Source organism: Aethalodelphis obliquidens, unplaced genomic scaffold, assembly GCF_003676395.1.
Source record: "Aethalodelphis obliquidens isolate GAN/ISIS:26980383/991018 unplaced genomic scaffold, ASM367639v1 scaffold1, whole genome shotgun sequence".
NCBI lineage: Eukaryota > Metazoa > Chordata > Mammalia > Artiodactyla > Delphinidae > Aethalodelphis > Aethalodelphis obliquidens.
In genome coordinates this window covers 76,425,811-76,569,989 of record NW_020837945.1, presented here as the reverse complement: position 1 = coordinate 76,569,989, position 144,179 = coordinate 76,425,811, and the positions used below count along the sequence as shown (strand labels likewise).

The 144,179-nt window shown below is 37.8% G+C and overlaps 3 protein-coding genes and 1 long non-coding RNA gene across 7 annotated transcripts in view; 2 read left to right on the top strand and 2 right to left on the bottom strand.

The window, feature by feature from the left end:
• OSTN (osteocrin) overlaps positions 1-2,298 on the top strand; it is a 27,120-nt gene extending 24,822 nt beyond the window's left edge. Inside the window, exon 4 of the mRNA XM_027108808.1 lies at positions 2,120-2,298. The gene's annotated coding sequence lies outside the window, so the exon portion shown is untranslated. The remainder of the gene's footprint in view (positions 1-2,119) is intronic.
• Positions 2,299-2,412: 114 nt separating this feature from the next.
• Positions 2,413-17,726, bottom strand: UTS2B (urotensin 2B). The gene is made up of 5 exons (XM_027108821.1): positions 17,627-17,726; positions 13,465-13,563; positions 12,235-12,272; positions 10,671-10,764; positions 2,413-6,194 (listed from the first exon to the last, which is right to left on the bottom strand). Exons 1-5 carry the CDS (start codon positions 17,724-17,726, stop codon positions 6,169-6,171), a joined length of 357 nt encoding a protein of 118 aa, XP_026964622.1. The 3' UTR covers positions 2,413-6,168.
• A 28,500-nt stretch (positions 17,727-46,226) lies between these two features.
• Positions 46,227-54,275, bottom strand: LOC113621695 (uncharacterized). Of its 2 annotated transcripts, none has more exons than XR_003433279.1 (3): positions 54,180-54,275; positions 52,667-52,730; positions 46,227-46,553 (listed from the first exon to the last, which is right to left on the bottom strand). It is a non-coding gene; the product is annotated as an uncharacterized LOC113621695 (long non-coding RNA). The 2 variants fall into 2 exon arrangements; XR_003433277.1 differs by having other exon boundaries at positions 52,870-54,186.
• A 13-nt stretch (positions 54,276-54,288) lies between these two features.
• Positions 54,289-120,893, top strand: CCDC50 (coiled-coil domain containing 50). 3 transcript variants are annotated; one of them, XM_027108785.1, is made up of 12 exons: positions 54,778-54,946; positions 80,820-80,882; positions 81,738-81,864; positions 84,810-84,900; positions 92,837-92,954; positions 97,368-97,814; positions 104,734-104,849; positions 105,281-105,325; positions 105,451-105,555; positions 107,754-107,833; positions 112,638-112,744; positions 114,564-120,893. In XM_027108785.1, the coding sequence occupies exons 1-12, from the start codon at positions 54,898-54,900 to the stop codon at positions 114,581-114,583; spliced, it is 1,368 nt and encodes a 455-aa protein (XP_026964586.1). In that variant the 5' UTR covers positions 54,778-54,897; the 3' UTR covers positions 114,584-120,893. The 3 variants fall into 3 exon arrangements, with proteins under 3 accessions (XP_026964596.1, XP_026964586.1, XP_026964578.1); XM_027108777.1 differs by having other exon boundaries at positions 97,368-97,895; XM_027108795.1 differs by lacking the exon at positions 97,368-97,814 and having other exon boundaries at positions 54,289-54,946.
• The last annotated feature ends 23,286 nt before the right edge of the window (positions 120,894-144,179 follow it).

Sequence of the window (144,179 nt, the reverse complement as noted above, 5' to 3'; positions counted from 1 at the left end):
TGTTAACAATCACCACATTATATTTGAGTAGGAACTAACTGCTATCAAAAATCAAGTAACTCCTTGAAATTAGGGCCACAATCCTGTAGTTTCTTGAAGTATTGAGAACGTTATGACACTGAGGTTAAAATAATTAAGTTCAATTGGTTTCCACATGTATCCTATCACCTTTGCAACCCTTCATTATCACCCATTTTAGTATTTCTGAATTCAACCAAAACAGGTTATGATAAAAAAAATCATACAAGAAGCTCATTTTTTCTATAAATTTTTATATGAAGTTTTAGACCATGAAAACTCCAGAGAGCTACTAAACTACAAAAAGGCTGTTGAATTAACATAATGTTTTCTGCATCACTGTTGAGTGAAATCCAAATTAGTATATTATGTCCTTCACTTAACAGACTTTACAGAGTATCATGACAATCACTGTCCTTATTATTATAACCTCAAGAGAGTAATATCACAAAAAAATATGTTTAGCAAAGAACTTACCATCACATATTTTCTCTTCCTTTTTTCAATCATTGTGTGTTCACCTGCTCAACCATCGTTTCTATTCCTTACTTCCTGCTACTATCACCAAGATTTCTCAGACATTTTTTGACTCCCTCATGTGAAATTTCATGTTTTATATTTATGAATAATAAAGGCCATCAAAATATATTTCTGATTTCCATTCAACTTTTCAAAATTATTTTTGCTATGTTATTTCTTATTGTCACAATATTCCCTTGAATTAAACAGATGTAATATGTGAATCATTTAATAGATAACTTGAGTCATTAAATAGTGTTCACATAATCATGCAGCTAAATCTTTTGAACATATTCTGAACATTTAGGTTAAAAGAACATAAAGTCTCATTTAACCTAAATCTTTTTTTTTTTTTTTTTTTTTTTTTTAACGAATGAGAACATGGGCTTTGAGAGGAAATTGATTTGCCCAAAATTTTACAGACTTTTGGACAAAGAAAGATCCAGGGCCCAGTCTCTGGACTTCTAAGCCAACATTCTCTTCATGACCCATAAGGCCTGTGTGCTAAATTGTTATTGCCCACTTCACTGATTAACCATTTCTTAAGGAAACAGAAACAGTATCTCAGACTTTATGAAAATCTTTGTTTCACTTCTGTGGGAGTTGACATACACTCATTTGGAGCAATTTTATTTGTGGGTTTTCACCTTCTGGGTTTCAATATAAGTCTTCACACTAAAAATGAAACTGATAGTAATCATGGAAGTTTTTCTTGGTTTGAAATCAAGTCTAGATACAGCTGCTGTGTGTTACTTAGTTTCCAGAACAAATGCTAATCTCTTCCCTGATAGGCATTTTGGAAAGGAAGATAATCTGATTTTTACACAATGTCCTCCTCAAATCATTAATGTTTTGGACCCAAGTTTTGAGTTTTTAATAGGCTTCAGTTCTAAGCAACTTGAATTAAGAGTGGTAAAGTTTCATAACTTCTCTAGATGTAATTAGCAAGTTCTAGGTTGCTGCCGTTGAAATCAGAGTGCCCACTTGATGAAATGTGATAGAAATATGACCATTAATTGTGCTACCCCGGCTGCCACGTGCCTTAAGACTTTTAATAATTTGAGGCAAATGTTGCTGTATTATACTGACAATTTTTATTTTAGAACAATATTGACACTATCATTCAGATAAATTAACGTAACTCGCAAATAACAGAAATATTGTGTTTAAATACCAGTATGTGGTTGGACCCTTTAAAAAGAGCAAGATGTACGATAATTATCAACATGTTAATATAACAATAGAAGTAGTAATCAGATTTTCTTTATCTTTCACTTGTCATGGCAACATCCTTTGAACCAAGACTGAAAACTCAAAATAAATAGAGGTACTGGAAGAATGGAAGTGTGGTTTCAGCATAAGCGCCTAGCTGTTACATTAAAAATATCCTTTTTCAATAAATTTTGATCTGAAATTATCATTTTGCATTATTGTCTCTGCAATAAAAATATGGTGCATAAGTAAAACCTATAATGAAACCTCACGTAATTAGAGTTTTAGCTCTTCTCCACTGAAGTTGATGAGTTTCCCCTTACCTACAGAGTTCAGATTAGTTTAACATTTTCAACTTTCATTTTTGCAGACACAACTTCCTTGGGTGAAATGTCACAGAAATACGGAAGATGCTGCAGTGAAGTTCTTCACACTCCACAATGATTAAACTTCTAAGGAACCTTCTGTAATCCTTTCCAGAGCTTTAACTTCAGTTCATCACATCACAGTATTGTTGTAACTTCAATTAAATTGTGCAGATAATTTCAATGTATGGATATATTTTAAATATATATATTTTAGTTACTCATGAACGGTTACTTGGCCCCAAACCTTACTTTTCTAAGAAACAGAATACAGTGAAACGCTTTCTATGTGCATTTACCATTTACATATATTACTGAAGAATAGTAACTGAAGACTGATTTCTTTCAGTAAAATTTAGGTACAATCCAGTTGTTCACCATTGTTCATCCAGTAAAATTTAGGTACAATCCAGTTGTTCATCAAGGAAAGACAATGCTATATAGTTTCTCTTGAAGTTTTACTTCTCTCGTATCCTTTGTCTGTGAGGCTCTTGGGTAATGATTATGAAACTAGACTTCTCTTATATTCAAATGTCAATCCGGTTCAACCAAATAAAACACAGTCCCAGTTCCAGAAACAAGAGAAAAATGTCTCTGAGCAGAAAAAAACAGCAGTAATTAAGCCCATAAACTTTATTCTTCCAATGAACTGAGAAACACTGCAGGTCGGAGTACATTGACTTAGAACTAGGAAACGAAGGATATTACTCATTTGCCAAGTTTGGCTATCTCATGTCCCCTAACAACTTTCCATTTCTCTAAATTACAACTTATAGTTAATTAAGAGTAGCACTGGCTGATTATGAGAACAACTACACACAGAAGTAACGGATGAAAGTATGGGGAAGTCAAAGAATCACCAAGTAGGAAACCACCAAAGCACTTGGGGCCAATTAAGTTCACCTAATTGTAGCACAGTATATTTTAGCAAATTACAATAAACAGTCTTTTTGTTGTTAATCACTCATCTAAGAATCCATTTAATTTGTTTCATATACTGTGTTTAATAAAGCATTGAAGAATATATGAGAATGATTTCTTTAAAAAGATTCAAATTATTTTTAATTGGCCTATGAAAGCATAAGTTTTGGTATTCTGGAAAGCTCAACTCTCAGCAAAACTGTGTTGCTCTTGTAATTTAGATGCATAAGCCCATTGTGCATTGGATATGCTTTCAAAACATAAAGATAACTTATTCCTTGGACCAGAGATTTAGCATAAGTCAGCAGAAATTTAAAAACCCTCTGAAAACACTTCTTTAAACCCTAGTAATCACTGTCAAACAGACCTGATATGTGGGAAGAAAAAAAGTTCGGTCAGCAAAGCAAAGGTTTATTTTAGCCTAAGAAGGAAGACTGTGATGAGAAGGTATAGTCATATTAGAAGAAGGGGAGAGAAATGGGTTGTTGTTGATCTTACCTAAAAATGAATTAATGTACGATCCAAAGAACAAAATAAACTCAGACATAGAGATGAACATATGCGCTTAGAATACAAAGTGGTTTTGTATATAACTTCTCCTTGAGGGGGGAAATGTTCTAACTGCTGAAAAACTTTAAGCTTAGGAAAAAACTGAAAATGAATGATTCTTTTAATTGTAATAGAGGAGCCTTAGCAAAGAGAACTGAATTTTGAGAAATCTTACTGATTCTTCAATTTCTGTTCATAAACTTACATTAGAAAGTTAGTGGTACATGGACAGATATACTGCAGGACTCATTATTTGAAAGAATTATTTAAGTTATAATTGCTCTTGCCCACCTTTCCCAACTTTCTGATGAATTATAGAAATATGTCTAATTCCTTAGAAGCTCTTTCTTTCCTTTTTCTCCCCTTTGGATATTTGTCAGCTGCTAATCCAACTGGGTACTGTTGGTTCACACTTTGACAAAAGGTATTAAAACCTACTTTAGCCTAAAAATTTCTCATGATAAAGATTTAAAGTTGGATTAAACAAATTGATTTCCTATCTTCTATAATTTTTAAATTCAAAATTATGCCTATGGCCTCCATTTTAACTAAAGTAAGAAGTCACAGTGTATCGATTTATACTCTATTCTAATGTGTAATGCATTTGTCTCATAGCATATACACAAGACTTACATGAAGAAAATAAGAATACGCAAGACTTACATGAAGAAAAAAAGAAAAGTGTTTTCTCCACTTATAACTATTTTATTTCATATTTTAACTTTTACCACTACTTTATACAGAGTAGAAAATAAGTCAGCGGTATTCTAGTTTAAAATAAGGCATCCTTTTAACATAGCAGGAAATTTAAGACATAATTTCTGTTAAGAACATGACGAGTCATCTCATCTATTTGTATAACGCATTGTATATTACTAAATCCAGCTATATTTCATTGAAAGTCACCAGCTTAAAGGGACTTTTCATTTAGTTTCAAAGAAATAGATTACTTTTTGTTCCTGTAAAAAGCTTCATACAGCAAACTGTGAATATGGATTTCTGAGTTCTGGTGTTAATTATATAACCAGTTTTTCATGGGGGATATTAATTCCTGGTTACACACACAAAAAAAACATCTAGCAAATTCTACCTTTAATCTACAGATATCTTTAGGGAATTAAACTTCTTAAAGCAAATTATAAAAAGAAAACAAATTATAAACAGATGACTTTCTCTAAAAGGAAGAAGTATCAAAACCTTTTTTGAATGACATTACCCCTAAAGTTTACAAATGCATAAATATTGTTCAACTGCTCCAAAGTTAATAAACGTGAGATGATGAAAACAGGAGTTTTGTTTTCTTCATGATAATATCATGTTTATGTTCACAACAGGTGTAAATACGTGGGAACATTCAGGCATTATTGAGCAACTAATATTTATGTACATTTAAGTGGCTCGTAACAAGTGTATTTAAAGCACTACAGGCATGTTACTCAACTTGGTCAGTTTCATGTATTTTTAAATTTATTTTTTAGCTTAAGCAATATTGTTCATTCTAGCTCATGAGATAGTCTTATCTTTAAGCACCACACAATTAACATCATGTAGATAAACTGCATTTCCCCTGTTCTGTGACGTAAGGGAATGCCGGTAGGCTCATCTGGCCAGCTAGTCATTGATATTCTTTAATTATAAAGTTACTTCGACTATGCTTCTGTGCCACAACAGGTGGCAAACAAGAATGAAATTGGATTCCCAGCCTTGAATTGATTAAATAAGTTTGCTCAGACGAGATGTAAACAAGAGCAGTTTGATGTGAAAACGTGGGGGAAAAAATGAAGGAAAATCCAATGAGTTTTTGTTTTGTTTTACTTGACGTTTTTGGTACACTGAGTCTAGTCTCTCACAGACGTGCTGAGAACCTCAAATAATTTCTGATATTGTGGAGGAGGCAGAGATGAGAATTAAAGGACCCAAAAGCAAATTGTTCTGTACAAAAATTTTCTTAATATCTATCTCTGAAACTTCTAATACATCTTTCTCCTAGAGTTCGATAAACAATAGATTTCTGCTTCTTAGTAATGTATTCATTTGGTTGTAGTAGTCTCAGTGACAATTGTCCTAATGAACAGAAAAGAGATAGTAGCCAGCATAATCACAAAAAAAGAGAAGAGACAATGATGCACATTTTCTATACATTGAGACAATATAATTTAATTTTCCAAGACATTTTCTAAAATATTTTAAATAAATTTAATAAAATATAATTTCTCATATAAATTGGGACAATATAATTTAATTTTCCAAGACACTGTCTAAAATATTTTAATTGATAGCTCAACAGCCTAGTCATCTCTGGACAAAACTATATGTAGACGATGAATTTATGAAAAGCATACAATAGATAACAGCACTCCCAACTTCAGGTCTACAAAGCCATTCTGATCGTCCCATGCCATTCAAAAGTGCAACTGATTTGTCATCATTATTCACAACATAAGTTTTAAGCATGTAATATGCTGGATAAATTCTGCCACCGTTTCTTTATGCTTGAAATAGCTACAATCTTTAAGCAGTAAAGTGAGTAGATATATAATTTTGTCTAATGTTCTTATCTTTTTTGGCATCCAGAGGAAAAAGTTTAGACACAGTATTTCCAAAAGCAAGCTAAAAAATAAACAAAACAAAATCTTTATTAGGAAGATTTTTGATAAAATGGTACATTTGAATAAAATAGTTTATGTACACCTGAGTATGAGAGAAAGTTTTCTAAAACGAATGTTCAAATGGTAGTTATTAGCCTCATGTGGATCTTTAAATTAATTAAAATTAAATCAGATGTGAAAATTCAGCTTCTCTATCACACTAGCCAACTTGCAAGTGCTCAGTAATGCCTAGTGGCCTGTAACTACCGTAATGGGCAGTGCAAATTAGAGAATGGTCACGTCATCAAAGAAAGTTCTATTGGACAGCACTGTTCCACATTATAATGCATATAACGCAGTTCAGAGACTACAGTAAGACACACCCTTCTATTTAAGAGTTGGGGTAAGTTAAGTCCCAAAGGGGAAGTCACATAAGTAAAATCAGTGATAAATATGCTTCTATTTACTGGAGAAAAAAGAAGGAAGAAAATTTAAAGTTTACTTTGCAGACCACCAAATGATATTTAAATAATTTGATGATCACATTGAGTCTTCACATTCTGATCATAAAGGGATGTTTCAGAAAAATCAAACCAATTTGAACAGCATTTTAATCTTCAAATGAATGAATGAGTCATTTTAAATCTTCTGTGGGTTGTTCCCAATCAATTGTCCAACTTACGTTAGCTTCATCTAATTAATTACAAATTTCTCTAATTTCCTTCAATCTAAATAGTTTATAAAATGAAGACCTTGGGGAGATGGGTCTTCAATTCACTATTGATTAATAGGATGCACAATAAAAATGAGCTGAAAAACTCAGTAAAGACACTCTTTGCCATAAATGATAAAAGTCTCTCGGGCTTCCCTGGTGGCACAGTGGTTAAGAGTCCACCTGCCGATGCAGGGCACACGGGTTCGTGCCCTGGTCCGGGAGGATCCCACATGCCGCAGAGCGGCTGGGCCCGTGAGCCATGGCCGCTGGGCCTGCGCGTCCGGAGCCTGTGCTCCGCAACGGGAGAGGCCACAACAGCGAGGGGCACGCGTATCGCCAAAAAAAAAAAAAAAAAAAAAAATCTATCTTCCTGCCTAGGTTTCTCTCCCTACCTCCACTCATTCTGTAAACTGTGAACCTAGCGCTCATCAGTGCAAACACATAGCGTGTTATGATAGCACTCAGAGTCTACTTTTCATTCCCAAAAGAGCCAGAGTTTTCTTTAAACAAAACCACATTCAAACCCTATGCAAGCAGAAGTTTATTTTCAGACAGTAAACTGAAGAACTTGGCCTGCTAATCCAATCTTCTTTTTATAGTATTTTGGAAAGTCCCTTTCTGCCCTCTGGATATCTTTGAATATCTCAGTCTGGAAGGAAAAAGAAATCTACACATATCCTAGATTTATACCACAAGAGCGGCTCAATTAAGTATGCGCTGGAACATAGTTTGGAAATTTTCTGGACCAGTTGAAGGGAACTTTCATGAATGGTATCCCCAGTAGAGCCAACTCCTCAATGCTTATTTATCATTTATCATTTATGTGAAGGAAAACCCTAGCCAGCATTCTGGTGTCTCTTGATGTCTATCTGGTTAACTCTTGTAATCCCCATTTTTAGCATGATGCTAGGTGTTGGACAGTTATATTTTTAATGAATGGAAGAATTTAGCAGCGGTCGGTCAACTATATATTAAATAATTAAACAAATTACAATAATTCACAGTAAGTGTAAGATACTCTTGCTTTAAGCTGAATCTCTGAGTCCATTTTACCATCATACATTGCTATTTATGGTGGACTGTTTCTAGTTATGCCAATAAACACCACACTTCAGATATGATGTGGGTTGTTTTTGTCACCTAACCTGGGCGTCTAATTCCTATGTTTATCACCATAAATATTTACTTTGTTCCTACTACATACACATATGTTTTAATATTTCCTTGCTTAAAAACAAACAAACATAAAGCTTCCTTGACCCCCTCAAGCTACTCTAATATCCCAATTTTTACTACGCTTTAGAAAACATTTCTCAAAAATGTTGTCTGTTGTTAGTCATTCCTCTTGTTTGGTCATATTCTCTTTAACCATAAGTCCACCAGATAATTCTTGTCAAAACCATTAAAACCCTTCCCATTGCTATTCAGATGGAAAATCTCAGTTCTCATTTTACTGGACCTATTATAGCATTAGAACAGCTGAACTATGTCTTCCTGGAAACAGTTTTTTATCTGACTTCCGAGGCATCTTTTTCTTTGTTGCCTTTTTCCTCGGTAGCTGCTCCTTCTCAGTCTCCTTTGCTAATTCTCTCTCATCTGCCCAGTCTCTAACCTTGGTGTGGCCTGGGACTTGGCCTTGGATGTCTTCTGTTTTATATCTGTCTAGAGTGATTCCCTAGACAGTCTCATCACAATACCAAGCAATATTGATATGCAGATAACTGTCAAATTTAGATCTCCAATCTGAGTTACTTCCCTAAACTCAAATTTATATACTCAGTGGTTTACTTAAATCATTACTGGGAAGATTTTGTTATACATGTCATAACAAGCTCAAAATATCTATGGTAGAGGTAAGATTCTCCAACTGTTCCTTGCATTTCTCCACATTCTCCAGGGGCTTCCCCAACCCCGCTAAGTTAGCTTGAGATCATGTGCCTAATTTTGGCAGGTAAGGGTGCATTTACCTCCATGTTTTTCCTATCCTGCTACAATGACACACGGTGCAGGGACAAAGTGAAGGAAAATAATGAAGGTACCTAAGGCTTCATGTAAATACAAAATAAATCTTAAACCAAGTTACACCACTGAGATTGTAAGGTTATTTTCTTGATGTGCTTTGCCTAATTTGTCCCAAAGTACACTTTGAAAACTTGAAGGAGGGTGGTACTCTAAGAAGAACCTAAGTTACGGCACAGTCTCAGCAGCTGATTAATGGCAGACAAGGAAATTGATATCATAGGCTGGAAACACGAAGAACCATTTTACAAAGTAGCATAGTATGTGGTAAAACTGACGTCTGCAACAGTTCAGGTTCAGATTGTGTTCTTCTTGAATTTCTAGAAAAAAAACTAGGAAAACAGAATATTGGCAGTATTTTTAGGTTGCTGTTGGATACACTTAGACAGGTATTGCAAGAAATAGTGAGCTCAAGAAGAAAATGGTGTCTTTGCAAATAAATAAAAATAGTTCAGAAATACAAGATCTTGAAATATTGCAAGAGCTGTTTCTGTATCCCAAAACTATAAAATGGGATTTAAAATGACTCTAAGTGAGTGACGCCAGGTAAATATCAGTTGGAATAAGGGGCTCAGGGCACAAATCAGATTATATGTATAGCCTTTAAAGTATGTTCCAGATGTCTTCAAGGCAACTCAGTTGGGGATGAGAATGCAAAGGAGTTAAAATTGTTTTAAAAAGATTGTGTGTAGGAAATAGCTGAGAAGCTTTCTAAATTGTTACAAGAACACCATTGGCAAAGAAACCATAAACCCTAGAATAAAAAATGTCTTTGACACTTTAAGACCAAATAAACCTTGGGCCTCCAACTTTGTGAGAGTAGGAGGAGACCTGAGAAAACTGTGCAATCCTCAAGAAGGGAATATTCCCCAAGGAGCCCATATGATGTGTCCAGGGATGAACATGAAAAAGCCAAAAAAGCAAAAACCTCAGAAAGGGTGAAGCCAGGGGAAATAACACAGTGGAAAAAGCCTCCACCTACACACTAGCAGGTCCTAATCAAGAAACCTAATCAAGAAACTTTTATAATATTTGCCCAGTGAGATTTCAGAATTGCTGGAGGCCAGCATTCTTGATGTTGTGTGCCTCTTGTTCTCTTCCTTTGTGAATAAGATTATTGATTGTGATAATCCAGTCCCTGTTCCTCTGCCAATTATTGAATTTTGTCCTTTTAGCTGATAGGTCTGTGAATGAAGAGGAGCCACATTGTATTTGACACAGATTAGTATCTCCTGGAGGGCTTATTCTTTGTTCTGGGTGCAGCAGTGAAAGGAGTTTGGAGTTGTCTCTAATGGGAGACGGTTGAATATAGCCTTTGTGGTTAAGAAAAGATCAAAGGATTGACTGTGGTTGAGGCAGTACTCTCCAAGTACTGTACGTGCTTTCTAACATTTATTAGTCTGTCTTGCCAATATTTTGGTGGCAGCCCAAGTGATTAATTCTAGGCAATGGACTTCAGTAGAAGTGCTGCATGTCACAAAACTGAGCTCTGAACTGAGGCAGTTGAGAGCTGGGATGCATCCTCTATCCTTTCCTGTGTCTTGGTAATCTTGGAGGTAGTCAAGCTACAGCAATAATCTAGATGATATAGCCACAAAATAGAAGAAGGTTGTACTATGTACATTGAACTTTATGATTGGATTTTATTATATTAGGTCTCTGAGATTTAGATTATAATTGGTAACACATCACAGCCTAAGCTATACTAACTATGGAAAGGTCCAGCAACTCTCTATTTCAACTCTTTTCTACCACCAAACTTACCTCGCTTATTAGGATGGGAAGAAGATAGACCACCTATAGCATAAGACATCTCAGCATCCTTTGCCTCCATGAGCTGCTCTTTCAGTTTTTCCAGCTGTTAAAAATCAAGTATGAAAAGTATTAAGCTTTAATAACAGCAATGTTTTTTTTTCTATTGAAGAAGAAGAAAGATAGACAAAGAAAGGGAGAAGGAAAGATGGAAGAAAGGAAGGAGACAAAGGAACATAAAAGGAAATAAAAGTAAAAAATGAAAATAAACAAAAAGAATTAAATAGAAAAATAAAACGAAACTTGCATTTAGAAACTGGCTGGGAAAGGTCCATGACTTAACAGGTGATCAGGAACAAACAGGCTTATGGTGAAGGAAGTCAAGTCTGAGTGTTCATTAATGGGGAGCCTGTAAACACAACCTGTGTAGCTGGTCTTGATATTAAGTCACCTATAATAACCAGTCCTTTTCAAGGAGTTCCGAAGAGTTATGTGAATGTTTGGATTTCCTGAAATATTTGTCCCTTCTAGCAGTAAGTGAGAAGTATTTTGATGCCCTAGGGTTTCCACCCAGAGTGTAAGCCATGTTAATTTTTTGCAAGCTCGCTGATTGCCTAAACCCTAAAGACCTAACTCTATCAAAATAGAACTCAGCCTGAGCTACTGCACGCGTCTGTGTCCTAGATACTAAGAATTGATGGGGCATAATTCTCTCTCACAAACAGCCATACAGTTTGTATAATAGTGGATTTGCATGCAGTTGTGTTTGAGAGAGTTAAGAAATCATCTAATCCAATGATTTTCCAATTTTCTTCATAGCAAGGAGTCAGGAGATAAGGTTGCTAAGGGGCTTTCTGTACCGAAGCCAAATGCAGGTCAAGAAAGCAGCACTTTGGGCCCCTCCGTCACCAAACTAGTTGTTTCAAACAGAGCAGCTCCACTTTTTTTTTTTGCGGTACGCGGGCCTCTCACTGCTGTGGCCTCTCCCGTTGCGGAGCACAGGCCCCGGACGCGCAGGCTCAGCAGCCATGGCTCACGGGCCCAGCCGCTCCACGGCATGTGGCATCTTCCCGGACCGGGGCACGCACCCGTGTCCCCTGCATCGGCAGGCGAACTCTCAACCACTGCACCACCAGGGAAGCCCTCCACTTTTGTATATTTCATTTACTGAGACCACATACAATTTTGTTTGGAAAAAAAAATTTCCACTTTAAAAAATAATAATAACTTTTGAAAACCACCAATCTAGTTATAGCCTCCTATTTTACAGATGAGGAGATTTAGGTCCAGAGAATTTTAATTCTTCCATGGTCTCATAGGTAATTGGATAGCTGGGTCTAGAATCCAGATTTCTAGACATTTTATCCCATGATCACTTCAGTTATGGCTCTGTTCTGTTCTCTTTATTTTTTAGTAGAATTTGATTATTTTTTCCCTAGCGAATTACTTCACTCTTCCTCTAGCAGGAATAAAGGTTTTATAATAGAGTATTAATAATTGTAACAACTATTATGTCAAAAGAAAGTGTCTTTTGGTTATTATTAAAATTGAAATTTTAAGTATTTCACATTCTCACCTGGTTAAGTTCTTCCAATTTGTTAGCCAGCTCTATATCTGCAAGACACATTTATCATATGAAAAATGTACATTGCAAGTAATACTTAATTCATTTCAGGTCATACATTCAAGGAAGACAAAGGTCTTTTTTGTATGATTTGAGATCACCTACCTGTCCCTAATATAAAGGTCCAAGCATTTTTTCAATGCCTGTAATATTGAAATATAATCAGTAATGTAATGAGCAAATACCTAATTTCTATCAATAAGCACAGAGTTTTTTTAAATAAACCATAGTTCTAACAAGGACTAGTATTTAGAAATAAGCTAGTTTACTGACATGGGGAAATTCTCATGAAATGATATTAAGTAAAAAAAGCAGGACACAAATCTTATCTATATAGTTCCATCAAGAAGGAAATTTCCAGAAATGTTAATATCAACTCCCTCTGCGTTTTACACTTTGAGTATAGCTTTTTTTTTTTTAAATAATTGTGTTCATTTTCTTCAATGAAAATATCTTATTAATTTTAAAATCCTGTATTTTTAAAGTATTTATTAAGGTATTGTTTTAACTGGTACACTGTCCCATGAATAGACAATTTTTTTATAAGAACAGATGTTTTCTGAGAGGGTACCACATTATCATATTGTCACACTGTCTCTCAGGTTAGACTTGCTAAGTTTCTGACAATATTTGTCATTTCTTGGAGACCAGTCTGATGCATAATTGTAAATCATATTCTCCTGTTCTTCAAAGAAAAAAAACTCTCAGTTGGTATAGCCTAAATTACCCAATGGTTTCTACTCCAACCATTTCCCAAATTGAAAGAATTTGATTGCGAAAAAAGTGCTAACTTAACTGCCACAAAACCACAGTTAACTTGTGAAATTTCTAGTGGAAACCTGTTTTGAAACATTTAGTGATACTCTTGAAGCATTTAGTAAAAAATAATATTAACTGTACCAGTGGGAATTGCTTAGGTGAGAGGAAAATACGACTAAAGATTACTATTGAGTAACTAGATAGTTACTGATCTCATTAGGACTCTCAAACTGAACAAAATAAGATTTTAATATTTTTTAATAATGCCATTGCTTTTAACGTGAATACGAGATAAGAAAGACATTTAAGCCTTCAATGCAGCATTAAAATTAGTAATTATTATTTTATTTAATATAAATTAACATGTGGAAAGAACAGGTCAGAAGATGGAATAAATAAAGTTTGACTTTATTCTTAACTCACCAGTGTTGGAAGGTCTTTGGAGATCAAAATTTTTATTCAGTAGAGCCAGCAATAGTTCTTCGCGATCTGTATCTCCTTTATCTGGAAACAATTCATTTCCTGTAATAATTACCTCAATGTAATGAAACCTCCATTTTCAGTCTGTGTCACTGAACATGTTTCTGATTAAATATGTTTTACAGGTAACTATAATCACTATCAATCACTATATGCACTATCAATGTGTATACTCACCAATAAAATGTGTATAGAGAGAGGTGTGTAATCCAAAAAGATGGGCTGTTTTAACAATCGTTGAATGTACGTGAACACTCAAAGAGAGATTGTGAGAGAGAGAGGGAGGCAGAGATAGAGAATATACCTGGAAGGTTACAGACTAAATTTTACCTGTAATTATTTCTGGGTTAGTAGAATTGCAGGTAAATTTTACTTTCTGTTTTTTCATCTGCGTTTTTTTTAAATTTTCTACTATTGTGTTTAACATAAGAAATACGAATTAAAAGTTGTTTTTAAAAGAAAAAATAACATTTGATTTTGAGATTTTATTTGATACACATTAAAATATGAGCCTTTTTGTGTTCTGGGAATTGCCTTTGAATCATCCAAGGCAACCCTGTGGAAGAGGTAAGACAGTGTCTACTTTTTCCATATTGATATCTTTCCATCTTTGCCCATTTACCTCCCAGCCTACTCATTGGTCAGATGCCCAGCTATCTCAGCACTCTAAAAACAGAAAAATCACCCAAATTTTCATAAATACTTTAATTCTGGAGTAGAAGTCAGGACAATAGACTTTATTCAAGCTATAAAAAAATGAAGAGTCAACAAGATTTTAATGCAAACAAAATAATAATTAGTGTGTTATAAACAAAATGAACTTTGTGAGGTGGCCTAAAAAATCAAACCTTTATGGTACAATTTCTATAGGATCATTCTTCCTGTATCTCCTCATAATAATTGATATTGTGTGGACAAAAGGTAGATTAGTGAGTTTAAAATTTAGGAGTGGGAATATTGTGGTTTCAGTTAGAGAAATGGCTCATAATTTAGCTAGATTCTTCCTTTAAATTGTTTCTCTTTCCCTGTGTCTACAAAATGTCAACTAATGAACTCAAGAAACTAAGTGGCTAATTAAAGGAATGAAAGCTTTGCTGAGAAAGAAAATAAATGACTTGGGGTAGGTGGCAGCGTCAAAATTTTCTGCATTGACCAAAAACACTTATTGTTGCTCAATTTCCTCAATTTCAGAGTTCCTCAATTTCCATTACTTCACAGACATAGAAAGTATTTGTGAAATTCTAGGTTATTTTTTTCTTTGAGTAGTTAAAATAATAGACTAGCAATGGAATTTTTGCTTAACATCAATTAAACAAGGACCCTCGGAGATAATTTAGTTTAAGAGAAAGACATGACCATGCAATAGTGTAGTAATTTTTTATTATAGCTGTTCACTAAAATGTTAAATTACAATCTTTAAAATGCTTTAATTGAAAAAAATAAGGAACATTGTGTAGCCAGGTGATAATGATTATTTGTTTCAGAAAGAGAACTGTGTTAAAGAAACAGATTCATTGCCTTCAGTTTAGGGAATTTATAAGACTAGGAGGAAGGTAACTAGAAAAGTGATGATCTGAAGCTTTTGTTTGCTTAATTTACAGCCCACTTCTCTGCATATTTAAGTGGAACATTTTTTAAAAAGACAATTAATGTATTTACCATTCTTTACCAGTTTGGTTTCTAGTAATTACACCTGAATGACTGTCCTCAAAAATTCTTGTCACTAACTTTTAAGAAAACCACCTTTTGTAGGAATCTCTGAGGAAAAAGTTTTTTCAAGAAATTAAATTTTTTTTTATTTCTAAAGTTAAGTGAGATATTGCCTAAAAAAAATAGCAAATAAGTCTTGTTTTTATTTTTAGTATTAAAACACATACAGCTTTAAAAGAAAAAAAAAGAATGTACTTTTCATCTGTCTTTGAACTAAAAGTTAGTGTTGATAAAGGAGATGTTTGAATTAAAAAATACCCAAGTGCAGATACCCCTTTAGCACAAATGATGGCAAAGTTGCTCAGACATGAGAGAGTGATTACTTTTGCAAATACACAGGAAAAAACTGATTTATTACTATTTGAGATACTGAAGCTTAAAAGACAGTTGTCTCCTGCTTGTCATTTGAATGTGAAGATTTTTAAGGGATATAGACAAGAAACTTTACCAGAAAGAAACCTGGAAACCCCTCAAATGATAATATACCAAAAAAATTAAATTGCCGTAGCCTTTCTGGTCACAATATTCACTCCTCCACCTTTTGTGGTAGACAGTTTGTCCAGTTTCAAGCTTATCCACTGAGGCAGGCTTTCATATGGCCCCAAGCAAATAAAAGCTGACAGATTGTGCCATTGGTCTTGCATGACGTCTAACACAGAGGATGGCGACCCCTTGGTGTTCTGTCAGCAGACAAATGCTTATTTGAAAACAATGTGTTAAAAGACTAAAGTGAGTCAAACACTTAGTTGCTTTGAAAAATGTGTACATGGAGAGAAGCTCACTCTAATCATCGACAATTTAGATTAGAAAATAATCTTCCCAATAACTAATCTTCTCCATTTATATATAATGAAACTGAGGTCAAAGGGGGTCCCAGAAAGAAATCTTTCCTGTATGTTGCCAATGAAATATACATATCAATATGTGCTATTCTGGGATCAGAGTTGTTATCTAATTATAACCTAGCAAAATGTTTGAGTTGGATTTTACTGTATTTCATATACACGTGATATCAGAAGTTACAGTTAACACTAACATCCTAATTTTGCAAAGTCCTTTATGAATGGCCAGATATTTCCCTCCTCACACATATACACTGTGTTAAGAACACTGAAAATCCCATTATTTCACAGGAAAAACAATGAAGTCCTACCAAGTACAATGATTTTGACTGGCCAAAGACAAAATGTGAGCGTCATGGATAAAATCCAGAATCTTTCATTCCCAGGCTTGTATTTAGGTCTCAGGCTTGTATTTGTTTTTCAAAGGGAAAATCCCTATAAATAAATAATAAGGGTTTCTGCATGCAATTTTATTTCCACTGTCAAAAGAACTGCTCTAATTTTCATTGACTTTTAAAACACATTTGAAGCAAAATGGTCTAGTAAAGTTGAATTAGATCTGAAAGGGGAAACTTAATCCCTTTTCTCAACCCAGTGTCATGTAAACAAAATTTATTACATTCTGTCTTGGTTCCCCCAAGTAAGACAAAAGTAAAAGGCTATCTCCCTCTTCCTGACAAGGAGATCAGTTAGATGATAGATCACCTCAGAGTTTCAAACTGGAAGAGATATTAAAGAGCAATATTTTTAAGTTACTATCTTTAAAATGTAAAGAAATATATAAAAGTTTCAATGAGGTTAAGTTGTTTGCCTAATAAATCAGCATTTAATCTAGCTCCACTGATTCCCAGATTAAAAGCTATTTCCACTACAGAATGCACTGAAAATTTTAAAGAAAGATCAAGTTACCATATTACAAGAGCAGAAAATTATTTCCTCTAACTTTATCGTGGCATATGTTTGTAGACATCATAAATTAAACTATTTCATTTAATATAAGTACCCTAAGTATGTTAGAAATCTGATACAGTCCATGCGTAATGTGGCTGTTAGCATCGTCCTCCTGAAAGTACTATGTAAATTTCCCCATGCATTACTCTCCCCAAATCTCTTCACACACAGGTTTCTTTCTTGATGTGTTCTACTAGGAACCACTCTCCTTTCAAAAGTAACTTATTAATAATCTCATTGGATGAAAATCTCATTTTTCTTTCCTCAAGATGTATTTTTGAAATATGCATAGCACTATCACTATTTACACATTCCCATCTTTGGTCATGGAATAGAAATAAGAAACAGATGCCCCTGGATTAGAAAAAAAGAATGTAGTTGAAATTAATTTAGTACAGTGTCAGTTGAAATTAATTTACTTGAGAAGAACAGCATCACAGATTACATGTAATTTAAAACAGCAACTACTGAAGGGCTGTTTGGTTAAATCATATTGATGCTTAAAACATTATTGCTATCGTGGTAGAAAAATCAAAGCAATGCAAACAGGAAGATAAGGATTATTTACCCACCTGTAGGATTTTAGATTCGTATGTACATACCTTGGATAAAATATGGCAGCCCATGCACAGATTCTAAAAAGAACATTACAGATAAAGTTAAGAGTCCGAAACAAAGAGTGGTTGAGAGGATCTTGTTCATGTTAAAAATCTTCTGTGCTAGCAGAAAAACTGACTATCCAGGTCAAGACGAATATTTTAATGGCTCTGGAATGCTTCAGAGACCACGTTTAAAAGGTGGCAAATGTGCTTCTACTACAAATGATCTGGACAAAGAGAAAAAAAGCTTATAAAATGTAGTGCACCCTGTCAACATGATTCACTTACTTGGAGAAGTGACAGGTTTGCTACTCAGTCAATGACAAGAAGAACCGAATCAATATATCTCATACTTGCCCATTTCACTAAAAGCATGCATTCCTATGCATGCACACGCACTCAAACACATGCATAGCATAAAGCAAAGACTGGGACTAGAGACCTGTGGATTAGCTTTTCATAAAAATGAAATGGGAACAATGCCCTTCATTTGGCTAATTTAGAGCCAAATGTGGTCTTCCGGATAGTAATGTTATTTGCAAGCACCACTTCATTTTTAACCAACCAAATAGATTTGAGCTGGGAAGAGCTCAAATTTGAAATGAATCATAATGGGTACATTAACATCTCACTCTGTTGGAGAAGGATGGTTTCATTTTGCTGCAAGCAGCACTTTTAAAAATTAAGGCTGAATCTAATTAATTCAAAGTTGGCAAATGTCCCATCGATTACTCTCTCTAATACTTGCTTTAATTGTGTTAGTTTTCTTTTTAAGTCAAAGTCTTTCAGTATATCTGTAGTTCCAATTTTATGGCTTCGAAGATGCAACAATGACCAATGGCCTTGGCATTTACTCCTTCTCCCAAGAGACTTAAGGTGTATTTGCTCTAAAACTGACTTGGTTCCACATATGTGAACTGCAGCACATGATGATGTTAAGCAGATGCAGTAACCAAACTTTTCACCCACTGTTTTAATACATTTTCTGAATAAAGTCTAAACTACTTAGTTTGATAGGCAGGACTGTTTTTTCTTCACAGACTCATTTTCCACTACATGTCTTTGTGCACAGCTATATTAGACTTCTAATTCCTGAACGTATCCTGCACTTTCTACACTCCAGAGCTTTGCTGATATATTTCTGTATGCATGGACTCTTCATCCCACCACCATTTTACCTTCTCAGTCCTCAAGCCTCTGATCAAATGTCACCAGCTCTGTTTAGTCTTCTGGATCTCTCTCTCTTTTTTTCCCTTATGGCCATAATATTTTTAAAATTTTTTATTGAAATATAGTTGATTTACAATGTTGTGTTAGTTTCAGGTGTACAGCAAAGTGATTCAGTTATACATATATATTATTTTTTAGATTCTTTTCCATTATAGGTTATTACCAGAGTATAGTTCCCCCTGCTACATATTTTTTTTTAACCTCCTTTGGACTGCTGCAACACTTTGTTGATAAATCTATCACAACTCAAAAATCCATTCTTTTTATTACAGTTATGCATTTGTGTGTCTGCCTCAACTATTAAATTGTCAATACTTTGAGAGCAGTTATTGTTATAGTCATTTCTATTCCTATTTGCAAGTATCAGAGTGATTTAAAGGAAAAATCAGTGAAAACATAGTTGCTGTGTGAATAAATAATAACTGAAATGTGTGGTAATTTAAAGGCAAAATGGGATAATGCTCTTCAACGTTATAGCTAGTTACAAAGCTAAATAAGTGAAAAAAATACTTGCGACCCTTTAAACGTCTGTTTTTTCTTGAGCTTAAAAAGTTAAGAATAAACATTGTCTTTGAAACCTGATTTTAAAAGTTTATCATGTTTCTGTCATTCAAATATACCTTGATGTTATCTATCATAGTTTATTCAGTAAGTTATTTAGATTAGCTTTTTGAACTATTTTCTAAAGATTATATCAATATGGAAAATGGTATATCAGTATCACTTGATGAACAAAGAATATACAAATGTGATGAAAAATAGTTACAAGTTAAATAGTAAAGAAAAAAGAAAAATCACATATTAAATATATAGATAATAAATCTGATAAATCTTATATAAAATATATTGATAAATTTAATAATCCAAAATGAAGAAAGACCTGAGAATAAATTATTCAATGAAATGAGAAAGTTAAATATGAGCGAGCCAATATTAAAGACATGTTTAGCTCAGGTTCCTTAATTTAAAAATACATATATTTTTAAATGTAAATAAGATTGTTCTGATTTTTTAAAATTTTGTTATATAGAACAAGGAATCCCATTTCTTATGGGGTTTGCCTTCTTAAAAGAGGCAAAATAATTGGCTTGCCTTCTCTGATAGGGTTGGGTACTGATGACTTGTTTCTAAACAAACTTTTATGTATGACTTTTGTTCCACGTTTGTTTCAGGAAATCTGATACAATCATCTGAATCTTTTCTTCTGTTATATCTTAGTTGATGTTGGCAAGGTGATGAAAAATAAGTTCCTTTTTCACGATCATCCATTCACTGTGGGAAAAAGCTTACAAAGCCCTTTCATTAAATCGTTCATCCCTCTCTCCCTAATAATTAAATTATTCTACTAAATTCTTCTCATGAGTGTAGAGCCAAATTAATTGTTCAAAGAAAAACAAATTTTCGCTATTGATTGTATTGAACAGGTAAATGAAGTCAGCATGTTTGTTCCTGGAGCCACTAGTATGCACAGTAACACAGCAAGGTTATTGCTGCCATTCACTGAGCAATCATCCCATGTCAGGCCCTGTCCTAAGCACTTCACATACAGTATCTTATTTAATTCCCACCACAGTCCTTCAATAATTATGTAATTGTCATATTTCACTTTTTCCAGCAAAGGGAGAAAGTTGTGGAGCCAAAAGTAAAACCTAGACCTACCCACTGCAAAGCCACACTCTTAACCCAAGTTGTCTCTTGCCCACAAGTGGGGAAAAACACAGATGAAAAGTCGTTGATTGTGCCAATAACAGAGACCCCAATTGTAAGAAACTTGTGACACTTTCACTTTGCATTTTCAAGAGCAATTTTTCATCACTTAAACTGTATCTCAATTATAGCGAATACATAACATTTCTATTTTGTCAGCAAAGACATTGTCAAGTTATAATTTACAGAAAGCTTTAAGATTTACGTACACTTTATCTATTTCACATAATGAGTGACGGGAAGAGTCAGGGTCCATATGGTGACTCAAACACATTTGAATAATTACTTTCTGACTGTATTAAAGTCTTGGGTTCTCTTTCCAGTAAGTAGAAAAATTGAACAATTTCATTTTGACCTCTCTGACCCTGTTAGTTCTTGGTAAAAATTCCTGACATATAGTTAAATGAGTGAATGAAAACAGCAGGCAGAAGGAAGAAGGCAAAAACAGACTCTGACATTCTGACAAGTGCGTACATGGATTTTTTTTAAGAGTTCAGAATGGGCTTTATTTGTCAAAATTAAATAGAAATGTCTATTCAAATACCTTGACAGTATTTTAAATTGAGTTATTTGTCTTTTTATTCTTAAATTGTAAGACTTCTTTATATTTTGGATACTAGTTCCTTATCAGATATATGCTTTGTAAACATATTTTGTATTCTGTCCATTGGCTTTTCACTTTGTTGATAGTGTCCTTTGAAGCACAAAAGTTTTTATTTGGATAAAGTCCAACTTATCTATATTTTCTTTTATCATTTTGTGTTTTGAATATGGCATCTAAGAAACCATTGCATGATCAAAAGTCATGGAGACTTATGACTATGGGTTCTTTTAGAGTTTTATAGTTCTAGCTCTAAAATGTAGGCATTTGATCCATTTTGCATTAAGTTTTGCATATTATGTGAGGAAAATGTCCAGATTTATTCTTTTGCATGTGGATATCTAGTTGCCCCAGCACCGTTTGTTGAAATTTCCCCATTGAATGGTCTCATCATTTTGTCTAAACCAATTGACAATAAATATGTGGTTTTATTTCTGAATTCTTAATCCTATTTCATTATTCAATTTGTCTATCCTTATATTTACACTACATTGTCTTGACTAATGTAGCTTTGTAGTAAGATTTGAAATCGGAACGTGTGAGCCTTCCAACTTTTTTCTTTTTTTTCTGGATCACTTGTATTTCTATATAAATTTTTGGATTAACTTGCCTATTTCGGTGAAAAAAGGCAACTGGGATTCTGATAGGAATTGCCTTGAATTTGCAGATCAGTTTAGGAAATATTGCTGTCAAGTCTTTCAATCCATAAACAAAGGATATCTTTCGAACTACTTAGGTCTTTAATTACTTTCAAAGTTGTTTTGTAGTTTTCAGTGAACAAGTCTTACACTAATTTTATTCAATTTATTTCTACGTAGTTTATCTTTTTGTTGCTATAGTAAATGGAATTATTTTCTTAACTTAATATTTGCATTGTTCATTGCCAGAGTATAAAATACAATTGAGTTTGTATAATGATCTTGTTTCTTGCAAACTTGCTGACCTCATTTATTAGCTCTAACATTTTTGTTTGTTTGTCTGCTTTGCAGATTCCTGAAGATTTTCTATTTAGAAGACTGTGTCACCCACAAATACAATTTTACTCTTTCCTTCCTAATCTAGGTGCCTTTATTCATTTCTCCTAACAATTGTTTTGGCTATAAACTTCAGTACAATGTTGAATAGAAATGGTGAGAGTAGATCTATTTATCTTGCTCCTGATCTTAGGTGGAAAAGTTTTCAATCTTTCACCTTTAAGTATGATCTTAGTTCTGGACTTTTTGTAGATGCCCTTTACTAGGTTGAAGAAAGTCCCTCAACTCTTAGTTTGTTGAGTGTTTTTATTGTAACAGAGTGTTGGATTTTGTCAAATGTTTTTTCTCATCTATTGAGATGATCATGTGGTTTTATTCTTTTTTTTTTTTTTTTTTTTTTTTTTTGCGGTACGCGGGCCTCTCACTGTTGTGGCCTCTCCCGTTGTGGAGCACAAGCTCCAGACGCGCAGGCTCAGCGGCCATGGCTCACGGGCCTAGCCACTCCGCGGCATGTGGGATCTTCCCGGACCGGGGCACGAACCCGTGTCCCCTGCATCGGCAGGCAGACTCTCAACCACTGCACCACCAGGGAAGCCCTGGTTTTATTCTATTACTGTGGTGGATTACATTGATTGATTTTTGTGTGTCAAATGAAAATTGTATTCCTGGGGTAAATTCCATTTGTTCATAGTGTTTGATTCCTTTGAATAAGTTACTAGATTCAGTTTGCTAGTATTTTATTGAGGTTTTTTACATTTATATTTATAAGGCATATTGTTCTGTAATTTTCTTGCTGTGTCATTGTCCACCTTTAGTATCAAGATAACACTGGCATCATAGAACTAATTGGGAAGTGTTCTTTTATCTTTTAATTTTTTAAGACTTTCTGGATGGAGGAGTCAAGATGGCAGAATAGGAGGAGGCAAATTTGCCTTTCCTCACAAGTACATCAAGAATACATCTACAGATGGAACAGTTCTCACAGAGGACCTGCTGAACACTAGTGGAAGATCTCAGACACCTAAAAGTACAAGAAAAATTCCCACACAACTGGGTGGGTTGAAAGAAAGAAAAAAAAAAGAAAAGAGGAAATGGAAAGGGACCAGCACCCCTGGTGGGGAAGTGAAGGTGAGGAGAGGTCCCCACACTCTGAAAAGCCCATTCACAGCAGGGAATTCAGTTGGGACAGCAAAGGACCTTCAGGGGATCAGAGAGGAATGCAGCAATCAGTCTGTGGAAGGCAGGACAAAGTAAGAACTGCACATATGGTCCATGCCACAGCCCTGCACACCTCCCAGCCTGAGTCATGTGTCTCCTGGTGCGGAGGGGTACTGGGTGCTGGAAAGTAGTACTTGGAGAGTGGACCCAGGGAGGGGACAGCTGTTGGCTGTGAAGAGACGGTCTGAAGGGACAGGAGTAAGGAGTTCTACAGCCAGGAAAGTTTTTGGAAGAAGCCCGGGCCACTATCGAAGCAAGGTGCCATTGTTGAGTGGCACATAAGGGGTGGGGCCGCTATTGCAACCCCCTCCTCCACCCACTAGCCCCATGGGCATGGGGAGGGGCACCCCTCAAGCCAAGGCCTCCTCTGACTGCACAGGCTCCAGCGGGCTTGCACATTCTGCCCATGCCAAGGCCTCCTCCAGAATCAGACCTGGGCACCCCAGTCTGAGACGGGAAGCCGCCAGTGCTGGCAGGGGCTGAGTGCTAAAGTGTGGGGTTACGAGAGCAGATCCAAGTAGAGGACCACTGTTGGCTGTGCAGAGACAACCTGAGGGGATGGGAGTGAGGGGCTCTGCAGCTGGGAATGTTCCTAGAGGAAGCATGGTCTGTCTTGGAAATGAGGTGCTATTGTTGAGTGGTGTTCAAGGGGCGGCGCCGCCACTGCGACCCCCTTCCTGACCTACCAGCCCCCGCCTTCACGGGCACTGAGAGGTACTCCCAACAGAGCGAGTGCTCCCCAGTATGTTGCAACTTCCTGCCAGTCTCTGTCGCAGGCATTTCACGCACACCCCAGTCGTGCCCACCTTATCCCTACCCAGCCTGAGTGAGTACGTGCCCCAATGAGCTGCTGCTTTTGACACCTATTGCCTGGGTGGGGAACAGAGGCCTGAGGGTGATGCACATGCAGAGGTGGGGCCAAAGCCAAAGCTGCGCCCCAGGGGTTGTGAAACTAAGGAAGAGGAACCGAAATCTCTCTGTGCAGCTGTACAAGCCATGGATTAAATCCCCATGATCTGCTTGGTAAACCCTATGTCTGTGGAATACTTGAATAGATAACAAGTGCTCCCACAACTGACACTGGACTAGCTTTAGCAGCTGACTTTGGGGACAAGTACACATGGGAGTTGGGCGAGGTTAGAGTCTGTTCTGCGCCCACAGTGCTCATAACAGTTCCAGAGACCTGGAGGTATTTAAGGGCCATGAGTGGATGTGAGGGTTGGCTGTGGCTCATTGTGGGTGCAAGGATATTGACAGCAGAGGCCTCAGGAAAATGTTATTATTACTATCATTATTTGTTTTGTTTTGTTTCATTTTGTTCTGTTGTTGGTTTTGGGGTTTTTTATTTATTTATTTATTTTTCTTTTTTAAAATTTTTATTAGATTTTTATTTTTCTATTTTTATTTTATTTTTTTGTTGCTTTGTGTTTTATTCTTACTTTTGTTTTCGGTCTTTGTTTTGTTTTTTGCTTTTTTTGTTCATTTTTCTGTGTTTGTTTTATGTTTTCTTTATTTTAGTTTGCTTCCTGTTTTTGTTTGGTTTTTGTTAATTTTGTTTTTATTGCTTGTTTTGGTTATGGGGTTCCTCTGTTTGTTTGGCTGTTCTCTTGTTTTTTGTTTTCTTTGGGTTTTTCGTTGTTTTTGTTGTTGTTTGATTTTGCTGTTACCATAGGTCTTGGGTTTTGTTTACCTGTTTGTTTTCTTTCTTTTTTTTTTCTTTTCTTTTTGGCCACACCATGCAGCTTTCCAGGTCTTGGTTCCCTAGCCAGAGGTTGGGCCTGAACCTCCAGGTTAAGAGCACCGAGTCCAAGACGCTGGACCTCCAGAGAATTCTCGACCCCAGGGAATATTAATTGGTGTGAGCTCTACCAGAGGTCTCCATCTCAACACCAAGACCCGGCTCCACCCAACTGCCTACAGGCTCCAGTGCTGGACACCTTGTGCCAAACAACCAGCAAGACAGGAACACAGCCCCACCCATCAGCAGACAGGCTGCCGAAAGTTGTACTAAGCTCACAGACACCCCAAAACACACCACCTGATGCGACCCTGCCCTTCAGAGGGACAAGACTCAGCTCCACATGCCAGAGCTCAGGTACCAGTCCCTCCCACCAGCAAGCCTACACCAGCTGCTGGAACAACCCCACCCACAAGGGGGCAGACACCAGAAGCAAGAGGAACTGCAACCCTGCAGCCTGCAGAAAGGAGACCACAAAAACAGTAAATTAGGCAAAATAAGATGACAGAGAAATACGTTGCAGACAAAGGAGCAAGGTAAAAATCCACAAGACCAAATAAATGAAGAAGAAATAAGCCATCTACCTGATAAAGAATTCAGAGTAATGATAGTAAAGATGATCCAAGATCTCTGAAAGAGAAAGGAGGCATGGATTGAGAAGACACAAGAAATGTTTAACAAGAACCTAGAAGAACTAAAGAAAAACAGTGATGAACAACACAATAACTGAAATGAAAAATACACTAGAAGGAATCAATAGCAGAATAATTGAAGCAGAAGACCGGGTTAGTGACCTGAAAGGTAGAATGGTGGAAATAACTGCCATGGAGCAGAATAAAGAAAAAAGAATGAAAAGAAATGAGGACAGTCTCAGAGACCTCTGGGACAACTAAACACACCAACATTCGAATTATAGGGGTCCCAGAAGAAGAATAAGAGAAAGAGAAGGTGTCTGAGAAATTTTTGAAGAGATTATACTTGAAAACTTCCCTAACATGGGAAAGGAGATAATCACCCAAGTCCAGGAAGCACAGAGAGTCCCATACAGGATAAACCAAGGAGAAACACACCAAGACACATATTAATCAAACTAACAAAAATTAAATACAAAGAGAAAATATTAAGAGCAGCAAGGGAAAAGCAACAAAGGAATCCCTATAAGGTTATCAGCTAATTTTTCAGAAGAAACTCTGCAGGTCAGAAGGGAGTGGCAAGATATATTTAAGTGATAAAAGGGAAAAAACATACGACCAAGATGACTACCTGGCAAGGATCTCATTCAGATTGCACGGAGAAATCAAAAGCTTTACAGACAAGGAAAAGCTAAGAGAATTCAGCACCAACAAACCAGCTTTACAGCAAATGCTAAAGGAACTTCTCTAAGTGGGAAACACAAGAGAAGAAAAAGACCTACAAAAACAAACCCAAAACAATTAAGAAAATGGTAATAGGAACATACATATTGATAATTACCTTAAACGTAAATGTATTAAATGCTCCACCCAAAACAGACTGGCTGAATGGATACAAAAACAAGACCTGTATATATGCTGTCTACAAGAGACCCACTTCAGACCTAAGGCCACATACAGACTGAAAGTGAGGGGGTGGAAAAAGCTATTGCATGCAAATGGAAATCAAAAGAAAGCTGGGGTAGCAATACTCATATTGGACAAAATAGACTTTAAAATAAAGACCATTACAAGAGACAAGAAAGGACACAACATAATGATCAAGGGATCAATCCAAGAAGAAGATATAACAATAGTAAATATTTATGCACCCAACATAGGAGCACCTCAATACATAAGGGAAATGCTAGCAGCCATAAGGGAGAAATTGACAGTAACACAATAAGAGCGGGGGACATTAACACCCCACTTACACTAAAGGACAGGTCATCCATAAAGAAAATTAATAAGGAAACACAAGCCTTAAATGACATATTAGACCAGATAGGCTTAATTGATATTTATAGGACATACCACCCGAAAGCAGCAGAATACACTTTCTTCTCAAGTGCACACAGAACATTCTCCAGGATAGATCACATCTTGCATCACAAATCAAGCCTTGGTAAATTTAAGAAAATTGAAATTGCATCAAGGAAAAATTGATAATCACTTACAGGAAAATTGAAATCAATTACAGGAAAAAAACCCTGCAAAACATACAAACACAGTGGGGCTAAATAATATGCTACCAAATAACCAATGGATCACTGAAGAAATCAAAGAGGAAATCAAAAAATACCTAGAAACAAATGATAAAGAAAACACGACAACCCCAAACCTAAGGGATGCGGCAAAAACAGTTCTAAGGGGAAAGTTTATAGCAATACAATCCCACCTGAAGAAACAAACAAACAAACAAATCACACAAAAAAACCTAACCTTACACCTAAAGCAAGTAGAGAAAGAAGAGCAACCAAAACCCAATGTTAGTAGAAGGAAAGAAATCATAAAGATCAGAGCAGAAATGAATGAAATAGAATTGAAGAAAACAATAGCAAAGATCAATGAAACTAAAAGCTGGTTCTTTGAGAAGATAAACAAAATTGATAAACTTTTTGCCAGACTCATCAAGAAAAAAAGGGAGAGGACTCAAATCAATAAAATTAGAAATGAAAAAGGAGAAGTTATAACTGACACCACAGAAATACAAGGCATCCTAAGAGACTACTACAAGAAACTCTATGCTAATAAAATGGACAACCTGGAAGAAATGGACAAATTCTTAGAAAGGTACAACTTTCCAAGACTGAACCAGGAAGAAATAGAAAATATGAACAAACCAATCACAAGTAATGAAATTGAACCTGTGATTAAAAATCTTCCAGCAAACAAAGTCCAGGACCAGATGGCTTCACAGGGGAATTCTGTCAAAAATTTAGAGAAGAGCTAGCACCTATCTTTCTCAAACTCTTCCAAAAAATTGCAGAGGGACGGACACTCCCAAGCTTATTCTACAAGGCCACCATCACCCTGATACCAAAACTAGACAAAGGTATCACACACAAAAAAGAAAATTACAGGCCGATATCACTGGTGAACATAGATGCAAAAATCCTCAACAAAATGCTAGCAAACAGAATCCAACAACACATTAAAAGGATCATACACTATGATCAAGTGGGATTTATCCCATGGATGCAAGGATTCTTCAATGTATGCAAATCAATCAATGTGATACACCATATTAACAAACTGAAGAATAAAAACCATATGATCATCTCAACAGATGCAGGAAAAGCTTTCAACAAAATTCAACACCCATTTATGATAAAAAACTCTCCAGAAAGTGGGAATAGAGTCAACTTACTTCAACATAATAAAGGCCATATATGACAAACACACAGCAAACATTATTCTCAATGGTGAAAACCTGAAACGGTTTCCTCTAAGATCAGGAACAAGACAAGGATGTCCACTGTCACCACTTTTATTCAACATAATTTTGGAAGTCCTAGCCATGGCAATCAGAGAAGAAAAAAAAATAAAAGGGATCCAAATTGGAAAAGAAGAAGTAAAACTGTCACTGTTTGCAGATGACATGATACTATACATAGAAAACCCTAAAGATGCCACCAGAAAACTACTAGAGCTAACTGAATTTGGTAAAGTTGCAGGGTACAAAATTAATTCACAGAAATTGCTTGCATTCTTATACACTAACAATGAAAGATCAAAAAGAGAAATTAAGGAAATAATCCCATTTGCCATTGCAACAAATAGAATAAATTACCTAGGGTTAAACCTACCTAAGGAGGCAAAAGACCTGTACTCAGAAATCTATAAGATACTGATGAAGGAAATGAAAGATGACACAAACAGATGGAGAGCTCTACCATGTTCTTGGATTGGAAGAATCAATATTGTGAAAATGACTATACTACCCAAAGCAAATTCAATGCAATCCCTATCAAATTACCAACAGCAGATTCAATGCAATCCCTATCAAATTACCAATAGCATTCTTCACAGAACTAGAACAAAAAAATTTCACAATTTGTATGGAAACACAAGAGACCCCAAATAGCCAAAGCAATCTTGAGAAAGAAAAACGGAGATGGAGGATTCAGGCTCCCTGACTTCAGACTATACTATAAAGCTACAGTAATCAAGACAGTATAGCACTGACACAAAAACAGGAATATAGATCAATGGAACCGGTCAGAAAGCCCAGAGATAAACACATGCACCTATGGTCACCTAATCTATGACAAATGAGGCAAGAATATAAAATGGAGAAAAGACAGTCTCTTTAATAAGTGATGCTTGGAAAACTAGACAGCAACATGTAAAGGAATGAAATTAGAACTTTCCCTAACACCATATAGAAAAATAAGCTCAAAATGGATTAAAGACCTAAATGTAAGGCCAGATACTATAAAACTCTTAGAGGAAAACATAGGCAGAACACTCTTTGACATAAATTGCAGCAAAATCTTTTTCGAGCCACCTCCTAGAGTAATGAAAATAAAAACAAAAATAAACAAATGGGACCTAATGAAACTTAAAAGCTTTTGCACAGTAAAGGAAACTATAAACAAGACAAAAAGACAGTCCTCAGAATGAGAGAAAATATTTACAAACAAAGCAACTGAGAAAGGATTAATCTCCAAAATATACAAACAGCCCATGCAGCTCAATATCAAAAAAACCAACAACCTAACCAAAAAATGGGCAGAAGACCTAAATAGACATTTCTCCAAAGAAGACATACAGATGGCCAACAAACACATGAAAAGATGCTCAACATCAGTAATCATTAGAGAATTGCAAATCAAAACTACAATGAGGTATCACCTCACACCAGTCAGAATGGCCATCATCAAAAGATCTACAAACAATAAATGCTGGAGAGGGTGTGGAGAAAAGGGAACCCTCATACACAGTTGGTGGGAATATAAATTGATACAGACACTATGGAGAACAGTATGGAGGTTCCTTAAAAAACTAAAAATAGAGCTACCATATGACCCAGCCATCCCACTCCTGGGCATATACCCTGAGAAAACCATAATTCAAAAATATACATGCACCCCAATGTTCATAGCAGTACTATTTACAATAGCTAGGACATGGAAGCAAACTAAATGTCCATCAACAGAGGAATGGATAAAGAAGATGTGGTACATGTATACAGTGGAATATTACTCGGCCATAAAAGTAATGAAATTGTGCAATTTGCAGAGGCATGAATGGACCTAGAGACTGTCATACAGAGAGAAGTAAGTCAGAAAGAGAAAAACAAATATAATATTGCTTATATGTGAACTCTAGAAAAATGATACAGATGAACTTATTTGCAAAGCAGAAGTAGAGACACAGATGTAGAGAGTGGACTATGGATACCAGTGGGGGAAGGGGGTGGAATGAATTAGGAGATTGGGACTGACATATCTACACTACTATATATAAAATAGATAACAAATGAGAACCTACTATACAGCACAGGCAACCCTGCTCAATGCTCTGTGGTGACCTAAATGGGAGGGAAATCCAAAATAGAGGGGATATATGTATATGTATAGCTGATTCACTTTACTGTACAGCAGAATCTAACACAACATTGTAAAGCAACTGTGCTCCAATAAAAATTAATTTAAAAAAATAGTTTCTGAAGTATTGGTGTTTATTCTTCCTTAAATATTTGGTAGAATTTGACAGTGAAGTCATCTGGTCCTGGACATTTTTGTGTGGGCATTTTTTCTGAAATACTAGTTCCATCTTCTTATTTCTTATAGGTCTATTCTACTTTTTGATTTGGTTTTGGCAGTCTGTGTTTTTCAAGGAATTTGTCCATTTCATCTAGGTTATCTAAATGTTGGCATAAAAGTCTTCATAGTATTCCTTTATATGTCTTTTTTATTTCTGTAAGATTAGCAGTAGTTTGGAATTTGATTATATAAGTTTTAAATCTAGAAACAAAACACTGAGGTATTTGTCACTTATTTATCAAGAAGAGCCATGAGATACAAAGACCTCTCTGGCAGAGTCCAGGGGAGAGTAATAGTAATAATAACATATACAACTAATACTGAACACCAACAAGAATTGACATCCAGAAGAGACTTTACTCCAGTGGATGAGCATGGCATCAGGAACTTCTAGGCACCAACACAATATAATGTGGGAGTTTAGTCTGTTTTCAAGTAGCATTTCTGATAATGATTGAGAGCATGGTAAGTGTCTGAGTACAAGTTATGTAGGGGCTTAGATTCTGGTCCAGACTGGGAACTTAGAATATATGCTTCTTCACTTGTAGCACTTAATGCAAGACAGAACAGCATTCAGAACTGTAACTGAGGTGAAATCACTGAGCAAAAAATCATATGAAATATAGCCTATGGGAACAGAAAGAGATGAGAAACTGGGTTCAAAATCCAGGCTTTACTAGAGGATGAAAAATTAAATTAGCAGTGTCTGTGTAACAAAAAGGATTCTCTAAGCTTATAAGCAGCAGGAAGCCAGACTCTTAGAATTGAGATCAGAGGAAGAAACTGTTAAAAAATAAAATAAAAGGTTTGGGCCTCAGTTTAAAGAGTAGACTCCTTGGCCAACAGGGGCCCTTTGTTATAACAAATGTCTCTAAATTCACCTTCTTTTTTCAGTTACCATGGAGATGGTAGTTGTAAAGACAGTCTATCCTTCTATCATGGATCAGGATCTCTATGTGCCACTAACATTTAATCAAACCTTTTTTCTCTCCCATCTTAAAACAAACAGCAAATAAACTTTATTAGACTACTCACATAATCTTCCACCTACTGTTCCTAGCTTCTCCACCCCACCATGGCCAAACTTCCTGAAGTAATTTCCTGCCTCCACTTCTTTCTCATATATTTACTTTAGCCTATTTCAATCTTGCCTTCACCTTCCTCTTCCCAACTCCACTGAAATAGTCCTTCCCAATAATCTTATTGCTGCTAAATGCAGTGAACACTTTAGCTTTTCCTTTTCCTGGATATCTTTTCAGAATCTCCTTTGTTGACCACACCCTTCTTACTGAAAAACTCCCTTGTGTTCTCCTACTTTTCTTGTCATTCTCTTCAGTTTCTTTTACCATTTCCTCCTCCTCTGACCTTTAAAGATGAACTTTCTCAGGGTTTGATTCTAGAATCTCTTTTCTTATTATGCTTCAAACTCTTCTAGGAAATGTATGACTTTAATTCTTATCTACATACCAGTGACGCAAAATTGTATACCTCTCACCTCACCTTTCTTTTGACTACCATACCTGGACTTCTTAACAATTTTCTCAACCACATCTAGAAGCGAATCATTCATTTTTCACTCTAATGTTTCACTTCTCTTCCAATGTTTACTACCTGAGTAAGTAGCAGGGCCATTTACCAAGTTATTCATTCAAGAAACCCCTTCCTCTCTCTTCCTTTCCATCTTTTCCAACCAACTGCAAAGTTCTGTCTAAACATCATAGGTCTTTTTTCAAATCTTTCCATTTCTATCTTTCATACCACCTCCCTAGACTAAGAAGCTATTATCTCACACCTACGTTACTGAAGTACCCTTACTACCAAGTCTCCTCACATCCACTTTTGTCCCCTTCAATCCATTTTCCAGGAAGCTTTTAGAGTAATCTTTTGGAACTGCAAATACCTGTCTGTAATACTCCTACTTAAAACCCTTCAGTCTTATGTTCATTACACTTAGGATAAAGATCAAACGTCATAATACAGTCTATGAGGTCCTGCACTGTCTGCCTCTACCTACATCTTCCATCTTGTCCAGACCCATCTTTCTCTTACCACAGTTCAGCCACAATGACCTTCTTTCAGTTCTTCAAAAATGTCACTACTTTCTGCCACAAGGACTTTGTACCTGCAGGGAGGCGCACTCTCTTCTCTCCACTTACACACACACACACACACACACACACACACACACACACACACATTTCCTTTTAAGCTTCAGCTAAAATTGTCACTTCCTCAGCAAAATCTCCGATTTTCCAGAGTAGGTGTGCCCTCCCATCACAGCCTCTCACTGTGCTGTACTTTTTTGAATAGTGCATCTCTTAACTCTAAATCGATTACTCATGTATGTTTTTGTGCATTGTCGGTCTCCATTGAACTATAAGATTCAATATGCTTGTAAGATTTATGTTTGCCTTGTTCATAACTATATCCCCAGCAACCAGAAGAAATCCTGGCCCACAATTGTCTCCCCAAAAGTATCTAATGATTAAACAAATGAATAGATAAGAAGAATGAGTCCATTTGTAGTCCTATTTGTGCTTGGGTACTTTCCATTAGTTTGACTAATTCAAACTCCACCTGCTAGAGGGAAGAAGCCTCCTTACTATTCTAGACATAGAATAGGGCTATCTCAAGAAAGATGGAAGGATGGGTATCTCTAAAACTAGTCAGGGCTGAGACTTCCAAATTGAGAATTTCCGTGCCCAGAGGAAAAAAGGACAAGAGAAGACAAAGGCTGGCATATAGTATTCTTTGTTTTTCTCCTAAATGAGGAAATAGCTGGCACTGAGCATGTGAGGTGAAGGGAAACCGAACATGACTTTGAACTAATAGGCAAACTAACTAATAATATATGAACACCTTAATGTGTATATAGACCAGGCGATAAACTATAATGGTGTTTGCTATGCTTGAGAAAGAATGTCATTATCTGTGAGGAAGAACAGTGTTGGAAACCAAGTGATGTCAGAAAAGGAAACTGGCAGGCATGCTGCAGTTCACTTAGAATCTGAATCAAGGCTTCATCCAGCGGAGCTCAGGAACAAAAAGCATTTTTCTATGAGAATCTCTTCAAATGAAGAGCTTCCCTATAAGTTCTTTGCCTTTTCTCCTTGTGTGTGACTTTGGGATTTGGACTGCAGATTAACCTAAAGATTGTGTCTGTTATGAGTGTCTGACTCATAGAGTAATTCATCTGTGTGTGGCCATCTTCCTGACCTTACACTTATTAGGAACTAATCTCAGGAGTCCTATTTGCTGTTCTCTGAACCTGATTTCAGCTTTTTCCTTTCTCTTACTCTGAGAGCTGGTTTAGAACTTGCCTCACTTTGCAATGGAGATAGAATACTTTTAAGAGATCATTCTTTTGTTCACACAGTTCCCATTGTCTAGCAGATCCTTATCCTTCATTTAAGCTACCTGGAAAACTTATTTTTAAAAAATCAGAAGTCCAAGATTGTATTTTCCAAATAAGAATTCCAAGAACTCCTTAAGGCAGAATAAATTGCTTCTTCTTCCATATACTTAGAGTATAATATAATTCTATGTGTTACTGTACTTGTGGCATCATACTAGTTACTCCTTAAGTCAGTGTCTGGATTGCCTTCTAAATCTGAGTTGCCTGAGGACAAGGATAGTAATTCCTTATTTTTCATTGTAATATATATCTTCCAGCCTGTGGTAAGAATTAAGAGAGAAAATATGAGAGGTAAAAAATTTAGCATGATGCATTCCACATATTTTCCCTGGGAAGGAAGAATTTAAGACAAGAATCTGGACAGAAGTATCTAGGAATGTATTCTCTTTTTTAAAAAATCTCACAGTTAATTCACAAGTACCTATTTATCCCCAACCAGGTAACCATCAGTGAGCCAAGAGATATGAGGGATGAAAGAATTAAGAAGCTGTGCTCCATAATGGTTATAAATGGTGGTTACAATGAATAATTATACCACCATTCATTATCTTTATTTAAACCATCTCTATTTACTAAGAAATTAATTTTAAGAAAACATTATTCATCATAAAGTGTACTTAAAGAAATATTTGCATTGTTATCCAGCCAGATTAAATGTGCTTTGGTCACCTACCTTAGAAAAAACAAAGTAATACATTTTGCTCTACCATATAATATTGGGACTTCCAAGCTCTGGGCTCCAGTCTCCCCAGTGTAAGATGCTGAGATTAGTTATGTCTGAGATCCTTTCTGCTTAAACATTCTGTTGCAATATTCTGCCGAACACTTTCTTTTTTTTCTTTAACATCCTTATTGGAGTATAATTGCTTTAAAATGGTGTGTTAGTTTCTGCTTTATAACAAATTGAATCAGCTATACATATACATATATCCCCATATCTCCTCCCTCTTGTGTCTCCCTCCCACCCTCAATATCCCACCCCTCTAAGTGGTCACAAGGCACCGATCTGATCTCCCTGTGCTATGCGGCTGCTTCCTACTAGCTATCTATTTTACATTTCGTAGTGTATATATGTCCATGCCACTCTCTCACTTCGTCCCAGCTTACTCTTCCCCCTCCCCATGTCCTCAAGTCCATTCTCAACATCTGCATCTTTATTCCTGTCCTGTCCCTAAGTTCTTCAGAACCAATTTTTTTTTTTAGATTCTATATATGTGTTAGCATACGATATTTGTTTTTCTCTTTCTGACTTACTTCACTCTGTATGACAGACTCTAGGCCCATCCACCTCACTACAAATAACTCAGTTTCGTTTCTTATTATGGCTGAGTAATATTCCATAGTATACATGTGCCACACCTTCTTTATCCATTCATCTGTCGATGGACACTTAGGTTGCTTCCATGTCCTGGCTATTGTAAATAGAGCTGCGATGAACATTGTGGTACATGACTCCTTTTGAATTATGGTTGGCTCAGGGTATATGCCCAGTAGTGGGATTGTTGGGTCATATGGTAGTTCTATTTGTAGTTTTTTAAGGAACCTCCATACTGCTGTCCATAGTGGCTGTATCAATTTACATTCTCACCAACAGTGCAAGAGGGTTCCCTTTTCTCCACATCCTCTCCAGCATTTATTGTTTGCAGATTTTTGGATGGTGGCCATTCTGATTGGTGTGAGGTGATTCCTCATTGTAGTTTTTTTGTTTTGTTTTGTTTTTTGTTTTTTTGGTATGTGGGCCTCTCACTGTTGTGGCCTCTCCCGTTGCAGAGCACAGGCTCCGGACGCGCAGGCTCAGCAGCCATGGCTCACGGACCCAGCCGCTCCACAGCATGTGGGATCTTCCTGGACCGGGGCACGAACCCATGTCCCTTGCATCGGCAGGTGGACTCTCAACAACTGCGCCACCAAGGAAGCCCCCTTATTGGAGTTTTGCTTTGCATTTCTCTAATGATTAGCGATGTTGAGCATTCTTTCATGTGTTTGTTAGCAATCTGTATATATCTTCTTTGGAGAAATGTCTATTTAGGTCTTCTGCCCATTTTTTGAATTGGGTTATTTGTTTTTTTGATATTGAGCTGAATGTGCTGCTTGTAAATTTTGGAGATTAATCCTTTGTCAGTTGTTTCATTTGCAAAAATTTTCTCCCATTCTGAGGGTTGTCTTTTCGTCTTGTTTATGGTTTCCTTTGCTGTGCAAAAGCTGTTAAGTTTCATTAGGTCCCATTTGTTTATTTTTGTTTTTATTTCCATTTCTGTAGGAGGTGGGTCAAAAAGGATCTTGCTGTGATTTATGTCATAGAGTGTTCTGCCTATGTTTTCCTCTAAGAGTTTGATAGTGTCTGGCCTTACATTTAGGTCTTTAATCCATTTTGAGTTTACTTTTGTGTATGGTGTTAGGGAGTGTTCTAATTTCATTCTTTTACATGTAGCTGTCCAGTTTTCCCAGTGGCTGTCTTTTCTCCATTGTATAGTCTTGCCTTCTTTATCAAAGATGAGGTGACCGTATGTGCGTGGGTTTATCTCTGGGCTTTCTATCCTGTTCCATTGATCTATATTTCTGTTTTTGTGCCAGTACCATACTGTCTTGATTATTGTAGCTTTGTAATATAATCTGAAATCAGAGAGACTCATTCCTCCAACTCCGTTTTTCTTTCTCAAGATTGCTTTGGCTATTCAGGTCTTTTGTTATTCCATACAAATTGTGAAATTTTTTGTTCTAGTTCTGTGAAAAATGCCATTGGTAGTTTGATAGGGATTACATTGAACCTGTAGATTGCTTTGGATAGTATAGCTATTTTCACAATGTTGATTCTTCCAATACAAGAACATGGTATACCTCTCCATCTGTTTGTATCCTCTTTAATTTCTTTCATCAGTGTCTTATAGTTTTCTGCATACAGGTCTTTTGTCTCCTTAGGTAGGTTTATTCCTAAGTATCTTATTCTTTTTGTTGCAATGGTAAATGGGAGTGTTTCCTTAATTTCTCTTTCAGATTTTTCATCATTAGTGTATAGGAATGCAAGTGATTTCTGTGCATTAATTTTGTATCCTGCTACTTTACCAAAATCATTGATTAGCTCTAGTAATTTTCTGGTAGCATCTTTAGGTTTCTCTAGGTATAGTATCATGTCATCTGCAAACAGTGACAGCTTTACTTCTTCTTTTCTGATTTGTATTTCTTTTTCTTCTCTGATTGCTGTGGCTAAAACTTCCAAAACTATGTTGAATAACAGTGGTGGGAGTGGGCAACCTTGTCTTGTTCCTGATGTTAGTAGAAATGGTTTCAGTTTTTCACCATTGAGAATGATGTTGGCTGTGGGTTTGTCATATATGGTCTTTATTATGTTGAGGTAAGTTCCCTCTATGCCTACTTTCTGCAGGGTTTGTATCATAAATGGGTGTTGAATATTGTCAAAAGCTTTTTCTGCATCTGTTGAGATGATCATATGGTTTTTATTCTTCAATTTGTTAATATGGTGCATCACATTGATTGATTTGTGTATATTGAAGAATCCTTGCATTCTTGGGATAAATTCCAGTTGATCATGGTGTATAATCCTTTTAATGTGCTGTTGGATTCTGTTTGCTAGTAGTTTGTTGAGGATTTTTGCCTCTATATTCATCGGTGATATTGGCCTGTTGTTTTCTTTCTTTGTAACATCTTTGTCTGGTTTTGGCATCAGAGTGATGGTGGCCTTGTATAATGAGTTTGGGAGTGTTCCTCCCTCTGCTATATTTTGGAAGTATCTGAGAAGGATAGGTATTAGCTCTTCTCTAAATGTTTGATAGAACTCACCTGTGAAGCCATCTTGTCCTGGGCTTTTGTTTGTTGGAAGATTTTTAATCATAGTCTCAATTTCAGTGCTTGTGATTGGTCTATTTATATTTTCTGTTTTTTCCTGGCTCAGTCTCGGAAGGTTTTGCTTTTCTCAGAATTTGTCCATCTCTTCCAGGCTGTCCGTTTTATTGGCATATAGTTGCTTGTAGTAATCTCTCATAATCCTTTGTATTTCTGCAGTGTCAGTTGTTACTTCTCCATTTTCATTTCTAATATTATTGATTTCAGTCTTCCTCCTTCTTTTCTTGATAAGTCTGGCTAGTGGTTTATCAATTTTGTTTATCTTCTCAAAGAACCCTTTTAGTTTTATTCATCTTTGCTATTGTTTCCTTTGTCTCTTTTTCATTTATTTCTGAACTGATCTTTATGATTTCTTTGCTTCTGCTAACTTTGGGAGTTTTTTTGTTCTTTTTCTAATGAACACTTTCTTATAAGCTATTTGTAGCTGCAAAAATCATCTTAAAACAAAAGATAATTCAAGGTTCTTGTCATACATTTTCACACCTAATATAATACTGAACACAATAATAGATCCACAGTAGCCTCACAAAAAAATCATTGATTTAAATTATGAAATCATCACTGCTTTGTTTAGCTTAGAATGGTTACTCTTTTTTCTCAGTAAATCTATTTACTGTATATGTGTTCTAGTTTATTTTTCCTTTTCTTCTATTTGTAGTGGTGGCTTTCTGCTTACCCACAATATGTCACTTTCCTCTCCTTGACTAAGCCATCTCCTCTCCTTTTGGTGAATTCCAGGAAGTCTTTTTGGGTGGCTAAACAAGTTTAAGAATTTATATAAGCCTTCATCAAACCAACAAAAGAATTTGTCTCATTCTAACGGGTGGCCTGAAGAGTTTAATGGAAAACAAAGTCATTTAAATATGCTTGGCTTGGACAACCCATTTTGCTCAGTCTTGGTTGACTCACAATGCTACCTTGCCAACCACAAATTTCCTTTCATTTTGCACCACGATATTTTTCAAGATTTCACTGTGAGAAATCTTCTATGTTGTCATTACATTAAGTAATGGATGAAATTAGATATTGAACAATTCAGTTTTATTAATTAATTTCTTGATGGACTTAATACTCCTAGAGAAACTCAGTGCAAAGAGCAGTGTTTTAGGGAGAAAATGCCATTATCATAATGAGATTTCTTCCTTTGACACAAACCATTAGGTGGGATCAATATTTATGAAGCTTTTATCCTGACGTATAATTTGTAACTCCTGCCAGGGTATGACTTTTTAGCTCAGCTGTTCTTAAGTCCACTAAGTACTGTAACAGGATGAACTCAGAATTATTGCCACTACTGGAAGCTTTGCTAGGAAATGTGAGTTGAGAGGAAAATAGTCCCTGGAAAGTGAATTATGTAGAAGCAATCAGTTTTGTTGACTGCTGAGAGTCAACTCCATACTTAGCTTTGTTACGAGACATCTTCATCAAGCATCCCTTACAACCCGTGAACAGATTAATGTCTCTGGGGAGGGAAAATTTGAGACAAGAACTGGGACAGTAGTGTCTAGCAATATATTCTCTTTTTAAAAAAAATCTCACAGTCATTTCACAAGTACCTATTTATCCCCAACCATGTAACAACCAGTGAGCCAAGAGACATGTGGGATAAAATCATTCAAGAAGCTGTGTTCCATAATGGTAAGAATTTATTACTAAGATTCAGAATGCCTAAGTTCAATCTGTGATGCACCACTTGTGAAGGTCATGATAATTGGTGAGTCCTGATTTCTTTATCTTCTTCCTCATCTGCTGTTCTTCGCAGTATTTCAAGCTGATGGTACAATCAACAACTGTTCATTGTCTGTGGAGTATTATATACATGTTATTGACCCACACCAAAGCCCTCTGTAGTTGTAGTTTTCTGTGTAGCCATACATAGAATAGGATGGGACATATTCATTTAGGTCCAGCTTGGTGAAGAATATATTTCAGAAGACAGACTTAGCTGATGACTTTAGAATGAAATCTAGTAGAGTTCCTGAAACAGCCTTCATCCAGTGAAAGGGATTTGAAAAATAGTTATGTTGGTTTTCTTGACCTTGATTGGGAAAACTCTGAAGCATGTACTTCACTGTCATCCCAAATTCCCTAGTGGATTTTACTCCAGTTGTCCACAATCGTATCTTGCTTGATAACATACTCTATTGGCTTTCTTCCCTTCCTAGGCTCACTTCTCCTCTCCCCATCAGTCTTTTCTGGTATTTCCTCCCCAATAAACTACCTATACTTGAATCCTTGTCTCAAGGTATGCTTCCGAAGAAAGCAAATTAAGACACCTCTAATAAAATATAATATTCACATATTGTTTTTAACCTCAAAACTCCATTGTACAGAAACTCAACACACACAAGATATGTGTGTACTGCTTACCTTTTCCCTCACTTACCATATAAGACAAAGAAAAACTACATTGCTGTAAAAACATAAAGAGCACCAATTAACTTCAGAGACATATTCAACCTGCTCACTGATTTCATCATCTATAGATTAGGTATAAAGACGATTTAACTCTAGCACATTTACAATTTGCAAATAATCTATTTGGGCTAGTAGACATTTGGTGCTATCTAAAATATCCATCAGCATATTTGGTCCATGCCAAATGGCTTTGGACAGGATCAAATAGTTCTAAAAATATAAGGACATTTTGGCATAGACCAAATATCTAATGGACCAAATGTCTTACGGACATTTTGGACAGGACCAAATGTCCTGCAAGGATCTACTTGTCATGTATTTTGTTAGTTTATGTCTATTCTTGTTTTATCTTGTATGCAAGTCAGAAACATAAAATAGCCACTAGACTCCATTGCAGTTTCAGAAATTGCCTAAAGCACCGTGGAGATATTTATAATAGTTCAAAAGACCTGCTTTGGGGTTCTTTAGCTGCTTGAGCACTAAATAGTCTCCTCTGGTAAGCATGGGGAAATTTCATGGTTATAGTTGCTGCAGATTTCTCATTAACTAATTCCCTGAAGAAGCTTTGCTTCACCTCTGGCAGACCTTTCCTCTCCAGCACATGAGAGACGGACTACTGACAGGAACGAGAGTGCAACCCATGAAATTAAATGAATGAGAGACTCATAGGAATTATGTGAAGAGAAAGAATCAGCAATCTTCACTTCCCATTTTAATTAGCTAATGAACACCTGGACAGGCACTGAGTCATTTATTGAGGCAGAATTCTGTTCCGACCACTCTGTGTGAATACAGAATCATAGATTCTTGGAACCTGAGCTTGCTTTGAATACTAAGCTTGACTTTGAAGGCTCTCCATATCTAGCCTCAACCTATCCCTATAGTCTCCTTGCTGACCACATTTCCTCCATATTCTAGTATACTGTGTTTTAGCCTGGGCACTTTAGAAAAGAAAACCTGAGGCAAAATTACATGCTTATGTTTTATTGGAGGGTACTGAAGGGTGACAGAATATGCCACCTTAAAATATGCCATTTTGACATAAGGATTATTTTGAGCTAAAGACACCTGAAAAATACTCAGGTGAAAGAAGGGCACTGTGACCTCCTCTTTTTCTTCCTGAAAGCAGGAGATAAACCCACTTATGGAACATGCCCTCCTAATACCAAGAGGAAAGTAGCATTCTTAGCACTGAGAGAAACGTATAAAAATAAACCTTGTTAAACTACACTTATCTTCCTGGTCACTTTTCTACCCAATGAACTATCCTAGTTCTAGCCCCACTACCTTGCCACATTTTCACCATTTACTACTCTTTGCCCAATTCAGTATATAGATGCGTTCAAATCTAGCTGCTTCATTGGGTCTTCAGTTACTTATGAGGGCTCTCTATCATGTAAAACTCATATTAAATTCACTTTTATGCTTTTCTCCTGTTAATCTGTTTATGTCAATTTAATTCTGAGTCCCAGCCAAAAACCCTAAGAGGTTTAGAGGTATCATTTGCCTCCTGAATGGTACAAAGGAGCACGAGACAAAAAGGGAAAGTAAGGCATGGAAAGAGGGGAACCAAATACAGAGTAATGTGTTGCTGTGCTGGCCACAGTCTCCCATTACTTCCCTGAGTCTTGCAGGATACATCTGGACTCTCTGCAAGGAATCACTGCACCTCAAAAGAGTCCTTGGTGGATTGGTAGGGCAAGGGATTCTCTGTTACCTCCATCTCATCTCTTGGTCTTATTGGTCTCTTGGTCTTACTATCTTATTGGTCTACTCCATGGAGTGTTCCCTCTCCTGAACATTCAGGCTGTGTTATTTCCCGAGGCTTCCGGTAGGGAAGCTAGAACCTCCTCAACTTCAATTCACCAGTAAACCATGGCAGTTGTTTCTCCTTGTTAATCAGTATGAAACCGAGCAGGGCCTTGTGAGGCTCCTGGGCATGGAGGCCCTTTTGTCCCCCATTTCTTGTAGGCAACACTTCAGCCTCCATAACCTTCCCTGAGTTCCAAAGGGCAGATTCAAACAGTTGCTTTCAAGGTAGGAACAACCAAGAAACCATCTGAACCAAGATTAAAGGGACCGGAGAAGCTCATCAAGGTTAGGAGACTGCCCACCTATGATGATATTTAGGGAGTACAGGTCCTGCTCACACCTTAATCTTGTCAGCAACCCCACCCTCAAACTATTACTATAAAACCCTTCACCAAATCCACCCAGGTGGGGACACGTAGTTTTTGAGGGCAGGGACCCGCTGCGTCCCCCTTTACCTGGCAAAGAAATAAGGCTATTCTCTTCTGCTTCACCCAAACCTCTGTCTCCCAGATTAGATTCTGCAATGGTGTACAGAGGCTGAGATTTCGGCCTCAAGTACCTTATGCAGGGGGTCATTCATTTGTGTTTGTGGGAGAAGTAGAAATAGTTGTACCTTTATCATCATGGGAATGGCAAGAGCTATTGCTAAAATCTCTGTGGCTTGGAAGCAAGTGCTAGGGCCACGGATAAAGGTAAAGAGGAGCCACATAAAGATGTTCCAAGTGACAAGGCAGCTTGAATTGCAACATGGACCCACTACAGAACACTCTCTTGTACAGGGCCACAAGCAAAACGTGCAGCCTCTAAGTCACAGTTAAAGGTCACAGTAGTATTGCCATTTGCTATAAATGTTACCACCAAAATTTAAAGGGGCTCACACGTGCTATATCTCTTTTGTCATGTAGGAGTTGCAAGAGGCAAAATCATATTTATTACTTTCATTTAAAGCAATCTCAATCTTGCCATTACTGAGAATTAGGATTGAATACTTCTTTGTTGGAGGAGGCTTTCTTGTGCATTGCAGCATGTTTAGTTGCTTCCATGGCTTCTATTCACTTTAGCTATTTCCCCGACTTCTACCCCTGATGCCCACTAGATGCTACCCACTCACCTTGATTTTTGAAAAACAAAAATGTCTCCAGACACTGCCAAATGTCTCTCGAGGGCAAAAAATTTCCCCAGTTGATAACCATTGCTTAGAGGGAAGGACTCAGTGTGCCCCAGATCACCAGACCCAAAACACATGACTCCTGAATCTTTGTAGGGTCTCTTTCCACTTTCTGGTATATATGTGTCTTACTAAAGTATTGAGAATACTTGTTCACTCTTGCTTACCAGGCCAATCAGAATGATTAGAGTGATGTCATCTATAGATAGACCATTGGGATATTCTGTAGAATGTGAGAACGATCATCATGGTCAAGACACTTGAGGACTAGATTCCGAAAGAGTATTACAGTTAACATAACCATGTGAAGGCAAACTGTACTTGATCTTCTATGCTAAATGGATCGTTAATTTGATAAGAGCACACCAAATGTCAGAGACTGGGTTAATAAAGATAATAATTAGCTATTGGGAGTCAATTCTCAATGGGTATCTCACATATCTGCGTAACTTGTAAGCAGAGACACTGACTTTTTTTTTTAACATCTTTATTGAGTATAATTGCTTCACAATGGTGTGCTAGCTTCTGCCCCACAATAAAGTGAATCAGCCATACATATACATATATCCCCATATCTCCTACCTCCCTCGTCCCCCTCCCACCCTCCCTATCCCACCCCTCCAGGTGGTCACAGAGCACGACTTTCTTTATTCTAAACTATCTTTCAAAGGATGATTGTATAGTAGACAGCCTTGGAAGACAGAGAAAGCATCCCCTTTCAGAGCCAACAGTAGGTTTATTTACAGTCCAGTATAAGAAAGACAGTATCTCCCATCAAGGCAAAGGGCAACCAGGCTTACTTCCCATTATAAAAGATTCAGGATCCTTAAGCTTGAGGTTCCTTTCCTATAATACACCCCATTGAGTGTGAAGGAATCACCTGGTTGTCTTTGTATCATCCTGTGTGAACTGGGGTTTGGGGAACTGGTGCGAATGTTGATACACTGTCTACTGCTATTTCTGTAAGTAATACACTATTTTTGTCTCTAACCCAGGAATCTCCTATTTTCTGCCAGTGTCCAAGAAACTGTGACAGTCTAACTTATTAGCTTGCAAGTGGAGTAAAATCTCACACTCCCCAGTTCTTGATGTCTTGTAGGATAGCAATAATTGGAGTTATAATGTGGTTAAGGTTACAGCAGTCACCCATCATCCACCATGACCCATGGTTTTTACAGAGGTCAGACAAATGAATGGATCAGAAAAATGCTCATGGCTAATTTTGCTACATCTTTTATATATTTGATGGTGGTTCAAATCTCTTCAGTTCCTTTGGAATGTGATACTGTTTCTTGTTGTTTTTGGGGTGATGCTATAGGAAACTGATTTAAATTTTTTTATTCTTTAATTGGTGCTAGTATATAAAAATACAGTTGATTTTTGTATATTGACCTTGTACTCTATGCCCTTGTTAAATGTATTACTTCCAATAGTTGCTTTGCTTCTAAATAGTTTCTATGTAAATAATCATATCAACTATAAATAAAGTTGATTTTTTTTCCAATCTGAGTGAACTTTATTTTCTATCCTTCTTATTTCACTGTGGAGTGTTGCACAGTAAAATGTTGAATAAAAATAGGGAAAATTGATAACCTTTCACTGTTCCCAACTTAGGAGGAAACAGTGCAATATTTCACCAAGCTCTTTATTTTTCATAGATACCTTTTACAACATTGAGGAAGCTTCCTCCTATTGCTGGTCTATTCCTGGTCTAGTAAGAGTTGATTTTCTTAAAATTATGAACTGCTGTTCCATTTTGTCAAAATTGTTTTTGATAATTTCTATTGAGATGATCAAGCTGTTGAATTACAGTGACTGATTTTTAAATATAAAATTAATTTTACATTCCTGGGAGTAGCCTCCATTGTTGTTTATGTGTTTTTCCTTTTGTATATTTCTATTCATTTACTAATATGTTGTTGAGAAATTTTGCATCTATCTTCATCAGGGATGTTGGTCTATATTGCTCTTTTCATATAATATCTCTATCAGGTTTTGTATTCGGTGCTATGCTAGACACATAAAATAAATTGGGTCATGTTTTCTCCTCCTGGCTTATTCAAGTCTTTCCACACCTAAACCTCATAGCACTTTAATTTCATTTTTGCATCCATTACTTTGTGCTTCTGTTGTCATGAATCTTACTTTTACACACTTTATAAACACTACCTTATAATGATTTTTTTTTTTGCTTTAAACAATAAATTGTCTTTTAGAGAAACAAAGAAAAAAAGAAAAGAAGTTAGTCTTCTGAAAACCTATCCTCACATTTAGATCTTCTTTCTTTCCTTTAAATCTGAAATTCCATTTGTTATCCTTTCCTTCAGCCTCTTGAACTTCTTTTAGTATTTCTTGTAGTGTAGACATGGTGGTTACAAATTTTCTGAGCTTTCATTTTTCAGAAAATATCTTTATTTTATTTTTATTTTTGAAGGACAATTTTGTCAGGTATTGAATACTCATTTGACAGGTATTTGTTATCACTTTACAGTTGTAATTTTATGATTTTCTGGCCTGTATTGTTTCTGGTTAGAAGTCAGGCAACATTACATCCCATGTACATCCCATGTATACATCCCATGTATAAAATATGCTATGTTTTTTGGGGGGCTTCCCTGGTGGCGCAGTGGTTGAGAGTCCACTTGCCAATGCAGGGGACATGGGTTTGTGCCCCGGTTCGGGAAGATCCCCCATGCCACGGAGCGGCTGGGCCCGTGAGCCACGGCCGCTGAGCCTGCGCGTCCGGAGCCTATGCTCCGCAACGGGAGAGGCCACAGCAGTGAGAGACCCGCGTACCGCAAAAACAAAACAAACAACAAAAAAATGCCATGTTTCTTTAGATGCTTTGAAGATTTTCTGTTCCTCTGTGGTTGCTGTCCATTTTGACTAGAGTGGTCTAAGTGCTTTTTCTTTGTATTTCTCCTTCTTGCGGTTTCCTGAGCTTCTTGGACCTGTAGACTGAGGTTTTGAAATAAAATCTGGGAAACTTTCAACCATTATTTTCTCAAGGGTTGTTTTTTTTTCCTGCCTCATTATTTTTCTCTCCTCTCCTGGGTCCTTATGTACCTGTGTTATAAACAGTATGGTATTATTCCACTGGTACCTGAGGCTCTTTTTTTTTAAATCTGTTTTCTGTTTTTTCATATGAAATAATTTCTATTCATCTGCTCTCAAGTTCACTGAGTCTGTATGTACCATCTCCAAAATATTATTAAGTCCATCAGTGATTTTTTTTCACTTCAGATATTGTACTTTTTGTTTCAAGGATTTCCATTTATGTTTTTGGTTTTAATCTGCTAAAATTCTATATCTGTTCACTGTTTTTTGTGTAAGTTCTATTTCGCTGAGAGTTTCTAGTCGTTTATCCATTATGACCACATATCTTGCTTTAAGTCCCTAAAAATATTTCTAATAACAGCTAAAAATAGCCTCTTTACGTCCTTGCCTGCTAAATTTAACATCTGGGTCATCTTGGTGTTTGTCCCCTCTGATTGCTTTTTTCTTGATTATTCATCACATTTTCCTACTGCTTTACGTGTCTAGTAATTTTTGGTGGGAAAACTTTTTTCTTTTTCCTGAATATTTTGCATGATACTTTGTAAGGAGTCTGGATTAAATTGCCTTTTTTTTTTTTTTTTAATGATTGTTGAGTTTTGTCTCGGCAGGCGGTTATTTGCTAGAAGCTCTTCTTCTGTCAAAGCTTGGTTTTAGGCTGTGTTAGGTTAGCTACAGAATATCCTTTGCAGGTAGGCTATCCACAAAACTTACGGCCTCTTTGGTAGCTTACCTGAATACCAGATGTGTTAATGAGGTCTCTCCACTCTGAGTGGGTCTTTAACATTTCCCAGCATCTAGTGCCCTCTAGAGTGCCCATTCCATCCTCTATTCTGTGGAAACTGCTTTCCGTTAGGCCTCATAGGGTTTCATCTGGCAGATATGCAGTGCAGGCTTTGACCAAGGACTTGGGAACTCCTGTGTGCAGCTCCTGCTTCTTCAGTCCCCTACCCCACAAGTTCTAATTGTATCAGCAGCCCTGTACTCTATTTTATGCCTCCCCAGAGAGACTCTGCTTGGACTCCACTCCCTTTATAAAAGCTGGAAAATTGTACCAAGCTACAAAGTTAATAAGAGCATGGGAGCTCACTTCATGTATTTCTCTTCTCTCAGGCATCACACTCCCTAAAGCCCAGGACTTGTCAACATTGCCACATACATTTTTTCCAGCTTTATACTTGTTTATGGATGGAGGACATGTTTGGAACGATTTACTCTATCATAGCAAGAAGTGCAAGTATAAATATGCTTTTAAATTTCAAATTATGAAATATGTAATATTTTGTATGTAAAGAAAAAAATGGAAAATATCACCACACACAGACCAAGGTCAACATTTTCCATATTTGTCTCAAATATGTGGCTTTTCAAACAACTGAAACTTTACAGATATAATTGAAACATACTTTTTTGGTTATTTATTGCTATATAATATACCACTTTACAGCTTCTTAGCTTTAAATAGTAACGTTCATTTCTTTGTTCAGTATTCAACAAATTGCCTCAGGTCAGTGAGGACAGCTTACCTCTGTCCCACCTGGCTTCATCTGGAATGTCTCAGCTGGGTTTTGAAGATCCACATCCAAAATGCTTGGCAATCCTCTTGGCGTTGGCTGTCATTTGGGAGCTCCACTAGGGGTTCAGGCTGGGGATTTTTATTCCCTTACAGATAGCCTCTCCACATGGCTAGTTGAGCTTCTCACAGCAAGGAGATACTAGGATAGTCAGATTTCTTACAAGGCACCTTACTTCTTTCAGAGCATCGAAACAGAAATTGCCTAGTCTTCTTAATGCCAGAGCTTTCAAGTCTCAGAATATTACTTCTGCCACGTTTTACTGGTCAATGTAGTAACAGATCCAGCACAGATTCAATGCGAGGAGAATTAGACTCTATGTTTTGATGGAGCTCTACAACATCATAGCGCAAGAGGGCATGTGATAGGAATCAATATTGTGGTCATTTTTGCAAATGTAATCTACTACTCACAGTTTCCTGCATCCATTATTCTTTCCCCTTCTCCCACCACTCAGAGGTAGCCACTGTAATCAGTGTGTAAACTTCTCATGCATATTTTTATATCTTTAGTACAGCTCTCTCTAGCACTGAACGGCTTTCATACTTCAAGCATTCTCCACATAGAGCCAAGCAAAATAATGAAAAATCTCATAAATGTGTTATAGGACAGGAATTCCCTAGATGTGTTTACCCAAGAATCTACTAAGACCATTACACTGCTGACAGCTTGAGTTACACAGGTTCATCCTGTTTCCTTCTCTCAATTTGAATTTATAGTCCTGCCCTTTTAGTTATAGGTATCATGGGGAAAATAACATGTGGAAAGAAGATTCCTAAATTATGGGTCTCCTGGAGAAAAACTGACTATGTGGTTCATCTTTAAGAGTGGATTCCAATCTTTTCTAGGTTGAAGATCTCCTTTTAATTAAGACCTTCCTCCATACATAATATTTTTTAGTCACCTTTGGTTGAAAAAAGTACATAATCACAGAAAGCTATGCTGATCTTAGTAACATTTGTAAATAAATTTTTGTATATGAATCACAAATGCACTTGAGTTCATTTAAAAACTAGAAATATGCTTTATGAGAGATTTATAATTTATGCAATTTGCAGATAATTCCTTATATATACATATATATATATAAATTAGTGGAACTTATGAAAGTAACTCCAGCATACAGGTATTTGTCCCCCAGAGGTTAGAAACCTTTTAACATAGCTCACACTGTTGAATCTTGCTTTAGCTCTGTATTAGATCATGATCCTCCTTGCACAAGTCAGAACCTATGCCAGTGTGCTTAATATCCCTGGATATGAAGACTGTTGACATCCTACCTTAGTCCCTGCCAAGTCTCTTGGATGAGAATCCCTTGCTCTGGCTCCATATGGACTCACTTTCTTCATTACTGTCTCTTGCCTGCACTCTCGTGGTAGTCATGAAAAATCTCCCAAGTGACAGTGGTATCCATACTTATTTTTTATTTTCCTTATTTTTTCACACTGGAAATGTATTTATATGTAACAAATAAATACCCTGTAAACAAAAGTTAGGCTTCAGGACATGGTGGTATATAAGCTAACGTTTCCTCTTGGCAAAACGAGATTTCTGTCTTTACACGCAGCCTCAGCGGCCATGGCTCACGGGCCCCGCCGCTCTGCGGCATGTGGGATCTTCCCCCACCGGGGCACGAACCCATGTCCCGTCCATCGGCAAGCGGACGCTCAACCACTGTGCCACCAGGGAAGCCCAAGATTTCTGTCTTTTTAACCCAGTTGTTTCTCTAACTTTTTTTTAATGATGTCTACTATCTAGTAAGGTCTAGATTTTTTTCTTAAAACTCAGTTTTTAAAAAAACATTAAAAAAATTTACTTTCAAAAATATTGTTTGATCAGCGTGGTCATGATCTGCTTTAATACCTCTTTACCAAATGCTTTATTCAACAATGTATTCAATACATATTTTGTGAACAGCTATTATGTGCCAACACTATTCTATGTACTTAGGACACAGTAAAAATTCACATAGGCAAAGTTTCAATCCTCTTACTAGACTGGACAGATATAATAAATAAACAAATAATATCTGCAGGAATAACTAACTGACTTGGAGAGAAAAAAGAGACAAGATATGGAACGACAGGGATTGGATTACTATTTTAGATAAGGTCAGGAAATGTCTCTCTGAGAAGGTGGCATTTGAATAGATACTTGAATGAAATTGAGGAAGCACATCATGAGGTTGTTTGGCAAGGGGTGGGGTGGGGTGAAGGCTTTCCAGGAAGAGGGACCAGTTAAGTGAAAGGTCCTGTTGCAAGAATATGCACGGCCTAGGAGGAAAATCAAGGAGGAAGGGCAAGATGCCAGGGTGAGAGAAGGCCAGTGAGTTAGGGTATAAGAGGAAGGAAATGAAATCAGAGTGCTAGGGGTGATTCTAGCAGATTATCGTAAGCACTTTGGATTGTATTCTAAAGATGAGATGCCACTAGAGATTTAAGTACAAAGGAGTGACATTCTCTGACTTGTATTATAAAATGTAGGTGATTCAGCAGATACAGAGAACAATCTAGTGGTTACCAGTGGAGGGGGGGAGGGGCAACATAGGGGTGGGGAATTAAGAGCTACAAACTATTAGGTATACAATAAGCTACAGGGATATATTGTACAACAGGGGGAATATAGCCAATATTGATAATAACTATAAATGGAGTGTAACCTTTAAAAATTGTGAATCACTACATTGTACACCTGTAACTTATATAATATTGTAGATAAACTATAACTCAATAAAAAATTTAAAAATTGATTGATATTTCAATGGGAGTGTGGCTTTAGTGGGTTTTCAGGAGAGAATGAATTAGATACATAGGTTCAATCCACCATCTTTACTGAAACACCCTCATTCATTTTTTAAACTTTGTAATCTGGTTACCGGCTCTCAACTCTACAATTGCTCTTTCCTTGTGAATAACTTAGATGTCAAATCAAAAGTCCTCTTTTCCAGTCCTTGTTGCCCTTATTTTTTCAACAGTATTTGACACCACAGCCAATTAAACCTTTGAATGAATATGAAACATATGCAGTAGGATACATGAATATGGAACTCATGGGAGAGTTTGGGTTGAAAATATAAATTTTGGAGTTGTCAGAATATTAGGTTGAACCATATTAATTGTCAGTCAAAATGGTTCCATATTGGCAATTTCATTTATCCAAGAGTTAATAATTAAAGCAAAGAGACTGAATGAATTACCCAAAGTAGTAAGAATAGTTTGCAAACTAAAGTGCTGTCTGAAACACTCCAGCATTTAAAGGTCTAGGAAGGGACTTCCCTGACGGTCCAGTGGTTAGGACACTGTGCTTCCACTGCAGGGAGCTCGGGTTCGATCCCTGGTCCAGGAAATAAGATCCTGCATGCCTTATGGTGTGGCCACCAAAAAAATAAATAAATAAAGGTCTAGGAAATTGGGAGGAACCCCCAAAGAATGTGATATAGGAGTGTGTGTGTGTGTGTGTGTGTGTGTGTGTGTGTGTGTTTAGTTTTGGTGTACATTCTAGGAGTGGTCAGTTGCCTAACTAGGAATACAAACTGCAGGTGTTGTAACCTAGGATTTTACCAGAAGACTACACTCTAAAGAAAATTATGAGAACTTAAGCTATTTTTTAAAATCTTAGATTAATAACAGAACTTTTATAGCATAATTTAATGAATATTAGAAATGCATTTAAAATTGGGGGCACTTGAAATATGTAGATATGTGGATTGACTGAAATATTTTAAAGAAATTCCCCACTCTTGTTTGAAGAGTGTATAAGAACCAAGAGAGCCTTTCAGCCTTTAATCTGTGCAACGATACCCAACGCATGATTCCAAAATTATGGCTGTGTTTGCACAAATCTTTTATGGACTGTGTAGTTAGAGCCTATAAAAGGATAAAGAATTGGGACTGTATTAAGTTTGCAGAGCAGGTTTTATGACTTTGTACCTATGTGCTAATAAATGTGTATTATATGAATTTGGACATTTTTTGTAACCTAGTAGAAACAATTTGGGTGGAGCTGCTAGCCTATAACTATCTCCAATAACTGGCAGATACCACTATCCAGAAGAACCCTCAAAATGAGCTTTCATTGGTTTGGATAATTTTTGAACAAAGTGGCTAGTGGTGTAGAACTGTCTTGGGAGCTAAATGAGATAAGCAAAAATACAAAAACCAAAACAAAAAATGTTTCAAGAAGATGAATAGAATCATATCTATTACATGGTAATAGCCAATAGGAGGAGGGCTGAGAATTGACCACTGGATTTGGCAATATGGAGGTCATCGTTAATTCTAATAAAAACAGCTGTTTTTGGAGCGGTGAGGCTAAAAAGTATGATTGGAATAAGTTCAAGAAAGAATGAGAGAATAGGAAGTGGAGATCATATGAATAGATCAATACGGCTTATGATCTTATGAAGATCATAAGAAATGTAGATATTTTTAAGGAAAACAAAGCAATGACCCTTTGGCATATCTTAACCATATTAGTCAGAGCCTAGGCAAGAAACAGAAGCCACACTCAAAACGGTTTAACTGGAAAGAATAAAATGCAGGGACTACTTACCAAGGCGTGGGTATGGTTAAGGGAACAGCAGTGAAGCCATTACTATCCTAGGCCTGAAGGGGCACTGGAAAGAAATGGTATTATTAGAGACCCATGAGAGCTGGAACAATGGGAAGGAGGGCTCTAGACAGGCATTGTAGTCAGAGGGACACAGTATGACCAAAATTTTGGCCTAGCATAAAGGAAAGGAGTGTAATACACACCTGATATTTCTCTCCTCCCTTTTTTGATCTTCTGCCAGTGCTGTGTGTTCGTCTAACTCAAAAGGAAGAAGCCACAGGGCAAGGAGGCCCTGGTGATATATTCATAAATGTCAGCCTCTGAGGGCAGAGCATGACAGAGCAGTGAAGACAATGGGTTTTGGGGAGGGAAACAGACAATACTGCTATTATAAATATTCTCTATGACCACAGGAAGTTTAAAAAAAAGTCACAGGAGGCAGGCAAGTTAAAAATCCTCACAAAACTACATTTCTAATAGTACTTCCTTTCTATTTACACATTTAATTTACTGGGTGTTCTTTCTGCCTAGTAATAGGGTTGTCTAACCTTTTCTGAAAATGGTCCAAGAGTAAATATTTTATAATTTGAGTCCTAAGAGGCAAAATTGAAAATATTATGTTATTTCTATAACCACTTAAATGTAATCATTTAAACACATAAAAAGCAGTCATTCAGATCCAGCGGGCTGGATTTGGCCTATGGGCCACGGTTTGCCACCCTCTGGCCTAGAAAATCTTTCTTAATTTTTCTCTGGCCTTAGTCAATGTCAAGTCCAAATAAAACCTCCTACATATGGCCTCTCATACTGTGACTCTGAGCTGTGAGTGACAGAAAATCAACTTTTACTAGTTTAAGGTAGTAAAATTACTAGCCTAAATTGAGAGGATGCTGGGGGTAAATCCCAGAATGCAGAGCAGCCGGAATCCCAGCTGCTCCAGGGACCAGCTGGTTTGCTATTGTGGTTTGTGTCTTCAGTTTGGCTTCATTGTCTACTAGGAAGAGAAACCCTCCCCACAAGAAATAGAATGCTTATCTGTCCTTCTTTATATAATAACCCCAGAGAAGTATTCTGCTTGACCTGTCTCGGTCACACACCCATCCTTAGATGAATGTATGTGGATGAGGGAGGAAGCTAGCTGATGGTGGAGAGGTTCTCCGGTTGTACCAGCTTGTGAGAGGAGGCCCTCCTGAGGAGGGCTTCCCATAGGGAGGGAGAATTCTGTTGCCAGGAGATGCAGACAGGAGATGCTGTCTATTTCGAGGAGATAAAAATGTCACAATTACAGACCAATGTGTGACATGCCAGAAGAGAGAGATGTCTGACACACGTTGTTATCACCCTCAGAACATAAAAATCACACTTGGTAGACATTCATGCATTTCTGATGAATGAATGACTCAGTTCCCCCGGCTGACTGTGAACACTCTCTTCTCCTAACTGGTCCAGATTTTGATCAGCTGCTCTTTAGTTCTGTAAGTTGTAGCAGAGGTTTTTAACGCCCATGTATTACCTTTCCTCTAATCCCAGGAGGCAAAGAGTGCCCGAGAGCGCCAGTCTCACAGCAAAGCATCCTGTGGAAACAGCTCACAGAATGGGGACTACACCGGAGACAGTAACGACTGTGTTCTGGGGGGCCCGTGCGGCCTTTTTGAGGAAGCCTTCAGCACACAAAGCCCCACACCGACAGACGCGACCCTTCGTCGGGAGGGAGGCAGGGCGCGGGGGCGGGGGCACCGCCGGGCCCCAGCCTCGGGCGCGCGTCACTCGGCACAAAGGAGACAGCAGGGAGGCGGCCGCGGGAGCCGATCTGCACTCGCCAGCCACTCGCGATTGCGGTTACAGACCTGCAGTTCCCCTCCCCCTCCCCACCCAGGCCCGCCTGCCCGCCCGCCGGCCTTTCTGTCTCCTCTCTCCCTCCGTACTGGCCGGCCCGGGTCCATTTCCGGGCTCGGGGTATTTGGTATCGATCTGGGCCGGGGGCGCGGGAGCAGGTGGCTGCGGCGGGGCAGCTGGGCCGCCAGCCTGCTGCGCCGGGGCCCGTCTCCCGCCGCCTTTGTCGCCAGTCCTTGCCCGGCGGCCCGCTCTGTCCTCCGGGCCCGCGCGCGCTGCCGGCCTGACTTTGCGCCGGGTCGGGCGCTGCTGCTGCTCCTGCTGCGCTCCGGGCCGCGCTCGGTGCCGACGGCCGCCGGGAAGCGGGAGGCGAAGGGCAGCCCGGAGCCCGGGCCAACATGGCTGAAGTCACCATCGACCAATCCAAGCTGCCGGGAGTCAAGGAAGGTAGGGGCCGGGCCGTGGAGCGCGCGCCGGGGCCCCTCCGGCTCCCAGCCCGGCGTCCCTCCCGGCGGGGGCGTCGTCTCGGCGTTCCCAGCGGCGCTCGCTCGGCGCCCACCTGGTGCCGGTCCGCCCTGGCCGGGAGGGAATTGAATTCAGGCTCTGCTGTGGGACCTTGGGCAAGTCACTTTCGTTCTGAGCCTCAGTTTTCTCCTACGTAAGGAGATTGTGGGAGAGAGGTCAGCACCATCCTCATCAAGTGGTTGTGCAAAGGTTCTCGGGAAGAGAAATGCCGTTAGTGAATGCTCCAGAGCAGGGAGATGTGTCCTAAAAATTCAGGCCCAGTCTAGCTAACTTGAAGGCTAGGAAGTGGGGAAGGGTTGACGTTCAGTTCCTTGTGGAGCCTTTGTTTTGAAACTTGACTCTTTCCCTCCTTCTGTCTACTTTTCCTAGCCCTGCGTCTGGCTGGCTGACTTTCCCACCTTCCTCCAGGTTTAAAAGTTTAGTCTGGGCACTGCCCAGCGCAAGCAGCGGATGGGAAGCTGCTATAAATGAGCATTTTCTCACAAAAAGCACTAAGCAAGGGGGAGCAGGGGACTCACTGTGACCTTGATTTTTACTGGCTCCGTATACTGAGGTCCAGAAAAATCAAGATTGATTAGTATTGGTCTGGCTTGGCTTCTAGCAAGTAGCTCACTGACTTCTTGTTCCTCGTCTTCATCCAGACCTAGTATATTTTTTTTTTTTTTCAACTGAGATCTTGGGTGCTGGATCGCCTTAATCTTTAGTGATCTTTGGCTGTTATTTTGACTTTGGGAAGCATGGAAGTCCCAGAGTGCTATCCGGGCTTGCAGAGGTTGTCTTTGTAGTGGATGTTATTTGTTTCAGCTGACTCTTGTGGTCTTCGTTGTCTTGGGAATATGGAATTGAAAATAAGAATCTTTGCTTTCTTGGAACTGCGTGTTTCATTGCCAACCTGATTTGATTCAAAGGGGCTTGTGGGTGCTCAGGCTGACCCCAGAATCCGAAGAAAGCTTGCCTGCTTGATGTCCCAGAGTTCCAAACACTAGGCGATTTTATGTAGAATTTTTAATTGGGCTGGGCCTGTCCTGTTGTTCCTGAAGAATGTTAAGAGTTTAGGCCTGAGATTTTTATCAAATAGTGTTTTTCAACCTTTCAGTTCCTAACCTGGCTTTGGTGAAGATTCTGGCATTCATATGTAAATGAACTTTTCTTAACACTGTCAAGTCTGGAGCCTGAGAGATAGGAAAGGCAAATTTACACTTTGGAAGTCCAGGTCTTTGAGATTGTCATTAACCTTTCTGGTATGAGAGAGAGAGAGGGAGAGAGAGAGAGAGAGAGAAAGAGAGAGAGAGAGAGAGAGAGAAGAGAGAGAGAGAAAAAACAACCTTAATATGTAAAGTATTAGTCAGGTAGTGCTAAGATTTTACCCAGCTCCCTGTATGTCAGTGACCTGAAACAAACTTGAAACTCACTTTCTGTGTATGCATTTATATTACTCTTAGGTCTTCTGGTTTCTAACCGAGACATGAATGGTTTATTCTAGTATATTCTTTCTTAAGGGTTTCAACAAACACTTTCCATCTGTAAATGCAAAATTTTTCCATTGCTAAACTCCGGAGTTTAACACATTTGGATTGCTTTTATTTTGCACAACATGGTGTTTGGTAGTCGCGTTTACATGATATGGTAAAGTGGTAAGGACATTTCTGTGGCTGTTTCATTAAGTTAGAATTAAGTATCGATTTACTTTGAAGGTGGTCCGAAATTGTTGAGAAGATTATTGTCTATGTAAGCATCTGATTTTTCTAGTTCAAAGATCATCAAAGGAAGTGATACACTATACTAGGAATGTGCTAATGGTGGTGTGGTTTTTGATCTGGGAAGTATTCACATCGAATAAAGTGTATCTGTCCCTAATATAACTCTTAATTATGGCCAGTTGCTCCCTAACGATGTTTCTGGACCCTAATTAAAGAAAATAAAGTTGGTGTCCATGATTGGATAAAACAAACACAAACATTGAGACTTCTTAATACTGAAACTCCAACTCAGTTTGAAAAGGAAGTTTAGTAATAATTTGCTTAATATTCTGGCACAGATTTTTAAACTCCAGTTTTAAAAATCTGTCTCCTCTCCTTCTATCAATCTAAACCTTTATATACAATTACAATTTGGGATCATGGGGTAGATTCCAATAGAGATTGAGAAGAATAATGCCGTGGATGCCTGTCCCTTCCCACTGCCCTTTTCTTTAGGAGAGGATGGGGAGCCCTGGGACTTTTGTTGTGAACTTCTCAACAGAGGTCATGGGTAGCAGCTGACATCAGGGAAAGAGACTATTTGAAAGCTTTTTTTTTCTAGGTTAAAGTCGAATGCTTGCTTATTTAGTTTTAAGATGGCCAAAGATATTCAACATTTGGACAGGCCTTTGAAAAAAATAACTACAGCAGTATTTTTACTTTGGGAAATCTCTTAAAATAGGAGACAAAGGGACATGTGCGAGTTCTTATGCAGTGAAAAGAATTACGTCTAACTAAATGTCAACACACATCATTATTTCTGGTTTAAAACCATATTTGGAACATCTAAATACTTTTTGTAATGGAAATACTGTTGCCATTGTTTGGTAGTAGTGCTTTATTTCTTCTGAAACGTTTGAGGTTCTTTGCCACAAGATTGAAAATAATTCTCAGCCACTTTTTATCAGTAGATGTGTAACTCAAATGCACCATGCAGTTCGTGAGTGCTAGACAAAGGTATTCTCAAATAGACAAAGGTTCCAACAATATTCCGAAAGTCTTTTAGTTTAGATCAGAGCTCCCCCCCCCCCCCCCCCAAAAAGAGCACTTTTCATTAGTTAACAAGCTTAGAGTTTTGGTAAATTTTAGTTTCTTCGCTGAATCTTCTTTCTGAAACCGCAATCCACACTCCCCACTTTTTTTTCCTCTCTCCAGTCTGATTCCCATCTCTCTACTTAGTTTTAATTGCTCACCAATCACTAATCTTGCCCTTTCCGCCATATAACAGAGGTTTCACATTATCTTCAAGTTTTGGTCTGAGTGCTGTAGCCTGTCCATCAAAGCCATTTCTAGACCCTTTAAAGTTTATTAACTCCTTTGCAGTTTTTTAGTCACTAGCATTTTCCCACTTTTAGCCATTGAGCACTTATGTATCAACCCTCCCATCTTCTACCAGGGCTAACCTTCTTTTTTCTTTCCTTTCAGCAGTAAGAAATTTTATTATGTGTTATATATCCTTACTGTCCTTCAACTGGAAGTTTCCACCGTCTCCAAAGTTAGTTAACTCTGTGTGTGTGTGTGCAGGCACGTGTGCACCTGAGTGCAGTCACGATTAGCATCTGAAATTGGTGCACTTGGTAGAGACATTTCTTGAAATAAAGGTAGCTAGCTATTCTGAGAGCAAATCCTTTTTCTTTCGTGAAAGACAAAAGTTAATACATTTTCTGAAGTATGCCTAGAAAGCACTGATTCATTTTAGGTCCAGGACACCCCAGTGGCATAATGAGGTAAATTAAGTTAATGGCATAAATCCAGAACTTTAAGGGGAAGAATACAAAATTATGTCTGGTGCAGTGAATAAACCAAGTAGTCCCAGAGATCTAAAGCATATCACACGCACACTAGGTACCTAATGCGATGGTGGTCTCTGAGAGGTGCATTATCTGGCTCCAGGGCAAACTCACTTTCTGTTTTCTGCAAAATTCCACAGCAGTTTTTTTTGTTGTTGTTGTTATTGTCTTTTAATGAGACCACGGCTAGATCTTGAGTTAGGAGGTTTGTGTCTTGCTTTTCCTTACCCTCATCTGGCTTCAGGTCTTTCACATAGCCAGCAAAGATTCAGCAAATATTTGAATGTGTGAATGAATGAATGAGTAAATCATGAATACTAGATGCTCCCTTTTAGTTTAGGAATCCTATCTCTGGCATAATTTCATATTCCTTCTCAGAGCATAAGCTCTTTTTGTGTGTGTGTGTGTGTTTTAATTTATTTATTTTATAAATTTATTTTTATTTATTTTTGGCTGTGTTAGGTCTTTGTTGCTGCGTGCAGGCTCTCTGTGGTTGCAGCGAGCGGGGGCTACTCTTTGTTGCTGTGCACGGGCTTCTTATTGCAGCGGCTTCTCTTGTTGCGGAGCACGGGCTCTAGGCCCACGGGCTTCAGTAGTTGTGGCAGGCGGGCTCAGTAGTTGTGGCAGGCGGGCTTAGTTGCTCTGCGGCATGTGGGACCTTCCCAGACCAGGATTCGAACCTTTGTCCCCTGCATTAGCAGGCGGATTCTTAACCACTGTGCCACCAGGAAAGTCCTCAGAGCATAAACTCTTAAAGGGCAGAGATAATGCCTTTTAACTATGGGCATCATGTATCTTAGTGCCGCTATTAACTTTATAAAAACTTTTAATCTATTTTTCTAATGTTTTTTCTTCTCTGATCTTCGCTGTGGTGGAGAGGCAGTCCTGTAGAATTCAAAGAGTTGTTGTAAAGAACCCTTGAAATTCCGTACGTGCATCCAGAATGCCTCTCACATAAGGGGAAAAAACATCTTTCAGTTTATTGCTATATGCAGGTATGCAGTACCTTCTTAAATGAATCAGTGATTTTTAAAAAATGAAATAGCTGTTAATTGTAAAATAAAGATTATCTTAATGATTTGAGAAATGCTTTTTTTTTTTTTTTAAACTAACAAGTACATAAAGGACAACTTCTCCCTTGTGGGAAACTGTAAAGTTAATTGCTATTTTAAAAAAAGGATCTCAGAGTAGAAAGCATTAAAAACCACTGATCTAGGCCAGCCAGATTTTCCAGATGAAAATCTGAGAGCCAGGATGGGAAAGTGAGTTGTATCAAACCGCTGAGGCTACGTATCTAAAAATTGTCACATGGGGCCTAGCCTTAGAAAAGTTCAAAACTGAGTATTCACACAGCTCAGTCTTCCCTGCTCTCTCCTTTCCCACCTTCCCCTTCCTTTCTTGTCTCCTCCCTTCCTCTCTCTTCCTTTGTTCCCTCTCACTCTTCTTCTCTTTCTTTTAAATTATTCTGTAGATGCATAAGAATCATTCCTCATGTATTCCGTTAATACTGTCATTTAAAACAGTGGAATAAAAATAATGAATGACAAAACAATTCCAGAGATTTTTCTCAACTTATTTTAGGGATACTGTTTGATATGAATGTTAATGAGTTAACATAGGTTTCATTTTATTTTTTAATTAAAAGCTTTTTTTTTTAGGTTTTTATTTCGATTCAGCAAATGAATTACTGGGTGAACTACAGGAGGTCATACTCCTGCCTCAGTGTTCTTTTCTACCTAGAAAATGCATTTCTTCTCTCGTACACTCAGCTGAAGGGGCTAATGTTTAGAGGCTTGGACATTTTAAGAAGTTTAAACATATTAGGGAAATAAAGAAAGCCATAGGCTATGTTTTTTTCTCTAGTTCTTTTCAAGAACATAGACGTTTTGATTGAGATAAATGAATTTTTGCCTCAGTAACAAAAAGCAGTGTGATACCACAAAACTTAAGTAAACTCTGCTTGAAATCCCAGTTCTCTAAGTACAGGAGTGTATTTTAAAATTAACTACCCTGACCTATAAGGGGAAAAAAATAAACCTTATCACAGCTACATTTGCAGTTTCAGATGTAGCCACTGGAAGGGCTGTTGGATTAATGTTTTTAACTGATGACCTATTTAAAAGTGTCCTGTGCTTCAAACCTGTAAAATTAGGATACCCTAGATCCTAAATAAGACCTACAAAGGATCATTGGTCTTATATACCTTGGGGATTATTTAGACTATTTATTCCCAGATGTTTGAATTTAGAAACCAGTACAAAAGAGTTCCTAGATACTACTTTTAAAAGGACATGACAAACATGCATACTCAAAACAACTGTTTTTTTTGGTCATTATTATCATTAAAACACATAAACACACACACATTAAGATACGTAGGTCTGGGCTTCCCAGGTGGCGCCGTGGTTGCGAGTCCGCCTGCCGATGCAGGGGACACGGGTTCGTGCCCCGGTCGGGGAAGATCCCACATGCCGCAGAGCGGCTGGGCCCGTGAGCCATGGCCGCTGAGCCTGCGCGTCCGGAGCCTGTGCTCCACAACGGGAGAGGCCACAACAGTGAGAGGCCCGCGTACCGCAAAAAAAAAAAAAAAAAAAGATACGTAGGTCTTCATATAATAGTTGGTAACCATACACTGACATAAAAACATTGAAAGCTTTCTGATAAACCAGAACCAATGTAAAACCAGTCTTGCTTGTTGTATATCAGTGTTTTTTTTCTTTTTAGTCAAATTCATTGATGTATAATTCACGTACAGTAAAAACGCATCCTTCTTAGTATGCAGTTCTGAGTTTTGACAAATGTATAGTCTCGTACCCACCACAGCAATCAAGATACAGAACAGTTACATAACCCCCAGACTGCTCCACCCTTTTCCCCACCTCCACCAACCGCTGATGTGTTTGCTGTCCCTATAGTTTTGCCTTTAGAAAAATGTCATATACATGGGATCATCCAATAAGTTGCTTTTTGAGTTTGGCTTCTTTCGCTTACCATAGTACATCTGATATCATGTGTGCATCAGTAATTTTGTTCTTTTTTATTGCTGAGTTCCAGTGTATGGCTGTACCACCATTTGCTTATCCATTCACTGGTTGACGAACATTGGGGTGTTTTCACTTTTGGTGGTTATAAATAGTCTCTGTAAACATTTGTATACAGGGTTTTTTTGGGGGGTGAACATGTTTTCATTTCTCTTGGGTAAGCACCTAGGGTAGGATTACTGGGTCATATGGTGAATGTATGTTTAGCTTTATAAGAAACTGCCAAACTTTTTCAAAGTGGCCTGTACCGTTTTGCATTCCCACAAGCAAAGTATGTGAGCTCCAATTGCTCTGCATCCTTGTCTGCACTTTACATTGTCAAGATATATTTTTTAAAATTTTTAACTAGTTTTTTAAGGGTTTAAATTCTGGTTTTGTTGTTTCGTAGCTGTGTGATCTAAATTTTAACAGTGTAATATTATCTTATGTGGCTTTAATTTGCATTTCTCTAATGACTAATGATTGGAGCCTCTTTTCTTGTGCTTATTTCCCATTCTCATTTCGTTTGTCGAAGGAGTGTGTGTTCTAAGCTTTGCCTTTAAAAGAAAAATCAGACTGTTTTCTTTTTATTGAGTTTTGAGGGTTCTTTACATATTCTGAATTCAAGTCTTCTATCAGATAAATATTTTGAAAATGTCGGTGGTCTTTAAACCTTGGTGTAACATTAGGATGATGTGGGGAGCTTTGCTATAAACATATTCCTGCCCTACTTGATATCAGCTGAATCTCTTGGAGATGGTCCCGGGAATCTATAGATTTTTATATCTAGATTATACTCTTGGACTTACAATAGACATTTGGAACATATGACTAAGAATACTGTGGCCACCCTAATGCAGGGATTGATCCTACCCTACTCTGATTTTTTTAAGCTTTTGCATTGGCAACTCATTTCTTTATCAGGGTTAAAGAATGGGCAGCATTTTTTTTTTTTTCCTTTTAGTAATTGAAATTAGTTCCTCTAAGATAGGGGTTTGCAAACTATGGCCTATGGGCCACCGCTTGTTTTTATACAAGTGAGCTGAAGATAGTCTTTACATTTTTTAATGATTAAAAAAAAGAGGAAGAAGAATGTTTTGTGACAGGTAAAAATTATATGGAATTCAAATTTCAATGCCTAAAGTTTTATTGGAACGTAACTTTGCTCATTTGTTTACATATTGTCTGTGGCTGCCTTCATGCTGCGAATGCTGAGATGAGTGTCATTATAACAGAGACTATGATCAGCAAAGCTTAAATTCTTTACTATCTGGTACTTTGTAGAAAAACAATAATTTCTTTGGGACCATTTCAGTGAAACCATTTAAAAAACTTCCCTATTTAATCTTTTTTGATATTTCAGTTATCACTATGAACATTTATCAAAACTTTTCTTAATTATAGTGGTGCCCTGTTGGGGACTATTATTGGCTGAACTCGTGTAGCATGTTTTATTTTTGTAGTGACTTTTAAAAATACAGGCTTACATCCTGATTTTTATTTTACTTTTTTTTAAGAAGAAAATGTGCTCTCCATATAAATTTCTAGGGACTTCACAATTGATTATCAAGGTAGAAATCTTATGGAAAGTGAGAATAATCCATATGCCAACTCTGAGTAAGGATCTGTGGGGCTTTCATGAGTGAAGTGCATGAGTAAACAAGTTCAACTTCTAAAAAGTTTGCTTATGATTCTTAGCTTGTTACTTGTTACTGGCTCTCCTCAAAACATGTTACGAACATTTGCATGAATGAAATGCCACTTTGTCTCCTTGGAAACTTGTATCAGAAGTACCTCGGTTGATTTACCACTAAACTTTGAAGGCCTAGTGTGTGATGGGCATTTCTAGTCCTGATACAGCTTCTCAATGACCAAACACCAGGGGAGTCCCCGCTGGACTTTTTTGGCTTTTATTTTTCTAATGAGTCATAAAGACTGAGTCACTTTCCATTAGCATTACTCCAGGACTTTTAACTGCGTATAGTAAAAGCACAAATGACTTACAAGGATATCTTTCCCTCTTCATTGCCTCCCCATCAACCAATTTTTTTGCCTGTTGACTATATAGAGGAGTCCATGATTCACTTTAGGTATTAAATTCACTAATTTTTGAGTAGCACTTCCCACCAAATACTTTAAAATATTAGCTTTGTCTTTCATATTATGAAATTCAGCAAAATACAGAATGTTAGGGTTGGCAAATACTTTCGAAACGTTTTTATTGTCTAGATGGGAAACCAGAAGTAGAGGTAGAGAAACAAGGGACTTGATTAAGATTCATATCCTCTCATCTGCACGTTGAGATTGGCCTGACATCTGCCAGCAGCTATTTTGGAAAGGACTATGCACTCTCAGTGTCTGCATTTACAGATCACTTTCTGGCTTTGCTTACAAATGGTTCCTTATCCTGTCAGTGATTGCTGGACTCTAACTTGCCATGTCTGCTTCTGTTGTTTTCCCAGTTTTCCATGGTCAGACCTCATTATTTTAAATTGGGCTTTAGTGTACCCATGAAGCATTTCTTCTTTTCTTTTCCCCTTGTAAGTTACCCCATTAAAACTCCACAGAGCTAATGTTTGAAAGATCATTTTGGCTATGTGTGTATATTGGAAGGGACAAGCTGAAGGTTTAGAAAATGGCTGGGGAGCTATTATTGATAGACTCCAGTTTACTGTGCTTTTAACATCCCTGAATTCCAGGAACTTGGTTGCAGTGGCACTCAGGCTCCCCCAAAATAGGATAATTACTGAGGCTTAAAGGCAGCGCTGCCAAATAATTTATAGGCCAAACCCAGACACTTTGTGAGTAAAAAGGGTTATTCTAATAATTTTACCAGAATAGGTGTATGCTGGTGACCACACAACTGCAAGACACATTGCTGAAATACCACAGGCAGCTGGATGTGGTGAGTAAGCAAGGTCCTTGTTAAAAAACCCTTTCTAGATATGAAATGTAAAGTTTTTGTTGACACTTAAAACCTGAAGGGTACCTGTTTCCCATATACTGTCTTGAGGTTCTTAATGTGTTTTCTATTTCATAATTGATTACTAAGTGAAATCTGCTCAATTGGAGAAGGAATAATTAAGTTTTCATTTAGCTCTTCATATGTGGGTTTCCGAAAATTCTACATTTTTTTTAACGCGGGCCTCTCACTGTTGTGGCCTCTCCTGTTGTGGAGCACAGGCTCCGGACGCGCAGGCTCAGCGACCATGGCTCACGGGCCCAGCCGCTCCGCGGCATGTGGGATCTTTCCGGACCAGGGCACGAACCTGCGTCCCCTGCATCAGCAGGCAGACTCTGAACCACTGCGCCACCAGGGAAGCCCCTAAAATTCTACTGTTAATTAGTTAGTTTTCTTTTTGTTTCCTGTTTATTGGTTCTCCCCATTTATTCCCCCTGAATGTGGAGAATGGGTGTTGAAATTTGTGTAATTGAAGGGAGGTAAGAAATGCACACATTTCTGATTCCTACTTACTTGGCAGTATGTAATATAAGTATCATTTTCTTCATCTTAAATAGAGTAGGAGGCTACCATTTTACTCTGTGCATTTCTGCTGTGTATCTTTTAAGTAATTGAGCTCCTCCTAGAATTATTTTTCAGTATTTGCTCTTGTTTACTGATACATTAAATAATTTGTCCAGATTGAAAGGAAGCTTGTATAAAATTTAACTTAAGCAGACTGACTTCTTTGGAAAGGGGAAGTACTTTGAACCTAGACTTGTTAAGCCTTGGTTTCACATCTCATCTTTCCTACTCATTTGATGTAAGGTCTCAGAGAAAACACTCAGTATCTCTAAGCTTCACTTTCCTTATCTGTTTATTGGAGATAATATTTACTGTGTCTAATATATGGACTTTCCATGAGAGTTAATTGAAGAAATGGATATGAAAGTATTTTGCAAAATGCGGTGTTATACATTCAGTCTCAGTGATATTACTGTTCAAGTTACCCTAAAATACTCCAACTTTTCCTTTTTCCAGACCATTGTTATTTGAGCCCTAATCCTCTGCATGGTATTTCCTTCTATACTATCTAAATATAGCATATTTCTATCCTCTCATCCTCTCACTACCTCCCCAGGCCCAGCTCAAATGCTGATTCTCAGTTAAGTCTACCCTGTTTCTTTCCTGTGTATCTTTTTAACTTACTTCCTTAAGCAACATGTCTCATCCTCTGTATTGGTCTGAAAGCTCTCCATCAAGACAAGACTGGTAGCTGACTGATCTCAGTACTACTTGGGGATCCTTACCCATAGGAGATACTCCAGAAAACTTGTCAGAGTATCTGACAGCTTATGTTCAGTGGGCAGACTGACCTGAGCTAACTGAACTAATGACACTAGAATAAGGGCTATGATCATTTGCATGAATTCACTGGGATAGGAATAGAGGATTAGAAGCAATCACTTTTACTTTTTGCTGCATGAAATTTCCCCATCTCTCACATGTCTGTAGGGGACTGATTGGTGTTAAGGTTAACTCGAGGCCAAAACACATAGTAGGCTCCTTTGGAAGCAATGATCTTACCTGTTTACGGATTGATTTTAGTTAAGTAAGACCCTGTTCAAGTGTGTACATTTTCCAGGATTGTGATCTGGTATCATTTTGTTGCTGTTACTAAAGGATCCAATTAGTTTCTTAGATGGTATTGGATTCTATTCAGACTTTTTATGTTTACTGTTTTCTCCTTTAAATTTATTTTTAGGTAAAGGGGTCAAAGTTCTTATAAAGTTTTAACTAAACAGGTCACATGTAACATGTATTTTTTAAGTTCTTGGTTATAGAGTTCCTGATTGTGAAGAATCTGAATATTTTGAGTTGGAAACTAAAAAGATGAATGTACAGATTATAAACCTGGTATGGTCTATGATCAAGAGAGGGTGGGAAAGCGTGAGCAAAAGAGCTCAAGCATTTTTGCTTTGGGGGTGGATACGTTTAATTCATACTTATTTTAGGATGGTTTTCTAAATTAGGGCATACTGCGTAGTCTCTTTCAGCTTCATGTGGTGTATTAGAAGTTAACACTGTTTTAAAAACATGCAGTGCTACAAAAACCAATTTATACTTCTAAGTAGATATTATAGCAGTTTTTAAAAATCATCAAAATGACTTTGAATTCTTAAAAAACAAGTGAGAAAGTGAATCAATCCTTTAGAGCAGAAAGGTGTTTGGACAGCTTGTCTTCCTGTTCACAGATGCAGGCTGCCCCTGATTTTCTTTCACTTCCTCTTCAGGGGAATTACATGACAGCCAAATATACTATAGGATAACCAAATATACCATACTGAAACCAGTTTCAGTAGCAGTACATAGAGAAATCCAAGGCATTTAGAACACATTCTAGTTGAACTTAAATTTGGTGATCTTCAAGAAGACTTCTGAATATTGAGGGTGTTCGCTTTCCCAGGCTGTACTCTGTTCATTGGGCCCCAGGTTAACCTTTTAGTAAATAGTACTGTCCATAATTGCGTTCATTGGACAGTGAATGAATGATAACATGGTCTCATTTTACCATGATACTGAAGGCTCTGTGAGAACTGCTAGTTGAGACAGGATAAGTCTACCTTTTTATAAGTCACTAGATTGAACAAAAGGTTATTTTAAGATTTATTGGTGGTTAAGGCTACTATACATAAAATAAGGTGGATAAAAGCGGATGTTTGCCATTTTGTATGGTAGAAATGGTAAAACCAACAACAGCAATGAAGAAAGCAATATTTGGTACAGGAGAAAGTTAGCATAACAGTCATCCTGTATGGGTAGTCTTTTATATAGGCTGTGGTTATGACATTTTAGATGATGTGCTTGTATCCAAGAGACAAATATATATTACTTATACTGAATCAACTAAATTTCATACTACCCTATATCTAAGTGGGAGGAATTCTTAAAAATAATTTGGACTGTTTCCTTATAGGTCAGGACACTGAAGTTCTGATTTGGAAAGTGACTTGTCAAAGGTCACTTGGTGAGCTGCTGACAGAGGCAGAACTACAATTCTGACCGGTATCTGGAATGAGGAACTGGGCTGTTTTTACTCAACCTGTTTGTTCCTTATATGCTACAATAAGGCCATTATATTTCTATAAATTGGGAAAGAGATATCTATATTTCTTATAGTAAGATACCAAAATGCCATGTGGATTTGGCAGAAAGCTTTTACTAGCGTATTCAAGGAACAGAAATTAGGAAAATTCATCTGGTTTTAGGCATGCTGTATTTTAAATTTACATGTTAATATTTTGTTTAGATTTTGATGGCTGCACTTCTTCTCAACAGTCTACTCTCCGACCATTCTTAATGGTGATACTTTGATGATTCTTCTATTTTAGTAAACTATAATTACATGACTTTCACATAGAATTCTACTTTGCTTTCTAATCCGGGACATTCAACTGAAAAAAGTTTGGAGTGGTGGAGCTTATTAAACATTCTAGACACATTGATTTCCTTTTAACTCAGGCCCACAATGCATACATATAGGAAACATGTTCTCCCTCATGGGAAAACATATGAAGTTAGAAAGAGCTATTGAAATGTAGTCAACTGTTGATTATATTGTAATTCCTTGCCAGGAAACATTTCCATACATTCATAAGAGGAAGTAGTGATTGCTTATTCCATTATAGATTCTATACTACAGAAGTGATATATCTGTGTTAATCAGGGACTTAGTGGGACCTGACTAAAAGAAGTACTTAATAGAAAATAACTAATTATAAGAATTCATTAACTCTGATGATGCCAGTAATAATTGGAAGTTCCGTTTATTGAACTTCCTTTTACTGAGTGACAGATGTTTTCTTTGGCCCTTCACTTACCTAATTTAGTCCTCACAACATTTATCCTCATTTTGCAGATGAGGAACCTGAAGCTCAAAGAGATCAAATAACTTGCCTAAGATCTTTTAGCCAATAAGAAAGCAATATTTGAATCCTGATCTGTATAGCTCCAAAGTTGTTTTTTCTTCTCTGAAATACTCTTTAAACATTAGGCAAAATCCAAATCAGAACCATCATGCCATTTTATGTCCTCTGTTCCCTTTTGTATTGTTGAAGAAATCTCAGCTTCTTTCTTATTGGAGTTTATTACTAAACTTCAGTTTTTGCTTCTCTCTTCCCGTAGCACTGAGTGTCCAACCTTCTTTGGTAATAGAGAACCATCAAAAGTTCACATCTAACTTAAATACCACTAAGGTGAATACAGGTTTCCTTCTCAAAAAGAAAAGAAATAAAGTAAAATATCCCCTCTGATGAACTACATGGAGAACCAAAGTGGTTGACAGAATCCCTTCTTAAAATCTATGCACAACTCCCTGTTACCTGCTTAGGACGTTTCTGGGTGTACTTTGGAACACAGGCTTGTTTTTTCCAGTTTGCTGTTGGGTCATTACCTTCTTCTGTATAGAGTATTTCTAGGAGACAAAATCTGCTTTTAATATAAGCCGCTTGTAAGAGAAATCTCCTGGTCTTCTGGGGAGGCATTCCCCTAGTAAGTGTAAAAACTGAGTTGATCTTAGGAATGTACCCATGATCTCAAGATACCTTTTAGAAAAACACAATCTAGTCAGTAAACATGACCAATTATTGAGCATACGGCAGCATATCAGAGTAGAATTCCAGAAGTCTCAAGACTTGCCCATTTATTTTATGTGCCTACTTTCAGATTTACATTATCCAAGATTACTGGAAATGAGTGTAGAGTTCTGACAGATGGTTACCACAGTGGAACTGCGAGTGTTGCCATTTGCTTTATGGGAACAAGATTGTAAGAGAATATTTTTCCCATACCTGCTTATCCCATGAGCAAGTTTTTAAGTTTGTTTTTTTTTAAACTTTGAGTATTACTGTACTCTCAATCTTTTGAAATTGAAATGTTTACTAATCCTAATAAGAAAGAAAGTGCTAACTAAAGTATCTACTTGCAGAAGAGAAGTTGAAAGTTCGAAGATAAATAGAACTTGCAGTAGCTAGTACTTAAGGAAACTTGTCATATGAAGCCAATAAACCAAAATGGTTTTTCTTCCCTTGGTGTAAACTTGTACTTAAGTTGGCTTGATGTGATCTTTTGGGTTTTAATGGGCATGACTGGGTTTATCCTACCCAGGTTTAAGGAGATGGGTGGCTTTTCTTTCTAGGCTAAGGCAAACAGAGAAACCAAACCATTTGAGGGCTGCCAAACCATTTGTGGGCTTAAGTGCCAGGAAAAGTGCCAGTCAAATAGAGGGACAGAAGGTCGGAGTTTCTCTAGGGATACATGGGGTGAAAATAAAAGAAAGCAATTTTTACTACCAGGATATTCATAGTGGAAAATTGCTTTGAAAAAAATTGTCTGCTACTTGCTTGTCTAAGGGTTTTTACCCTTTTGAGGACCCCTGTGGTTATCAGTGGTCTGTTGTTTTCTACATAGAAGGTTTATCTCCATCAGAATAATTTGTGAGTACTTTTTTTAAAAAAGAAAATTTCCTGCAGTGCTTAAGTACTTACAGTTGTTACTATTACTCTCATATTACAGGGGAGCAAATGTAAGTGATATTAATCTGTTCAAGATTATTCATCTAGTGAGTGTTAGAGCCAGGATTAGAATCTAGGTAAGCGTACTACTCTTGGTTATACCGTAGTACCTCTGTATGCAGTAAGTATTCACTGAGTATCTCATTACCAATGCTCTGTGCAGTGTACTACAGAATTCTAACACTGTTTAAGAGTTTCATTTTTTCCTAAGTGTAATTTTGATAGTCATCTTTCTATGTTTAATTATGAAATTTTATAAATCTATTTAGAAATCAACTGAATCATTTTAAAGCAGGAGTGCTTCCTTTTTAATCATTTTTATGATAGTAAGAGTAATTACGTGTTTAGCTGCTGTGTAAATTCATATATTCCTGAATTGTTCTGAAGTGGAACACCCATGTAAAATGTAATTGTTATTTAAGGAAGGCACCAAAGACAGTACTTTTAGGAGAAGGCTCCTCTGATTATGATCAGTTTAATTTTACATGCCAATTGAAATTCACAAATGCATAATTTGCTAATGAGAATCCACAGTTCTTTGGTAAATGATCTGTAAGGTATTAGAGATCTGCTAGGTTATTCAGTAGTAGTTGTACTTCACAGAATCGAATTCCCTTAACTATATTGAATTAACAGCTCACTTTCCTTTCCAAGAGGACGTTTGTTCACTTTGTTTCTGTGACTGTATCTGCACAGTGGTTACTTGATAGATGTACAACTCTTATTCTTTTCAACCGGCTGAGGTTAGCAAAACTACCACCACCTTAAGGCTGAGAAAAAAGAAGCATAGGAGAAATAATGCACTCTGAAGTTAAATCAGTAGCTACTACAAGGCTAAAAATATATTCAGGACCCTTGGTTGTAGCTACTACAAGGCTAAAAATATATTCAGGACCCTTGGTTGTCCATACTGGCAAAGCGAGTTATATCTGTTGGTTAAAATATAAATATGCATTCTCTCTCTCTCTCACACACACACACACGATTAAAATGGTTTTAAATGTTGCTGAGTGGTCCGGTTGTCTAAATTGACACTGTCCTTTCTGTCATACTGTGATTATTGTTTAGGGCAGTGTTGTCCAACAGAACTTTTGTGAAGGTGGAAATACTCTGTATCCCTCACTGTCCATAATGGTAAGTACCAGCCCCATAAGGCTATTTAACACTGAAAATGTTTTTAGTGAGACTGAATTTTTATAATTTAATTTTGGTTAATTTAAAGAAATAGCTATGTGTGACTAGTGGCTACCATATATAGTGTGAAAAAATTTTTGTGACCCTAGTGGATAGAATAATGATGGATGGATAGAACATACAGATTTGGTTCAGTTTAGGGCAGTCTTTTCTAATATGTGTTCCATCCAACATTGGACCATGTGAATGCACCTCACTTGGGGTTTTGGAGAGTTGTAATTTTCCTTGGGTAACTTTTTTCTTCTGTTACTGCCAACACAAAAAGGTTTGGCTTCAAAGCACCAGTCCATAAAGTTTATGCCTGTAGCCCAGGAAGCTTGTGAGGTTGTTTGTGTTTGTGGGTATTTTTAATCATTTATGAAAACTTGAGTCAGATATTTCCTAATGGAAAGACTTATCTCTATCCAGCAGTTCTACCAGGATGAGTAAAAACTGCTGTTTCCACCCTGCTACCTTCCTTCCCTTTTTCAGTATTCCTCTCACCCTCAGTCTTTTACCCTGTCCGATGGAAATTTCTAACTCAGCCATTTTCACTTTTCCAATAAGTTACCCAGTTGCTCTGTGGTCTCTGATAATGATGCAGATGGTCTGTGATATTAAAGTAGTACTTCTGATTTGAGGACTCATATTATCTCAGCATTTTCAAAACCCACTTGCCTGCAATCTAGTGTGTCTGTGGTTAGCTATAATATATCTCCTTGCCAAACAAGTGGTTTGGGTTACTGGGGCTTTCATTTAACTTTGAATTGGGGGGATTAGGGGAAAACAAAAGCTCAGGAACCTATTTTGATAAATTGCATCAGAGTTAAATGTTGGGATTAAATCAGTTGTTTTGCTTTTTAAAATGTCTCCTTACTGAGCTCAGTCTTGTTCTTTTGTCGAAGGTGTGTGCATATGTTTGTGTGTATGTAGACACGTGTTTAAAACTCATGCTTGAGCTATTGAGTAGTACATTATATAACTCAGTCTTTTCTACTTAAGTTCCAACATGGTGGCTGAACTTGCTTTCGTGTTTGGTACTAGTAAAACATTTCTCTCCAGTCAGGAACTGGTGTTATTTCTCCTTTACAATAATGAGAACTGAAAAACTTTTCATATTTCCCTGATTGCTTTGGTTCTCAGGAAGATCAGATGCAAATTTGGGGTCTTACGTAGACTTTGTTTTTGTTAGCATACATTTTTCCTTAAAAAAAAAAAGAACTTATTCTCTAACCTTAAGGAAACAGTATAATTAAATTGAATCCATAACATTGCTACTGCAACTTATTTTTTCCTGTAGTAAATATTTGCTGCTTCACTGTTTAGATGCTTAAATTAGATTAAAAACATGCATTTTTTTATTATAAAATGTTATGCAAGGGATTATAAATAATAAGATTCCATTTCATTGTAGATAAATTGGAAAATATAGAAATGTTTGAGAAGGAAAATAAGCTACATTATAGTCCCACAGTACCTGATCAATGTTAAGATTTTGATGTTTATCTTTTCTAGTATTTTCTAAATAAAATTTAACTTGAAAAATCAAATATTTCAGCTGTAGTCAGTGTACACTATAGAAAGGCTCAGAAATCAGCCCTGGGCTCTGCCCATATCATGGCGAGTACCTTCAGGACTTAACCTGTGCATATAGCCCATATAATATGCCATGTGGATGGTCATCTATCGTTTGTATAAAACAACAGACTGAAGAGTGCCAGTGGTTTGTACAAAACACCCACATACACTGTAGGGAATGTGAGTGCACTCTGAGGCTGGAACTAGGACCAGGGATGATATCTCTAGATTGGCAGGTTTTGTCCTTCCACAGACCATTTTATAATTACCCGAAAGGGAACTGTGTTGAAAGGAAGTGGGCTTCCTGTGGTTAAATATTTATGAGGAGTCCAGATGATTATTTGGACAGGATAAAGCTGGACTTAACAACTACTCAGACCCTTTCTGATAGTCAATTTCTATAATTTTAAGAAAGTGATGAATCAGCACCTTTTTATGAACAGTGACTGAAATTCAGAAATATTTGAGGAAACTTGGGAACCCAACCTGTCATCCAGGGCCTTTATTATTTTCAGAGGTATTTTGGATTAAAGCCTCTTGGTGCTGTAAGACATTTTAGACTTCTAACCAAGGTGGTGACTTTAGCAGATCGGATATTTGGTAGAACTTTGCAGAAAATCCTGGGTTATACTGTTCTGGTCTTTGTGGAGCTTTTAATGAAAAGGCGAGCTTTCTATCATTTTGTAATGTTGATGGAAGGATAATTAACCCTGAAAATGTCTTTCTGTTACTAGATTTCTCAGGACTTTTCTCTCCTCCTACTTTTGTTTTTGGTTCTGTCATCCTTGACGTTTTTCATTCACCTTATACTTAATTTATTAACATTTTCTAATTTTCGGGACTATTTGGTAGACGGCAACTATAGAGGACTTCTGAGGACATGAGACAGTTTTATCAAACAAATAGCTCAGGGGACTAGCTCCAGATTCTGAAAATTCATGCCAGCACCTTAGCATACAGTGCATTCTGCTTTAAAATGCCACATACATCCTATGTACCCTTTCAGGCTGTTTAGCTTAATAAACATGTCCTCATGTATACAGACATTTTTCATAGCCCTGGGGTCTAATCTTGGAAATGCCACATATTTAACTATGTGATCCTTGGCATGTTATTCTAACTTGCAGAGCCATTTTGAGTGATGTACTTAATTGTCATCTAAAGGAACCAAGAATTGACCACCTGCCTGAGTGTACAACTTTTCTAGGTGTTCTAGGAGTCTATCAGGTAATTATCCTTTCCATTATAATACATCTGAAATTTGGGGTGTTGGGAACGGAAACCCTTTGCTGTCATTTAAGGCATTGTGGGTAGATGTGCAGCTTCTTAGCTTTGTTTAGGTAAGCTAGAGAATGTGGAAATGCAAGATTTCATGGTGCATCATTTATACTAGTCATCATTTTTCTCAGGAGCCCTCCTTCCCACAAGGATTTGTTTGAAAATCATCATCCCAGGCATTGAGATAAATATTGGAGAGAAAATGATCCATAAGATTTTTCCTACCTTTCAGGATCTTGAATGTATAATGGGGAAACAAATGAGTACATGTATTTGTATGATTAGTTCTCCAGTGTTATATTTACTACATATTATGAAATCACTGGGGGGAAAAAAAGCATAAGTAAATCTGCTGGGTGTGTGAGAGTATCAGTTGTGATGGTTTTGGTTCTGTGTCCTATAGGATTGGATTAATAGAGAAGTAACATTTGAATGAGGTTTCTGAAGGTTGATTATGAAGTTTTTGAGAGTAGAGAGGAACCACTGGCAGATAGAAAAAGGTTCTTAAGCCCATCATCTGTGTAATGGTGACTAAACTTCCCTCAGACTTGCAAGACTCCCCCATTCTCTGTGTTTCACACCCACACCAACCACCCAAGAAAAACATAAACCAAAACCAATAACCATAAAAATCCCCAAACAATTGAAACAGTGGTTAATGATACTCGATGCCCCAATCATTTGTACAATATGTGGAATGAAAGTCTTTGTCTTTCATAAAGGAATTGCAGAAATCTGTGTGTACTTTGTGGGTAGTTTAGTAAGGGGGGATAATTATACTAAGGACAATAAGTACAGGAAGGTGGATCTGACTTAATTATTTTATAGATCTCTACTCAGAAGGCTCTTCTATCTCCCAGACAGATGGAGTAACCATAGTATGTATATTGGAAAGAACAGGGCATTTGGAGACTTGATCAGAAAAGTAGCCCATCCATTGGCTACTTTAACTAGGAACAAAGTAAATGAGTATGGAACACCTGTGTTGTTTACCTCTTTAGCATCAGCCAAAATTAGGTGCCACTCTATTTCCTCTGTCATACTGTACTTCAGTTTTGTTCATTTCGACAAGATGGAAATTATAGACACTAAAAGTCAGAGAAGGATCAAAGGTTACCTTTCAGTTACCCTTTATCCCTAATAAATTAATTGCTCAAACATTACTTGGGTATTATTCTAATTGTTTTCAGCTTTCTGCCTGAAAGTGGGAAATTTCAGTTGTCAGAGTGACCAGGGGCTCAAAGCTGTGTTTGTTGTTTGGGGGCTCATACTTGGGGCAGGTGGTTAGGAGAGTGTCTCCATTCCATAGCTGAGCATCTCTAAGAAGCTCCCACTGATGGTGGTGGTGATGGGGTTGGAGACTGGTTTTGGTGTTGGTGTTAGTGGTGGTGATGTTGATGTTATCTTAGTCCCTATATATAAACTTTGCTGGGGCTGAGGAGGTGGAAGATTTGGCATTAGGATGAGGTCTATTCACAGTTTACCTGCATCCCATTTCTCTTCTACTGAGGCAGTTTTATTAAAGCTTTTAATAAAGGGAAGAGACTTCTTTAATAGGTTAGCGAGACATTTCTCTTGTAGGGCAGCAGACAAAGGCTTAGGGGTTTTACCTATGTTATCATTTCTTAGTTAAAATTGTCTTTAACAACTCTGAGACACATTAGTCAGAATTCATTAATGCTCTCTTACCAAAGGGAAGAAAAGCCATTGATTTTGGATGGAGATGGGGGAAAGTGGTTAGATCCCAAAGGGAGATTTTCCTTGGAATTTCCCACTGCAGTTACTACCTAGGGTTTTTCTTACAGGTCATCTATGAAATACTGTGCAAAATTTTTTTGTCCTTGCTTTTCAGAAGTGAACACAGGCCAACCATGATAGCTAGAGACTTCTTCTTGGGAGATAGTGAGACAAAGTAAACTATGTCCATTGTTATTGCTCTGTTTTAGGACCTGGAACCCACCTTCTGAACACATGTACCACCCTTACCTAAATTTTATTTCATCCTCAATTTCAAAGAAACTAATGCATATTTGTCTTACTTTAATTAGTATTTAATAATATCACTCTTTTCTGACATACTTAAACGTAGGCCCATTTCTTCTAGGAGTTCTTTGAGCAGAAATATTGGAGGCCAGAAGAGCTCAGGTTGGTTTGCAGTTCATTTGCTCATTTGTTGGGTTATCTTGGTCAAGCCAGTTTATTTCTCTGAGCCTAGTTTCCTCATAAATAAAATGAGGATATTGATAAAAACCTTCAGACCCTCAGACAGTTAGGAGGAATAAGTGTGAAAGTGCATTGTAACCTACAAAGTGTTATATCAATGTCAGTTGCAGTTGCCTGTCATTACCAAACTTTTCAAGACAAAATCTGTGTCTGGAACATCTTCCTCATTCATAGAGGGTGTTTCCATGTGAACAGAACAAAGGAAAGTAAGCATAAACCCAGCTCTCAAAGCAGTGAGTATGTATTCCATCTGCTACTAATAGCATTTACACTAAAACAGAATAATTCACAAAATTATACCAGAACATAAAAGGCAATACAGACACAGTTGAAAGAAATAGTTTCTAGTGAATGTATTAGTAATCCAGGCTTTTTTTTTTTTTTTTTTTTTTTTTTTTTTTGCGGTACGCTGGCCTCTCACTGCTGTGGTCTCTCCCTTTGTGGAGCACAGGCTCCAGACACGCAGGCTCAGCGGCCATGGCTCACGGGCCCAGCCGCTCCGCGGCATGTGGGATCCTCCCGGACCGGGGCACGCACCCGTGTCCCCTGCATCAGCAGGCGGACTCTCAACCACTGCGCCACCAGGGAAGCCCAACCCAGGCATTTTTATGTGGGAGGAAGCTTGCTCAGTTTTCATAGCCATTTATTTTCAGAAAGTTTGGGGATGTGGGTAAAAAAATGACAAAACAGGAATGACTTCTTCACTCATCTTCTAGTTTGTATAGAGTTAGTTCGTCCCTCTGCTAAGAACGCTTACCACTTCTGCTCTAGGAGTTTTAACCTTCCTTTGAGGTTGGTTTTGTGTGTTAACTACTTTAAGGTTTCCTGGTACAGCTCTGCCAAGTCACCCCCACTCCTTACACCTACCCCCAGTTCATAACAAGCACAACTGCTCCACTTTTATGCCTTCAAGGAATTTTCTATAGGTCTTTATAAACTTTATTACATTTTATATTATGCTTATTTACCTTTCTGTCAACTCCACCTTCTGGATGGCTTGTAAATGACTTATTCCTCCTAATAATAGAATTCAGCAAATGTTTGTTGAATAACTGTGTTTACTAGGTGCGTACTATGCTATTTGTTTATTTAGAGGAATCCACAGATGAATGAGAATCATCTTTCTCTTCAAGGAAAATAGGTGGGAGATATATAAATCCTACTTCCCATTCCTGAGACTTGCTTGCCTTAATATAAACGAATCCACTGTATATATGTACATATCTGGATTTTAAAAATCACTAAAGCTCTGTTCTTTTCATGGGAAAGGGAGAGGTTGCTAGTTTTTACTTGAATGTCTGAAAAATTTTACAAGTCTGTGATGCTGTCAGTAACGACAGAGCTTATTAATTCTATTCATAACATTGTTTTCCTCCTGTCTATGGAACTCTGTTCTTTGACTTTATTGACCAGTATTTCTTCATTTTTTCTATTAATGAGCATCTCCTGAAGTCCTACTAAATTTATGCTACATCCAGCACTAACTGTGTGGAAGGTGTAGAGATTGCAGGGCTGGATGGGAATGGAGAATGATGGGGTTGGCTTAATGGCAAGAAGATAACCTGAGATTAGGGTGAATGAAAGTGAACACAGGAGGGAAAAAGTCTGAGAAGTGGCAGGATAAAAGCTCAGGGTCCAGTAGTTCGTCTTAAATGTGCCTGCCTGGAAACGTAGTGAGATGAGTTTATGCTGTTTATTCTCAGTACTGTTTATAGCCCTTTGCTTCAAAGTAGAGTGGATTAGAGGAGGAGCAAAGCTCCTGGCTTTGAACTTGTCCTGGCTGAGAATTGTTTTCTGTAATTCCCAAACGGGTTACTGATCTGCAAGGTGGCTGGGTGTGTGACTTTCCCAGCTTGCATTAGATTAGCATTGCAAAGAATACAGGGGCTGACTTTGAAAGCAACTACAGTGGATGCATAGGAAATTATGGATTAAGTAAGTAATATTTCTGCATAAATGAGATGATATATTTGGAAGTTTTTAGTAAACTTTGAAGGGCTAAATCTGTGTATGGACAATACAACCCTGTGCATGTATGAGTGTGTGTACATCTTTGTAGTCATGGAAGATCTTCTAGGTTCTTTTCTAGTGCAGGCCTTACCCATATTTTGTGGGTACCAATTCAGCCTCTACCGTAATAAGATTCAGGGTCAAATCACAATAATTAAATATACTTCAGCCTTGCTTTTTACATATTAAGAAATAATGAAGAGTCATTATTAAGGCAATCATAAATTCATAAATTCCTTGGTGTATTATGATATGTCAAATGTGTCATCATGTTTATGGTTTCTATGTGCTGCTGATGAAATAAAGATGTGAATTTTAAAAGTTTTTATATTTAGCTGTAGAATTTAAGTGCAGTATATGTAAAACATTACAAAAAGCACAGAAAATACAGAAACCCAGGAACCTATCACCTAAATTGAATAGATGTTAATATTTTGCCTCACTTCCTTCAGTCTTCTCTAGTTTGTTTGTAAAGCAGTGGAACAGCATATATATAGTCAAGGCACACCTGCCCCTTTGCTTGTGTCTCTAGGGGTCACTATGTCAGTGCCAGATATGAAGACCATGTATTTTTACTACAGGTATATGTATCCATAAACATTATATTTTTAATGTCATGCTGACTGAAATAAAAAACGTGAAAATATTGCAGTTATTCACATGGAAAACTGTAGTAATTTTATAATTTTTATTTTATTCAGCATAATATTAAAAGCATATAAAATATATCGTTTTGGCATACCTCTCTGCTCTAATAACATAAATTGAAGTGGCTTTTAAACTTTTTAAAATATTCATTCTGAATATTTGTTCTCTGTGAACTAAATCCATACGTGTCTTAGACATTTAATTAATTAATGTTAATCAGCTAAGTGTTTTAGAGAATGCATGTCGGTCAGAATATCTTCTTTCAGTCTGTTCCGACTGTGGTTTACCAGAGTCCAGGAGGGCTGGTTGTCATGAGCAGGAAGAGCTCTTGCTTGCTGAGAAACTGACTCCCAGCCCTGCCACCGGCAAACTATGTCTACAGCCTTCATAATCCCTTTCTTTCTTCTGGCCCTTATTTTCCTCACCTGTTAAATAAGAGGTTTAACTAGCTCTTCTTGAAAGCACTTTCATTCTGTGAAATATTGGGGAACTTTGACCTGGGCCTCAAGTTGTTAGAATTTGCTGAGAATATATTGGATGTAAAAGAACAGGACTTCCTATTGAAATTGCCAGTTTTGTAGTTGCATTTGAGCCAGGGCTAAGTAGGTCATATTCAGTTTAATATGATTTTGGGGGCAGAAATGATTTTTCCATCATAAAACCTTTTCAGAATAATCTTGACGTCTCCAAGCTCTGCCTGCTTTTTCGTTGCATTATCTCTCAGCGAGGGACAGGGCTGTGTGAATGTGTATGTGAACATACATAAGTGCTAAGAATGGCAAAGGAATGTTTTTTCATTCTGTTTTAATTAAATGTCTTCACAGACAAAGTCAGAGCTGCAGAAAGAAATCTGTAAACTCTGGTAAGCCCCAGAGGACGGTTTCATAAGTCCTACACATTGCAATAGTCTGAGGCTTTGGGAACGTTCCTCTTTAATGTGACGTACATGTTTGGAATAGAGTAAGGATATATCACCTAAACTACACGTCCTTAAAACAAACAAAACAGCATTTTTCATGATAAGAGTCCTTCATATGTATGTTTGTTTTAAGAAGCAGAAGTTTAAATTACAGTTTGGGGTGGAATGGACCTTTAAGACCATCTCTTCCTATTCGTGTCTGAGAAAGTAGTTCAGGAAACGCTCTTGCCTGGCTCTCCAGATGGAGGCAAAGTTAGGGGCAGATGCCTGGTACCCTCCAAGGTTCCCACTGTCTTTTGGTTTGCAGGCTCTCTTTAGGCAGCTCTATATTTAGAGAGACCTAGAGAACCAGTTCTAACTCGTGTCTGAGGGTGTGGACCCATTGAAGAACGTGACTACACTTAAAGTAGAGATCCGCTCCTGCCTAAGGGACTAATAAAGGTGTGTTTTTCCTTAAGAGCACCAGGATACACATAAGTCTCTGGGAAAGGATCCTCTGAATCCCAGATGGCTTAACTCCTCTGACCATGCAAAAACTCAGATTTTTCTCAGCTGCAATATGTGAAACATTCTTGTCTCTTATTATTACAGCAGTCCTTTATAGAAGTGGGTTAGAATTTCTGGGCCTCTGCGTTCTGATTCTGTGATTAATTTCCATAGGCCAGGGACCTAACCATTATTTTGTGACACCTTGTTCTTGGCCCTGAGCAGGTACTATGTGGATTTTTGTGAATGAAGACTTTATACTAACTAGTCACTGTTTTGTGCATTGCGAGTTATAAAGTTGATCATCCTAAAATATTAGGTTGGAGTCTTTGAAGTCCTGAACAAGATCTTTTTCTTTTTATGTTAAAGTACTACTAATGAGCTTTCCTGTCTGCCCTTCTCCCTCATCCTCTGCAGTGTGCCGAGATTTTGCTGTCCTGGAGGACCACACCCTGGCCCACAGCCTGCAGGAACAAGAGAGTGAGTAATAGCCCTCTGCGTGCTCCTTCAGTTTTCTTTTTTAGTGGTAGCTTGAGGCAGATTTCTCAGAGTGAGGCAGGGAGAAAACAGAGTCATCGAGTTATATCACCCATCCATCCTGACGGATCTGTCTAGGCAAATGACACCTCAGTGAAGAATGAAGTTCTGGGTGTTTTGAAGTCAGATAGCTGCTAGGGATGAGAAGACTGTTGGATGTATCAGAGGAAAAGAGGGACTTGAACCATTTCCTTTGCCTTAGTGCTATAGGAGGGAGATAGTGGTTATACATGCATCGAGGGTGTATAGAAGGCTGGCAGAGGGATGGGTTCCTTCCCCTAGAATAGGAGGCCTGAACATCTTTTCCCAGGCGAGGGCAGTGTCTAGATTGTAGATTTTTCTGAATTTTTTATGTATGTACTCATGAATAGTAAATCTAAGTTATATGTGTTATGCAGAAGTACGTAAGTATGAATTTGTAATTTGTGAATCATTAATTCGTGTGTCAGTATAAAAATTCAGTATTGAAATAGTATTTTATAAATAAGGTGGCAACTTGTAGAGCAGAAAGAGCACTGGCCCTGGTTTTAGATTATTTCAGTAGAAGTCCTGGCACTGCCACTGTTTTATCTTGTGCCCAATACAAATTACTTTAACCTTTCTGATTCTCTTTTTCTGCAATGCAAAGATGAAAATAATAACTCCTGTGCTGCGTATTATATAGCGTTATTTAGAGCATAAGATGAAATGATGTATGTGAAGCCCTTTTTAATGGAAAGGCTCTTCTTAAGTTTATTCTCAGGTTTATCATTAATAAGCCAAAGCATTATAATTCCTCTCTCCAATTTTACCATCCAGTTGAGCATCATTTGGCATCGAACGTTCAGCGGAACCGTTTGGTCCAGCATGATCTCCAGGTGGCTAAGCAGCTTCAAGAGGAAGATCTGAAAGCTCAGGCTCAGCTGCAGAAGCGCTACAAAGCCCTGTGAGGACTTGGGGACTGGGAGGGCATCATACCCGGACTGGTTTTCTCTGTGGGGTCAGCAACCAGGGCAGGGAAGAGGACTCTCCATCTGCTCCTCTGATTCCTTTCACTATTAGATTACAAATCCTACAGTGACTATCCCATAGTTTTCTTTGAATTAAAAAAATTGTCTTTGTTGTTGGAATACTTTACTAGGTTTTGGGACATGTGGTTTCTGGTGTGGACTCAACACTCTTCACTGATGACTTTGAGTCATTTGGTCCACCTCTCTGACTCAGTTTTCCTTACCTGTACAGGGGGCAAATGATCTCTGTCCCCTCTGCCTCCTGGGCTTTTGGGGGGAATCCAGCGAAATACTGGATGTCAAAGAACTTTATGAGGTCTGTTGGGTTCCTTTATTGTTTCCTAGCAGTGTTTGCTACTCCTATTTTCCTCGAACCCGTGGCTTTTCTTTTTGTGTGGCTGTGCCGCACAGCTTTCAGGGTCTTAGTTCCCTGACCAGGGATCAAACCTGTGCCCCAGCAGTAAAAGCACCATGTCCTAACCACTGGACCGCAGGGAAGTCCCAAACCCCTTGCTTTTTAAGTAGAGGCAGAATCTTTTGGAAAGCTCTGAATCGTACCCTTAGTCCTCTTCATAACTTCAGTGTCTGACCAAAGTTATTTCTCTGTCTCCTCCTAAATGGAGAGATCACGTCTAAGGTCTCTTCTAGCACAATGACTTTTTATTCTTTTTAATGTTTTAAAGGCTCACAGAGTACATTTCTTCTTTGAGAGAGGCTCCTATACCTAAATCTCTAATGGTGGATTTAACCACAAAATTGTTTTGAGGAGGAAGGGGTAAAGGAGGAAGTGAAGAGACCCTTCTATTTACTTTAGTTGTCATGTTTAAATAAACAGGATAGCCTATTATTTTTGCTGCCTTTGAGGAAGGGTTTTTCTATTTTATTATTTTCAGAGAGGACTTTATTCGTGATTTTATTCAGCTTCCTTATTTTGTACATAAACATTCTTACTGACTCTTGCTAATAACTGTGCCACCATGAAAGGCACCAGAGAGCACAGATATGAATAAAACATAGCCATTGCCTTTAAGGGACTCAGGGGAAATAAACTCTGAGCGTTTGCCAAAGCAACACTCAAATTTGTGAAACATTCCATATTCTTAAAACTAGATTAATAAACACTTTTTGGTAAGTTAAAAAAAAAAGTAAGTGAAAAGAGGGTATGGAAATAAAAAATGAGTATATTTTTATTTTCAATTCTGTGGTTTGAATGGTTCAGAATCCTTGAATGTTAGACCTGTAATATGAAGTCATTAAGTCCAAAAACTTTTATAGCTGATAAGATGACATAAGAGTGCATGATTCACTGGTTAACAGTGGCAGGACTGGAAATCAGGTCTCCAGGCATCTTGTCCAGTGATTTTTCTACTGATTCTAAAAAAGCTTGCCATTTCTGCTTCTGGCCTGTGTTCTCTGTCTTGTATTCCCTTCCTCCCTTTCTGTGCTGTATGTGCGTTATACACATACATACATACCCCCACGTGTGCACACATCTACTTTCACCTACATCTATTTCCCAACATGTTGAAAGTGACCAGTTCTTTATACAAATGAGAATAGTCTTCATCCCCTCAGTTTTGTTAGAATAGAATGTATGGATTTCGATTCCTCCAGAGAAGTTAGGATATTGCCCCCAACACCCAACACTTTTCAGTTATAAAAGACTGCCATTAAACATGGAATATACAACCAAGACTAGATTAACTGAGTACTTTAAGTTCAACTGGCAGGGGGAGAATAAGAGGAAATATTTTTGTAGCAAACGAACTGCATATATAAGCCACAATTGTAATTTTGTTCCAACATCTTTTTAGATAGTGAACTCTAAACGTGCTATCTCTCTCCTAGTTAGCAGTTAAAGGTTGTAAAGGCTGTGTAAAGGTTGGCTCCCCAGCACTATCACACTCTAGAGTTATAAGCTTCCCAGTGACTTTTCTTGAAATCTGCAACCAGAAGACTGGTGTACCTGTAGCCATCTCTGAGAGATCCAAACCCCATTTTCTGTTGGAACCACTCTTTCATAGGTGCTGTTTTAAAGGATCTGTTTCTCCCACCAAAATGATTTGTCTTGTTTCTCCCACCAAAATGTACTGTGGGCTTCTGAGTGCAGGATGGAGATATATTTATTTTCGTATCCTCAGTGTTGAGCATGGTGCCTGGATGATAGCAGGTGTTGTTTGAATCTTTTTGAATGCACAAACGCCAAAACAAAACAAAACTGTGGTAGCAGCCGTATTACAACATTTGGGCTTTTTAGTGGCCAGAGTATTAAGAAAACTGGCATCAGCCACAGAGGTTTCTCCTGGGACCTAAAGCTAGGGAATATACATTGGGGTTTTTCCCCCCTTTTTAAAAGTTTTATTGAAACTGAAAAAAAATGCCTCTAATTAAAAAATTTATAAAAATCATTTTAAAGTCATACCACCACCTCTAGGTGGCCACAGTATTATTGACATTTTAGTGAACTCACTCCCAATTTTTTTCTGCATACTCTGTACATATTTGGTTATTTGTGGACCTTATTCTCATAGTATACATCTCCTTTGAGGGAACATGCCTGTCTCTGTAAAGCGACCCCAGTAGGGTGAGGTGATATGGTAGTATAGAAAAAGCCTGGAGCTTTCCGTTGTAGTGTCTGGGTATTACATTCTGATTCTACCACTTATTTTCTCTGCAATCTTAGGGAAATGATTCCACTACTCTGGGCCTCAAGTCTTTTCATCTGTAGGATATGACAATATCAACCTCTTTGCATCATTATTGTGAAGATTAAGTGAGATAAAAATATGCACTGGCTCATAGTGAGTATTCAGGAAATTGTGTTTAGGAAAAATCATTCCTTACGTTCTTTATTCATGTTGTTTTCACCTTTGTGTTTTAGTGAACAACAAGACTGTGAAATTGCTCAGGAGATTCAGGAGAAGCTGGCTATTGAGGCCGAGAGACGACGCATTCAGGAGAAGAAGGATGAGGTACAACTTAGTTAATGCCCCTCCACCCCACAGAGGAGGGCTGCTCAGCTCCAGAGCTGTGACTTTCTGTATTCACGGGCTCAGCGTAGGGTTGCTGGATGGGCAGAAGAACTCTCCCCTTTTGGGGTGCATAGTGCAAGTGTCGCCCTCCATGAACCACTGTTTATTGCCCTTTGACCAGTTGTTTAAGTGGTGAAATCTTAAAAGATGATAATGGATAATTTGACATAAATTGTGTATTCGTTTCCGTAGGGCTACTGTAACAAATTACCACACACGTGGCTTAAAACAATAGAACTTGGGCTTCCCTGGTGGCACAGTGGTTGAGAGTCCGCCTGCCGATGCAGGGGACACGGGTTCGTGCCCTGGTCTGGGAGGATCCCACATGCCGCGGAGCAACTGGCCCCGTGAGCCATGGCCGCTGGGCCTGCGCGTCCGGAGCCTGTGCTCCACAACGGGAGAGGCCACAACAGTGAGAGGCCCGCGTACCGCAAAAAAAAAAAAAAAAAAAAAAATAGAACTTTACTGTCTCACAGTTCTGAAGGCTGCAAATCGAAATTAAGCTGTTCGCAGGGCCATGCTACCCATTAGGAAAGAGCCTTCTTTGCCTCCTCCTAGCTTCTGGTGGCTCTTGGCTGTCTGGCATTCCTTGGCTTGTAGTTGCATCATGTCAGTCTCTGCCTTTATTGTCACATGGCCTTCTTCCCTGTATCTTTTTGTCCTTTTGTTTTCTTATAAGGACACCAGTCATTGGATTGAGGACCCACCCTAATCCAGTATGATCTCCTCTTAATTATATCTGCAAAGATCCTATTTCCGAATAAGATCATGCTCTGAAGTTCTTGGTATAAATGAATTTTTAAGGGACGCTTCAGCTCAATACTGGGTGTCTGTCTGCGGGTTATTCCCACAACTTTAGGGAGAGCAGACCTTGAGTGTAGCCTGAACAGGAGTCAGGGACTGTTCATTGCTCTCATTCTTTTTTGTTAATGGTTTCACTCTCCTGTGATATGCTGCCTCAAAACAATGGTCTGTTTGATTCTGTATATATTTTTAAACTGTGTTGTTTTTAAAGCTGAAAATGGTTAAAATTAGCAGTAGTATATGGTTTGTGAGAAGACCTGAATTTGCGCTTAATGATCACTTGCTTTTGTGTTATGTTTTCAGCATTTCAAATGGTTCCTTTTCAATCTGCATTGATTCTCTGTCTGCTTTTTTTACACGTATTGTGCTGTTCTTGGCCATTGTCTTGATTAATAATAAGGAAAAAATGATTTATTATTTTTAATAGTAGAACGACCATATGGTATTTTGCATACTCAGAAATACTTTTCAGGGTTAAAGTGGGTGCTATTAATAAGTACATAAACTGGGACTCTCCTGGGCAAACTGGCACATACGATCACCCTATTAAATAGATATAATCAGGGTTATCAGTGAACCAGCCTGCATCTTCTGTTCCTCCACTGAGCCATCCTTGTTCCTCTGGAACTCCTTGTTCAATGCCAGGTGAGTGTGAGACGCCTGGTGTGAGTGTATTTAGCTATTTCTTTAAGAAACAAACCATGATTATGTGATGATCAGAGTTGTAAGTAGGAATTAAGGATTCCTTTTCATCCTTCCTGTTAGCAACACAGGAGCTCTTTCTTACTACAGGATGTGTTGCATCTCTATAGTCAAGACTGCCTTGGAGATGAAACTGGCAACTGAAAGAAGTGATTATGTTTTGTAGACAGAAAAGCTTCTATTTTAAATATCACAGAGTAATGAAGTTGGCTTCTTATAAATGCTACTGGTGTCCTGTAATTCCCCCCCTCCCCCCACCCCATTCGGGGAAAAACAGTATTCGGGAAACCAAAATACTTTATTTTACGCATGTGGAATCTAAATAGCAGTCACAATAATCTCATTGTTACACTATATAAAGTGTGTAGTGTAGTGAATAACTGCATTTTTCAGATGAAGAAATTAAGTCTTGAAGAAGTAAATGACTGGTCCCAAGCTACAATAAGATGCCAGAGAAATGTCTGTACAGTTCAGTCTCCTGACTGACTGCCTCTGACCTGGATGTACTGTGACACAACATAGAACACAGAGACTTTGTAGTTAGACTATCCTGGGTTTGAATCTTATCCATTTAACTTTTAGCTGAGACTTTCAGCATCTCACTTAACCATCTAGAGCCTCAGGTTCCAAATTGAAGAAGTCCATGGTAACTCCACACTTACCCCAAAGGGCTGTTGTGAAGTTTAAATAAAATTAAGTATATAAAGTCTCTGCCACATATTAAATTAATAGTTGCTCTTTCCTTTTTGCTTTCTTGCCAGGTGTTTTCCCCACCATTCTGCCCCTTACAACAACTCTGATTTCTCTTATAGGGAGATAAGCGTGAAATTAGAAAGGGGAAACAATACACAGGCTTAGGTGTGTTCTAGTGTGGTCTGATCTGAGGGATCTTCAGGAGTTTATGCTTTGCTGCCCTCCTACTACACTGCCTTCCACTATTGTTTGACCTACTGAAATGTTCCCCCTTCCCCAGTGCAGTGCAGTGAGAGATGAGAAATCCAGTTGTGGACGTTTAGTGAGACTAGCCTTTAAAAAACTGCTTTCAGACTTTTTTGACTTTTCACTGATGCCTTAGATTAGATGGCTGTCCCGCCAAGATGTTCTTCTGTTGTAGAAAAATGTGACTTCCAGCTGACTAGTATGTTGTAATATTAAATAAACAAAATCTGCATTAGTAAAGTTTGATGTTGAAGGATGTATGATAATCCTTATTTATTTTAGTCCAGGGTGCCTAATAGGGGAGACTAAGACAATTGTGCTGATTTTTCTGTCCAACTTTGCATTGCCTGTTACTCATCAACTGTCCGAATTCTCCCCCCTCCTCACCGCCTCCATGCTCTTCTGCTTCCTTGTAGAGTCTGCCTAGCTAATGAGTTCTTACTGAACAGCAGGGCTGTGGAAAATTCCTCTCTGGATTTTCACCCAAATCTCTTTTAGAGATTTTTGGGGTCAACTTTCTTGGGTAGTTCCTAGTCCCCCAAAACAGATGTAGAATCCAAGGCCCCTTTCCTCTTGGGACAGATTTTTTTCTGAACAACATTGTTCCTGAGTAGTGTTATACGACTTCGTGTGGGTGAATTAGCATGTCTGGCTTTGTTATGGTATAATTTTATTGTGTTTTTTAACAGAGCACAGATGTAAGGAAGGTAGCATTTCCATTGGGGAGACAGATGTAGAAAAGTTTAAAAAAGATCCTTTGTATTCTTACCAGCATTGTGGCCTCTCCCTCCTTCCTTTCCCTCCCTCTTTTCTCTCTTTCCCTCTTCCTTCCTTCCTTCCTCTCAGTGCCCTGTTGAAGGGGCTTGTAGCCTTTGGTAATACTGGAGTGTATGAGTTTGTGATTAATATGGGGGGATTAATTTTATTGGGATCTTTCTCTTTGGTCACAGCTTTAGCATTTGTCAGTGTTGTTTAATGAAGCCAAGAAAGGTGTGTTTAGTTGATTTAACTCAGTTATTCTTAAATAAAACTCTTCACTAATTGTGTGTGAATGTATACATATGTGTGTCTTTGAACCTAGGTCCAAATATATGTGAATGTGAAACTATTTTAGCGAAAAACTTTTTTTTTTTTTTTTTTTTTTGCGTAAATAAACAGTAGCATGGCCAACCATGTTATGAAAAGTCTGTGGCACTAGTCCAACAATTTGGAGCCGTTTATAATTTGAACTGTTCAGGGATAAACTTAGTAACCAATTTACATTAAAAATTAATCTAGTGTGAGCCATGGAACTTTTTCATAGCATTCTTAAGGTCATTAGTAATTTGTGTTCTAAAAAAATATTTATATAAGTTGGTAATATCTAGAGGATAGCTCAGATAATAATAATTTTAGCAACTGAAATTTTTCCTGTGTTTTGGCACTTTAGAAATAGGTTTATACATATATAGCCAGACGGGGAGTGAGTGGGTTTCTTCTGGTTGAGAAAATTCTTCTCTCTTTTTATCCTAGTTATACTGATGTTTTTATAGCAACGGAATTGGTGTTACCCTCTTTTTCTGGTCTTATAGAGTAACCCTTTTGGGATTATTCCTGCTTGAGTTCCCTACTGAGTTAGATGTTAATATATTAATCGCTAGTTAATAAAAGAAATTTAGCAATCTAATGGAATGGCTTCCTTTTTTTTGTTCTTCTGACAGTCATTTGACAATCACATTTTCAGATCTCCTTTAGCTTGTCTTTATACCCAAGATTTTCTCATTTTGAATCCCAGTACTATTGTATGATAGAGGTGAAAACTTTAAGGGGGAAGTTACCCTGATATAAAATCATATAAACCATAAAAATACCCTAAGGGATCCAGCACCACAGTTCAGTAATTTGTCTTCTGCTTGAGAAAGATGCATGGGGTTCCTCTGGGCTCCATTGCACCTTGATTGTATGAATGCTTCTCTCAGAGCGCTCATCTTTGCGTGTCTTACATTAGGTTAATCACTTTTCTTCTAGCACTTAATAGATAAGAACATTGACGATATTGACCACATATCTTGTTTCCCTATAGGAGGTCTCTAGCAGAATGTTTGACCCATTGAAGGGAATCAGTAAATCTATGTTTTTCTTAAAATAACTTTCCTCTAGCGTTCCAGGGATCCTTACCTGTGCCCTTACTTATGCTCACAGCTTCCAGTTTTCCAGAGTTGCGTGTTGTTTCAATAAATGTATTTACTAGAAAGTCTTGTATGCAACAGAGTTGTTTCTACGTATTAACCCAAAGTAAGTCTACCTGATTAATTAAAAAATAATTGAATGTGACTTCAAAAGGGCTTATGAGTTCTTTTAGATTTTTTTCCCCAAGTTATGTTTTATTGAACACTAGTTTCATAAGGTTTATATTTTTTTATGTAACAAAAAGGCATCTGTCCCAAAATAAATTTGGAAATTCCTGGGTTACAGGAAGATAACAGGTTACTTTTCTTTTATCAAAGTGTTAAAATGAGCTAATGTGTTTAAAGAGTTGGATATAATACATGTTTTCTATTGAATGCTTTCTGGTTTATTTGGAGAAACTTTTGATACCAGTGTTCTCAGAAACAGAGCTTGAGAAATGCTGTTCTGGACTAACCTTTAACAGGAAGGAAGCTGAAGACTAAGGAGGTTGTTTATGTCAAGGGTGACTACGCTGCGTCCAAGCATTGTGACTAATAATTGCCATCTTTAGCTTGTTTCAGGGGAAATTTTTTATATTGAAATCGCCTCACTAAACCCATTGTGCAGTAATGTTGGAGAGCAGGGAAGAAAACTGACTTGGGCTAAACCACGGTTTATAACATAGCAGCAATTTTCCTTTCACTCCTCAAGTCTAGCTAGCTGTTCTTCTCAGACAGAAGAAGCTTACTCAGAAAAGAGCTGAGAGGTTAAAAGAGCACAGGGTTTGGGTGCTAAGGTGCATGACACATTATGATTATTATTATTCTACTCGGTTAAAAGCCCTCCTTTTGACTAGCTAATGCATTGTACAAAAGAGGCATCACCTTTGTTTCTCTTTGGTTCAACTTTGGCTCTTCACATTGAGAAGGCTTATTACTATGTATTAATTAGGACCAAATTCAATAGCAGCAAAGCAATTATAAAGTCCCTGGAGTAGAGTTTAATAATTTCTACTGGCAGTTGGACCTGGTAATTTTCCTTTATATTGTTATTCAGTTATATCAAGGGAAACTTTTTGTTTCCAGTAAAACAAACCACTTAGGAAAATGAGTGTTGGGTGCTTAGTAAACATGACAACTCAGGGAAGTGTTTACATTTTCTTCCTACTTGTGCAGTAAAATAAATAGGGATTTGGGAAATTCTGTAACAGGTATTACTTTGGGGAGAATAAATTATCTTGTCACGCCCCTCTCTTTTCCTAACTGACTGGTATATTGCTTTGCAAGACATCAAACAGAATGAATGAACCTGGCACAGGGGATGGTACCTGGTAACACTCTCAGATTTATTACAATGGTGCATTAGGGTGTCAAGACATTTGACTTTAAGGTTGAGTAGTTCAGACGCTATTTTACAGATAAAGAATTCAGGCCCAAAGAAATCCATTTTAGTAGTTAATGTTTCTGTCCCCGTGTCTCTAAAGCATCTCTGACTTGAACTGGAAGAGAAAAAGAAAATCATCATATTCTTTAGGTTTAGGGGATTTTTTTCCATCAGAGTATTAGAAATTCAGATCTCTTTGCATGAAAATTATACTTGTGTTTTAAGTAGGACTGTGTTCTTTACCTTTCATTCCGAGCTGCAGTATTTTGTGAGTGCTTTTGCATGGATTACTTATCAAATATATATGTATATATTTTACAGACTTATGAGAAGTTTCCAGCATAGAAATCAGTTAAAGGATATATGTTAATAGTATATTTATAAGTTTGAATTTAGGCATGTACTTAACATAAAGTCAGGTTTGTAAGGCTATTTTGTGAGCATTAAAAGCCAAGTATATGGATAACGTTTGCTAATTTACCTAGCCTCAGAATCCAACTTACTGCTACAGTGATATAAGAGAAATTGAGTCATTCAGATGAATTTTATTTGCCTTGCAGTCTTAGTATATTCTTCACATTGGCTTATTCAGAAAATTGCAAAAAGAAGAATAGTGATTAATTCTTGCCTCAAAATTTGCACCATTTACATCTGAGCACATCTTATATTCCTCATTGTAAATATAAAGAAGTTAGCCCCTCAAACTACCTATGGCTATTATTATCATTTGCATCGGTGAGTATTGTTGCCATATTTGTAAGATCTTTAAGAATCTGTTAATGGCTAGGGATCTTTTTTCCAAAAAAGTGTACATGAATAAAGTTTATGTGCTATTTTATTGGGCCTTTCATAGAAATAATCTTCAAATTCAGAACACTGTCACTTTCTAGCTCAAAACCTTTAGGAACCCCTCATCCCTTACATTACAGATGCCAGACTTCTTAAGATTGTCTGTAAGGGGCGCCTGTGATCCAGCTTCTGCCTGGTTTTTTAGCCTCACCTTTCTCTGTAACACCCCACATCCAGTGTTCTAATTGGACTATTGGTTGTTCCCTAGATTGATGCCCATTAAAATATTTATAACTTTGCTGATGCTGTTCTCTGTTCTTCCCTTACCCGTTGGAATCCAGTGCTTTGTTCAAAACCTAACATTAATGCAAAGCCTTGAACTAATCCGTTTGAGTAGAAATAATATTCCCTCTTTTGTGCTCCCATAGACATTTTACCCTCTTTTTTGAGGCATTTATAATTCAGTTGTATTGCAGCTATTTGTATATACCTTTGTTTTCATGGGGGACGGTAATCGTTTAGGGGACGCAGTCAGAATGTTATTACTCATCACTCAGTAACTGCTAAAAACTTGCCTGGAGATAGAGCAGAGGGGAGACAGGAGGAAGACTGTTTTCTCTTTTTTATTAGTTAAGACGGTGGTCCTCTAATGCAAAGCTAAATGAGAACCAACTGAAAAATTCTTTTAAAAAAGTTTTCAAATTACATTGTAAATACAGTTTATAAAAGTTTATAGATTATGGTACTCTTCCTCATTCAGACTTAGTGAATCATCATCTTGGAAAAAGGGCCCATAAATATGTATTTAAAAAATTCTGTTCTATAGCCACCTTTAGGAACATTACATTTGAATGTCTTCAAGTTACGTTAGATTTAAATTCAATTAAAAAAAACCTTTCCCTCTCATCTGGATCTTGTGCCCTTCCTATTGAGCAGTCATCTGGGGCATTTGGACAGAAGGAGCTTAATATCAGGAAGTCTAGAGAGCCTAGCTGGAGGCAGAGCCACAAAAGCCTGGCAGTGGAATGTCAAACCATTGACCTGTAGGGTCACTGTATGGAGTTTGTTCATTCTCTGGTAATGTTTATTTCCCTTCTCTTTGTATTTGCAGGACATAGCTCGACTCTTGCAAGAAAAAGAGTTACAGGAAGAGAAAAAGCGAAAAAAACACTTTCCAGAGTCCCCTGGAGCCAATGCTTATGGTGGTAGTTACTCTTATGAAGATGGAGGTAAGTTTTTGCATCATGACCTACTCTATCCTTAGACTCAGTTGCAAGACACCCCTTTAAATTTGTCTGTAAAGTGACCCTAGGGCCCCTTTAGATTTGTGGTGGAATTTTATCTTATCTAATAAATTCATCTGTTCTTTAGTTTGATGACCAGAGCCATTTTTATGGCTGTTAAAACTTGAATATAGTTTAGCAAAATTTGGCGTGCATTGGAATGTTGTATTACATTCTAAGCACATAAACTGGGGTGTGGAAAAGTGGCATATGAGCCTCTGGGCTTGATCTTTCTCAAGGAGATCTGGACAGTACTGTTTGAAGCAGCAAAGTGGCACAAATAATAAAGGAGGTACAGCATTTATCAGTTACTGGATACCAAAGCTTTTTTTCCATGCTTCATATCTTTTAAACCTAGGCCAATGGGTTAACCTGCTGATGACAAAATTGAATTTTAAGATTCTCTGTTCCTTTTTTGCTCTTGATGCTTTCTTTGCTATTTGATTACCATATAGAAAAATTTCTGAGATAGAGAGATCCCTTCTCTAGTGCTTGCTTTTGCAGTGGTGGTGGTGGTGATGGTGTGGTGGTGGCACTTGTGGTGGTGGTGAATCTTTATCTTAAAAGTGTGTTGGGAAACGAGTATTGACAAATATTGTTCAGTCCTTTTTAAAGATCTGTCAAAGGAAAGACATTTCCTATGGTTTTTAGTGTCTGTATTTATTGTAGTTCAGCTTGGAGACTATACTTAGGATACCAGCTAAATAAAATCTAAAAGCAGCTTCTAGAGAGTAAAGATTTTAAGGTCAGTAATCCCCAAGTCTCTTGAAAATTAATTGTCAATTGCTTTTCTATAATTTCATTGTAAAAGGTAAGTAGGTATTTGTCTTTGATGAGTAGAATGAAAGATACATATATGTAGGTGATAGGATTATTATAGTTTGAGTCTTGCAGTCACAGTGTTCTAAATCTATCCTAATCAGTAGAGCTCAGCTCTATAACACAATCAGTAAGCAGGTTGATTCTCTACTTATTGCTTGGCGTGTTGTTCTTCCATATGTAAAATGCTCAGCTCTTTGTTGATAGCCATTTTCCTTATGCTGGTCTTTCTAATCAAATGTGGTACATCATTTAAAAAGAAAAATTATTGCCGTATTTTTCTGTACTAGAGGTCAGAAGGTAAAGAGTTACTCGTCAGCTTTAATTAAAATCTTAGAATTGTGGTCTGGCGTAAAACATTAGGGTGGTAAGTAAATTAAGTACACTAAAGTACTAATTTTAGCATTCCTCTATTAAAACCTTATACTAACTTGAATTGGGACTCAAGCCTGGTGGTTTTGACCAGACTGCTGAGATACTGTTTCATCTCTCTAGACTATGTTAAGAATTCCATGGATTTTCAGGGACACCTAAAATTTTTACAAATCTCTATTTAACTGCTTTTGTAAAGTTATGGAGAATGGCATATATGCTACTTTTTTGGAGTTGAGGGGGATTGGTAAGAGAAAACAATGACCTTCTGAGCATGTGCCTGTAAAGTACTGTTGGAATTTCTCTTCAGTTGTGTTGTTGTTGGGAGACGATATATCGCTGAGCACGTGATCTTCATTTATATGCCTTTGAGTTAGACTAAGTTGAGTTCCACAGAAACCATATTGCAGTCCAGCTCATATTTACAAAGCAGCCTTACGTTCTTTGCAGTGGTCCTTTCCCAACACATAAGGGATATTCTTTAATTGTACTTCTTTGCGCGCAATATGATTTTTGTCTGTCTTATAATAATCACAGCAAATCATTACAGAAGTGGTTGTTTTAGCTTTCATTTTACTTAAACTTTAATAAATTAATCTTTTAAGAATAATCATTTATAGATTTTCTACAAATCTGAAATTATCCAAAACATCTGTCAGATTTATATTGATTGAAATGGTATATCTTATTCATTTATGAATCCATGTTTTTTTTTCAAAGCCACTTACCTGTATTGCAAGCATATTAGAGACTTTAAGTCATGGTCTTTGGAGTCATTAGACCTTGATTCACGTTTCATCCATTCTTTAGAAAAATTGTAATGTTAAGGAAGTTATCTACTGGAATCACTCTAAGCCTTTTTCTCATCTCTCAAATGGAGATTCTAAAAATAAATCCTTCGCATGGATATTGAGAAGATTAAACAACATAATTTTTCTGAAGACTTACGAACTCTAAAGTACTATTATTTATACATATATTAATGTAATGTGTGTACTACATAGTATTTTGTCTATTTAAACAAAAATCATTTTATTTTGAAAGACAAACATGGAAGCACACAAATCAAATGTTTACATATATATATGCATATATATATGCAAACATATGTGTGGGTGTAGATATATGTATACGTATATACATGTATATGTATGTATGTATGTATTGGCTATAAGGAAGTTAATTATATTTGCCAAATAACTTGGTCTCAAGAAACATAAAAGTCTCAGTCCTTAACTGAACTGGGTTTTAAAGGATTCAAACAGATTCCTCCACCCCCTCTCTTTTTTTTTTTTTCTCTCCCAGGTTTAAAGATATCACAAGTGATCACAATAAATATTTTTTCCTGTCAACTCTGTGAAAACATAGTGACAGCTCTGTTCTAATTCTTGCAACACACTTCCCTAAAGTAAAACTACTAATATTTGTTAACTTTTTAGAAAGAAGTAAAAATAAAAAACAAAACAGTCATAACTTGACAAATCCATGTTGAAAACAAAACCTTTCTTGTCTCTTTTTGGGCTTAAAGGCAGGCTTCACTTCTGCAGTTTTCTGTGGGAACATAGGTATTAACACTAAACCATTGTCTCCTAGTTGGGGTCATCATTTATGTAGCTGGTCAGTATTATGTTAATTCACAGCAGTAGTGAAGTGATTCTTTCTCAGCTGTCAAGATCCTCCTAAAATAACAGTTTGGCTAAAAGAGTAGATACTTTATTTTATTACAGAGAGTAATTGTTCTGTTTCACTTCTGCTTATGTAAAAAATAAGTTTTCCATAAATTATGAAGATAAATACCTCTACAGACTTTTTAGAAGACAGATTTTGATTTAGATGTAATCTCTGAGGCAAATGTTCTTTTCTTCTGGAAAGCTCAAGAGGAAACAATTTGGAGTTTTTAGTGGAAGCTTATGGCATAAGAGATACATATAACACACCTCCCCACCTCTGTTCCTTCATTAGATAACAATAACACACTTTAACAAAAGCAAAAAACCCAAAACAAGCAAACAAAACCCGTAATAACTAAGGAAGTTTATGGTCGTTTATTTTTTCTACATCCCACCCAATTACGGTAGCTGTCTCAAAAGCAGTTCAGCGAGTGACTAATTCCAATAGGGAATCTTGGCTATCTTAGCAATTTTCCACAGAATTAGGATTTCTTTTTGTTACTTCCCAGTTAAAGTAAAAGTCTTAGAAAATGTTAAAATAAATACGCTCTTGCAATGTGCATTGTTAATTTACTTCCTTTGTTTTCACAGTTTGCTTGTTCTTAAATGAGACCTGACCAAAAAGCACCCGCCTGTGTGCTGTTTCTGCAGTTTGTGTTCAACTTAGGGACCTGTATGTTTAGCACATATTGTATTTTTATACCCAGAAAACAATATCATAAAGTTTTTTGAAATGTATTTAGGAAGTGACTTCTTTTTTATGTATTCTGTTATGGCATGCCTTTTTAATTTTTTTCCTCTGAAAAATTTCAAGTAAGATTAGGAACAGAGTTATCCAAAGAAAATACGGTCATTTACTCACTTAAAATTCTCCTTTACTCCCTCTTCTTCCACACTGAACCGTAACATGGCTGGGATTGTTGGCTTTTGGCCACCTGTGCGGAAAGGACAGAGGAATACAAAAATCTGTGGCTCATCACTCTAGTGGACTGAGTAGAAATTAGCAATATTCTGACCTCGATTTATTGTTATTTCCAATAAGAATATTTGAAAGTCTCTGACTGGAATCACAAAGCTTAATTCTTTTTCTGTTTTATAAGACTCCTTCAGCTCTCACTTTTCCCCCATATACTAGTTCCAAATTGGTTTTATAAATAGAATTAAACATTTAATGACTAGAATTTGTGTTATTGGCAAATATTAAAGTATGTGTTAACTCTTCGCTAATCATGATCAAGCTCTTCTTTCAGATTTACTTTTTTTCGCTTACTTTCATTTTAGTTTTCTACCTTTCTGGCTATGTACCCAGAATCCTTCATGTACGCATGGACCATTCCAGCAAATGCTCATCCCTTCGTTTCAGTTTGTTAAATTGAAAACGTAATCCTCTTCATTTTAAAATATGTTAAACTTGGGCCCTGTCTCTGTCCTGTAGTGAGATCACACTCATGAAGTTAACTTGCATTTCTATTTTTCACATTCCTCCACCTCCGCTCAGACCAGCCACGGTCAAGGAGGGCAAGGGAGTTGGGTTCTGGCTTCTCAAAGTCTTATAGACTCCAAAGTGAGGAAAAGACTGTGAAGCAGAGAAAGGAGAAATCGAAACCTCCACAGGAGAACTTGGAAGAACTGGAGGAGCATCGTTCATCAGAGAAACCTCTTTCGTCCTCTAGCTTGGGTAAAACGAGGGACGATCCCCGAATTAACACTGAGCAGCCTGAAAGGAAACGATCTGGTCATGAGAGGCTCCGAAGACCTCCTCTCCCCAAGATCAGTGGTGAGGTGTTTCTGAGCACTGAATCGGACGACTGGGAGGCTAACCATAGACATCGAACTCGGAATTGGGAAAAACAGTCCAGGCACCAAGACCAGCTTTCTCCCAAGGCCTCACAGAAGGCGGGGCTTCACTGCCAGGAAGCTGTATATAGAAGCAACCATGGGCAAGGTGAGCACAGAGAGAGGAAGCACAGGCCCAGGGCTCCTCCCATCTCAGAGAGTGAGGCGCGGCACCAACTCCATGATGCAGGTAATAAAGGGCAGCCTCGTTGGAAGTTCTGGTATCATGTATATACACACAAACAACTGTATTTAATAAGCATCGTAAACAACCTGTCCTTTCTCTCTGGCTTGTGCTCCTGGCTTGGAAATAAATCCTGGAGCCAAATATTACAAGAAGGTATTCACTTAATCTCAAATCTCTGCCTTCTAAGAGAATACACTCATCCCTTACAACATTCTTCCAGCTCCAGGTTGCAGTGGAGGTACCCATCCCAGATACAATTTTTAATTTGCCGAGACCATATATCAGAGATTCTGATACCAAAGCAATGCTCTTGAGTTTCTGGTTTTGATTCAGTGAACCCAGAAGGTTTAGGAACACCACCTTCATAGTATTTGCCTAACTAGAAGACCTGCGGGGCTGGAAGTACTGGATTTTCTTGACCTCCTCTTTCCCGGCTGTAAAGTGAGAGATGGGAGAGGCAATCTCTTAAGATAGCGTTTTTCAAATAGTGAGCTTCAAGTTTGTTTTCATCAGAATCAGCTGGGCTATTTCCTAAAAATTCAGATGTCTGGGTCTTACATATGTTATCATCTCTGGAGTGCAACATGGCAATTCGGGTTTGTTTTAGACCAGGAGGTGATTCTCACGTACTTAAAGTTTGAAAACAATCGCCTTGAGTTCCTTCCTGTGCTTTAACCATCTTCAACTCTAACTCTACAGTTGGTGTTCTGAAGTGCCAATATGAGGTGAGTTCTTGGTACTTACATAAGAACGAGGTGAACATTAGTGTTAAACCTCAAATTTCTGGCATCCATGAGGCCTAACTCTGAAGTCTGTCACTGACATAGTAATGGTTCTCTCTCTTCTTGTCTGGAAACTGCCACTGTGATGTGTTCCGTGTGGCTGTACCACTGCAAGTCATAGTACTGCACTGTCTGGTGTTTTAATTAGACCATACTCATCTCCCTAGTTCTGTTTTGCTCTCATGGAAGTTTTCCAGAGATACGAGGATTATTGGGGAAAAAAGTACCAAGGAGATGACTGTTCTTACTTAACTTCCATTACTGTTGCCCAGCCAACCTCTACTTCTGGTCTGGAAAGTAGTTTCTAGATTGCAGGTTCAGGTTGATCCTTTTGGTTCCTCCTTTCATGTTATCTCTTCCTATCATGTTAGTCCTTAAGTTTTTAAAGGACTTGGTGATAAAGAAAATGAAAATTCAGTTCAGCAAGCCAAATGAGTGTCTGCCACAAATATTCTTGCCTCAGGCTTTATGTTTGGGGATGGATGCTTGGATCTGAGCCTCAGAAGTTTCATGAGTCAAGCCAAAAAGATGGATATGTAGACAAACAATTGCAAATTTGATATACTTTTAACAAAGAGCTGTGGGGCAGTAGAGAAGGAAGTGATAAAATCTACGTGGAGTAGGCTTTATGAGTAAGTTACACTGGATCCAGATTTAGAAAGACATGTTGGAGTCCAAAAGATACCGGGGAGGAATGGTGATTACATCGACCTCTACATTTCTGATTCTGTGACTCCAACCTCCTAAGTGTGCTCTGAGGGCTGGTTAAATCTTTATGGCTTTCAGTACACTTGAGGGTATCTTAAACAGGCTTAGAAAGGGTGGAACTAATATGAAACAAACACTGACTCACAGGCCCTAGTACTGGAGTTATAGGCAAATGTTTTGTCTGTTTTATTTTAATAGCATAAGGGTTTAAAAACAGTGTGACTAGGCAGCTACTAAAATGGCTACAACATAGCCGCTAGCGTCTGTCATTTTATATTCAACTTACTTTGCAAACTTTACCGACGTGGGCCCTGTAGGCGTCTGAATTTGCGATGCCCTTCCCCCCCACCTACCCAGAATAGGTCAGAAGATACATTAAAATATAATTATTAGATACTGGTGTCTATTACTGGTGGCTGTTGTGAAAGCACAGTTCTTAAAGTTGTTAGCATAAGCCAAAGTTTTATTTAACTTAATAATGAAGAAACTAGCAGGACAGCAAAGAGCTAGTTCTAAGAGCGTTGATCTGCAGGACGTGGTTTTTTGTTTTGTTTTTTGTTTTGTTTTGGGTTTTTTTGCGATACGCGGGCCTCTCACTGTTGTGGCCTCTCCTGTTTCAGAGCACAGGCTCCGGACACCCAGGCTCAGCGGCCATGGCTCACGGGCCCAGCCGCTCCGCGGCACGTGGGATCTTCCCGGATCGGAGCACGAACCCGCATCCCCTGCATTGGCAGGCAGACTCTCAACCACTGTGCCACCAGGGAAGCCCAGGACATGGTTTTATAATTGGTTGAAAATGGAACACAGAATAAAATTGCTAACTTAAATATAAGATTGGTTAACTTTCTAAAGGGCAGTAAATCTATACCACCTTTGAGGGTAAACACCTCTATTGAGCTATTAAATTACAACAGCTTATTAATTTTCTGCCGGTCAACTTCCAGCCTCTCAGAGCCATTAAACACCATGCTGCTATGATATTCCCCAAGTGTCAGAATGGCTTATTACAAAATACTCTTGAATGGTATCAGGATCCACGTGTCATCAGATTACCTTATTCCATAGTTTGGGATAAGTTTATCTTGAGTACCAGTATTTTTAACAGTTTTATTTTATCAGAATTTCTTGAAAGGTAAGCTTTGTTTGTGTTTATTGAGGGAGATTCTTGTGTCCTCAGACTGGAGAATGATGAACGGAAAAAGATAAGCAAGAATTTGATTAAGAAATGAACGTGGAACTTTTGAAAGTATGGTCCACCTGGTTTTTTGAAAGCTAGTTTCCAAATTATGTTTGGGTTTCCAAAAAGAGGGCAGCCATCTTGGTAATTTCTTTGAATTAACTATGTTTAATAACATTTTAGAGCATCTCTGTTTTCTGTAATGACAGCCTTACACGGTACTATCTGAAGTTCCTCATTACATACTGACAAAAGCTCTTTTCACCTTTGGTACGGAGTATGCTGCATTTAATGGGCAGTCCTGTCGGTCCAGAAATCTAGTATTCCAGGCTGTAGAAATTTTCTACTTATGAGACGTGCAAGTTCCAAAGATATATCAAGAGTTCAAATAAACTCTTCTTTTTCCCTCTAAATATTTGACCTAGAGAGATATTACCTCAAAATATAACTGTTTGTTTTTATTGGGGTATAGTTGACATATAACATTATATTACTTTCAAGTGTATATTTGTATGTATTGCAAAATGATCACAATAAGTCTAGTTAACATCCGTCACCATACATAATTACAAATTTTTTTCTTGTGATGAGAACTTTTAGGATCTATTCTCTTAGCACCTTTCAGATATGCAATGCAGTACTTATGGTCTCCATGCTGTACATTGATTGCATCCCCATGACATTTATTTTATAACTGGAAGTTTGTATCTTATGACTCTCATCACCCATTTTGCCCACCCCACCAACCCCCACTCTGGCAACCACAAATCTATTCTTTGTATCTCTGAGCTCAGGACTTTTTGTTTTGTTTTAGATTCCACATATAAGTGAAATCGTACAGTATTTGCCTTTCTCTTTCTGACTTATTTCACCTACCATGATGCCCTCAGGGTCCATCCCTGTTGTCATAAATGGCAAGATTTAATTCTTTTTTATGGCTGAATAATATTCCTCTGTGTGTGTGTGTGTGTGTGTGTGTGTGTGTGTGTGTGTGTGTATGTATCTAACATTTTCTTTATCCATTCATCCATCAATGGACACTTAGGTTGTTTCCGTGTCTTGGCTATTGTAAATAATAATAATGCAGTAAGCACAGCGTGCATATATCTTTTTGAGTTTGTGTTTTCATTTCCTTCAGATAAATTCCCAGAAGTGAAATTACTGGATTGTATGATAGTTCTAACTTTTTTAAAATTTTTGAGGGACTTTTGTACTGTTTTTCATAGTGGCTGTACCAATATACATTCCCACCAACAGTGCACAGGGGTTTCCTTTTCTTCACATCCTTGCCAACACTTGTTATTTCTTGTCTTTTTGATAATAGTTATTCTAACCGGTGTGAGGTGTGATACCTCACTGTGGTTTTGATTTGCATTTCCCTGATGATTAGTGACGTTCAGCACCTTTTCGTATGTGTTGGCCATCTGTATGTCTTCTTTGGAAAAATGTCTATTCAGACCCTCTGCCCATTTTTTTAATCAGATTGTGTTTTTGCTGTTGAGTTGTATGAGTCCTTTATATATTTTGGATGTTAGCTCCTTATCAGGTATGTGACTAGTGAATATTTTCTCCCATTCTGTAGGTTGCCTTTTTATTTTGTTGATGGTTTCCTTTGCTGTGAAGAAGTTTTTTAGTTTGTTGTAGTCCCACTTGCTTATTTTTGTTTTTGTTGAGTTTTCTTTTGGTGTCAAATCCAAAAAGTCATCTCCAAAACCAGTGTCAAGAAGCTTACTGCCTATGTTTTCTTCTAGGAGTTTTGTTGTTTGGGGTCTTTATTCAAGTCTTCAAACCGTTTTGAATTAATTTTTGTGTATGGTATAGGTTGGTGGTCAAATTTCACTCTTTTGCATGTGGCTGTCCAGTTTTCCCAGCACTATTTACTGAAGAGACTGTCCTTTCTCCATTGTGTATTCTTGTCTTCTTTGCCATAAATTAATTGAACATATATGCATGGGCTTATTTCTGGGCTCTCTGTTTTGTTCCACTGATCTATATGTCATTCTCTCTCTCTCTCTTTTTTTTTTTCTTGGCCATGCCGCATGGCTTGCGGGATCTTAGTTCCCTGACCAGGGATTGAACCCGAGCCCTTGGCAGTGTAAGTGCGGAGTCCTAACCAGTGGACCGCCAGGGAATTCCCATGTGTAATTCTCTTTTTAACTGCCAAGAGGTCACAGTCTTAACACCTTTCAAACCAAATAAGACTCTTTGTTTGACTGTTTCATTTGAATGCCTTCCAAGCATCTTTGATTGATATTAAAACAAAATATTTTCTCAGTTAATCTTGTGGTGTAGAGTAGGAGGCATAGTAGTGGAGAAAGTTTAGTTCTTGAAATCTGAGCACATTTCCATTGTACTTCTTTCCCCAGATGGCAAAATTGAAAGAGCAGGGCATAAGTGTGATCTCCCCTGTCGTCCTCAGCTAGGCTTTGGGTTGCTCGTGGAAGGGCCATTTCTGTAGGAGGGCATATGGTATAGCAACCTATCTTGTCCACTGACTTTTCCCAATGCCAACTTCCCTATCTAATTTTACTTATTTTTCCCTGAAATCTTCCCTTCTAGTTATGACTAAGCTAAACATAACTCAAGGAGTTTTATCTACTCTTGGGAGTGAGTATACCACTGTTTCCTGACTGTCCCAGACCACTCAGAAATCTGCGTTAAAACCAGCCCAGCTTAGCATAAGATTCAGTAGCTCTAGAGATAATGTGAAGTTGAAGTAGATTCTGTAATTCCGGGTAATCAGGTGCTAATAGACCTGAAGGTAAGAAAGCCAGGTTTAATAGTCTTTATTTGGGGAAAGGCAGATGAGTCTGTGGCTTTTGGATTTACCACAAAGCTAGGTTTAAAGTTCAAAAAGAGGCTTCATCAGATAATTTAAACTCTTCATTTGCCCAGAATTTAGTTGTATCATTTTCTTTCCTTTTTCCTCTTTTGTTTAAAGCAAGTGAATCATGTGCTGAGGCATTTTGATAAAAGTTATATTCGTGTACAGTTAATTTGATGGACATAATACACCAAACTAGTAGTTCTAATGGTAATTGCAATTAAGAATCAACTGGTAAGATTTAAAATAAACTAACAAAGGCCAGATCTCACCCAGGCTACTTATATTAGAATCTCAGGGGTTTGGATCAAAAATTTTCATGTGTATGTAAAGTACTCCAAGTGATTCTAATATATAGACATGATTGAGAACCTCTAATGTAAAGAAATAGGCAACTAGGAGTAAATTTTCTTTCTCCCTTTAGTAATCCATTTACTGAAAGTCGCTATTCCAGATGGTTAATCTTATTCACTGCATTAAAATTTTTTATTATTTTTGAATGTAATACAGTCACATTTTTGAATAATTGTAATTTATAAAGGATACAAAGAAGGAAATACCCACAATTTTAGAATAACCACTAGCATTTACCACTTAATTGAAAGTTATAAAAGGAATATATGCTGCTTATAAAATTTCAAAGTAAAAAGCCAAAATTCCATACCAGTCCCCATGTTCCTTTCTCCTCAGAACAATAGAACTCTAAGGTCATTGTGCTCTCTGACATTTCACTTATGTTACGTCTTGCGTAAAATTTAGCAACGTTAAGCTGATCAGAGCTATAGGAAAGCTCTGAAGCAAGTGGGTTTGGAGGCCGTAAGAGCAGAAGCCACTTGGCAGGACCACTGACTGGTTAATAGGGACTGTCACATAACTCACAGGTGATGCTGTTTCTGTTCCCTCGGAAGTAAGGTGTGCAGGGCCGAGGTAAAAAGATGGAAAGCCTCTCATCTCCTCCAGCCTTGACAGTTTAGTCTCTTTAAAACTCCAAATAACTTGCTTTTCTCTAAATTCTTTTTATTTCAGGGACTTAATCTTTTTTCACTTCCTGTTTTGCAAAAGCCTCACTTACAGTTCCTTGTATGATTTTCTACTGCTGGAGAAACTACGTGAGAGGGCAGTTTTTACCCAGCAGGTTTGGGTGGGTAACTTTGTTTTAAATGTGTGGATTACCTGTATCACGTCTTGCATGCCTAGGGGAAACAATGATTTCCAGCACACCCTACGTTGAATTTTAGAGTGGAGGCAGTATTGTCGCTGTTAGATACTGAAGAAAAATTTCTTTATCATAAATTTTGCCACTTTTCAGAAAACACACTCAGTAGCCTTACTGCACTGAGCTTTTTCTAGGAATGAAGCCCAGAGGGATGAAGGAAGTGGTCTCTACTCCATCACGAGTGACCAACAGGGATCAGGAATGGAATGATGCTGAAATTGCCAGAAAACTGCAAGAAGAAGAAATTTTGGTGAGCAACCTTTAATACAGAATTTTAGGTGAATTAGTGGGTTTTTTGTGAATTGAATCAATCTTGACATTATATAATAGGCATTATAGTCCTCTCTCTGTCAAGAAACTGATACCTTTTTTATGGGTGGAAATATCAAGACAATAGGAATAACGTGTCCAGTTGTACTCACCGAGTAAGCATTAGCAACAGAATTCCATATCCCTGTCTCTCCTTTATTGAGTTCTGATAATTCTCTAAGAATCCACTGTAGAATTTGATAAAAATAGACCCTGCTCTGGCTAACAAAAGTATACCAACTGATTATCATCTTTAGGGGTGTTAATCACCACTAGTTTCAAATACCAATTTATTTTTATGAAGATTTTTTTTTTAAATGGACAACACAGATTCCAATTAAATTATACTTTTTTGTATTTTCTATACCGTAGGCTACCCAGGTGGACATGAGAGCAGCTCAGGTAGCTCAGGATGAGGTGAGTTCGTGTTAGTTAATTTGTTTAGCTGATATTCTTTGGAAATATCCCAGTTTTTATCCCAATTTATCCCAATTTTCTACCTGCAACTTTGCAATCAATGATATTGACTGGACTTTGTTTAGGAAATCGCTAGACTTCTAATGGCTGAAGAAAAGAAAGCTTACAAGAAAGCCAGGGAACGGGAGAAATCATCTTTGGACAAAAGAAAGCATGACCCCGAGTGGAAGGTAGGGTCTGTCTGTTTGTTTTTAATTAGAAATACAATTAGAACTGAAATGGGGAGACGTTGTTTTAGGGTAAGCTCACAAATATATTTAGGGTATACAAATTATCTGTATTGCATATGTGAATCTGACTTGTAAAAGTCAGATTCACCATGAAAAATCATATTGAATTCTTCAAAGTAACTATGTAAAAAGTTACTGCTAAGGTCGGAAAACTCATGTCCTTCATTTTAAGACCAGCTGAGATGCAGGTAGGTGCCTCTGGCCATGAGCAATCTTAGGTTTACTATGCTTGCCTTACAGGAGAATGTAGTGTTTTCACTTGCTCTTAAATTTCCACAGTGCCCTTCTCTTCTTCTCTCAACTTTCCCTGTTTGCGTATACTGCCTTTCCTCCTTGATCATGTGCAGGTGTCTCTGTTTCCTCTGACATCACTTGACCCATGGCAGACTGACGGCCATTCTTATCACCAGCAATCATTGCATGTGAAACCCTCTAGCATGAGCTTGAACTGTAAGCATCCCCTCGTTAATCAGAAATAGTAGACAGAATAGTCAGCGACTGCTGTTCATTCTCCTGTAATCTAATTGTTGTATATGGTGATTGCAAGTTTAGTTGAACAGATCTTACTCATTAGCTACTGTGTGCAAAGGACCACTCCGGACTTACAGGGAAAGACAAAGATAGATTTTCCCCAGAATAATGTGTAATGTAGAGAGGAAGATAAACTATAGACAGCTAACAGATACAAGGTCAAGCTGGCTGAAAAATGCAAAATGGAAAAGCAACAAAGGAGCGGGGGTGAGAATTCATATAGTAAAGGCTTTTAGGGAGGGAGTTTGTACTATGCTGGAAGGATGGAGCCAGGGTGTGTGTCCATGATATGGTTGATGTTTAGCACTGTTCTTCCCCTCCCCCCTTCCCTTCCTCTCTCAAACAAAATCCTCCCTTGGGTCTCTGATCCTGTCACAGTCTCAGCATGTTTTGAGGAAAACAAAGACAGAGAAAGCATGATAACAGTACCTCTCTACTATTGCCTGTTGCTCAGTTACCTAGCTGTGAGTCTGAAAGCGGATGAAAATATTATTTGCATGTTAATTATTTAATTTATCTCCCTCCTGTACTCTCTTAGTAATGCATGATTTTTCCTAACAGACATATTTCATTTTGGTAGAAGGGTTCCCAAATGCTTCTGTTACGTAAATTAAACCATAAGTAGTTGACCAGGAGTTACTCAGGTTCTTTGTTAACTGTGAGGGAGTAGGTATTTTTAAAGATTGCAAATCAGGAAAGGAAGAGGGGGTAGACCACATTTCTAGCAGTATCAGGACTTCTGTCATCTCTAGATTCTGTAACTGGTGCTGGAATTGTTTCTCTCCTGGAAAAGTTGGCATGAATATGCCTTAGTTTCTGAGCTTGAAAACTACCATCCCTAAGTCAGGTGTTCAGAAATAAGCTTAAGAGCATGAAGCTAGATTCCACAGACTCTGGGAGTCCCGCCAGTTCTGTTATTGAACCAAACTTGGGTCCGCTCACCCATGTGCAGTAAAGCCACTCTACTGACATTGGGTTGTGGGGAAGGAAAGCGCAGCGTTTACTGTAAGGCCCCCTACCAGTAGTCTGGGACTGCTAGTACTCAAGAAGCCTGAACTCCCCGGTGGGTTTCAGGAGAGCATTTTTAGAAGGCCTGGGGGCTGTGTGCTCATGGTCATCAAGTAGTTAACATCTTCCATTTGGTGGGGGTTTTCACATCTGTAAAACCACTCAGGAAATGTGTACCAGATACTATTACCTAGGTACTTCAGGGAGGAGCTAAGGCAGAGAATATGGGGGAGGGGCGTCTGTCCCCGGAAGGCGTGATAGGGTCCTGATCAGTTATAGCTCTCCTCAGCTGCTGTGCAGCTGTTCTGTTAATAATGGGCGGCCAAGCGCATCTCTATGGGGGATCGTGTTTGTGTGTGTTTAGCCCACTCATCTGGCTGTACTGAAAACCTGCAACACACTTTCATGATTATATATTTTTTTGTCTCTGAGTGGCTGTATTTAAAAATATTTTAAGTTGCTCAACTGGATGTAAGTAACCTGAAATTACTAAAGGAGAGTTTCATATCATTTAGATAATTAATAAATCTAATCTTTCTCTGTTTGTTTGCTGTTTTCTGTATGTGTGTGTGTTTTTCTTTTCTTTTTTTCCCCCATAGCCCAAGACAGCTAAATCAGCACACTCAAAGTCAAGAGAGAGTGATGAACATCACCATTCTAAGAATGACAGGCCAGCACGGTAAGATGACACCTGAAAAAGGGAGTGAGGAACTTGATCTTGGGGTGAGTAAGGAGATGTTGGCTGCCTGAAAAGAGTGTTTGTTCCTTGGAAAGGAGATCCAGAAATCTGCAGTTGTAAGGTGGTATCAAGTCTTGCAGGTTATTTTCAAGCTTTGTTTTCAGTTTTAAATTGGGTTGAACGAGGCAAATCAGGAAGACGGAGAATTTTACAGAAGCTGGGGTATAGAAGGAAAGATGTACTTTTGGTTAGGACCAAGTTCTTGTCTCTGGAGTCACTGAATTGACTGCCCTCAGCTAGGAAGGGATGAGATTAACCATTTTCCTAAGTAAAATCTCAGGTTTTAAATTTTTTCTGAGTTTCATGGTCACATTAGTGTGTGCATGACATTTACATACACCTAAATTCATTTCTCTGTGAGTCTCAACGTCCTAGGCAAATACTCATTTGAGTCATTGCAGATTGTTCTAAATCCCACTAGATCAAATAGCTGTGGCTATGCTATGTATACTTTCTGACTTCTCTCAAGCAGTCCTGGGTCATGGTTATGGAACGTCTGCTGTTTTTCCACTGCAGGTTCTCAACATTTAAGTCTCTGGGGAAGCAACCTTTATTTTTTCTTTATTTCTTTCTGTTGATTTTCAAAGGGAAATTGATTGGAAGAGGAAGAGAGAGCATTAAATAGAAAAAGACAAAAGTAACACTAAATCTAATATTTTGAAAACTCTAAATTATTGAAACTTTGTATTTTGGTCCTGATTATTAATAATATATTCATTAATTTTTTTTTTTTTTTTTTTTTTTTTTGCGGTACGCGGGCCTCTCACTGTTGTGGCCTCTCCCGCTGCGGAGCACAGGCTCCAGACGCACAGGCCCAGCGGCCATGGCTCACGGGCCCAGCCGCTCTGCGGCATGTGGGATCCTCCCGGACCGGGGCACGAACCCGTGTCCTCTGCATCGGCAGGCGGACTCTCAACCACTGCGCCACCAGGGAAGCCCTTCATTAATTATTAAAACAAAAATTTTATCACACTGAAAAGTATACACTGTTGTTGCCACTCATTGCTCACACTTAAACTACGAGACTTGTTTCCTTGAAGAGAATATAGTGTCCTTAAAATGCCATACTCTACTTTTAAATCCATGGGCTTTCAGAAGATAAATACGTTTCAGAAAATTATATCAGGTTGTAAAGCTTTTAGGGCAACAGTAGTGTAGTTTGTCTAATTGTATAAAATTGGTTCCTCTTCCAGCTTTTAGTTATGCACATGCCAAATGCCTTTTAAAGCAAATTTTAGAACTACATACTTCAGCTTTATTTACATCCCTGCAACAGCCAAGGAAAATAAGAAGTAACTAAACTGTTCTCAGTAGGTAAATAGGTGTGGCATGTTATGCTTTTTTTAATGAAGGGAATTAAAATCATCTTTAGAGTTAGTAATTTTGCAGTCTTCGAAGTCCTTGGGCCTTTTAGAACACCTTGGCACCTTGGGCTTTTTTAGAATAACTTTGACAGCCTATGATAGAACAGTCTGGAATGTCTATTTAAAGGATTTATTAAAGTTGAAAACAAGTTTCTGGAATGTAATAGGTACTCTTTAAAATATTTGATGTATTTGATTATGAATAATCAAATGATCCTGTGTTAAAAATGGCTATTGTAAATGAGTGAGAAGTGGCCTATGACTAATAGAACTGAATTGAATTAAGAGGAATGTTTGTCTTTAAATAGCTTTTGCAGAAAGACTATATATGGCAAAACAAAAATGAATAAGAATTTTATGAAACCTATATTTTCATAGTTAAAACTTAAAGCCTATTATCTTATTATAGGTATCTTATACAACTAATATCAGAAGGTATGCTTTCTGGTTAGAGTCTGCGGTTTCCTCTTTCATATTTAATCATGGTGGAAGTTGAGTTATCCATTTGTACAGAAAGAGATGGTTTCAAGGGTTGAGAAACATGGAGCTTGCTAGTTCAAGACGTTTACTTAAGTGTAACAGTCATGGTTAAAAGTCATTTGCATTGTCTATTATAAGATTTCTAGTCTAAAAAAATAGAGAACCAGTAGGCAATCTGAGTTAATTCCAATTCTTTGTAATTGGAAAAAGTTTCAACCCAAGTTCCAAATTGTTTTAACTCTAGGATTGTATATTAATAATACTACTTGGTATTTTAGTTTTGCATTTTTCCCTTAGAAAAACTTAAGGATTTTATAAATCTCATTTAGTTCCTACAGTATTCTTATGAATATGAAATATATTTGTCTCCCTTTCCTCATTTATCAAGTATTTATGGAGCACCCTAATAAATTGTCCAGAGCTAAAGTAAGCAGCAGTCAAAAAAAGTTGTTTCCTGCTCTTATGAAATTTATAACCTAAACAGATAATTATACAAATAACTATTATGATTGTGTTAAATGCTAAGGATGAAAAATACAGGTTGTTAGCAGAGCATAAGGAGACACTTAAACTAGTCTAGGTGTCTAGGCGGGCTTCTTAAAGAAATGAATTTTGAGTGAATTCTGAAGCATATTTGGCTTTATCACTATTAGCTTAAAGATACAAATCATTTCATACGAGCAGTTGGAAACAAGTAATCCTAATACATCAAAAACTGTAGAACAAACTATTAGTTAACAGGATTTTTCCAACTTTGGATATGAATACCCTTAACTGAAGTAACTGTCTCCAGTGTAACAAATAGTTTGGTAGGACCCCTGGAAGCAGTAAGGCAAGATCTGTTCTCCGTGTAATCAAATATTGAACAAAACAGCACACCAAGAGAACTGAGGGCATTCTAGATTCGTTTGTTTATCCTTATAGGGGGGATCCTAGAGAACTCGTTGGTGTCCTATACTTTGTTTCACTCTTTAGCATCCCTTTCCTTGATGATGAGTTGATGGTGAGGCAATAAACATAGAGTTTATTGTTTTTGTTTTTTTGCGGTACGTGGGCCTCTCACCACTGTGGCCTCTCCCGTTGCGGAGCACAGGCTCTGGAGGCGCAGGCTCAGCAGCCATGGCTCACGGGCCCAGCCGCTCCGCGGCATGTAGGATCCTCCCGGACCAGGGCACGAACCCGTGTCCCCTTCATCGGCAGGCGGACTCTCAACCACTGCGCCACCAGGGAAGCCCAACATAGAGTTTTTTTGACAGTACCAGTTGGCTTGTGTTTCTCCAGTTTCCAGTCACCTAATGAGGGTATTAAAAAGAGTACAAAATAGAGCCTGCCACCCTGATTACCAATCCTGTTTTCTTGAGCCTAAGTTACTTCTTTAATTAACTTTCTTAATTCTGGAGTCAGATTGCTTTGTGTCAGCTGTCCCTGCCAAGTGTTATGTTACTTTTTAAAGGCGAATGTTATAAATATCCATGAATAATGAAAGGAAAACACTGATTTGATTTCTAATATTTGTAAACAAATGGTTCAAAAAGAAAAACAAGAAAAATGCCACGTTATTTGTTACACTCATATTTATCATATGTGTATAAAAATGTAAGAAAGTATAAAAACATATGCCACGTACCATTTGAAAGTATAAGGAGTATGTGTGCTTGTGTGTATGTGTGTGTGTGTTTGTATAATCTTGAATGCAGATAATGCTAATGATAAAAATACACACCTATGTAGCAGAGCATAGTATAGTAGTTAAGAGCATTGGTTTTGAAGTCCAGTTGAGTTTGAGCCCTGGCTCTACCACTAACCAACTGTGTGAACTTAGATCGCTTACCTGATCTAACCTAATCTAACTCTAAAATATGTGGATGATAGCTACCATGCAAACTCATTCTGAAAGTTGAGATTGTCTCTGTAGAGCCCATAGCATAGCCCTCAATATATATACACATTTACATCCGATGCTGACCTCTTCCAGACACTGACTACCCAGGGAGATACCTACTGCTTGGGTCAGGGTGAGAAATTTGAACACTTGTCCTCATTCTTATATGACAGAACCCATTATACCCAAACCGACCATAACTTTCCAAACTTCAAAATATTTATGCTTTGCATATTGCATATATAATTGCACGACGCATCCTACAACGTGGCTGTATATTTGGCAGGTCTTAACCTCATCTGGTTCCATGCTTTAACACAAATGTTGAGCACACCTTTAGGAAACAACAACCAAAAAAAGGGAGAGATTTTGTTCTATCTTTATCAGTGCCAAATGTCTGTAAAAATCTATGTTATATAAGTAAAATAATACAAAGTTTGGAGTATTAAAAGTTTCCCAATTTATTTTTACAGTTTGTCTTGTTTTGACATGAAAAGTTGCACATGTAATTGGTATTACTGCCCTTTCCTTCTCTAAGTTCTACTCTGCCACCTAGTGGTGTAAGGAACTTTGCTCTAAATTTTCTGTGTTGGCCAGCGTCCCCTCTCTGTCCTCCCTTCTTACCTGCCTCCCTCTCTCCCTTAATTACTTTCTTCCCTTCTATCCTTTCCTTTCTTTCTCTTTTTCTTCGTAATACCTACCAAAACAAAGTATACTTCTCATTAGTGGCAGTGATAACGTTAATCTTTGTTTCTCTAGCCCTTAGCACAATGCCTCACACATATTAGGTGTTCAGAAAATATTTGTTTTCATTGAATTATGGGCATCAGAACAAAGGAACAGTAAGATTAAATAATTTATCCAAGGTCATGTAACTGGCCAGGAACTAACATGAGGATTCTAAAATATTCTGGCTTTGTATTTCTACTGAAAATGTCTTTGCCAAGAGATCCAGTGAGAGGTGGAATTGTTGTCATTACTCCTTAGAGTATCTCTTTAAATTCTAACTTTTTTTCAGGCCACTACCACCTACCATGACAGAGGCTGAGGATTTGGATTACACTCATTTTACAAACCAGCATAATTCCACACGTCATTTCTCAAAGTCAGAGTCTTCTCATAAAGGTAATAAAAATATATATGGTCAGGTTTCAGATCCGTTTTAATAATCCTCATGCTGTGGTGGAAAAGCCAGATGCTGTCTTATAGATCACTAGAGTGGAAAAATAAGTTATTCTTCCTCTTGGAAGATCATTGTAATAGTCTTCATTTTTTGGAAAACAAACAAAAATGATTAAAAAACAGAAAGCAAACACCTTAAGCTGAATACAGGACTTTTCTATGTACAGTTAGTCGACCCTTGAACAACACAGGTTTGAACTGCACAGGGGTTCATTTATACATGGATTTTTTTCAATAATAAATATTACAGTACTACACCATCCATATTGGCTGAGTCTGCAGATGTGTATACAGAGGGCCAACTATAAATTATACACGGATTTTCAACTGTGCAGAGAATCAGCACCCCTAAACCCCACATTGTTCAAGGGTCCGGAGAGAGTTTGTTCATAGCTTTTATCAGATTCTTAAAGGGAGACTGTGTCCCGCATCTAGATCTACTGGGCTTTTCCTGTCTTGGCTCTTGTTTCTCATCTGCCCATGATTCTCTTAATTAGATTAAAATACGCACATACATACACACATCACACAAAACACATCACATGGAAGAAAAATGGGACAAAGAAAATGAGAAAAAAATATGAGATCTAAGTTGGACCAGATCTTTAAAATGAAAGGAATAATCGGGTCTAGTTCCTCTACTAACCGTATGCGTTCCCTTAGATGTATTTTTATGACAGCCATAAAATGAGTGAGGAAAATGTAGTTTCTCATATTAATTTGCTCATCTAAAAATGGAGGTGATTTTAATGGTATCAGCATGGTCAGGATTATATGAGTAAAATATATGAAAGCAGATTGCAACAGACTTTACAAAGATTAGGTCTTATCAATTGATGTTTGGTTTTTTTTACGGTTTTTGAAGATTTATTAGGTGATGTTTTCATTATCCTTTCCCAAATCTAATGATTGCCTTCCCAAACTTACTTAAATTTTCTTTTCTGAGGTGATTACAAGATACCATTGCACAGGTGCAACTCTAGACTAATTAAATTAGAATTTCCGGGGGCAGGTTTTGCCAGACATTTGTATTTTTTTAAAAGCTCTCCTTCTCCTGCTTCCCTATCATTCTGTCATTCATCCAGTGTTGACATTAAGACAAAAAACATTACTTAAAAGATGAGATTAGTTGAATATTATCAAAACAACCCATACACTACAATTTCCATTGGTTGGTGGCCTTTTTACCATCCCTTGTTTAACTGGAGGAAGTTCATGAGGTTCTTTCTCAAATTACATACATACATCACTTTTAGGAGGTGCCTTCCTGTCCTTGACATACATTTGATACATAATATTAAAATAACACATTGATTCTGAATGTAAATTCAACCTGGGTATCTGCAGGAGATTGGCTCCAGGACCCCCGAGGATCTCAGAATCCTCAGATACTCAAGGCCCTTGTATAAAATGGCATAGCATTTGCCATGCATCCTCCCCTAAACTGTAAATCATCTCTAGATTACTTACAATACGTAATACAGTGCGAATGCTCTGTAAATACTTGCAAACGTATGGCAAATTCAAGTTTTGCTTTTTGGAACTTTCTGGAAATTTTTTTTCTGACTATTTTCAGTCCATGGTGGATGGGGAACCTGCAGATATGGAGAGCCAATTGTATTCGTACAACCAAAAACAAACAAAATGTGAACCACTTGAAATGCACATAAATATAGGTAAATTATTTTACCTGAGCAGGGAGAAAAAGTGTCTCAGAGATTTTTCCTTCATCGTTTTTCTTCTTTTTTCCTTCTCTCTCCAGGTTTCCATTATAAGCCGTAAAAACCTAGGAACCTGCCTTGAAAACGGACTCACTGTAGCAAAATTACTGGATGATACAGAATGCATTCCATGCTTATTTTTTTCTCCTATATTTTGTATTCCTCAGATTTATCCTCAAGTGTTTTTTAGACCATAAATAATTTTCATTCATTTAAAATGTTTTGGTTATTCCTGATCACGTGGGCAGTACAAGAAAATCTAGCTTCTGAATATTGGCCACCTTTATGCTGCATATGCTTCCTGGGATATAGTATCTAAGAGCTCTATAAAATGCCATTTTCGTTAGGTATGGAGTATTGATATCTAGGGAATAGGCTTTCTTTAGCAATTAGAATTTTGTGGAGATAATGATCAAAGTAACACAATGTTTGGATGCAATGCAGAATAAAAGAATATAAGAAATAGCTTTTTTTTGGTTCATTAGTGTATGATATATTAAAAGACAGAGACATTTGCTTTTTACTATTCAAGGAAAGAAAAAAATCACAACCATAAAATATTAAAAAAAAAAAAAAAAACCTGGAACAGTTGAAATATGTAACAGACTACCAGGACTGTAGAGGTTTTACGTATCCTTACATGCCCTCCTGAGAAGATTGGCCTAGATGTCGTTCACTAACACCGTCGCTGCCATTGCCTCCTCAATAGCAAGGCTTTCTGAAGCCTCTGGGCATTGGACCATTTATTAGTATTTACTAGCAAAAATTTAATTCTGTGAAGTTTTAACTAAAGTCTGTGCAAAATCAACTGAAAATCGAAAAACTGAAAATGAAAAATTTTGTATCCCTTCTCTTACTTTACATTTACTTATAAAGCCGAAGGGAATGGAATTGGAAAGATGTTTATATACATGGTGCTGCCATCATTTTCTGTAGCTGTAAGATTGATCATAGCAGCATATGTTGGCAACCTCTCAAAAATATTTTGTGTATCTGTCAATAAGTAGATTAATTGGGCATGAAGTTGATAAAGGGGTTCTTCATCCAACTATTTGTTTCTACATATTTGTTAATGACACAGGGGCATTGGATTCCTTTTGTGCCAGACCTTTAAACCCCTCTTCAAGAAATATGGAATTTTTTTCCATCTTCTAACCTCATGGAAATGCCTCTTTTCCCATACTAGTTAGTTAACATAAGTATCAGTCATGCTATATATATAAATAATATCCTTTCAGCCTGACTTCCTGTTATTTTTCATTGTATGAATCTGACGTTTTTGGCATTTTAGTGTGATGTTTGTTTAGGAAAGAAATCTGTGGGTGACTTGAGAAAAACGGTTAATCCATTCTTTTCTGGCTTCTGTTTGCCTTATCTTTTGAGATAGTCTTTAAAGTTGGGCAATATTCAGGAAGCTTTTTAGACTAGTTTCTCAGAGCAGATTTGGGTTTTTCATTTTGAGAGAGATCTTTAGTTTCATAAAGTTTTTGGACTGTGTGAACTTAAGTAAAAGATATCTAAGAATTAAGTTTTGGGAAAATGATAATCTAGAAAGAAACAAAACCCTTAAGGATGTAGTCATTTCAGAAAATTGGGGAAAGGAAGAATAACAGGACTTTGAATGTCCAGGATGAAATGAATGAGAAAAAGTCTTTATTTAAATAGGCAAGGGCAGACCAAACGGAGACCCTAGCCTTAAATCAAATTCCAGAGGGTGGTTTCAATATCCAAAGTTTAGGTACTGTTGATTTACAGTAATGCTATATTTTTCTTTGTCTGCCCTGTGATTTTGCTTCATGTTTTAAAAAGTTTTTTATGGTAGCTTTAAAGAAAAAAAAACAGTATATTTTTACTTGAAAATCAGGCAAATGGGCAACATTTGCCATATTTTTATTTTATAAATGTTTATTTTTCTATCTCATACAATGATCAGTTCTTCTTTTCAAATTCTACGTTTCTCTTGCCTCTCATGTATTACTTCATCCAGTCATATTTATTATTGTAAAATGCTAACTGGATATATTTTACTCAAAACAAATGTCAGGTGAGTTAACATGTGACCAGGATGTTAGTGTTTCAGCTGTCTTAGTGAGTGACCAAAGGTGGTATTTCCCTCGTGACACACAAATTCAGCATCTGTATTGAAAATTTGTTTTTTTTTTAAGGTTTTTAAAAGATTAGAATTTTTAAATATTTTAATTTAATTTAATTTTTTTTTGTAAAGCAAACACTTTAAGGAGTGTCAGAATAATTCTTTCCCTGTGAGTAAGGAGACAGATCAAATTCAACCAGTCGAATTCCTCTTACTCTCATTCAAATAGTGTAATTGTTATCTTTGAGACTATAGAAGCAACTAACAATTGTATTTTAAGAAACTGCCAGGCATTCTTCACTGTGTTCTCTGCTTTTCACTTTGTCATTTTTATATAAATATGGGAGCATTTATTTTGTTTCTGTTCCTACTGCTGGAACACATGCAATTTAATTTTTAAGCCCACAGTGTATTATGCTTTAATGTTGTGATGTAAACTAATACTTCTGGCCTTTAGAAAATCTCTCTTTCCATACATCTGTTCTGTGGAGACCAGGTCGTATTAACATCAGTATCACTGAATGAGCACAGTGTGTTGTGGAGCCTTATCATAAGGCTACTGGACATGCACACCCCATTGCCGCAACCTAACTTTTTGTAAGTCATCGCCTGGAAGCAAGGTTAGATGAGGGTAAGATTAAATGTTCTGAGTTGAAAATAATGTGACTCTACTGTCTAACCATTGTTAGACATAATTTTATTGGGAGACTGGACGGTTGCTACACACGCTTTAAAATAACACTGCAATTTTTAGAAGGTGACTTTGCATACAAAGTCTTGGACTTACTATTTCCCAAGTGACTTTACAACAACCAGCAACAGACTAATGAACTGCAGAAAAGACTATATGGTTTTTGATCATAGAGAAACATCTAAATTAGAAAAGATACAGATAGATGCTCCCAGGAGGAAAACCTTTTTAGAATGGCAGTGGCCACTTGGATCTAGATCAACATATTCCATAATGTGTGAACTTGGGCCTGTGTTCCACTGGACTCACGAGGAAATTAGGAACCAGACCTGTTTTCCCCTTTTCTTCTGTACTGTGGCCCACAGTGGGACTGGACCATGAATAAATCCGTTGCAGACATTGTCCGTACCTTTCGCACAATCCTGGGACTTTTCAGTATAAAACTAATTAACTTTCAACTGATTATTATTTTTCTTTACTACTGTCAAATGTTCTCTGAATTTTGTCTTGTGCCAGATTGCTCTTTGGAAACACCTGGTATAATATGGTGCATTTAGTTTACCACATAAGTGGTTAACACTCTAGGGCCTTGATTTTTAATGAGTGTTGTCTTTATATAAAAATCACGTTGGGGAGTACCAAGATTATTCCTTTATTCAGTGATGATTTCCTTGAAAGATAACTGTGGTGATTGGATGTAATATCCTCAGCCACATAAAGACGTAAGACCCCTGTGTAAGCAGCTTTCTGAAGGACTGAGAACAAGATAGAACTTGCACTCAAAGGCTTTTTTCCCTTTTGGGAAAGCACTGTTTGTGTTGGGGACGTTAATACGGAAAAGGGAATCCTTCAGGTAGATTTCACTGTTACATACTGTGCTATATTCTGATAATACTGACTTTTTAGAAACAAGCATACAGAAATCAAAACCTGCTCTTTGAGCGAAAAGGAAAAGAAACAAAGACAAAAACATTTTTGGTACTTTGTCCATTGCTTACTGCTTGGAGTCAGAGAAAAGTTAGATAAAATGATCCCATTTTTCCTCCTATCTGGTGGTGCCTGTGAGTCTTAAAGACATAACTGCTTATCTTACTGGTGATAGGATCCTTCTTTTCTCCCTAGTCCGTAGTAGGTCATCTGGGCAGGGAGAAGCAAACTGGAGACTGGCCTGATAATGCTGCACGGGGCACCCAGTGTCACCCAGAGTTCTCTGGGAAGAGTCTCTTTTATCCCTGAGGATACATAAGACTGTTAAAGGGAAGAGTTGAGGCTGTTGTTACTCTTGCCATTTAACTCTCATTAGAAATGCTGAATTTATTTCTAGAGAAATCAAGAAGGAAAGGGTAAAGTAGGAAATCCTCACTTCTACAGTCACTTTTCTTAGGAGACCTGCACTGTATGCCAGCAACGTCTGTGAGGAGCAGTATTGCCTTAAATTAGTTTGATTCTGACCAAGGTCAGTGTACCGTATTTCCTATATGTGAACGACTGTCAACTCTCCATTGAGATATAAAATTCACAGGTGAGCCCCAGACATCCTCATCATCAGAAGCTTTGGACATCCTCACACCAAGCTGTGAGTGACGTCCACACTGATAGGTATGTCATTCCATTTCAAATCGCCTCTCAATCTGTGAATGAGCAATGGCATGACCAAGAAGGCTGGTAGTAGGCGAGAGAGAATTTCCTGACCGGATTCTTCAGGTGATCACTTCCTAAATAATTGAGAGTTGACTGTCCTCCTTTTCTATGGCTACTGTGTAGAAGATATTTCCAAAGGTTCTCTTATGCAGTGTGAAGTCATTACGTTTTGTAAGAATTTCACCAACACTCTTATATAGTAAAATGCATACATTAACAAAAAAAGAAAACCAAACAAAACAGAGACATTTACTCAAATGGGAGATTTGTTGACATGAAGAGTGTTTGTATTTTATTACTTTTAAGAGAAAATCAATCTGAAACTTTTGCTATGGTAGGGGAGACACCAGAGTGTGTTTTAGGGTTGTATTTGATGCTACAGACTAACACAATCATCTAAGTAATCATGTTGATTGGTGGAAATGTCTGTTCCTAAAAATCATTCTCTTTGCCCTTAAATATGTGTGAACACTGCCTAGATATATGTTCCTAATAGACTTAAATGTTTTTGTGTATTCTCAGCAAACTAGAAAATGTTTCTCTCATCTTGAGTAACTTTTTCATAGCATAAGGCGTTTCAGATAAGAACAGAACTAATTGTGTAACTTAGTGCCCCATGATTCATTGCTGAGTTTCATATAGAAAGAATGGAAGAATTGAAAGACAGGGGTCAAGTGACATTTCCTTCACAAAAGAGCAAGGGTTAAGGACAGCAAAGAGAAGACAGTTGAGAGAATATACTATTACACATCATACATATACTTAGGATAAATTTTTGTTGCACTGAGTTTCAGACCATAATTGCTAAAAGAGTTTCTAACTCTTTCTAAATTTAGTGAGAGGGTTTTGATATCAGAATTTCTAAAATTTCTTATTGAATTAGCCTCTGAAATCCCCATAGGCTATACCTTCAGCTTTGTCATAGACTGAAAGCCAAATGCCCTTTCTCGGATATAGCTGTATTTTTCACCTGCCTCTTAAAGGCAACCCAATATTTAGTTCATGAAGTATTATGATAGCATATAAAAATGATGTTCCAAAATGAAAATTCTCTGTAATGCGGTTTTCCTTAAGAAGAATCCATCCCAACACTACTGTATTTTGAAAGGTGCCGAATTATAAAATATAGGAGTTTGTTCATGTAAATCAAGTTGCTCAGGAAATTTGAGGTGGTGCTGTCATTTGTCTCAAAATTTGGAAAAGTATCCTCTTGCAAGAGGTAACTGCACAGTGCCCAGAGGTTTTGGATGCTTTGGTAAGAAAGCCCTTTGACATTTGGAAAGTAGATGTTTAAAAAACAAGTGAGATGTTATCTCAAGTGCTCATCAGTTTGTAGCCAAGCCCCAGAGGGAAAGGCAGCTTTGAAATAGTTACTTCATGGAACTGAACAGAACCTTAATGGAATAGAGTTGCCAGTCTGAGGACAGAAAACAAGGAGGCCACCTCAAATCACATGCCTATCTAGAGATTAAGTGAAACTGTGAGGGACACTGGATGCCTTAAGGTGACTGATGTTGGGTACCAGTGGGTATGTGTGCACGCTTCTGGAAGAAGTTGATGGAAACAGTCTGTTTCAATCCACCTTCATACAGCACAGGTTTCTGCTCATGACCTCATTGGGGAAAGTGAGAAATGTGGTGCTGGAGACGTTCTTGTGTCTTGGGCGACTGAGGTGCTAACGTCATTCAGAATCCAGTGCTCAAGCCTCCCTTCAGTGCCAGTTATACATCTTCATTCATTCATCTATGCAAGCTTGTGTTTCAGTGGTTCGTTTTTTACACCTTGTGACCCATTGGATTCTTTCAATATCAGGTTTAACATTGATATTATGAATCATTTTTAAACCAAAGTATTGTATAAGTCCGTGTGCTTGTTTTCCTGAACGGATGGAGGCAAATACCAATCTTGTCCTTTTCTCTTAATACAGTCATCCATTTATTACGTTAATGGTCTCTGTCTCATGTTTTCTTTACCACATTCAAGGACTTGGGAAGATCTGGGAATATTCATTTGTTTTTTCTTCTTTACAAAATTAACCCTAATGTATCTTTGTTTAATAACAGTAGCTTTTTATCTTATTCTGGTTACTGTAACCATGTATAATACTATACTTCCTAGTACATTAACATTCTCAACAAGTACTCCCAAGTCCAAATCCGTTAGGAAAAAAAAAAAAAATCCGTTAGAGAAGTGGCTTTGTTTTGTGTGAGGTGATTGGTGGCTTGGTTGATGCATTTGAAAGAAAAACAGGTAAGTGGATGTTCACACAATAATCCGAATGATCAAAGGCTCCGTGAGGCCAAAAACCAAGTCTGCACCGCACATGCAGTCCATGGATGTTAAAAATAGACATTAATAATAACCAGCATTTAACATTTTACCTTTATGAGGTGTTTATCTAATTTTCTTTACTAGACTAATCATGATGAGGAAACTGATTCTGCAGAAATGTAGCAGGTTACTTAAAAATAAGATACGGGCTTCCCTGGTGGCGCAGTGGTTGAGAGTCCGGCTGCTGATGCAGGGGACACGGGTTCGTGCCGCGGTCCGGGAGGATCCCGCGTGCCGCGGAGCGGCTGGGCCCGTGAGCCATGGCCACTGGGCCTGCGCGTCCGGAGCCTGTGCTCCGCAACGGGAGGGGCCACAGCAGTGAGAGGCCTGTGTACCGCAAAAAAACAAAAACAAACAAAAACAAACCCCTCATAACAAAAATAAGATACTATTTTCAATGACTGTTAAACTGATTTTTAAAGAGGTAACTAGTGGGTTGGCCACAAAGTTCGTTCGGGGTTTTCATGGCGCTACGGAAAAACCTGAATGAACTTTTTGGCCAACCCAATATTTAGTTTCCTTCGGCCAGACTCAAGACCTCACTTCCTTCTCTGGCAAATATTACAGGGAATCTAAGTGATCTCTGTTATACATCTATACTGTTGTGAAAACGTGTTAAGGAAACCTAATCCAGAATTGGAGTTGGGAAGCCACGAAGGGAGGGCTGTCGCACGTGCCACGCGTTACAGCTTGTATAGTTCAGCAGGAAGGAGGAAGAGATCCTCTCTCACCTGGCAACAGTAAGCTGCCCTAATCTTCAGCCAATGAGAAGCCGCCACCACTTCAAAATCTCATTCTCCTCCAGTGAACTTTTGTTCAAAACAACCCCTCCCCATTTGTTCTCCAGGCTTGCTTATGTTTCAACATAGTTGGCTTGTCCCAAATTGCAAGTCCTTTGCTTTTCCCATATAAACTAATTTTTGCTTAAGGAAAATTGCTCTTTGCTCTGTTTAAGGTTTACACTGTGTATCACTACCAGACACCTAAGGAGCACTGGTGATATGCAGACATTACAGTATTTTTTAGTTGAAGAAATGTGATGTGTTGATTTCAGTTTCTAAAGAATGGGTGAAAGTTGCCAGGGATAAAAGTTTGCATACCTAAAAGTCATTTAAAAAATTAAATATGTAATTAAGGCAGCTCCTCTTAATCTGTGGCAGGAGGTACCCAATATACCTGGGTGGGTTTTGTGGGTATGGCTGGGTCCGAGTGTCAGGCTGTGGCCATGTGGTGTGGAGAGGTAGCACACTAGAAACTCCTCAAAGACAGCCAGGAGAACCTTAGCTGCCTTCTACTCCTTGGAAATTTAGAGAAATCTCAGAAGGCTTTGGAGTACTACATGTCACAGGGTAGGGATTTGAAGAAATTTCACCCACATATCAAGGGGCAGAAAGATCACGTGTTTCCTCCCCATTGTATCTGAGTTACGTGCTTAAACAAACATGAACTAAACACTGCAGTAGAGCCAATGACTAAGGAAATCGACAGGAATAAGGAGGTCTGAGTCCTAGTCCTGGCTTTTCTGTGAACTTGGTTCAGGACCTTGGAACACCACTTATCCTTTCTACTAATAAGCTCATTGCAGTGAGAGTTGGCAATCTGTAAGTACTCCTTCAGGTCGAATATTCTAGGATCCTGGCTGTCAAGATGTGCTGGGTTCCTTTAAGATACCTCAAAAAGAGAAGAGCCTCATGCCCTACTGGGGAGCCTGGAAAATCCCGAACTCTTCCTAGGCATTTGTTTGAAAGGCCTCATTCCTGAACTCGTGTCCTTTAAAAAAAAATTTTTTTTTGTTTATTTTGGACAAAAATTGTATATATTTCAGGTGTACAATGTGATGTTTTGATGTACGTATACACTGAAATGATTACCTCAATCAAAGCAGCCTACCCATCGCGTCTCATACTTACCTGTGTGTGCAGGTGTGTGTGGTGAAAACGCGTGGGACCTACTCTCTTAGCAAATCTCTAGTATATACCACATTACCATTAACTGTAGTCACCACGTTGTACGTTAGTCTCCAGAACTTATAACTGCGTGTTTGTTCCCTTTGCTGATCTTGTGTTCCTGACTGCGCTGTTGTGCTCCTAGCTCCACACCCAGCACATTGCCCTCAACTTAACATGTGTTCCTCTAACCAAATCTGTCTCTTTCTATCCCCAAGCTTCAACTATGACCCTCTTTCACTGAAAGGTCTTTAGATATTCTTGTGAACTCTTGAACCTCCAGCTAGTATATACCTTACTTCTCATACTCCCGAAACGTATATTTCTGACCGATTCCTGAGCCTTTGGTCATGTGAATTGTGACGTGCACCTGCCACACTTGATTATTTTGTGTCATTCCTTTCCTGATCTGTGCCCTCACGAGCAGTGCTCTCAGTGTCTGCCTGATTTTGAGGAAGATTTTCCGGCTGACCCACCAAGCACCTGCCCTCAAATCCCTGGCCAGGCCTTGGCGACTCTCAGACACAGAGCTGGGGGCGGGGTGTGTGTGTGAGTGTGTGTGTCTGCAGGTATATCTGCCATTGGCAGATGTGTGTGTAAATGACAGTGGACTTTTCTGGCCTGGAGAGGTGGGTACCAAGTGATATATCTCAATTTTTCCTTTTATGGATCATGCTTTTGGTGTCAAGTCTTATGAACTCTGCCTAGTCTTACATTTTTTTTGCGGTACGCAGGCCTCTCACCGCCGCGGCCTCTCCCGTTGCGGAGCACAGGCTCCGGACGCGCAGGCTCAGCGGCCATGGCTCACGGGCCCAGCTGGTCCGCGGCATGTGGGATCTTCCCAGACCGGGGCATGAACCCGTGTCCCCTGCATCGGCAGGCGGACTCAACCACTGCGCCACCAGGGAAGCCCTTCTTTTGTATTTTTTTCTACAAGTTTGTAGTTTTAAGTTTTATATTTAAATCTTTGATCCATTTTGAGTTAATTTTTACATAAAGTGTGATGTTTAGGTCAAGGTTTATTGAAAGTCGTGACTAACGGAGATTGGGCCTCCTTTTATATCATTCTAACAAGAAAGGGGAGAGATGTCTTGTTGCTGCCCGGTGTGGAGGAGGTCCAGACTCCTCACATGGTCCCCACTGACACTGTGTATGTGTGTGGTCAGGGAGAGGACATGGTGGATGGCTCATCGCCTTGGGGATGTAAGTCCCAGCTCCCTACTCTGCCTTCTCTGACACCACCCTAGTATGATAGGGGGTCGAGGGTCCTCCCTACAGCCTAACAAGGCTGAAGGTCTAAGTGTCCCACCAGGCCGTTGCTGGCAAGGGGAGTCATGGAGCCATGCGTTTTCTCTGTGGTGTTTGGCTGGAGTAGAACTGTTGTTGTCTAAACGTATCTGTCTTGCCAGATTGTCCCTTTCCCAGTTCTCTGGCTAGAGATAGCAGGCCCTTGGTTGGTGCCTTTTGTTTTCTGGGCCTCTTGGTGTTTCCAGGTTCCTGGCTTCTTCAGATCCAAGTCTGATATATACAAGGCAAAAAGAAAACCCAAGGAACTCAAAATCATGTTGTTCCTGGGGTCCCCAAATCCCTCATCCTTTTTTTCTCTACCATTTTAAGTCTTCTTGTGTTTGTTTTCTATATAACATTAAAGGTTTTTTTGTTTGTTTGTTTTTTCTTGCATTTAGTGGGAAGAATAGGGAGAAGTATGTTTATTTCATCTTCCTACAAGTGGAAAACTCCACTATTTACTTATATATTAATCTAGCATTTTTATGCTTTGTTTAGGTTTTGATGTTTAGTTCACCTGGAGTTTGTTTTGATATAATTTAGCTTTATTTTATTTTCTCACCCTGTTGGTCCTTTCTTTCTATGTCATTTATTAAGCAACACACTCATTTCCTGTGGATTTGAAATGCCACTATTGTAATGATTCAAATTCTGTATTTCCTCATTTAAAAAAATTTTTGTCTTAGTTCCTAGTCTAGTACTACATTTTAAATCATGAAATTAACATCTAGTGAGACGTTTCCCCTTGATGACTCTTTCAAAATATGTCTATGGCTATTCTTTCATATTTATTCCTCCAGGGGAAACTTAAGATCACTTTGGCAATTTTCTTTTTTTTCATCATTTCATTTATTTATTTAGTTGGTATATTCTTTTATTGCTAAAATGGCATATTTTATGTTATGTATATTTCTTGTGTCTGATGGAGATTTTCGTGAACATCAGAGGTGAAAAAAAAGAGAAAAGGAAAAAATCTCTCCTAGCCTTTGCAGATTGACTCTGTTCTGAAGCCCTCCTTTAACACTTAGCCAGACTTTCACTGAGTCTAAGATCTACCCAAGGTCAAAGCTTGAGTTCTGAGGTCTTTTCTGAGCATGCATCTTGCCCTGGGCATGTGCATGGTTTTCTAAATTTCTCCATAAATATGGGTGCTTTTAATTGCTCCAATTTCACAAAGAAACTCTCTCCCCGTTTTTTTCTCCTAAGACCAGCTATCTGTTGTCTCAACTGTAATCTCTTTGAATGGTTTATCTACTTTGCAATGTTTTCAAATGATGCCCACTGCTTTTCTAGCCTCGGTGAATTCCAACTTAGGCAAAATAGAGATGAGGATTTTGCATCACTCCTTCAGGTAGCCCCCCAGTCAAGTTATAAAGATTTACACAATAATTTGCAAATAAATTCTGCTCTGCTTCCTTTGGAACCAGGGACTAGGGTGCCCCAACTGGGAATGGAGGCTACTGTCTTCAACTGTGGCTGAGCCAGAGAAGGGGGCGGGGCGATGGCGAGTAAAATGCCTAGAAGCTTTTCTACTGTTTTTAAGTTAACTTTTTCTGGATTCTGTGTTCACTTGGTTAATGTAAACCTATGACTGTTTTCCATAGTTCTGACAAAGTTTCTGCTTATTTCTAGATATTTCTGTGGCAGAATTTGGAGCTTGGAGGCGCCAACGTAGTCACTTGGCTGCCATCACTCTGGGCAGTTTCTTAAAAAGCAAATCTGAGTCATTTTATAGATTAATGTTGGGAAATTTATCTTACTATGCTTTTCATGAGTAACGAGAGGAGTAATAAACAGTGGAGTACAATTTAGCTGTCAAAAGGAACGAGGGAAATCTCAGCCATGGAGTCATTTCTAGGATATATTTTTAAATGAGAAAAGGAAGGTGGTGAAAGCATAAAGGTTTTGCATCACGTATCTGGAAAAGGGGGTGTGTGGGGATGCTGCTGTGTATGCATGTTTCCTTATAATAAGAAAAAATGGTATGTTTATAAAAATTTTAAAAGTTAGCTATAGGGAGGGAGGAAATACATGTGTAGGGGATATGTAGAAGCTAGACATAACGGGATATACCTTATCTTGTAGATTTGATGTTATAACCAGATACTTATTTTAAATCACGATGAAACAAAATTTTACAAGTAAAAGGAAAACTATAAAAGTGAAAGTAAAATAAAGCAAATAGACCTAGAAACAAAGAGCACCCTGGTAGCAATTAACATCCTTCATGCACAGATTGTGGTCTTTTTTTCTACCAAAAAAAACCCAATCAGACTTTCATAGAGAAATGGCTAATTTTAGATATTTAAATTTGCAAGATGAAACTGCAATATCTTGTGTTACCAGATAGCAAAGAAGCTATCAAAGAAAAGGTTTTGTCAAAATATCCCCAATCAGCCAGAGACAGGATAGTTTGTGCATCAATAGGGATAATAACTGAAATGGATAGAAAGACATAAAATATGTTTAAACCCGTGTATTTAAAATGATCTTTATCCCCTTAAAATAACCCTTACTGATCACCTGTGGCAGGTGCTATGGACCAGCTCATTATTTTGAAAACTGGTGAATATGGAGAATAATCAAGCATTTATCCTGCCTGTTGTTTTTTTCTTTTTAAAATAAGATTTGTATCTTACTGATGAATAAATGAATAGCTGATTATGATAAATTTCCCTTTATAGAATATTTTAGCTAATAGTCAAATTTTTAAAATGATAGAATGATAGAATCATTTTGCAACCCTCAAAGAATTAATAGATCTACACAATGATCACTAACAGTTGGTATCATAAAAAGAGAGAGAATTAGATATTATGTCCCTCCAAATGAAAGTAACAATATTATCAACAAAATTACCAAATTTCTAGATTTATCTACTAATATATAGGAAGTATAGGGCATTCAGGAAAATTTTAAATAGCAACATAAGATTGCAATCTGCAAAATCCAGACTAAGAAACTTTATAAAACAAACAACAAAAATTCTTCAAAATAAAATATATTTGTAAAGAAAATGGAGAAGGGGAACCGTGTAAGACACAAGCAATACTTTTAACTAGTTGAAAACAGACTGAAATCTATAAGGTGATTAGGGAAATGTGAACACTGACTGGATATTTGTTGATATTAAGAATTTAGTGTTAATTTTTTAGGTCTGATAATGAAATTGGGGTTGTGTTGTAAACAAAAATTTCTTATATTTCAGAGGTACACACTGAAATATTTATAGATGAAATGATATGGTGTCAGGGGTAGGACATAAATGAGTATAAAAAAGAAAAGATAGGCCATATATCAATAACTGGTGATGAGTAAATCAGATTTATTATGCTATTCTCTCTACTTTTATATATGTTTGAAAATGTCCATAATGAAGTTTTAAAAATGACAGGGAAATAAATTTTCAAACAAAAGCTATGAAAAGCCACACTAAAGATGTATGTGTACTTCAGGCAAAAGTGAAAAGATCTTGGATGAAAGGTCAGAAATACAGAAAGGAATAAACATAAATGAAAAGTATATATTTGTTGGTAAATATAAATGAATATTGACTGTCTAAAACAATGATTAGGTATCTTGTGGGTTTAAAACATAAATAAAATACACCAAAATGGTATATGAATTATGATAAAGTAAATGGAGTTAAAGTGTCATAAAGCAGTATTTCTCAAATTTTTAATATATGAATCATCTAGGGATCTTGTTAAATTGTAGATTTTGACCAGAAGGTCTGGAGTGGGGCTGGAGATTTTAAATTTTAACAAGCTCCCAGGTGATTTTTTATGCCGCTGGTCTAACAACACACTAAGAAGCAAGGTAAAGGAAGAGGTAAAAATACTAACTTTTATTAGACTTTGATATGTCAAATATGCTTGCTGTAATCTTTATTATAACAACAAAAAGAGTGGTAAAATAATGTAAAACTACTAATATAGATAATAGTGAGAGAAATGGAATAATAAAATATAATCAGTCTAAAAGGAACATAGAAAAAGTGAAACAAGTAGAAAGCCAGTAGTTAGATGGTAAATTCAAACCTAAACATTTCAGTAGTTATATTAAGTGTTTGTGGACTAAATGTTCCAATTAAAAGACACAGATTGTCAGACTGAGAAAACCCAATTATATGATGCTTATAAGAAATATTTAAAATACATGATACAGAAATGTTGAAAGTAAAAAAAAAAAAAACAACACAAAAAGCAAACAAAAAAGTTCCATGAAAACATTAACCAAAATAAAGCTGTGATAAATATCAGAAAAGTCAAACCTCGGTGAAAATATTACTGGCAAAAAAGAGGAACATTTTATAAACTTGCAGACTTCATGTTACCAGGATGATTTCGACAAAGTGGACAAGTGGACTTTTCTAACAGTTAAAGCTGTTAGGCTGCCTCAGGAAGTAGCAAGTTATTCATTAAACTATGCTCCAACCACTATAAACTCACTTTCTCCAAACATACAGGCTCCTTTGTAATTCTATTTAGATGTAAACAGAATCTTTCTAAAATGAAATATTTTTCAAGGTGAAGTGGGCTACACTGGGAAATAGTGATTTCTAAACACATATAACCCTGGTTAGGACTGCATCTTATTCTTGCTTAGCAGAGTGCCTGACACATAGTAGGAGCTCAATGTAGAAGTTTCTATGTTGAGTAAATTGACAAATGGAAAGGAAAGAGGGCTCCTAAAGCTCTCTCCAACCTTGACATTCTTGGGATCCCCATTTACTATGCAGAGTGTTAAAAAATGATTAAAGAAGACAATTTAGGTGATACTAACAAACTAAGGGGGCAAACTATGAAGTGGATGGAGTCTTCTTTCAGAGAACTGCAGAATCGGGTGGAAGGCGGGAAGCTTTTATAGGATAAAGAATAAAAGAACAAGGGAGAACAATGTCAGCATCATGGCAGAGTGAGATGTTTCCTTTGTCCCTCCCTTTCAATCTACAACCAGTAAAACATCCACAACTCAAAAAAGGCACCTCTGTCCAACATACCAGGATGCCAGATAATTCCACATATCTGTACATTTAAAGATGGGTGGAACAGATAGAGGAGACAAAACCATGGGAACAGTGGAGGCTGTGCCTGCAATCCTGGTCCCCTGGCCATGGCAGCTGAGCCTGAAGCCCCAGAGAACCCAGGATCAGCAGGAAAGGCGGTGCCCACAACTCCAGCCCCCTGACGGTTGCCTGCAGTGGTGGCATCCAGGAACCCGATAACACCGGACAAGGCAGAGGCACCCATGACCTGGCTTCCCCTCTCCCCATTTCTCTCTCTCTGTGGCAGCAGAGCCTGCAACTCAGAAGATCTTGAACGCTGCAGAAGTGCCCACCATCCTAGTGCCCCAGGCAGCAATGCCAGCAACACCAGCCGCAGCAAGGCACCAACAATCCCAGGGGCACAAAAGCAATTGATAATAAGAGCACTTGGTGAAACCTCTGACAGAGGTGGTGGAGGGTTGGAAAGTGAGGGCTTTCAAATACAACCAGAGACAGCTCAGATAAGGGAAGCCAAAATGTTAGGCTATAGTGCCACTTACTGAGAAATAAAAGAAAGGCCTCTAATTTCTAATCTGTTGAATCTTTAGATTCAAGTTAGGAAAAAAGCTTTATCTAAAGTAGAAACATGTTCACTACTTTAAAGGCACCAGCAAGGGAACAACTCATCAAACACCATGAGGCACCACAATAACACTGTATCACTAAAAGAAAATGACAATTCTTCAGAATCCAAACTTAAAGTCATGGAATATCTGACTTTTTGAATCTGAGAGTTCAAAATAGCTGTCATGAAGAAACTTGACAAACTACAAGAAAACTAAGAGAGGCAATTTCATGAGCTCAGGAATAAAATTAGTGAACAGAAGTAATACTTTACCAAAGAAATTGAAATTCTAAAAAAGAACCAAACCGATATTCTGGAGCTAAAGAACTCAATAAATGAGATGAAGAATGCATTTAAAAGCATTGGAAATAAAGCAGGGCATATGGAAGAGGGAAATAGTGAGCTTGAAATAGAAATCTAGAAATGAGACAGGTAGAAGGGAAAAGATAATTAAGATCTAAAAATATGAGGAAATTCTCTAAAAACAATCTTGACTCTTTTAGAAAGGGCAACATTAGGGTAATGGGTATCACAGAAGGAGAAGAGAGCAGAGAGTTTATTTCACGAAAAAATAGCTGAGAGCCTCCCAAACCTTAATTTTTTTAAGCTTAATTTTTTCCCACAATAAATTCTGAAAGAAGGTGTGTATTTTACACTCACAAGGCCTGTCAGTTCAAACTAGGTATATTTCAAGTGTTCAGGAGTCACACATGGCTAGTGGCTCCTCTTAACAGACAGCACAGATCTATTACATACCTCAGTTCAAACGGAGACGGGGGGAGTCCCATTTTAACATGTTAACTAGCTCATACAATAATGCAAGTGAAAACAAAATGATTGATCAATACGAATTGGTGTTTTCTAACCTTCACCAAACTGTAAATTCCGCTTATTTGTCTGTTGTACCCACATTTTACCAGAAGAGGGCGCTCGGAGCTGGCAAGACGGCTTAAACCTTGAAGTACTAGAGACTTAGCACTCATCAACTGGATTGGCTGGATATAAAAACCAATACACTGGTTTAGTTAGGAAAAGTCATACTCTTTACAAAAAACAATACCTTATGAAAGTATTAAATGCTAATTATATAATTTTTTAGAATTGTGATAAGTAGAATTTAAATCAATTAATGCATCACCCATAGTCCTACGGAAACACAATTACAAACACTTTTTACTACATTCTGTTCCAGGCCCTTTTCTGTACATAGGATTTAATTCCATGTAATTGTAGTCATATTAAGGAGAATGTAGGGTTCAGAGAGATTTGAGCATGTTTCAAAGCTAGTGAGATTGATCAACCAGGGTGAAAAAAAGTTTGAAGAACTTGTACTATTAATAAAGAAATTTCAGTACCGATAGAATAAAATTTCTGATAAAGTGAGGAGCCAGAGACACATAGTCATATGCATTCTATGTGTATAACGTACACACACACACACACACACACACACACACACACACACACATACATATATATGTTCGTACTTGGCCTGGAGATCATAGTATATAATAGGTTATATATAATATGAAGGCCAGAGACAATGGAGTATAGATGACATAGATTTGGTGGCAGGAAGTGGATAGAGTTTCTATCTTTCATTTCTTCCTTCCTTCCTTTCTTTTTTTTTTTTTTTTTTCCTCCTGTGTAGTAGGAGAGAATTTCCTGTGCTGAGAATGAGAATGAGGGAGTAAGGTTGGAAGTCTGAGGAGTGTGAAATAAGAAGCAAAGTTCTATTTTACAACCAAAAAGTGGGATTTAGAAGCCAGTGGAGAATGGTGACAGTTTGGAAAAATGGCCAAGGGAAATGATGAAGGGGACTGACTAGGAACTGCTGAGTACTGTGGATCGAGAGAGCAGCTGGGATTGGATTCTCTGCATTTATGGTGGCATCAATCTTCACGAATGCCTGCTTTTCAGCAGCTGCATCAGCAACCCATAAGTAGAGGCAGAAGATCTGAATGGTTGGAAGTGATCCATTGTTGGAGTTTAGATGGGCATGTGTAGCAGAGTCAAAGGGCCAGAAAGAAAGAAAGAGAATAAGTGAGGTACCATGACATCTTGATATGAGGCCCAGAAGTAAGGGAGTAACATTCTTGAAGAAGAGGGAAAAGTTTTCCAAGAGATCATAGTGATCAGGGTGCAGGGATCAGGAAATGAGGGAGTGAGTGTAAAGAATAAAAGCTTTTGGTCAGAAGGAGGATATTTTAGATATGGAAAAGGACTGAAGCCCAAGGAGTAGATGAGAAGTGCAGTGCAAAGGAAGATGACTGTAGTTTAGGGTCAAGGACTTTGAACACTTGGTGGTCTAAAGTGTCATTTATGTGGGCCTTGAGTACCAGAACATGACCGAAGGCGTTGTTGTGGAGGTTTACATTAACAGCAAAGAAAAACAGATCCGGGAAGGACAAAGATCTTATGATGCTAATCTCAAAGGAATCCTTGAGTAATCAGGAATTTGTGTCAATTTCTAGGCATAGAATTTGGTAATGCCACAAAGGCTCCTAGAGCAAAATGAGAAAAAGTATTCTTTCAAGGTAATAAATTTGAACTGTTTTCAGGCCTCGCACCCTGGGATTTAAGTGCATCAGATAGATTTAGGTTAGAAATAAGTTTTTGATTCTCTTGCTAGCTGTGTGGCTTGAACAAATTACATATCAACTCTGAAACTTAGTTTCCCTATCTGTAAAATGGGGATAATAATATAATCTATTTAAAAATTTACAGTACCTTTTTCATAGAAAATATTCGATAAATGACAGTTGTCGTAGTCAAAACTAAGGGAAGAAAAAAAAAAAACCTCAGACATGTTTATTGATAAAAGGCAGAACATATTCAGACTGGAAGGATGTTCTGAGTTTATCAGCAATAACAACTTCAATTATGGGCAAAGAGAAACAGAAAGAAGCCAGGAGTTGTTCCAGCTCAAACTGCAGGAATATCAGGTTCTCTAACTCTTTGCTAGAACCTGTAGCATCCTCCCCTTTCCTTCCCTTCCCCTCTCCCTCCTCCCCTCCCCTCCTTTCTTCTCTTCTCTTTTCCTTTTCTCTTGACAGGTTTAAGGGTTAACAGTTTTCTCTTTATGCAGCATAAATCTGGTTTCCTTATTTCCAATCACTTGACCTTCTTATGCCCTCTAGTAGTTTTACTTTCTCTTCTCATGACAGCTCTTCAGACATTTGGAGACAGTGACTATCTCCCTGATGGTTCACTTCTCCCACATAGTCGTCCCTGGGTCTTCAGTGTCCTTTTACAACACAGCCCAGGGCCTTGGCACTTCCAATCACCTCTTTGCTGGTGTTAGTCTGTCTCGGTTCCTACGGGCACCTCACCTCCAGGCACCGTCTGAGTTCCACAAAACTGAGTAGTATGGACCATCTGAAGTATGGACGCAGTTCACGCAGTTAAAACCCACATTGATCTTTTATTAAGCTTTCCGTTTGTTTCTCATGCACCATTTTTATGGGCTTCCCCAGAAGTGCAGATGGATTTTACAACAGAAGGCAGGGTTTGCTCTGTTTCCAGGTTATATTTCATTTCATAGATTTGCCTATCATTTACCTTTGCTGATTTTGGGGATCCTGATTCTGGCAAATTGAATGTATGTGCAGGTTTGAAGAACACTGGCTAAGGCTCGGGTGACTGACTCCTGCATCATTTAGAAGCCTGGAAATTGACTTCACAGTCAGAGCCCCTGAGGCTTGACTCAGGGTGGGAAGGTGGGAGGGATGGGGGCTATAGACAGCAAGCAGCTTCCTCCTTAGAGAAGATGAGCTGGAGAAAAGGGGCATGCGAGCTCCAGGGTTTGTCCTAACACTGACCCTGACAACGTTTTTCTCATCAGAAGCAAAAGTATTGTTCCTTTTTGAGAAAGATTGTTTTTACTTTTCAAGTTGTACCCTTTCTAATACTTTGAATTTAAGCATTCTTTAGTTTGCAAGACAGATGTGCTAGTAAGTGGATTTCTTTTTTAATCTGCTTACTTGGAAGAAGAAAATTGGGCAATCTGTTGATCTACCAAATTCGAGAGCATTGGTCTCTAACTTATTTGGATACATTAAATACGTTGAGTGAACAATAAATTTACTTTGTAAGGAAGGGAAAACTTTTCCTCTACCCCTTAAGGTCACTGGCAGGGTCTGAAAATTAATCTGACAAGATAGATTTAACAGGAGAAAAGCATACACGTTTTATTGAATTTTCACATGTCCAAGGGAGCGTTCGCAAGAGAATGAAGACTTGAAGAAATGACCAGAGCCAAAAGCTTTTATACCTTTTAGACAAAGAAACAATAAATCTGTGAAAAATTGACAAGAAGAAGGTGTTTGGGCCTGAAGTACTAAATGGTGAAGAAGTAACTGGGAAGATAAGGGTGAGTTTAACAAGGTTTGTTTATACAGATTTCTCAGCTCCAAACTCCCCATCTCTAGGGATAAGAATATCTCCCTTCCTCCTGATACAGGGAGGGAAACTTCACATGAGTTTTATGACCTGTTTCAAGGAAGAAGGACAAGGGGGGAAGGTCAGGAGAATTTTCTAATTCTGCTCTTTTCTCGAACTCCTTCAGCCTCAGATATTCAATACGCCCGGGTGCCATGTTTCGGGGTTTGTCCTGGACCCATCAACCTCCTCTGAAAACTAATTTCCACATAAGAAAGAGTCTGTAAGTAGAACTCACTGTGTGTTCAGACCAGAGAGCTTTGTCAACACTGACTGTCTTACTGCTGTAACTTCCCACCTTACAGAGGAGGAAGCCAGTAAGTGGCAGGACCAATGAGGCATATTAGGCTTGGCTTTCAGCCCCGCATGTAATTGCCTCTCCAGGTCTTAGACCTGGTTCTTGAGTCAAGGGGAGCCTGGGAATGTAGCTGTGCAATGAAAGTGTGCATCGCCTAGAAAGCCAGGTAGGAAGGAGAGTGTCTGTGTAGCCTTGCGCAAGTCAGTTCAGCTCTCTGGGCCTCTGTTCACTCATCCTTTAGATTCTATGTAGTGAAGCCCCCTTGCAGCTCTAAAAATCAAGGTTTTAGCCATAACGATAGAATGTTAATAGGAAAGAACAAAGGACAAATAGGTGAATGAAAAGAAATAGGGCTTCTTCTTCTGTGATATCTGTGTGTGTAGTCTCGGGAGCTCTCCTCTCCTGGAAATATGTAGGTAGTTCTAGGGACAAACCCTTTTGCTAAAGAACAGAACAAATTATAGGAGAGAGAAAAGTCTGCTAGAGCAGGGCAAAGGAGACAGATGCTGCCATCAGTTGCTGTATTCGCAGTGTTGGTGGGAAATGACGTGCCCATTAATCAAGCAGGGCCATGAGGCATAAGGAAAGCCATCAGCCCAGCAGGAAATGGGTTGTCTTCATAAATGCCAGATCTTTTCTGCCCTCTTCCACTCTATTTTAATTGACATGTTCAGTACTTTTTGATCTATAGCAATTAAGAGGCAGCTTCTGCCGGTGGAAGCCGGTCAGGGCTTTGAATCTGACACTGAACGAGACGGAGAGGTGCTGTGGGAGTCTGGGCTGTCAGGAGATGACAGTGGCCTGTGGCAGGACTAAGTGCTTTTCACCCAGAGGCAGCGCTGCTAGTGAGATGAGAGCAGGGTGCCTCAAGTCTGCAGACACAGGGGAATGAGCTGGCAGAAAGAATCACATCTCATCTGCCGGAGAAAGTGATCAAAAGCAACAGGACTCGGGCAACTGGCAAAAGGTGACCCTGGATACTTGTCTGCTTCAAGAGCACGGATGATCCTGAAGATTGTGAGAAGGTGAATGAATGTGCCAGGATAAGCCTCGACCCAGTTAAACGATCTCTCTGTCTGTCTCAGAGTTTAAAAACTCCATCCTTGCCATTTGACCGCTTGCAGATTATTAGGAAATTATGTTTTGTACAATGTCTGTAGTTTTGGATTTTCAGTGTTCCAGTTCTATTCCTTGGGGAGCTCTGCCAATACTCATCTGAACACTTCTTCAAGCAAGAGACCCGACACTTGATTTTTCCTTACCTCCCATCAGTTCCGAGCCAGATGTTGAAATGAAATAAAGGAAAATCTGCTTCATTCCAAATTCGAAGTGTATATATTGCCGAAAGCCATGCCTGAGGCAGAAAAGCAGTGTATCCATTTCTACATTTTAATCTCCCGGATCATGTTTTTTTTGGCCACGTTCTTTGTTTACTGTTTCATTCAGTCTGTGACTTCGTAAAAAGAAAGGGTCAGTTTCTCATGGAGGTAATTTCGTTTTGCATTTCTTTATAATCACATGGTAACTATTTGAGATTGCACTCTCAGCAGGAAAACATTTACTGTTTTTAAATAAATATGTTTACTGCAGTTAAATCAACTTTAGCTTGTTCATCATGAAGCCTTGAAGTTTGTTAAATTTTTATTGAAAACATACCTTATGTCCTAGAAAACAATTCGCTCTTCTAATGCAGATTTCTACATTGTGGAAACTGAGGCCCCCAATGATGAAAGGATCTATCCATGTTACCTAGCTCGTTGATGGCAGACAAGTCTTAGATTTCTTATCCTGACCCCACCCTTGTGCCCTTTCCCACCTGCTGTTCCTCCTCCATTTTCAAGGAGAAACATCTGTTATCCAGCGGGAAGCAATCGATTTCTATGTTCTTATTCAAAATGTGGTCTGGGAACCAGTGCCATGGATCCCCCCCATCCCCGGCAGAATGTTCAAATACAAAATCCAGCCCAAACCCATGGAATCAGAATCTGCATTTTAACTCAATTCTTGGAAGAGACATGTGCACATTGAAATCTGTGATGCACTAAGCTCTCAGGTTGGACTTTGACATTTAATTGATAGATCTATTTGGTTAGGGTAGCCTCTCAGGCTTTATAGGATTGGAAAACAATATATGTGCATATGTTTTCATTTCAACTGATAAAGCAGTTGCTTATTCTTTAATTTAGCTTGTTACATGACAAATTTTAGCATTATTAAAAAAAAGTTTAGCATTATAGATAACTAAAGAGATGATTACTTAAAATCAAGTACAAATCTAGGGATGATCTCTAATATTACTCTGACTATGGGATAAAGTAAAGCATTTAGGGCCTGTCTTAATTTGGTGTATAATAATAGGGACTGTGATGGTATAAAAAGATGTTTAGAAATAAAATGGGAAACTGGGCTATCTCCTTCCACTGAGAAGGAAGCCACCCATTACAAACTCGATCTTTTTTTTTTTAACATCTTTATTGGAGTATAATTGCTTTACAGTGTTGTGTTAATTTCTGCTGTATAACGAAGTGAATGACCTATACGTATACATATATCCCCATATCCCCTCCCTCTTGCATCTCCCTCCCACCCTCCCTATCCCACCCCTCTAGGTGGTCACAAAGCAGCGAGCTGATCTCCCCATGCGATGCAGCTGAGAAAACCATAATTCAAAAAGAGTCATGTACCACAACGTTCATTGCAGACTCGATCTTAAAACATCCTTTGCAAGCATAGGTTAAAAACAGGGAACGTTTCTTGTCCTGTCTCTTATGTGTGAATTTTCATACCAGTGATAAGAGAAGGTCTGGCATCACAAATTTAAACTGTTTTATTCCTATTGTGGAACGTAGGAGCGGCGCTTACCTTTGCACACTGGATTTTGGTCCATCTCTTATTTTTCCTCCTCTTCATCCATACAGTCTCCACCTTGTCCTCTTTCCTCTCATGATTCCAGGAATTTATTAAAGTGCCTTTTTCTGTAGAACCATTTTTTGTAATATTTCACCAACAGAAATGCCTTTTAAAAAACAAAACAAAACAATCTCAGAATCTTCCCTCCTCCTTAAAACCCCCAATTTTTATAAGATTAAGTAAAAACTTCTTAATAGATCTTCATCTTTTTGAAAAATATTTATTTATTTTTTTAATTGAAATATAGTTGGTTTACAATGTTTCAGGAGTACAGAAAAGTGATTCAGTCATACACACACACATATGTATGTGTATATATATGTGTATATATGTATGTGACTTTTTCAGTTTCTTTTCCATTACATGTTATTACAAGATATTGAGTATAGTTCCCTGTGCTATACAGTAGGTCCTTGTTGTTTATCTATTTTACATACAGCAGTGTGTATCTGTTAATCCTAAATTCCCAGTTTATCCCTCCTCCACCCCTTACCCCCTTGGTAACCATAAGTCTGTTTTCTGTGTCTGTAAGTCTGTTTCTATTTTGTAAATAAGTTCATTTGTATCATTTTTTTTAAGCTTCCACATATAAGTGATGTCATAGGATATTTGTCTTTCTCTGAATAGGCCTACATCTTAATGTTCACCCTGATCTGGGTCTTACCCAATTCACTAACACAATATGTGATCCTTGATTGGTCCCAGATAAGAAAAAGAAAATTCCTGTCCTATAAAAGATTTTAAGGGACAACTGGAGAAATTTGAATAAAGTCTGTATATCAAAAGTATCATATCAGTGTTAATTTCCTGCTTTTAATCATGGTACTCTGTTTATGTAAGATAATGTCCTTCATTTTAGAAAGTTACACACTAGTGTTTAGAGGTAAAGGGGTATCACCCTGTCTGCAGCTTACTCTTAAATGGTTCAGGAAAAAAGTATAATTCACAAACATACACACACACACACAGAAAGAGTGAGAGAGACATTCACACAGATAAAGTGCAGTAAAATAATATTTAGGGAAATTAGGTGAAAGGATTTTAGGATTTCTTTGTACAGTACTATTATTGCAACTATTCTGTGAGTCTAAAATTTCAAAATGAAAAAATGAAAAAAAAATTGGACAGATGATCATGTAGATCATCCTGTTGCTATTACAATTACATTATAAAATCTTAATCTGTAAAATATTTTCATGATTTATTTTTTAATGAAATGAAGGCTTATAAAACAATAGGCATATTATGATACAAGTTATATAAGCTATGCGTACACATATATTTTAGAATAGAAAACAGACTGAAACAATAAGCTTATAAATGTGAAGGATAGTCGTTCCTTAGCAGTGAGATTTATGGGTAATTTTAATATAGTTTTCCATTTGCTTGTCTATTTTTTCTTAATTTATTCAAATGGCTGTTTTATTTGTTAAAATGAGAAAACAATAGAATTATTATACTTGCAAATTCTTCATTAGATTTTATTCCATCTTGTTTGGAAATTAAGATTACAAGTAACGAATTTATTTTGCATCTTAATTTGCAAAACATTAGTGCCTGTTTTAATCTTGCTGAAATCAGAAATACAATGGTTTCCCTTGTATTTAGTTTTTCTTACTTGTTGACATGGAAAAAAATTGAAAACATCTCTTGTTCTTTCTCATACTTTAACCAATAGTTTTCACCTATTTTAACACTTGAATTTTAACCGAAACTGCTAAACAAGAACAAACTGAGCCATTTGGATAAGTATATGTACACTTGTCTTGAACCCACTTGGCAAAGGTGCTAAAAAGTGCCAAGTCAGGCACAGGAGAAAATCTAAAGAAACAAAGGCCCTAGATACTGTTTCTATTGAAGGGATAGGTTTAGTTACATTTTTATTTAATGAACAATCAGGGCAGCAATATTTCTCCTCCTGCCCACCTCTGCTTCTATGGCTCAGAGCCACCTTGTCTTCTTCCAGCTGACTTTACATTTCCGAAGTTGAGAGAGAAGGCGTCTAAAGCCTTCAAACGCCATAGAAAACTTCTGCCATATTGTTCAGCAGCAAGCTTAGCAGTAATTTCTCATCTCTTCCAGAAAATAACTGTCAATCAGTTAGTAGAAAAACATTTAAAATTTAATTAAATTGTTGAGGGGGCACCTTCAAGATGGCAGAGGAGTAAGACACGGAGATCACCTTCCTCCCCACAAATACATCAAAACTACATCAACACGTGGAACAACTCCTACAGAACACCTACTGAATGCTGGCAGAAGACCTCAGACTTCCCAAAAGACACTCTCAGGCAACCTACACACAGAGGCAGGGCCAAATCCAAAGCTGAACCCCAGGAGCTGTATGAACAAAGAAGAGAAAGGGAAATTTCTCCCAGCAGCCTCAGGAGCAGCGGATTAAATCTCCACAATCAACTTGATGTACCTGCAACTGTGGAATACCTGAATAGACAACGAATCACTCCAAAATTGAGGTGGTAGACTTTGAGAGCAACTGTAGACTTGGGGTTTGCTTTCTGCATCTAATTTGTTTCTGGTTTTATGTTTATCTTAGTTTAGTATTTAGAGCTTATTATCATTGGTAGATTTGTTTATTGATTTGGTTGCTCTCTTCCTTTTTTAATTTATAGATATATATATTTTTTCTTTTATCTCTTTTTGTGAGTGTGTATGTGTATACTTCTTTATGTGATTTTGCCTGTATAGCTTTGCTTTTATCATTTCTCCTAGGCTTCTGACTGTCTGTTTTTATTTTTTTTTAGTATAGTTTTTAGCACTTGTTATCATTGGTGGATTTGTTTTTTGGTTTGGTTGCTCTCTTCTTTCTTTCTCTAATTTTTTATTACTTTTCTATTTTTAATTTTTAATAATTTTTAAAATATTTTAATAACTTTATTTTATTTATTCTTTCTTTCTTTCTTTCTTTCTTTCTTTCTTTTTTTCTCCCTGTAATTCTGAGCTGTGTGGCTGCCAGGGTCTTGGTGCTCTGGACGGGTGTCAGGCCTGAGCCTCTGAGGTGTGAGAGCTGTGTTTAGGACATTGGTCCAACAAAGACCTCCTGGCCCCATGTAATAGCAAATGGCAAAAGCTCTCCCTGAGATCCCCATCTCAATGCTAAGACCCAGCTTCACTCAATGACCAGCAAGCTACAGTGTTGGACACCCTATGCCAAACAACAAGCAAGACAGGAACACAAACCCACCCATTAGCAGAGAGGCTGCCTAAAATCATAATAAGTTCACAGACACCCCAAAAAACACCACCCAATGCAGTCCTACCCACCAGAAAGACAAGATCCAGCCTCATTCATGAGAACACAGGCACCAGTCCCCTCCACCAGGAAGCCTACACAAACCACTGAACCAACCTTACCCACTGGGAGCAGACACCAAAAACAATGGGAACTACAAACCTGCAGAGTGTGAACCAGAGATCCCAAACACAGTAAGTTAAGCAAAATGAGAAGACAGAGAAATACATAGCAGAAGAAGGAGCAAGGTAAAACCCACCATACCAAACAAATGAAGAGGAAATAGGCAGTCTACCTGAAAAAGAATTCAGAGCAATGATAGTAACGATGATCCAAAATCTTGGAAATAGAATGGAGAGAACAAGAGACATTTCACAAGGACCTAGAATAACTAAAGAGCAAACAAACAATGATGAACACCACAATAAATGAAATTAAAAATTCTCTAGAAGGAATCAATAGCAGAATAATTGAGGCAGAAGAATGGGTAAGTGACCTGGAAGATGAAATAGTGGAAACAACTACCACAGAGCAGAATAAAGAAAAAAGAATGAAAATATTTGAGGACAATCTCAGAGACCTCTGGGACAACACTAAACGCACCAACCATCAAATTATAGGGGTCCCAGAAGAAGAAGAGAAAATAAAGGGACTAAGAAAATATTTGAAGGATTAAAGTTGAAAACTTCCCTAATATGGGTAAGGAAATAGTCAATGAAGTCTAGGAAGCACAGAGAGTCCCATACAGGATAAATCCAAGGAGAAACACGCCAAGACACATGTTAATCAAATTATCAAAAATCAAAATCAATTATCAAATCAATTATCAAAAATTAAATACAAAGAAAAATATATTAAAAGCAGCAAGGGAAAAGCAACAATTAACATACAAGGGGAACCCCATAAGGTTAACAGCTGATCTTTCAGCAGAAACTCTGCAACCCAGAAGGGAGTGGCAGGACTTATTTAAAGTGATGAAAGGGAAAAACATACAACCAAGATTACTCTCCCCAGCAAGGATCTCATTCAGATTCAATGGAGTAATTAAAACCTTTACAGACAAGCAAAAGTTAGGAGAATTCAGCACCACAAAAACCAGCTTTACAACAAATGCTAAAGGAACTTCTTTAGGCAGGAAACACAAAGAAAGAAAAGACCTACAATAACAAACCCAAACCAATTAAAAAAATGGTAATAGGAACATACATATCGATAATTACCTTAAATGTAAATGGATTAAATGCTCCAACCAAAAGACATAGACTGGCTGAATGGATACAAAAACAAGACCCATACATATGCTGTCTACAAGAGACCCGCTTCAGACCTAGGGACACATAAAGACTGAAAGTGAGGGGATGGAAAAAGATATTCCATACAAATGCAAATCAAAAGAAAACTGGAGTAGCAATTCTCATATCAGACAAAATAGAATTTAAAATAAAGATTATTACAAGAGACAAAAAAGGACACTATATAATGATCAAGGAATCAATGCAAGAAGAAGATATAACAATTGTAAATATTTATGCACCCAACATAGGAGAACCTCAAAGCATAAGGCAAATGCTGACAGCCATAAAAGGGGAAATTGACAGTAACACAATAATAGTAGGGAACTTTAACACCCTACTTTCACCAATGGACAGATCATCCAAAATGAAAATAAATAAGGAAACACAAGCTTTAAATGATACATTAAACAAGATGGACTTAATTGACATTTATGGGACATTCCATCCAAAAACAGGAGATCACACTTTCTTCTCAAGTGCTCATGGAACATTCTCCAGGATAGATCATATCTTGGGTCACAAATCAAGCCTTGGTAAATTTAAGAAAATTGAAATCATATCAAACATCTTTTCTGACTGCAACACTTTGAGACTAGATATCAATTATAGGAAAAAACTGTAAAAAATACAAATACATGAGGCTAAATAATACACTACTAATAACCAAGAGATCACTGAAGAAATCAAAGAGGACATGTACTCATGCAAGCTACCAGGACAATGACAGTTTATTTACCACGAACTGGGAAAATTCCCAGTAAACCTGATTACTGCTTTCTCCCTCCCTGTTACTAACTCTTTAGAGAAGGTCTTAACATTTGGAGCAGGTTCCCAGACTTAATTCAGTCTGACATGTAGGAAGAATCAGGGAAACCAGGATTATAGTTTAATTACTGACTTCTGTATGACTAAAGTTGCAGGGATATAAGAGAATAGTTAGTTCAGTACTTGTCAGACTCAAATATGCAAACCAGCCCTAAGACTCCAATTAAAAATGCAGGTCTGGGCTTCCCTGGTGGCGCAGTGGTTGAGAGTCCGCCTGCTGATGCAGGGGATGCGGGTTCGTACCCCGGTCCAGGAAGATCCCACATGCGGCGAAGCGGCTGGGCCCGTGAGCCATGGCCGCTGAGCCTGCGCGTCCAGAGCCTGTGCTCCGCAACGGGAGGGGCCGCAGCAGTGAGAGGCCCGAGTACCAAAAACAAGAAAACAACTGTGAGAAGCAAACAAAGGATACTATTCATAAATCTTAGGAATCCAGAAGCCCCAGATAACAACAAGAGGACAGATTTAATCACATACAAATAAAAACTTATGCACAGCCAAAGGCCCTCTTTGAAACAAAGTCACAAAACAAATAATCATCGGGGAGAAACAATCTAACACTTATTGATATAGGGTTGCCACACCTAATATAAAAAAGTTTCCTAACAAATTAATTAGAAAAACACAACAACCCATAGAAAAAGTTTAAAAAATACAAACAGATAGTCTGGAGAAGAAATGCAGACGGGAACTTAATGGTAATCAGAGAGATGCAAATTAAGGCTGCAATGCCCACTCTGCCTGATCAGTGGTGTTGCTCTTAGGTTTGAACTGATATACTCATGAGAGAAGGAATAGGCTTTACTCAGCACCAAGTTTATTTCACTCTATGACAGGATAAATGAAAGGCAACAGCAAATCATGCATGACACCAGCAGAGTGGGGTCTTCTGACTATTAGGCAGAGCTTACAGTATCCCCAAATCACTACACGCTCAGGACATGTGTGATCACAGAGACAGAGCTGAGCTCTTGGAAGCCATCAGCCCTGGATTTGAATACCTTGCTAATTGTACCACTGTCTGATACTGCAGTATCTCATC

Excerpts from the sequence above, each read along its gene's own strand:
- UTS2B (XM_027108821.1), bottom strand. The coding sequence starts at position 17,726 with ATGAACAAGATCCTCTCAACCACTCTTTGTTTCGGACTCTTAACTTTA. Across the intron at positions 13,564-17,626 it reads GCTGCCATATTTTATCCAAG|GAAATGAATTGTTTCCAGAT; the intron begins GTATGTACATAC and ends TAATTATTACAG. Across the intron at positions 6,195-10,670 it reads TTCCCATCCTAATAAGCGAG|CTTGCTTTTGGAAATACTGT; the intron begins GTAAGTTTGGTG and ends TTTATTTTTTAG.
- CCDC50 (XM_027108777.1), top strand. The coding sequence starts at position 54,898 with ATGGCTGAAGTCACCATCGACCAATCCAAGCTGCCGGGAGTCAAGGAA. Across the intron at positions 92,955-97,367 it reads TTACTCTTATGAAGATGGAG|ACCAGCCACGGTCAAGGAGG; the intron begins GTAAGTTTTTGC and ends ACCTCCGCTCAG. Across the intron at positions 105,556-107,753 it reads AGCATGACCCCGAGTGGAAG|CCCAAGACAGCTAAATCAGC; the intron begins GTAGGGTCTGTC and ends TTTCCCCCATAG.